Raw genomic sequence first — 144179 nt, 5'->3', positions numbered from 1 at the left:
ATTTTCAATGATTGGTATAAAACTGTATGAGAAATGCTGTATACAGATAACTATGTTATATTATATTTGCTTTATATTTAATCTTTAAAATACCAGTTTGTGTAGTTAACTCTTAATTTTATGTTCTGCAAATTATACTTTTTTTTTTTTTTTTTTCCACTTACAAGAGAGTTCTAAACAGGAAAATAAAAATACATGTATCAATCTAAATCATGCTAACATATAAGACAATAAACAAAATTGAATTAATGTTCTATCAAAAAACTATCACAAAAAGAGACACAAAACATGGTGCAGAATTAAAATCTGCACAGACAGCTGCAGTTAGACTATAATTTTATTTTTTACTTTTGTATGCATGCATGCAGTATGTGTAATCTTAGAAATTTATTATTTAGTCTCACTAATATTAGTCAAAATAATTAAAATTCCAAATAAAAATCATAATAAAAATGCCATTTTAGAGTTTCCCACTTTACTACCAAAGAGAAACAAATAAACGAATTTTTTCAAGACAGAGTGAAATAGGATTTCTGTAGCATATGATCTATTTAATCTCTCTTGTAAGAAAAAAAAACAACCCTGCTCATTTATGCACTTAATTCCATTAACTGCTACAATTTAGCCCCAACCTCAAAAATTCAGAATCAAACCTCTGTCACAAAATGCTCATATTCACAGCATCCTCACAGACAAAAGAACTGACTGATTGAAGCAGTTCAATGATCAGGGATGTCTACACCAATGAACTCCAAATACGGTATTAAAGGCTTTTTTTTCCTAATAACAAAAATATTAGAATAAATATTTTAATACAAATACATATCTCAGGAGGAAACTTTTAAAATGTTTTTTATATGTGAAGACACACTTTATAAAAAAAACAAGGTAGCTCTGATCTGTTTTTCAGTCGTCTTTCTTTCTTTCTTTGATCTTTAAGGAAACTTACTAGCTAGAATTTTATTGAAGAGGGTGTTTATCTACTTGGAGCTTGTTAAGGAAGGACTTAACAAAGGAATTTTGTTAAGTTAAGGAAAGAAAATTCTAGTTATATTAAGAATACAAAAAAAGAAGAGAGGAGAGGAGAGGAGAGGAGAGGAGAGGAGAGGAGAGGAGAAGAGAGGACAGGACAGGACAGGACAGGACAGGACAGGACAGGACAGGACAGGACAGGACAGGACAGGAGAGACTCTACAAAATAACTATATACTAAAAGTATAATGGATGTAAAACTGAAAGGAGGAACATCTTTTATCATTTAGGTAACTCCTGTGAGTATCTGGCTGTCACTCAGTCTTCATCAAAACCTGGCATATTAAACAGGTATTGAAAATGACAGAGATGTTCAAGTAATATTCAAGTAGGCAAAATATTCACATGAGATGCAGATCTATTTTCAAGTCCATGCACACTGTCAGTGCTACACAATATACGCACATTGGCTATGCTGAATCCTCCTTTACCTGCTTTTTCTGTTTGCCTGGGAGAAGGAGGATATTGGTTTGATGATTTTTTTTTTTTTTTTTTTTGAAATTTCAGCAAATTTCATAGAACAGGAAAATGGTGTTCTTTGGAATATGTTTTTATATATTTTCTGATATATTTTCAAAATTAATTATGCATTTCAAAACAGCATTTCAACTATTTATTTTTAGAAACACATTAAGAAAAATCATTAACCTTACGGACAAATCCACACTAAACTGCAAATTCCAAAATCCTTAAGCCAATAAATGTACATTCAACACTATTCCTTGGAAAAATGGCATAAAGTAGTATCAGACTCATTCCCATGGTACATCTCTTTCCACAGTCAGCTGCTATCTTTTGATAAGTCATTAGGAGAGATGACATGTGTATCCTGGCACAACTAGATCCTAGGGAAAAGTTGACAGATGTTATAGTATAAATCAGTTCTGATGCACATTGTGTTGCCTCCAGAGGCATCTTCTGGTCTTCTACAAAAGGTTACTGAACCATATATAATATAAAAATGCAGATACAATTGTAAGGAATAAATGTAAGGTTCTGCTCTACCCCACTTAGAAAGTCTAATGCATGAATAATGTTCCATCTGCGCAATGGTCAAATGTGACTGAAATTGATTTTAGATGTACCACATGGAGCAGCACAGACCTTAACAAGCTTAGTGACATGGGGGACCTTGTCAGGAATCTGTACAAAATTCATGATACAAGAAATTTGTATAAATGAGAATCTGGGACAACAAAGAATGGGGTTATATTACAGGAAACTTTTGTAGCAAGTAATCAAAACGAATCACATACTGAGTGCATTCTCAAATAGAATATAACAAAGTTTGGTCACATTAAATTCATAATAAACATGTGAAACACGTCAAATATGCAGCTACATATCCTGACCACTAACTTTTCTGGATGCATGAGTAATATCCGAGCAATGGGAAGAAAACAGGTTCTCCTAACCTGTTTAGCCAGTAAGATTTTTTTGCCTGCACTCTTAATCCTTTCACCACCTGCCTTAGTCAACATTAGGGAAGTAAAACCCACCTGCATCCTTGATATTCCAGGATTGCTCTAGGCTTCCTCCCTCATTTCACTCCTGTAATGCTAGACAATGATCCAATGAAAACTGACAATTCTGCAGAGGAAAGAAAGAAGAACTGAAGTAATAACATCCCACACATTCCTCTTCTAATAGGAAGTGCTCCATGACACTGCAGTGCTGGAGGGATTTGATGTATAGAGAATTGCTGTAGCCTCTTGACTCTCAGTCATGCTTTTGCTTGTGTAATTCTGCAATCATTCTAAGCAGCCATTTTAAACAAAGCAACAGGAAGAACTTGTGTTTGATCAGTATTTGACAGGAGATAAAGTATGTTACAGCAGCACTTCAGTAATATTTTGCACATATTGCAAACGTGCAATGGCAGTAAATGTCATTTTACTCTACTCTCTCTGTTTGATTCATGCTTTCTTCACATCTTGAAGGCTAGCTTAATTCTCATTATCAGGTTCATTTGGATTCAGCATAATATGAACAACCTGGTGAAAACATTCAAAAAATATATCTGGGGAAAAAAAATCAGGATGTTTTCAACAGTCTGTAATTCCTCAAAATACACAGTTTTCTTATAAATATTCTACCACATTTATTGTTTTATTGTAAAAATAATGATAATGGTAAAAAAAAGAAATAATTTTTGTTCTCTTTTGTTTTTGTTTAGTTTTGAAAACAAGCCATACACATTTTTGATAAGGTTATATCAAAGTAATGAGTTTAAACCATTAATAACAAGCAAATATATCTTATCTTACTAACAGTATTTCAAAACTTCTAAGTTTTTAAGACTTAGTCTTTCATTAATCTTTGTAAAGATTATGGATTTAATATCTGCTGACAGAATGAAAAAAGCTGTAAGCTAAGTATTGTAAATTTCTGAAATGCCCTGTGCCAGATCTGGTGCCTTCATTCATTAGAATCTCAGGACCAAGAACAATCTTTGATCAAGCACTTACTTAATACTTTTACCTTTCAACCTGACCTATTATTTTCATCAGTATGTGAATAATGTTGATGATATTTACCTCTCCATGTATTCATGCACTCTGTTGAACTCATTTCCAGAATACCAAATAATTCATAAACTCTTTGGATCCTCCATAGCAGTCAAAAAACTAACAGACAGGAACAATCATACCTGATGAGGCAATACTGTTATCTTCATTTTATAGATGGATAAATGAGACAGAGATACAACAAAGTTCCCTTCAAACTAGGATGTCCAATGTAAAATATTCAGGGATACAATTTTCAGGATATACACAGCACCTCTGCCAATTAACCAATGAGTTTCGAAGTTAAGAACATTTAAAGAGAAAAGGATGAAGAAATGTGATGAAGGTTTAAATAAAATTCAGTGAAACCCTGGCTCAGCTATATGTTCGAGAAGTGAGATAGCAAGGCCAAAAGTGACAAAGTTTGAGAAGAGGTTTAGCACAAGCCAGAGTGTAAGTATATTCAGAAAATCAAGTCCCCAAAACAACAGTTTTGGATTCAATAAGTAATTATTCTTCCTGATCTAGTTTACTCTTTTGCATTTAAAACACAAAAACCAACCAAACAACCAAACAAACAAAACAAAATGAAACGAAACAAAACAGATAAAAAAATCAACGCAGAGTTTTAATCTTCTTCTAAGTAGATTCACAAAATATGTCTGAACCCTCATGTGCTGTTTGGGAAGACATTTTGGCACCAAAAATTCATGAATTAAAAAGGTCTCTCAGTCACCAGTTTAGTGCTGTGATTTATTCATATATGTTGCACTGGCATTAAGAGCCACATAATACTTTGCTTTGAAAGAAAATAAGAGCAGCATTGTTCAAATCGGGTTTAAATTTATACATTGATTCCATGATGTCTCAGGCTGCTTTCTCTAACTCACTTCAAGATTTTGGTTATGGAACCATAGAATTTAAAGACAAGCAACTGAAATAAAAGTGAATATAACAAAGCCAGTTAAGCATTTCTTCCTACCATCAGTCATTTCAATTTTCACAGACAGAAAACAGAAATATTTCAAATAGTGATTCACCCAGTCTTCTTTTCTGGATTTTGACGTACTTTGTTTTGCATTATTTTAAATGCATCACACTTTAAAGTGTTTAGGGATTGTATTCCCTGGCATTTAAAAATTCTTCTATATAGACTTATACAGAGGGGACTGCAGCAGCTTGAACGATGGAAGCTAATAACATAAACACAGCATGATTATGATTTTATGCACAGAAACTTGGCAAGAGTAAGAGTGTTTTAGTGGAATGTGGCTATGCTAATACTCCCTCCTGTGAATAGCTCCTTTTCACTGCATAATCAAGATCTCCATGCAGTAATCTGAGATGCCTTTCACAGAGCTGCTTTAAAAAATTAAATTATCTTCATTATTATTAATTTTATGAAAACAAATTGCCTTAGAGTTTTGTGCTAATTACTGTCCCTGTCAGTATGACCCAATGAGAGGAGGTGTAGAAATTTATGCAACAAAATCACAAAGATACATGTCATAACCTTGCAAAGTAACAAAATGACTTCTAATAAGCATAACAGAAACCTTATGCTAAAATGTCCCTAGTTGCATAGCCTCACAACAGAATGCAATACAGGACATATTTCCACTTATATCTTAAACTCCAATACTACTACTTTCATGTTCAGAGAAAAATTCAAAATAAATTGTACATTTTTTATACAGTATTTTACAAGTTGTCAACAAACATAGAACGGTTCACATGGAGCCTACATCTGAATTTTGGCATGTCTGGGTTTTTTGTTTTCTTGTTTTGTAAAGACTTTTTATTTAAAGTCTTAATGAAACAAGTACTAAAAAGCACTTATGAAAAAACATTATGGTTTGGAAGTTTCTGCACTGATTTCAGTTATAGATGAACGGTTCAGAAATAAGGAAAAACTCACTAAGCTTGATTCCTGTTATCACTTAAGAGCACGCCAGATAAACTTTTGGATTAAATTTAAGATACTTCAGTCTAAAATCACCCGTCAAGTGTTCAACTACTGGCTTAGGGAACTCCAAGACACTATTGTGTTACTTATCACTACAATGCACAAAGTAGTATCTTTGACACAGCCTGAAGTTCCCGCAACTCAGAACAGTCTTGGGGAGATTTTTGTATAAAATTGAGTCCCAAGACACTTGGAGCAGTAACCTAAACAGTCTTGCTTGACGAGACTGAAAAACACACAATAGGTTATGGAAAACTGCAGTACTAATAACAGTTCATCTCAAAAACTAGCAATTTTGTAAATGACTAGTTTTGTTCTCTGACCATAAAATTCAGAAGAGAAAGTAGCTAGAAATACCTTAAAAACACGCCCCACAAAATCATAATTCATGCTGTTTCATTCAAAGAGGAGGCTGTCCAAAGGCTGTCTGCATTAGAAGAGGTGAACGTGGAAAATCCTACTGCTTTTAATGACTTTCTATAAACTAGAGTCAGCAAAACTAAGTAATATGATATAACATTTCCTACATAGTTTAATAACTGCTAGGTAAGAGAAAGAAAAGTTTAAAGAAAGAAATAGTTTTCTCCATTCTTTTTCCTCTATTCCCTATTCAACCAAGGATGTATTAGCTAAAGCTGTTCAATAAATCTTAGGGCTTGCTTAAGTAAAAATATGGAGCAAGAAAGAAATAAAACATCACTGTTTGGGTGCTGATCTTAATATTATTATGCAAAACCAAGTCAAATGCATCATAAGTCAACAAGCTATATGAAAATAGCGTGGAAATTTAAAACATGGATTTGAGAGAAAAGATTACAAAAAAGAAATCTTGCTTTGATGAAAGCTGAGGTATAAAAAATACGTAAAAATAATATTACTATTTGATTAAAAATGGATCCATACTTCACTGGCACATGCAGGCTAGCCTAGGAGTAAATAATAAAATAAAATTATATAAAATTATATAAAATTATATAAAATGAAATGAAATGAAATGAAATGAAATGAAATGAAATAAAATAAAATAAAATAAAATAAAATAAAATAAATCATATGTTTTATCTTGTGTAACTTTTTAAATTGCTAGTTAAAAATGGTAAGTGCCATTAATAATGTCTTGAACACAAGAAAGGAAGGGTAAACTGTGGATCACATGCACAGGATGTAGTCATAAGAATATATAGAGAGCTTTGCCTTGACAAATGTGAGCATGCCAAGTATTACCACTTATACTACATGGTATTGCAAGCAGGTATGTGACACTGGACACCCTTGAGATAGATTGAAGATGAAGAACATGTGGATCTGCAGAATCCTAGAATTCTAGTTCACTACTAGAAGCAGTGAACATTTCAAGGAGAAAAAATAATTTAAAGCACTTTACAGATACCTAATTAAATAAATATATCAAACATTTTATTTTTCTCGCAAGTTGAGAAAACAAATTTGAGGTTTCATTAGAGATGAAATATCAGGCAAAATAACATAAACATTGCATCCATCACAGCCTCATTCAGTTAATTAAATTCAGAGGCTCAGCTGAGTAATTTAATTAGTAGTACTGGACATATTTTCAAATTGTATGGAAGCAGGAGTTTTCAATAATTTATCCTCCTTTCTTGGAACTCAGAAATATATTTCACTGTTTGATTTTAAATGGCCACACACATAAATTTTCCCAATGAACCATGAATAACTGTTTGCTATAATAACAAAGCTATGATTAACAGTTGGCTAAATAGAAGTGGAACAGGGCTAGCACATGTTAATTGCACCTTATTGTTGGAAGATGTTGGCTTGATGGAGTTATAGCAAATTATTTATTTTTTTAAAATCTCAAATGTAGATCTCCTGTCCAAGCACTTTAGGTTGTATTTGAACTCACTCAGTATTCCCAGGTGACTTCATGAAATCATGGAGATGATTTTTTATCTAGCATGGAAGCTGTACTTATGACCTCAAGAATTAAAAAAGAAAAAAAAAAAAAAAAGAAAAAAAAAGATTTTGTTTTTCTTAGAAGGAAGAACTGGTAGTGGACATTACTGTTAACTGAGATTTTGTTATTTTGTAAAATATAACTTCTGGAGAACCAGAGAAATCAAAGCAAACTTTTCTCTGCTCAGAGCAGCAAGGTCCGTTCAGCAAGCTCTTACAAAACCTTGTGCTAGGCTTTTTGTTTGTTTGTTTGTTTTTTCCTAGTGTTGTGTTCTCTGATAGCTCAGGTTGTGTACCACACTTGTTCCTAGGTTTACCTTTAAATCTGCCTTCTCTTCTCTAGCGCACAACAGCTTAATACATACCTTTTTTTTTTTTTTTTCACTGTTAAAAAAACTTTTCTAAAATTGTTCAAGTTGTGAAAGGCTAGGGAATGTCCCCAGAGTTTCATTTTCGACCTTGGTTTCCCTCCTAGGCACCATTAAATACAGTTGAGTTTTAATAGAATGCTAATATCCCACTTTTTCATTGAGTATGTTACTGGGGAGTCATTCACCCAACTGAAGGAACAGTACTCTGTTCCAATCTGACTGCCCTGTTTTTAGTTGGTAGCAAGCAGAGGATTATAAAAAACAGTGCATAGATTTGCATTTAAGGTAGCAGAATACTGGCCTCAGCCATGGAGTTCCTTGGTTTGTTTAACAGATCAGCCAGAGATGTATCACAATGTGGATTTTCTTTCAGTCTAATACAGTTGATACAGCAGCTGATAAAATGGGGAATTTATTGTTTACATAATCTCAAATTCTGGGCACTTGCTGTTGCTAACTTTCCCCACCTATAGTTTAGCTATAACAAGGTAATTAGTATTTCTTTATAGAAAGGAAGTGAAGTGGCACTGTATTAGACTGCCTGCATGAGAGCTCAACCTGAAATCACCATGTTCTACTTCTTCCAGTAGGATATCTGTGAAGTATAATTATTATTAAGCACATTTTGGGGGGGGGGGGGAATATTAATTTTTCGAATGACACTGATGTAATGTTCAAAATGTAATGTTAAAGAATCAGTTCTGTTTCAAAGTACTGTACTATTTAAGAGCTTTGCCAGATGTTCTAATTACTTCACTTGGATGTTTCCACCAGGAAAACCATTGCTGAGACTTGTGAATCTCCTGCCTTTGCCAACTGTCAAATTTCATCCCCAAACAGGAGGGGAAATCTGTAACAATCTCTTAAATAAATAAATAAATAAATAAATGTGATGTTTCAGAAACATTTGTGTTGCTGCTGGTTTGTAAAAGATTTTGCCAAGAACAAAGCAATTACTGTAATCATGGGCTACAATGAGCACTTCTGTGCTTTCAGTCAACTTAGCTTTGTATTTTCCTATTAGATCACGCAGGAGAAATTCAACGCAGTCTGTTTCACTGTTATGACTGTACTTTTTTGAGGACCATATCCTTAACTGATAGATACATCATTGTATCTTTATTGATTTGAGTGATCACGTGGTAGAACAGAGCTTCTAATGATCTAGGGTGTGATCTCTCTCTAAATAATTTTTGTAATAGTAGTGAGAGACTCTAAAGAAGTGCTCCAACTGAAACACATTTTACCATTATTCATTCCAACAGTCACAGAGGATTGAATATAAATTCATTTGTACTACTTCATAGCTGTACTATCTTCAACGAAACGTCTATGAAATGTCTTACTGTTGTTTATTTATAAAGATGAATAAAAGAGAGGCCTTTGTATCAAGGAGGCTCAACAGTGACAATGAATGACTAAAATATCAAACTACAGCCTCAGTAAGAATCCTATTTCTTGACATATATGTTATGAAATAGTTCTTTCAAAGTAACTTACAGAATAATTGTTGTATATACCAGTATGTAAGTAGTTGATCTCACAATGTGTCACGTGCATTTCAAAAATTTAATTCCTTCACCTACATTATTTTCAGCAAGAATATAGATTTTATGGATAGGGTTTCAATTTATAAATCTGAGTAAGCGTAAAAGAAAATTACGAGATTTGGGAAACTTGACTGGAGGCTGAACCAGACCTCCAGATGTCCCTTTTCAACCTCCACCATCCTGTGGCTGTGAATGAGTGGTGCATTTATCTGGAGACAGACAGGTAAAAGCACTTATTGTCAGGATTGTTTTCACAAAAACACAGACACATTCAAGAGTAGGCCAAGATGTGCTTGGGCTTTTGTGGAATGATCTTTTTATGAAATTATGTTTAAAGTTCTTGTATAGATAAAGAAGCTTGATTATAAAAGGTAAAAATTGCTCTTTAATTATTTATTTTCTGCCAAGTTGTACTTTATACAATATTAACCTGTACAGAAATAATTTTAATCAGCATGCAGTAACCAAGGTGAGTTTGGCTAGCTTCATAAAAATCCAGATCAAATTACCCAGAATCACACACAGAATTGTCTAGGTTGGAAGAGACCTCAAGATCATCGAATCCAACCTCTCACCTAACACTAGCAAGTCCTCCACTAAACCATATCGCTAAGTTCAACATCTAAACATCTTTTAAAGACCTCCAGGGATGGTAACTCCACCACTTCCCTGGGCAGCCCATTCCAGTGCCTAACAACCCTTTTGGTAAAGAAGTTCTTCCTAATATCCAACCTAAAACACCCCTGCTGCAACTTCAGCCCATTCCCCCTCATCCTGTCACCAGGCATGTGGGAGAATAGACCAACCCCCACCTTGCTACAGCCTCCTTTAATGTACTTACAAAGAGCGATAAGGTAGCCCCTGAGCCACCTTTTCTCCAGGCTGAACAAACCCAGCTCCCTCAGCCGCTCCTTGTAGGACTTGTCCTCCAGACCCCTCACCAGCTTCGTCACCCTTCTCTGTACTCACTCGAGCATCTCCATGTCCTTGTAGCGAGGGGCCCAAAACTGAACACAGTACTTGAGGTGTGGCGTCACCAGAGCCAAGTACAGGGGGACAATCACTTCCCTAGACCCCCTGGCCACACTGCTTCTTACTCTGCTAGTACTGTAATAACAGCAAATAGAAAATGAAATGTGCCAACATTTTTCTGTGCCAACTATATACACAACCAACAAACGAGTTTTGTATGAGTCCTAAGGTACAAGATCACACAAATCTTTTCATAATTATATTCTGTTCATAAGGGTTAGTTCACTCTGGACAAATAACCTAAATCAGAGTACAAGTTAAATAATTAAATTTTACTGTATAAAATTCTTCTAGATCTAATTTTTACATAGAATCAAAGTTTACAATAACACAGTTAAAATAGAAGACACCTTATTCTAAATATTTTTCTTGTTTCTTACATACTTTGATCAAAATTTCATAATAAATTGTTTTGAGACTGATAATACTTATATAGAAATGAGTTAGTGAAAGCAAACTTCAAAGGAGGCCATGGTAGGAAGAGCAAAGGAAGTAGTTTATCACCAGACTCATTAACAGATGGTATTAGCATGTGTATCAAAAATAACAAGGAAAAAATAGATTAGAAATGTATTTTTTTTTAAAGTTGGCCAGTGTTTCTAATATTAATTTACATGTTAGAAGAAAAAAGTGAAAAATATATGCAGTAACAAATGCAGTGAAACATTGAGAAAACTGAAAGTTTTATCCAAATTTTCCCAGGTGTTACACCTGTCCCTCTTCTGCAGATTATTTACAGATAGAAAATAAAAAAATAATAAAAAAAAAAAAAAATATTTCCACGTGACTATAGACTTTCAAAAATATTTGTAGTAAACATAAAACTCAGAGTAAAGGAGGAAAAATAAAAGTTTGATATTCAGAAAAAGGATATGCACTTTGCCAGAAAGACATTATTTTTGAATCAATCCAATAAAGTTTTAATTACTTGGGCAAAGCAGAATGGTTTCATTGGAAAATAAAGAAAGATGTCCTACGTAATAGTCACATGTGCATTTTGATTCATGAAGTAATTAGGTAACAGTGCCATACTGTTAATTGTCCTTGAATGTTTCTGTGATAGCTACATATACTTTAAATAACTGGATACAAAATATCAGTAATCATTGAAAAAAAGTGGTTTAAAAAAAATAAGTGGTCAACACAATTTGGGAAGTAAAAAAACCAAGTCCTAACACGGCAAAAAGGAGGAGCACTGATTTCTCTGTTTTAAATACATAGCTAGCAACATGGTCCTTTTCAAAAATGTTCATTATGTCCACAGAGTTTGCTAAAGACAATAAAAAAGAATATAAACATGAAGTGAACCCACAGATAATTTTAAGACAACTATGAGAAAATAAAATATTTAGAAGTGCCTATTTTCCTGCCAGAACTTGTTCTTGTTATTATTGTTGTTGTTATTATTATTATTTGCATTTCTGTAATAAATGATACTAAAATTATTTATCTCGCTAAGTGAAATATCTAATATAATGAATACACATTTAGCAATGGTGTGGTAATAGAACATTAAAAAATTAGCAAAATTTCCAGAAAAAATAGGAACTAATTATGTGATGTACACGTACGTTTCTTCCAGAATTTTATCACAAGAACTCAGCAGAATAATTCCATTCCTAGAGCAATGAAGCATTAACCAAAATTAATGAAGAAATAACTGATCAAAATTTTAAAAAGGCTACCCATCTAGCAAAATGGGTGTTATCACTGAACCAAGAACACTGATATGTTAGGCAATTAATATCACAATATGACTGGTTAATTTTGGCTTGGCTGGTTGTTTAAGAAATAATGGAGAAATGGCAGAGAGACATTTTTTTTCTTTTCTTATTTTGTTACTGAAAGTTTTAATTCAACAATAGACCACTAGGCAGTTCTTCTCAAGTGTTAACAAACCTGTGCCCTCTTGCCACCTGATGAATAAAGAAGAAAATTAATTCCATTACTGACGACACATATGTCAACTAGTAACACCAAACCAATGAGGACATGAAAAATATTAAGGTTTTGAGAGCTATCTTTTTTAAGTAGGCTTAAAAAAGCTTGGACTATGAAAAAGGAACATAATTCAGGCATGAATTCTAATTCTCCACAAAACCCCTTATTATTGATGTTACCTTGCCAGTGGATTAGATTCATCATCAAACTTTACCACTATAGTCAACAACACTCACTATCTGAAATTCATCTTATTCTTTAGTTGAACATCAAAGCGAGAAAACCAAGTAAATTCTAATTATAAATAATCAGAAGGAACAAGATTACTTCTTGTTAAATATGCTTCATTTTAAAATATCTTTCCCTTTTGGGGAGGATTCATATCCTCAGATCCTTCTGTTCATCTCACTTTATATGCAAGTTATCTCAAAAGTGCTATTGCACTTAGCTGAGGTCACCATATATGAATGTACTTGAATAGCAGAAAAGCACAAAGACTGAAAAAACAACAAAGGTTGCTGTAGAAATCCTAAAAGGATAGATCTATTTTTGTACCTAAAGTGTTATTAATTTTTCTTACTCTGTCAGGAATATATGCAAATTGAAAATATTTTTAAAAACATTTTATGTAAATGTTAGATAACCATAAAGAGCACTGCATCCTGTCTTCTGTGTAGTGTCAAAAAAGTTCTCAAAAAGTGGCATCATGGTGCACTTTTTTAATCTCATGCATTATTAAAGACTGAGATGTAGAGCATTCTAAGGGATTCCACTGACAAATGATAACCCTAATAATAAGGAGCAAACACCTAGTTACATAGCATAGCAATCAGAAATCTAATTTCACATATGAATCAGTACAGTGTTCCTTACATTTATTACTACCTATTTTAACTCTAAATCTATGGAGTTTTGTAACTTCTCTTGTGTTATCCAAATTTCCCTAAGCATTAGTACATTTTGTACCACAAAAGCTGATAAATGACATCTATTTACTAGACAGTGCTACGGATCTATTTTTACTTTAAAAACTATACTGTTAATTTTATACCTCACATGAGGCAGGCTCTACTGATAAAGCTTTGCAAGACTGCCAGTAAAATATATTTGGTTTTGGATATTGCAATCTATAAATAAGATAATTTGTTCCTCATAATATCTATTTTATTCAATACATTTTTGTTTCCTTTTGGTTAACTATACCAATATACACTGTGCTGTATGTCTTTTTTTCTTTTTTTTTTTTTTTTTTTTTTTTTCAAGCTGAAAAGTAAAACAAAGTATGGATAAAGCAGTATATCTGTGGGAATATTAGCTAGGAAAGTATCTCTGAGTACAGTTCAACATTATCAAATTTGTATTGATTCTGAGTTGTCAGAAGCAACAAACACACAAAATGTCTTTCTCTTGCCTTCTGATTTCATTACTTAATATACTAGACTCACTGACAATTTCCTAATGTGCTTACTTGTTTCCATCATGTTGTTGGGCATACAACAAGCATCTGCTAGACTTTTTTAAAGGCAAACATAATGAAAACGACAACTGGAATGTGCAAATGATAATTCTTGTTTATCAAATAAAGTTTGTTAAAATTATTTAAAGTAAGTTGTCTTAAACTGTGAGTTAAGCAGAAAATATTTTTACAATTCTGTGATCTTTAACTGCCATTCTCTTTTACTTCAAGTGTAAAAGTGGTGTTTTCCTTGGTGAAAGTATCAGCTTGTCCACCACTGGTGGATGTTCCACAAGCAATTTGTTCAACATACAATGTACTTCAATGATGATTTCTTCAAAGAAGTATATATAGTTTTATGCGTATTTGATCTCCTACTGATCTACAAACACTGCCAGTGGGAGTACTGATTACTACAAGGCTGAGAATTCAGTGCCATTTATTTTGTCCATTAACATTAAATAGATAAATAAAACATTTGCTAGCGCTCTTCATTGGATTTCAGTTAATCCTCTATAAAAAAAACACAGAAGACCCTTTTTTTATCCTTCAATACCACAAAGCTTACTTTTTCATGCATGAATAAAAAAGTTAATATTATTTCAGTGAGTCAGTTATTTTCTTTAAATAATGATTGTTTCAGAATATGGAAGCTGATATTGCGATTCAAATGAAAAGATAAGCAAAATGTAAGTACTAAGGATGATAAATTTAAAATACTGACATGTTGGGCTGAATAAGCAACTTTACATACAGTTACTTTTTATAAAGTAACAGTAGGATGCAGCAAGTGGTTTTTATCTTCTATGTACCAGCCATACATTTTTGCTGAGTGCGTTCTTAGCATTGTTAATAATCATACCTCAATGTGAAAATTCAGAGGATTATCCCCATGCCAAATTTTCACTCATTATTTTTCTCAACAGAAAAAGCATTTATAACAATTCAAGTTCACACAAAAAATGAAACAATATTGATCAATACAAGAATTATACATAATTATCAATTATGTATAATACACAATAATGAATTGTGTATATATTATGTATAATATATGATAATGAATTATCAATACATTAACAGCAGAGAAAGAAAGTAAAATATCTAGGATTTTTTGTACCTGTGTAGCATTGAAAATGGTGAATAAAATACATTGATAGTTTGATTACTTTCTTTATTAATAAATAAAGAATATATTTCAAGTCTTTAAAGATAATGTTTATCTGATATTTTCATTAAGGTGAGAATGACCTAGAAAGTTTCTCTTACTTAATGAACATATGTAAGCACAATTATTTTTATCAAACTGAGGAAAAAATATTTGTGGAAAAATAAACATAAATGAAGATATATATATATATCTCAAATGTTTAAAAGTGCTTGGAAGCCTATCACATAATCTGAGTCATGTGAAAAAGGCCTTATACAACTTCAAATAATAAATCTTAAATAACAAGTGGTAAATACCTGAGATAGTAGGTATGACAGCCTGCACTGTGATGTCTGACACTCCTTATAGTACTGTAATCCAAATGAAAAGGTTATCATTCAATCTTCTATTACCCAGAAGACCCTGAACTATTATTAGCTTCTTAATGATCCCTACAGGTTACTCCTATAGTCTCCTATAGGAAGCTATAACAAATCTTCCCTCTCTTGGGTATGGAGGGACCACCACTCCCACCACCAATCCCATCCCCACCCCTCAAAAAAACAACAAACAAACAAACAAACAAACAAACAAACCAGCTACAAACAAAGCAAAATGATGTACAAACAAGCAAATAATAATAATTAAAAAAATCACCCTAGCTAACTGACTGTAGTTTACATTGAGATTCTCAAAACTTCATCTAAAGTTTGCAGATTTTTAAGTCAAGGGCAAACAGCATGCTTCTTTCTGCAACAGCATCTAGGCAGGAGACTTGGCCTTCTGTATCTTGCCAAGAATTGAGAGGATTTGGCATGTATGAACCCTGCAGTGTAGAGCAAGTAAAATCTTAATTCAGCTTTGTGGTATTACCTGCACATCTATCTGCTGCACAGAGATAGGGATGTACATTGGGCATTTCATCTGCGTTATGAATAAACCTCATCTATAATGAGGTTTTATTATGAAAGAAGAAAGGTGGAGAGCAGTGGTGCAAGGTGGCAATGGGTCTTCTCCCCTCTGCCCCTTAGGACAGCGATCCTGAGCAGCACTGGAACCAAAGAGAAGTTCATGACCATTGACTACTCTCAGGATGATATTTTAAATGTTTGAAGCCCTACTACTGCCAAGTGGAAAAGTGGGCTTTGACTAGTGTGTAACCTGGACCAGTGGTTTTCACCAATGGGCAGTACAAATCAAGTACGTACTCCAAATGCATTCAGGGAAGCTCCCAAAAGTATCCTGTTTTGTATTTATTTGGTAGCACACCTCACAAAAACAGGAAGTCTTGATCAAGTTGCTCCAGTCCTCCCCATAATTCATCCTTTAAACCATGAACCTTCCTGACTTTGGAATGAAAATGAATATGAAAGTGAATATAAATCACAAAACGGACTGTCAGAACTTAAACTCTTACTGTGATTGTGATTTCAGATTGCAGATGTATTTATGACATCCAGATGTAGCTAAAACTATTGCCTAATTCAGTTTGAACTCATGAAAAAGAACCTCTGTGTGCTTCAGCACTCATTTATGCAGACTATTACAAGGCTACTAACAATACAAAAATGTTTTTTTGTGTTTTTCCTTTGAGAGAATTTTTCCTTATATATCTTGAGTTGTTCTTTTTATTCTTTACTTCACTTAACACAAAGATGCCTGGCAGCAGTATAATATTTTCTCATCCTTATTTTACTGTCAACAACATCACTATGACCTTATCAGACAAATTTATGTTGACAATTTTTTCAAACTATATATTCTCTTGTGAGCTACTATAATGTGTATCTTTATATTATCTGGTGTAATTTAGATGTGTGAGCATTTTTTTAATTATAATTTTTTTCCTCATTTAACAGTTTATAAAAAAAATTGAAGAAAATCCCTGTACACATAAATCTGTGTTGCACTTAATGAATAAAACCAATAAATTAATATCAAGACTTCTATTTCATCTATATTTCAAGATTAAAACTATGAAGTTTGATAATTAAGGTTACAATTGCCTGATGCTTCACACTAAAACAATATAATATTTTTTCAGGTTGAAAAACATGAAAACAAAAGGGACTGCTAGTTACAATACCATATCACAGCAAGAATGAAACAAAGACACTGCTGAGTCTGTGAATCAATGAAAAAGGGATTATGTAATCACACTTAACTCTTATTAAAAGGGAGCTTCTAATGACAGCAAAGATCCACAAAGCTTTCAGGTGAAAAACTTCCCTGATTATTTCAATAGTATTTTGTTGCACAAGAAAAGGAGAAAAATATGATTGTGGATAAAAATGTTCAATAAATTATAAAGCTGTAGAAATTCAACTAAATTTTATCTGAAAAAGCTTAAAAGCTCTTTTAAAACAGCATCTAACTGGTATTGGATAATTTCTTTGAACCAACTTAATTTTATTTCAAATTTTAGTGGAATCTTCCATGAGTTAATCTCATTTGCTGGTAGGCTGCACTGAGGAAAAAATGACAATAACAACAACAACCAACCAACTTTGCTCTCAATAAAAGTACCTCCAATACACCATCGGTCTAAATTTCACAGTGGTCTCCATCCAACGATACACACTGATGAAATCCTGTCTGAGCACCCATTGTTAACAAATCTATTTAAATTCTAAAGTAAATGAAAATGTGCTCCATGAAACAGAGTCCAACTGAAAAGAAGTATCAAAGGAGGTACAAAGGTTTGCTATTACTTCTGAGAGGTCTCTCAAGAGAAGCAAATGTCCAGACTTAGGAAACCCAAACTCAGAGGAAGCACTTGAAATTTGACAGTTTCCAGAATATCTTAGTATTGCTGCCCACCCACATTCATAATAAGTATCCAAGTGCATCATTCAATGCCAAGTCACATACTAGGTTCTTGGAAGATAGTGAATGGCTAGAATTAGGGAAAAAAACACCACAATGAACTGCCACACTGATTTAACCCCACTCACATGTACGTACCAGCTCAGGAAAAATTAGAATTCTGAATTTCAATGTGTGTTTTTTTTTTTTTTTTTTTTTTTTTCCTAGTGTTTTGGTTTGGAATAAAATTATTCTCACTCTGGTCTTAATTTTGGGAATGCTGGTTGAGAATCTGTGATATGCCATGGGAGATTCCAACTCTAGACATGATTCTTTCATGAGTGTCTTTTTTTAACTTTTTACTTCTCTTTACATCATTTTTATTTATTTTTTTAATGATAATCTCTTTTAAGTTTTCATCAGTATAACATCTAAAGAGACTCTGGAAGGATGTTGTGAAGGGGAAACCACAGGATAAAAGTCAACCTCATAGTCCATATAGTCTGTTTGTTTGCTTGTTTATTTGTTTGTTTTTATGGGGAGATCTATGGCCGAAGAGTGATCATCTTCTATGACCCCTCAAAGAGCAATAACAGATCTTGCAAAGAGAATAGGAATTATTCCATGCAACTGGGTTTAGCTGGCATCATTACCTGTGTAGAAGGAGGGAGGAGGGAGTCAGAACCACTGTAGTAAAAATGACCTTTATGATGGATGTTTTACCTTGCAGATAAAGCCTCTTGGGTGAAGAAAAATTGATTTGCTGTTTCCCAAAATATATCTTGTCCACTTGCTCTCTGAGTGCTACTGGTAGAAAAGGACTTTGAGATTAAGGAGACAATGAAATTTTCTTCTCACTTTGAAAGCTGAAGGAGTAGGTTTCTTTGGCAGGGAAGCAATAGGGAGGATTTAGCCTCCAGCCATGTGGTTTTCTTGCAACTCCCTCAGTTATTGTAGCATGGACTCATCTGTCTATTATCAGACAACACTTTCACTACAGTTCCAAATTATTCAGGATGAAGATTATTCACATATCAGCTGGGACTTGGTTTCAGTGTAGCCTGTTCAGCCATCCTGGCAAAACATTTTTCACAAAACATTTGGGAGATGAGTTTTTATGGCCTGTCAATTATGATAAAGGAGTAGGAGAAGGATATATTCTTCAAAACATTACTTCAGAGATGCTTCTTTTTTTTTTTTTTTTTTTTTTTTTTTTTTTTTTCATATGCTTTTTTCTAATGAAAAGGCCAATGGAAAAATTAAAGTTATTTTACTTCTGCAGAGTTTTTAGAAACTGTGTGAATTTCTCAAGACAACGTTATATCATGTGGAGGAAGGAATTCTAAGTGCTCTGCCACAGAACTGGGACCAGCCCAATGTCAGCAGAAAGACCGTGCCTGCCTCTTCCACCATGGCTGAGTTATGCCCCATGACTAACAAGCAATCTTTACTACACACTTAATTTATGTTGATCATTTCTGTACTGGAAACTGAAGAAGACGTATGACTCCCACAAAAGATTTATTATTGTTATATCAACTTTTCTTTTACTAACATTAATCTTTCTAGTGTCCATTATTGATTTAGTTAAAAAAGATGGTGAAATTAATCAGCTTCTTCAGATTATGCCCATAAGCAATGACTAGAGGAAGAAAAGTCATTTACATTTTAATGCAGAATCATGTAGAAAATATTTTAACAAGATGGCAAAGTGAAGTAAGCAGAATCCTGACTTCAAACAAATAAACAAAAATCCTTCTTGAAATCAAAACCTCCCATTTGATCTGCAGAATGAATCTGAAAACACACATTAAGAACCTGCATTTCTGCTTCCCAATTAATATTTTGATTTTGTTGCTGGGCAAGCTGCCAGTGCATATAGTTCATACTACTTAATTGTGCTGCTTTTCTACTAAAGTGACCTAAGATGACATTAAATAAGTCTTTATCCATAGCAAGAGATGTCTGTCCTACAGCAAGCACTAGAAACACCCAAAAGAGCTGTTACTTACCATAAGAGTTAAGTACTGGACTCAACACATTCATGAAAGATGGATCAACATTTGACCTCTACTGTAGAACAAAACTGTCTCTTCATAAATATATTTTAGTATATATATATATATATATATATATATATATATATGTTTTTTCTCTATAAATAAAAATAAGACACAGTGACAAGTATTCTTTATTAGTCCTTCTAGCTGGATTGTAATATACGGTGTATGTCAGCTCAAATCTTTGACTGGGGCTGTGTTCAATTAATGTTTTGTTCATAAGTACTCATAGTTGAGAAGTGCCTAAAACAAGCTATTTGAAACATAGAATGAGCTATTCCTAGACTGAAAAGCAAGATTCCATGCAGTACAGTTAATTTCTCAGTCACTTTTTATCATGAAAAATCAGAAGAATTTCATGCCTTCCCCAGTGTTTGAACACTGGTACACTCTGAAACAAATCTTAAACTTTTTAAGGTCTGCCTTTGGAGACCTTTGGATAATTTAGAGACAGGTTTGTCACTACAGGTTGTAGAGGCACAGAGGAAAATGCAGATGACACAGTGAAGTCTTTCTATATAAGAATACACAGATTATGTATGGGTCCAGCAGCATTTAGAATGTCAAACTGAAATGCTACCCATTTATATAGTACAAGCCACTAGAGATGTTCCAGCTGAACACAGTGGCCTAACAACTTCTATATACCTTTATAAGGGAATAGGAATACATAGAACAAACTTACAGTCCTACAGAAGTAAATGGCTTTTGCTATTGAATCTTTCAAGGACTGAACACATTACTGATAGCAGGCCATTCCCCTGCAGTAATAGAAGATTATAATGTCTGTGATAATGTCAGAGGGCTAGACGTGCAGCATTAACCAACACAGCAGCCAACTGTAATGTATGATGCTGTTCAACTCATTTTCAAGGCTTATTCACTTCACAACAGCCTTCGATAAACTGCAAATCCAGTTTAACAGCTGAGCTGAGCAATCAATCATTCAGAAACAAGATTCAGAGCAGTCCTGGTGAACACACGGAAGGCAATTAGATGCCACTGTTTGTGAAATAATATTGGTGGGAATTCTTTTCCCTCATCTGATTTATTTCTGTCAATCTGCAGTTTAGATTCTGTGTTCTGATTAACTCCTTTGTCCTGAGATGCCATATAAATGTAACACTGCTATTATTAAATGTTTCTGAAAGTAATTCTGAACATCACAATTGCTAAGGAAATTGATTAAAGAGAGTCAGCTAGCACTGCTAATTTGCAACTGGCTATTTTTAATGACAGCCTGATAAAATGAAATGCTAAGCCTGAGAATAAAACTCAGTTTATATAATACGTTAACTTGTATGGAATACATTTGCATAAACATTTGTAGGATAAAATGAGTCTTGGGCAGTTCAAAATACTCAGGATGGCTGGTTTGGAAGAGAGGCTAAACAAAACAAACAAACAAGCAAAAAAGATAGTGACTGCAGTAGCAAATTACAATGTCAAAAGTATCCATCAGAAGTTTTCAATTTGTTTAACTTGTTTGTAGGGTTTTACCGAATAAGTTTTTGAATTGTACTCTGCTCCAATACAAATAATTAAATTCACTGGAGAGAGTTCAGAGAACTAACAAAGATTATATTCCTGGATAAAAGAAGTAAGCAAGTTTGGACATGTAATTCAAGCATACATGAAGTAAGAAGGTATGCAGTGGTTTTTGGATGCAGTGTGCGAAAGATGGAAAATTCACAGTGGAGGATAAAAACTACCACTTTTTTATTGGTAAAAGCTTTAAAAACAAGTTTTTCAGAAATATCAGGATGATATTGAATAGAAATCATTTAGAATACAAGATTGAATAAATAATAACACTTTCTTTTTTTCTTTTTTCCCCAGAGAGATAGAAAATTATTTGAACCAATCAAAAGATAAAAACCTGCATTTATTGCTCTCCAGAAAGAAGCAAGGTAAAACTGAATACCTATGCTCTCACAAACACATTGTACAGATTTTTAAAACCCTCTGAAAAGCATCCATATGTAAGAAAGACAATATATATATATCTGCAGAGAATGTGATGTCATTATTGCGTTGGAATTGTGCTATGAGAAAGTTTAAGTGATCATTATTTTAAAATAAATTAGAATATTATAGTGACAGAGACATACTTGATGTAAACAATGCAAATGCTTTGGCTTTACTGATGATCGATTTATTAGAAGCATTCTTAGAGCCCTGAAAATTTATTAACTACATTTTGAATCCCATGTAAATCTCTTGACTACAGCTAAGCAGAAAGTAAAATAAATTTTTTTGCTAATTTAGTTTTCAAAACATGCACATTTGACAGAGTTTTGAGTGTTTACACAGGGACAAAAGCAAATCTCTCAAACATTTGTTTGTGAGAACAGGACCACAGCATTGATACATCTGTATTCAGACTGGACTTCAGGTTTTGAAAAGGATGTCTGGGCTGACAATATATGCAATTCAAGTGATACTTCTTTCCTTTTGCCAGGTTTGACACCTGAATTCTTGATGAACCTCACACAAGGATCTGTTCCCAGATAGCAGGGTGCAGGTACTATAGTCATAAAGTAACAAGCAGTTCCACAAGCACAGCAACTATCACAGTCCTTTGATAGAGGTCTATCATAGAAAAGAGGTCTATCAGTTAAAAAATTGTTGTTTTCCAGTAAAAGATTTGGAGATCAGAAGAGTGAACAAACAACTTCAGCAAGTTATTATCATGTGCTAAGAAAGGACAAGCATCTCCTGAACTGTACCTATGTGCACACAATTATTTGCTGTAAATCTACATTTCATTTTCCATGACAAATGGCCCAATTTTCAATAATCTTCTAAAACACCTCAGTTAGGATGTTATATTTTTTTTCTGTTATATTTTGTTTCATATGAGAAGATTTTGAATCAGTTTGTATAACCGATTTTGTTGGTATAAAGTAGTGTTGAAAACACTGTAGATACAGATCTCAAGTTATTTAAATATATAAAAGCCTCACAAATGCAATAAATGTATTATACATATAAATATTATAACCAAAAATACAAGTTTATTTCTATTAAAAAAAAAGACCTCAGATGTATAATCTTACCTCCAAAATATGAGCATGATATCTACAGCTCAGTATCTGGGATTGAGGAAACATTAATTTCGGATCACTGTCATGTACTTTTTTGTATTAAAATGTTGCTTCAGAACAGTAAGTAGGATATTAATCCAGTACTCCAGTATTTACTGGTTTAAAAAAAAAAAAAAAAAAAAGTAATCTCTAAAGTCAGTAGAAGTTATGGTAGCTACTAGAATCAGGAGTTAAGTTCTGAAACAACCAGAAAACAATTACATTCCTATTTCACTTCAGTGAAAGATTATCTCTGCTAAAATAGTACCAAAATGAAAGAAGAAAGAAATAATTTATTTTAACAAACTCTTTTCTAAGTCTAAAAAAATTAATTTTGAATTTATTATTTCTCTTTGGGCTTTCAAATATTTGAAAATTCTCTTTGGGCTTTCAGTCTTATTTCCCAATGTTCTCTATTCTTTTGGAGGAGCAAAAAATGCTAAATTTCTAAGATTTTCTGTTTAATTTTTCTTCTTTGTTATTCTAGAAATTATTCAGAGTTTATTATATAGATAAAGAAAAATCAATAACAGGAGAAAAAACAAAAACAAAAAACATTTCTAATGATCAAAAGTAAACAGTGGAACTTTAATGTAGTCAGCAAATGGAAGGTTTATGAATTTTCCATGAAATAGAGTGAATTTCTTCAAATATTTGGCCTAAGAACTGATCATTTAAATACTTGACATTTGGGATTTCCATATATTCATACCACCATACTGTGTGTAAATGAAGTGAAAGGTCAGAATTTACAATTTATAGATGTATTTGTTTGTATGTATGCAACAGAAAATACTTTATGTAATTTCTATGGAATTTCTTCCAATGGAAGAAAAAGTATTCTGGGCTCATTATTGTTTTGGTTGTTTGCTGAGACCTTAAAAAACAAAACAAAACAAAACAAAACAAAACAACAACAACAACAAAGAATTCTATGGGAAGTGATTTTCAAATGACATAGCCTAAGTTAATGCAAGAGTAGATAACAGAAAATTGCAGTCTATTACAATTACTTTAAATTAAGCAGGTATCATATTTTTGTAATGTCTTCATTGTTGCAAGAGAAAAGAATTTTCAATACTAATCATATAGTCAAATAAATTTATAATCTATCTTCAGATATACGCATCTCCTGATTAAGTATGGTGTTTAAATTCTAGTTAGAAAATGGATTTTCATCTGCATGTTGCACTTTTAAAAAGACTGACAGAACAGTTTTCTCCAGTAAAATCTGGGCTACAATTCAAGATCATCGTGTTTAATGCACTCCAAACAAAAGTCAACATAAAGCCAATATTCAAATTCAGGGCAATACTTCTTTATCTATCCAGGTAAAACTCAACAGTTAAAGGAAAATAAATAAATAAATAATTATTTAAACCTAATGAAATAGAGAAAATTAGTGGCTCTTTCCAAAGAATAACAAAGGTATGCAGTCATTTTTATCCTAGTGTTTAAATATGATGCTTATTAGTTATATAGATATAAATATATATTTCACAATTGAAATAATAAAAAGCATTATTTGACTGTAGTAGCAGAATAAGCAATACTACACAAGTGTATGTACATCTGAACACTCAGTCTGAGAATGTAACCATTGTAAATAACACAAGTCAGCGTAGGAGAATACCACATCTACCACTATAATTTACTTTTCTTGCTCTTTTTTTTTTTTTTTTTTTTTTTTTTTTTTTTTTTTTTTTTTTTCCCATCCCATTAGTAATTTATGATTCATTCATGAATTACCAAAATTAAAACTTTTGGCACAGTTATTTTCACTAACTATAAATGGCATGGTTGAAATGATATAGACCATACATCAAAACAGTGCTTCTACTTCCTATAGAATCATGATTTACAGATCATTCTCCTATAAAACTCCTATATAGGAGTTTATTTACAGATAAGTAATTTTAAACACTATTCACCTATATGTTTTATGTAAAGTACCAACCATTTATTTAGATATTGTGATTTTTTCCCCTCTTCTTGCCATAAATCCTAGAATATAACATCCATATATACAATTTCTAAACATATTGCCTTTCTCTCTGTATCTTTACATGCCACGTCAAAATAGCAGAAGTAGAAGAAGAAGGTTTACTGCTCTGGGCCAAATTGAGTGGGACTAAATTTATGAAAAACTCTTTAAAAATATATAAAAGTGAGCAATTAAGAAAACAAAAGACAGCAAAGATACTAGAAGATCACTATATGTATGGAAAATGAGTACTGCGTTAACACAAAAATGCACCTTTGAGGACACATAAAAACTTTTGCAGTATCTGTATAAAATGAGAAAGGAAAACAAAAGACATGAATAGAAATGAAATAGAAATAGAAAACAAAACAAGCATGAATTTGTATTTTTTTTCCTATTGCTCTGTTGGCCTTTTTTATTGTCAGTGCAAGACAGAAAACTCCTTTCCATGACAGAAGGCAGGATCCACTGACATCTGCTTGGGAGAACAAAAGCCACACCTTTACTTCTAGAGACCAGTCTCTCTCCAGTGCTTCAAAATACATTTACTATCACAAAATCATTGCCAGCTTTTGTCAGAGATCTTTCTGGTATTCAAAACACATAGTAAAACTTTTTCTACTGAGCCCTCTGTGGTGTCTGCCTCAAGATATGAATTTTGTGGTTATTTGCCACCAAAACTCATCTGGTACAATTTCTGATCTTCATTGTCGATATGAGTAACCTCACACAGTGAGTGACTTGGACTAATTCCTTTCACATCCTTTTTCCTTACCATAAGTCACCAGAAACATTCTTAAGGCATTTCTGAGTAAATTCTTAGTACATTTTCTTCTTCAAGTAAAAGATGTAGCCTCTGTCAATATTTCAGTTTGAAAATTTTAAATCTACTGATCAATCTTCATAAAAAAACATTTTCATTCAGTTCTGAGTCACAATGTGTGAAAATATGACCATGATTGACTTTTGTTTAATTGACAGAAATACAAAACCATGAAGATATAACCAATAACTATGCTTTCTTTAGAGGAGAAAAAATAAACAAAACAAAACGAACATACACAAACAAACGAAATACACAAACAAAAACCTGAATGTAGATTCCCTTAATACAGAAAATTACATTAATAAGGCAGAAACACCAAGCAAGACACTGAAACACTGAAGCTCACACACACACACGAGATTTGCAGGCATTGTCAAATAGTTTGCTTCTGGCTATATTCTAGCTTGTGAAATTTTCACATTAATTTTAGGCAGCATGAATTATCCCACTATTCAACAAGAAATCCTTGGGGCTTTTTAAACATGCTTGAAAATAAAAAATTAATGCATCGGATGCTATTAATTAGGAAAAATCAGAAACAGCTACTGTTACAGAACCTGAAAAGTTTTCTTAAAATTGTCAAGCTGTTAATAGTAAATAGGGTGGAAATGGCTAACTAACATAGTTAATTAAGAACCATTCTAAACACTGAAAAGTGCTACTTTTTCTTTAATTTTGATACTAAAGGAAAAAAAAAAGGAAAAAAATTAAAAAAAAAAAAAATAGACAACATACTGACTGCTATTTTATCCCTGACACTTCACTAATAGAAATGTGGATTTACACTTTAAGAGAATCTCCATTTTATCAAAACCTGTGAAACCAAAAGCAGTACCTAATAATGACAACATTAAAAATTTACTTTGAATATTGGAAATACATATATTTACACTTTTTGTGTAACAATAGAGTGTTTTTTTTTTTTTTTTCAAATAACACTTGAAGGAGAATATTTATGACCATCTTTACTTACAGCTACAATTTTGAAAATCACAGATCTATAGTTATACAGGTTATGGTACAGCAATGTATGACTTCTCTAAGGCTTTAAGACAAAATATAACTAATTTGTTTTCCAGTCTCCCCATATTTTTTTTTAATAAAAGCTCACTTTCATTGTAGTACTGGAAATGAAATAAAAGCACAATGATGACCAGGAGCAGTGAGCATGGATTTACCAAGGGGAACTCATTCTTAAACAACAAGTTGAGAGGCTGGCTCAGTGGAGAGCAGTGGATGATCTGCATCTTGACTTTAGCAAGGTTTCCTATGTCATCTCTGTCCTGGTTTCAGATAGAGTAGAGTTAATTTTCCCCCTAGTAGTTGGTATGGTGCTGTGTTTTGGAACTTAGGATGAGAATAATGTTGATAACGTCCTGATGCTTTAATTGTTGCACTACGCCAAGGATTTTTCAGCTTCTCGCTCTGCCCTACCAGTGGGCAGGTGCTGGTGCAGTGGTGCAGCTGGAGCTGGACAGAACTAGGACAGCTAACCCAAACTGTCCAAAGGGAACAATTAGTATGCAGGGGGCTGGCCAGGGTGGGGGGACCGGCTGCTCAGGGATAGGCTGGGCATCAGTGAGCAGGTGGTGAGCAATTGCACTGTGCATCACTTGTTTTGTACACATTATTAGTAGCAGTACTATTATCATTATTATTTTTATTTTCCTTTCTTTTCTGTCCTAATAAACTGTCTCTATCTCAACCCACAGCCTTCAGTTTTCTGATTCTCTCCATCATCCCAGAGAAGAAGGGGAGAGGGTGAGTGAACGGCTGTGTGGTGCTTGGCTACTGGCTGGGTTAAACCAAAATAGTATCAAGGCATGAACCAGATAGTGAACCAGACAGAGAAGCGGATTGAAAACTGGCTGAATTGCTGGGCTCAAAGTTTTGTGATCAGCAGCACACAATCCAGCTGGAAGCTCTACTGTTATACTAATGGAAAATAAATCACAGTAGTGTGATCTCAACAGGATCAAGGAGAAAGATGCAAAATCTGACAGTAGTACCATTTCATCTCTTTTCTTCTTTCTCCTCAAAATTAATAGATAATAGAGGTGGTAAAAGATGGTAATGATACAAAAAAAGGCTATGGCATTTGAGGGTTTTTATCAATATTCATCTTCAGGTGGCTAAAACTGACACAGCTTATACACTACACTGGTATAACATAAAGCATCTAATTGTCAGGCTACAAAAATTGCAGTACACTGAGCAGCAATGATGTTGCACTAGCAGTTCATTTATTCATGAACTGTGGAGGAAAATAAGCACGTGGAATGAATATAAATTTTCAGTTCAAAAGTTACTGCCATCAAGGGACAGCCTTAAGCTGTCCTAAGCTACACTACCTTTAAAAAACAAAACAACCCCCCCCCCCCCGCCCCAGGAATGCATGCATGGCATCTAATGAGCATACCCCTTAGCCTCTTTCTTCTGAAACAAAGTGTTCTTTTGTTGCTTGGGGCTTACACTCAGCCTGACATGCACTAGAAACAAAACTGGACTAAAAGTTTTGAAATAAGTACATTTAGTTTTCTGCTTTTTTGCTTTTTCTAAATAGTGAAACTCCAACTTTTCATTTAACTGTATCTTCATCAGCTACTCTTGCACTGTGTGGGATTGTGCAAGATAAAAAAAATATCCTGCACAGTTGAGTATTCTACTGAAGGATACAGGCTGAAGGTAAAATAGAATTTTTTTTATTTTTTTTTTGGCAATGACCAGAGAAGTAATTCTATCCTGGAGGTAGTGCAGCCAAAAGAGCGTTTATGTTTCCTTTGGTCCACTGACAACACTTGAAAACTATAAAAATCTTGCAAGAATAAAAACAGCTGTCTTTGAGGTGTGGCTGTAAAACATGAGGCAAATAATATTTTTTACCTGAGCTGGCAGATTATAATAGTAGTCTGAAGCCTGTTGCTGCTCTGAGATCCATTTGCCACGAAATCCAAATACCTTTGAGACAGCAGGGACTATCTAGGGGGAACAACAGACCATGAGGTCTTCCCTGTCTGGGTGAAATGGTGGACTACACCGAGGTGGCAAGATGTCCAGTCCAGCAGTTCCCATAAGCTGATTTGCCTTGAACAAGCTTTGAGAACACTCCTAAAGTTGATTTTTTTTGATGGTTGCTGAATTTTGCCAACAACTGAACTTCATTGGTATTCTTAGGTACAACTTACATTTTGGATATAGTCAGTTCAGTTTAAGATTCAATGGGTTCTAGTTAAATCCAGTTAAATTTTCTATTAACATTCAATTTCAAATATATATAAATTTGAATCCCTCAGTATAATGGTATGGCAACTTAGTACACTCAGACTGTTTTTTAAAGTGCCTAACCAAGAATCAGGTCTTTTAAGTTACCTTTAAATTCTGACAAAAAAGTTGAAGTCTTTATGATAACTTATGCTTTATTACTGAATAGTGTTGTATGCCACCACCAACAAAAAATAAAGTAATTGAAAGTTATATAAAAATATGTAATTCTGTGGTTTTATGAATGTAATATTATGGAGAGGAACAACAAATATATATAGTTTTCATGTTAAATATTGGTTAATGAATTAATTTAATTGATGACTAAGAATTGCAATAAAAGAGATTTCTACCAAAGAGCTAATGCACTGAAAAATCTATGTTAAACCGACAAAAACTCCCACTCAGATTTTGAATAAATGAAGAGACTTTAAACATGAGGTATTCAGATTTAGTTATGATGGAATTACAGATTATCTGTTCAAAAAACTAATAGTAGTTTCAGAAACAAAAACAAAAACACAACACTATAAGTTTTAGGACATGTTACATTAATTTAATTTATAGTGTTTTATACAGATATATCAGATACATTACCATTTTTATAATTCAAAGTATTACTTATGGAAAAAAGGCTATAGAGAGAATTCTTCAAACTAAGAAAAAAAAAACCAACAACAACAACAAAAAAACATTAAGAAATGTGATTAGCATTCCCTTCTTTTCCTCATAATAAAATTTCTTTTACCATAGTTATCGAATTGCTATCATACCGCTTTACAGTTTCCCCTGTCCATCTCATGAGAACACGTGCAAAGACGATGAAGAGAGAAATGACGAAAACTTCTGGTGTAGTTGACATCTGATCTGAATTCTGATTACCACCTGCAGTATCATTTAACTAGAAACAAGACCTAAAATCTCTCTAGAGAATATATGACTGTGATTTAGCTAACTGACATCTGGATGCTCTACATAAATATAGCTGAAAGAACATTTCCCTGGCAGTTACAAGACTGACTGATAAAGTAAGCAGTTTGAGTACTAAGGCTTCAGGTGGCTCATTACATCTCAATTGACAACTCAAACATTTTTTCCCTAAATTTCAAATGAGTTTCTACATAAACTCTCTGCACTATACAGTCAAGTTTTGCAACTAACATGGGAGGAGAACGCCATAGAATCATAGAACCATTAAGATTGGAAGAGACCTTTGAGATTATCTGGTCCAACCATCACCCTACTACTATTACGCACAAAACCATCTCCCTAAGCTCCATGTCCAACCTTTTCTTAAACACCCCCAGGGATGGTGACTCCACCATTTCCCTGGGCAACCTGTTCCAAATGCCTGTATACTCTTTCTGAGAAGAAATGTCTTCTTATTTCCAACCTGAACCTCTCCTGGCACAACTTGAGGCTTTTCCCTCTAGTCCTGTCACTAGCTACCTGTGAGAAGAGGCTGACCCCCAGCTCCCTACTCCCTACTCCTTCCAGGTAGTTGCAGAGAGCAATAAGGTCTCCCCTGAGCCTCCTCTTCTCCAGACTAAACAACCCCAGTTCCCTCAGCCACTCCTCATAGGACTTGTGTTCCAGGCCCTTCAGTAGCCCTTCTCTGGACATGCTTCAGGGCCTCAATGTCCTTCTTGTACTTAGGGGCCCAAAGCTGAAGACAGTACTCAGGGTGCTGCCTCACCAGAGCAGAGTACAAGGGGACAATCACCTCCCTGGTCCTGCTGGCTACACTGTTTCTGATACAAGCCAGGATGTCATGGGTCTTCTGGACCACCTAGGCTCACTATTGTCTCATGTTCAGGTGAGCATTGATTAGCACCCCCAGATCCTTTTCCTCTGCACAGCTTTTGAGCCACTCTGCCCCAAGCCTGTAGTGCTCTATGGAGTTGTTGTAGCCAAAGTGCAGGATCCAGCACTTTACCGTTTTGAACCTCATCCCATTGGCCTCTGCCGATCTACCTATCCTGTCCAGGTCCCTCTGCAGGGCCTTCTTAACCTCCGGCAAATCAACACTTCCCCCCAAACTGGTAACACCTGCAGACTTACTGAGGGTGCACTCAATTCCCTCATTCAAGTCATCAATAAAGATATTAAAGAGAATGGGCCCCAACACCAACCTGGGGAACCTGTCTTTTCTGAAAAACACTCCCAGAATACATGCATTACACTAAACAAGTAGAGCTAACTGAGGGGGCAGAAATGCTTCATATATATCCAGTCCAGTTTATAAAAAACGGTATTTTTCCAGAGGGATTCCACAGTTCATCTTCTATTCCATATTTAGCAATGTAAACTACAACACATGAAAACAGGTATCAACAAACACAGGCTCATTTCATTGGTATGTAGGTCAACACAAACAACAGGAAATTCAAAGTTGTACAGATGTAGAAATCACTGGAAAAATCTGCTTAAATACTGAAACCTCTTTTTATTTTTATCGAAGGTTATTTGTCACAACAATTGTCAAACATCTCTGAACAGTCAATTAGAAAGAAAGCTGTTGGACAGACCCTCTGCACTTCATAAATCAGGAACAAACTTGTTCAAGCAATTCAGCATAGAGAAAAGGCATTTCAAATCAGCACCCTGAGTCTTGCTAGAAAAAGAAAGGGGTTAAAATAAAGGAATACTCAGAATAAAAGTTAGTTAAAGGAAAACTTGAGAGTAGATTTATAGTGAGCACTTGTAAAATTACAGAATGATGCGCTGCTGAACTATATATATATATATATATATATAAAGCTTATGATAAAGACACTAGGACACTAGGAATTAGCATTTTTTTTAATACAACTGAACAGATCCAGTTTTTGAACAGTTTTTTAATGGATTTAGGATAAATAAGTTCATTTTCTAAATTAAATACATATGATATATAAAATAAATGAAAGTTACTCTCTCAAATAGAAAAAAAAGCCAGTTGTATGCATTTTAGAATCAGTAGCAACTGCAGCATCTGCACTCCATCAAGCTATTACTCAGTTTTTATAAATTTAAGGGATAGATTAAGGAGCTTTAATATGATAATGTATTAATATAATAGCGCATTGTGTTTCAGTATCACTGCAGGACAACTTTTAAAATGCAAAACAAAATGAAGTTGCAACATAACCTAATACAATCTAATTTGTTAAATCTCTTTTAGGTAAGTTTGCAAAATCTTTTCTGCCAGCATCAGCTGTTTTGGTTGCTAGTTAGTAACAACATTATCACTACTGCAAGAAAAGGTGAAGCCACGGGCACCACTATGGTGCATAATGAAAATATGTGCTTTCAGTGAAGAGCTGTTTAAATAGATTGAGGGTAGAACTTTTGGACAGAAGAAATCTGTCCAAATAAACTGGATATGACCCAAATATTGCAATCCTCTAATGTTCTCAAAAGCTTCCAAATTTTTGACTGTTATAGTTACTTTCTTATATTAATATGATCAATCCAATTGGTAAGACAACTGGTTGGAAAACCATAAAAGCAGAAAACTGAGCTTGCAGCATATTCTAGTAGCTTGGGGGCAGCTGTGAATTTTCAACTGGACAGATTATGCAGGAGTGCATAAAAAATGAAAATCTTGATTTTCTTGATAGTGCAGAACACACTAGTTCTAAGTAGATTTTCGTAGGTCTGGTTAAAATGATAACAGGTCCATTTTGTTTAGTTTACTCTGTAGATTGATTTATTTCCTCCAGGTACAAAGCTGTTTTAACAATTTGTCTTCTGCATTCCACTGCTTCTCTCAGTTACTGAAGCTGACTGGGTTAAAAAACATCAGATGTATCAGAAGTTTAAAAAAATGTCACTTTTTTTTTTTTTTTTTTTTTTTTTGCTTTGATACTCCAGAATAGTTCCACAAACTTCTACATTAGCAGAGTCAACATGGCAGTAACAAAACCTTTTCATGTAACTGCCCCTCAGACAGCAGAAAACCTTTTGTACATCAGGAGCTATAGCACTTCCCTCTTTGTGCTATAGTAACTCTTCAGTCCTGCAGCAAAACAGATGGAATTACTCCAGCAAAAAAGCAAGAATCCTCTTTTTTTTTTTTTCTTTTTTTTTTTTTTTTTTTTTCACTCATTAGTTAATTGAAATCACTTCCTTGATTGAGAAGGGCCTCCAGGATTGGCACATGGGAAATGGTGCTGGGGTAGAAATGAGCTACCTGAGGCTGGAGGTGGCTGGACTACTGTTGGCAGCATCTTTCAGCATTTGCCAAACTACACGTTGTGGTGAACCCCATGAGATATCCCAGAAGATCAAAGCATTTGTTGATGTCAAAAGGGTCCAATCATGCTGTTCCCAGGTTCCCTTGCACTCATTACATGCTCATCTGGCCTTGTAGAGGAGTGTTTTAGTTTTTTGCCAGCAAAATAACATTCAGGATAAAAAAGTGACAAGAAGTGGAGTTGGCACAGGAGAAGCAGGAGGAGTGCCTGGATTATAGGATGTGAGAAAGGAGGCCAAGAAGAAAGCAGCAACCTGTTAGGTGAACTCCGAGGTGTCATGAAACCTCACGTTTCGAGATGTTTCAAGTCACTTTTCAAGTTAAAATTGCCATTTGAACAATACATTATTTCTGGCACACAAGCCTTCTACAGACATAAAACAAAAAAGTGAGATTCATTTAAATACAGGTTTTAAAACTGTCAAGAGGAATAAGGTCAGCATCAAATCCCTTGATCCCTTATTGTTGTGAAGTGCAAACTGCTTTTATCTTTTAATAGTTGAACTGATTAATATGACTAGTTAAAATTGCTAGCCTCTATGGGATGAAGAGATAGAGATACATGTTGATATTAAATATTAAAGTATGAAAAACCAGTGAGAAATAAGCAGACTATCACCCCAAACTCTGCAGAACTCACAGCTTTTAGTTACCAATTCTGAATCATGGTTCCCAGCCTCATGTCAAAGCTACCAGCTGTGTGTCAGACACAAAATCCTCATTTGCAACTGTTCTCATTTGTGCTTCATTTTCAACAATACTTTTGTTCTGACAAAAGACAAGATAAACAAACTTTCATCTTTAGTCACCCCCACTTCCCTCCCTACCCCTCCCCCCCCCCAAAAAAAAAAAAAAAAAAAGAGAAAGTTCATGGCTGGCACTGCTCTTAGACAACTTAACCACTGCCACTGTGCCACTACTTTTTTTTTTTTTTTTTAATTTTTCCCCCACAGTATTACCCCAAATATCTCGTTTTCATCCTGTTTCATACTGCTGAGAACTCAGAACTTTCTATAAAATACATTTACCCCGAAGATGGGGATAAATCCATTTAGATGAATTGTAAAATGAGGTCTTAGCATTCAGTGGCATAAAATGACAGTCACATGCTGAAATGAATTAACCTCACTGGCTTGGATGTAATACCCCGTGTCTTTAAACATTCATTTCTACATTCCTAGAATTATTTAAAAAGAAAAACTCCTAAGATGTCCTGAGAGTAAAGGAGGAGGCTGAAAGAAGTGAGCTCCTCACTTTGTTCTTAGTGATCCCAGCAAATCACTAACTCATTCTTCACTTTCTGCTTCATAAAATTGAGAGAAACTTGATATATATCTGACACCTTTAATATGAAAAGCACTTTAGAGAAGCTTTTTGACACAGGATGAAAGATTGTACTTTGTTATACAGAGTAGCTGTATTACCTGACATGCTCATTATACACTGTCAGAGAGCAACAACTTTCAGTATATTTTCCTCTTATTATTCCTCACTCTTTGACTGCATTCAGTAATTACAGATGGAATTTTGCAGATTGCTTTAATGAGTTAGGAAAGTAATTTCCTCAGAAATCCACGCAAACCTGTTCCTCAATTGTTTAGAAATGTTTTAAAGAGTCTTAGAGTGGGTACAGTATTTTTGTAATGCAGTCTTCCAAGTCCATACAATTGCAAAAATAAGAATCATTATTACTTCAAATCTCTGATATTTCTCATTATTATAAATGAAGAAGAATCTAAATTAATTATTTTCCCTGTCTGATGTCACTAAACACTACACATATGCCTACACAAGTATTCACTTCACAAACACAATTATTTGTGATTTCTGAGCTAATCTATGCTTTTGGGTCACCACTCAGAGCCAGTTCTGCTTCTTCCTCCTGTTTGCCTTTGTTGTACAGGCTGCACAGAGGCATGCAGATAAGATGACCGCATTGTGAACATTACATGATCATTTTCGCTGCACGCATTAGCCCAGCTCCCCTGGCTGTGCTTACAGCTATTGGAATTTCTCTAGCGAATCAGAATGATTTTTGGCACACTTCAGACTCACTCTCCTTCAGCAGAAATTGGCCTGCCTATTTTAGAAACAATCAGAAAACACCAACCACACATTTATTTGACTACCTGACCTGCCCTTCAAAACAGTCATTACCATGCAGAAAAATAACATTCTGCAAAGAGAAAAGTGCCATTCTCAAAAGCAGTGAGTGCTTTTGGGAATGATTTCAGCATGCCAAACAATGCTTTTCAGCCAATGAACTGACTTCACTCCTAAAAATACTTTGTTCTATGTCAGTGAATATTACACCCAGACACACTAAACAAGGAGGCTGTATGTTACTTGAGGGTGGCAGCCAGACAAGACTGCTATCCCACTATCCATCTGCTTCTTCCACATTGCCAAGTCCTAGGACCTTTATTAAAAACACTACTTGGGTTATGCAATTTGCCAGACTCTGCCCCTTTCCTACTACTGACTTGAAAATGACGTCACAGTCATGTGTAGAGGAAGGGAAAAAATGCTTCTCTGCCATAGACTTCCACATGAAGTTCAGCCAAAATACACAAGTTGTCAAAAATCTTTGAAAACTCATGGCTCTGTCTTTCTATTTCTTCAGCTCCTCATGCCAGCAGACCTTCTGATTTTCCTCAAAATGAAAGTCATTACAGAGAATAAGTTAGCCAAGTGCAAAAGATTCCAAAGGGACTTCTAACAAGCTGGCATCTCCTCACATGTGCTACATCAGGGAGCACTACAGAAAAACTGCTGTAAAAGAATGTGACAAAACAGTAGGCTGGAAACTGAGCTGGGAAAGGGCTCCAGGACTTCTCTGCTGAGATCTCCACCTGAGGCTACCTTGTGCCTTTCAACATACCCAAAGTTTAATTTTGTTCACACGCGGTTAACATTGCCTGTATATAACAAGGTGTTCCAGATTCCAGACTTATTCTAGGAAGCAATAATTTTCAAAGGCATACACCATAACAAAGACCTGGAAGAAATTTGGAAACAGTTTAGACATTGCTGTCTGCCCTTTTAACCAAAAGTAAGTCACGAATACAACAACAACAACAACAACAACAACAACAACAAAAAAGTGAAAGGCGAATAGCTTGAATCTCCCATTGAAATACGTGATTGCTATAAAAAACATCTGGAGGTATTTAGATGAAGATTCCAAGTTGTATTTTGGGGATCGACTAATGTATTTTGAAAAATAAAAATAAAAAATGGACAATACCATGTTATTTACAGTGTATACACATTGCAGAAAAGTGTTATACAGAAGTGTAATTAACTCTTATTTGTGGACATCCAAAATAGGAAACTAAATACATCACTGTATTGCTGCTTGGCAAATAACCAGCACACTGCAGGACAGGCTACAACTGTGTCTGTTACGTCTGAGCTGTGATGTAATTAAGTGTTGTAAAGCAGAATGAAGAAACTCTAAACAAAACAAAATATTCCCTCTCCCCACTGACTTTTTTTTTCTTTGGGACTAAGGATGGCTTTCTGGTAGCTGATTGCCCTTTCAGGGGAGTATTATCCTAGTCACCAGAAAAAAATCTGTATTATGTCTTTCATCTTAAATTTTTCAGGTACTTTCAAAAGTCCTACCTGACACTTTCAGTGCTAGAAAATACTGTATAGGCCACAGATCATCTTATTTTTTTTTTTTTAATTTTTTTTTTTTTTAATGGAATATCCTAAGATTATTACCTTTTAATTTTGCTTCTTCATGTCCTTTTAAAGATATACCAAAGACAAAATCCTTTCCTTACTGTAAATTTTTGCACTTAGGCACTAAGGAAGGTGTACACATGACACAGGGATGTGTGCACTATGAGTATCAGAGTATCATATTTTAAATAAAGTAGAACAAGAAGGTGTAAGCTTGTGAGAAAAAAAAAAAAAAAAGTCAAACTCAAGTGTGGCAGGACTGCTGTGATATGTCAGTATTAGCAAAGACCACAACAAAAAGTACAGCCTCCATAATGGTATTATGAAGTATATCTTTTCTATGCATTCTAAAATCATTTCATGATAATGAAAATAAACCAAAAACAGAACAGAGGAAGCTCTATGAAGAGTGCAGAAGTACACTTTAAAACTTTAAATATATTCAGTGCAAAGGTACAGTTGGAATAGCAACTTTTTAAATGATATTTAGACAATCTACAGAATACACAATAATCTGTAAAATCCAGTGTCTGCTATATTATGCTAGGAGTTCATCTTGTCTCAAAATTTCTATTGACCAGTTTAGGTTTAAGTTTCAGTAGGAAAAAATAATATTTTCTGCTCAATTTAGAAAGTAAGAGCAACTCTCTTGAATAAACAACACACACACTGGGGTCAAGGTAATTTTACTGTGTGCTTGTTCTTTCTAATGCCATATGGATGCTATATACATGTTATATACTCAATGGGCAATAGAAGGTTTAAAGTACGTATGTTCACAAATAATGTTGCATGTCTTCACTACAGCATAAAGCAATATATTCTAATTTTGCACTTATTATTTTCCCTACTTTTTTTTTTTTTTTTTTTTTTTTTTTCTCTCTCCAAGATCTAGAAAACACTTAAAATCACTGAGGGGTTTCATAGTGCTCAGGGTATTTCAAGAAATACACTACTAGAAGAACCTCATGGCTTTAAGTCAGTTTTGATATAGGTAAATCATACTTTTATTTGTGCTCTTCAAAGTAAATACAAAATAAAATTTCATATATATAACTATAAATATTGGTTAAATCTAGAATTTCTATAGCTTCTTAGTATTAACACTTCTCATTTATTATGATACTATGTTAATTCATGCCAGATGGAGACTATTCAAATGTTCATGACTTGTACTTGTCATGAACATATGTTCCTGGAATAATGGGGTGGTTTCTTAGCAAACAACATCCCATATTTAAAGACCTATGATGAGGCTCATAAAAGAAAAAAACATAAACAGTGAAGGGCACAGCTGGAAAAGGAAAAAGTCAGGATATTCACTGCCTAGAGCGTACGGAGGGTAATGGATTCTTTACACATTCCTTGCTGTATGCTGGGCAGAGATCTTTAACCTATTCTAACCAGCAGAACACTATACATTCTGATTGCCCCATATCAGAGTATCACTACTTGTATGTTCAAGACTAATACTTCCAGCCTTTTTTTTGGCAAGAAAGACAAAAAAAATGCACAACATAAGGACTTCAAAATATTGCATTTAATTTCAATGCCTACCTTGTAGATATGAATAAGGTGAATATGCTTATGTTTGGGAAGTGTCAATTAAAGCACTTGAATACAGAGTTAAAATTTGATACTTGTTACTATAAACTCCAGAAAGGAATGGTTAGGTATGATAAAGACTTGCTCTCACATTGCTTTCATCAATTAAGCTATAGGCATTACAGAATAACGTTTTATGTTTTTTTTTTTTTTGTTGTTGTTGTTGTTGTTTGCTTGTTTTTTAATATCCTTCTTCATTAGAAAAATAGATTTATCAGCTTGTTGCCGTAATATCTTTGAATTACAAGCATGGTTCCTCTTCCCTACTTATGTGTCTCATCCCTATCACCAAAGTTAATTTACACACCTGAATGCATAATTTCAATACAATGAAATGATCTTAATTTTTGCCCCAGATTGCTAGGTATCTCCAATGAACTTTGTCATGTGGCTGGTTCCTGATTGTGAAAAGATTATCTGACTAGTTAAATGCTTTTTTTTTTTTTTTTTTTCCCTTTGAAATAGACGAAGACTGAATTACTACTATTAGCATGATGGAAGGGCTCTGAACAACTTCCTCTAATTTTGTCAAAGATATATAGAAAGACTAACTTTTGTCCTGTAACAACTAGAATACACAGAATTTCCAAACTGTTTGTGCATACGTTGAAGTGTGAAGATTGCAAAAAAGATAACAGTGAATTGTGGATTAACTTTGAAAAAAGGCGACAGATCTGAAAATGGAACATGATATATGGGGAACCAGCTGACGGGAGAAGTAGGAAGACAAGGGGAAAATCCTTGCAAAAAAGAATCACACAGTCCAAATGGATAGAAGAGGAATGGCATTAGTGGTTACAAAAATACATTGAGAGAAAAATCTCTCTCACACACACACAAAATAAAATAAAAATAAAAAAATAAAATTTTTCTCCAAGACACAGATGTCACTTAGAAGGGGAAGAAATTTAACATGGGAAAGGAAAAAAAAAAAACAACAACAAAACAACAAACAATAAACATGTATATTTCAAAACAATAACATTAAATAAACAGGACGGGTCACACTGCATGACAAACCCAGAGTCTTAATCCTTAAATTTCACATGTGCAGAGATTTTAGTAATCACAGAAGCCATTTTTATCTTTACAATAACGAACTTCCATCACCTCTAATAAATACATTAGAACGAAATGCCTGTTTAAAATACCAAAACAAACAAACCCAACAAAATTCCAATGGCACTGTCAGAGGCAGATTTCAAGAGAGGAAATCACCCTTTTTGTAGCTTGTTCTGCCAAAGTACAACTCATTCCCTGGTGCTGAATTGTACAGCGCCCTTCCCAGCACACTGCCCCAGGCGATTCAGGAAAGGCAACTTGTGCAGGGGCTCTAGCAAGCTGGCATGTGAGCAGTCAGCTGTATTTAAGGTACCTGTAGTCATTTACCTGACAATATTCTGCCAGCAAGACTTCGTTTCATTTTTTCCTGCTGGGGAAGGAGAGAAAACAGGGAAAAGCAAAACTGAAGAGAAAAAGACGCAAGCTGCTGGTGCTGTACTGGCATGTAGGAGTGTTTTGGTCTCACACTGTGTCCACAGGAGAAGCTCACACTTCCACAGAGACTGTCCTATAGTCAGCCTCATGGGAATACAGATTGTATGGTGAACTAACCTTGTCTCATCTCTTGTGTTTTTTTTTTCCACAAACCACACTAGAATTTACTGCAATAGTCACCTCAAAATAGAGATCCATACCTGATGCAGTTTGCATTTTATACAACAAATTATAATTCACACCAAGTAGATTATTAACCTATCAGACTGATGTTTTCAGGGTATTAGGAAACTAATAAAACTAGTTTCTTAAACAGTTATTCTCACTCAATGCACCTGTCTCTTCTTCCTAACTGACTGTCAGAGATTAGTTTCCAGAAAGGAGACACTGGCTACACCTGTGTTTATATTTCAGAGACTTCACAAACTCATTTGACTAATTTAATAATTTCATAGTTTAAGAATATGAACCACCTTTTAGGCTGCTCAGGGCCAGGATACTGTCCATGTTGGAAGGGCAGATGAGAGAAAGAAAAAGACAGGAAATAAGGACTCGAAGAAACCTTTAATTTTGAATTATCATGACAGAATGAGCTTCTGCAATACAGAAAAGACCATTATAATATTTATCAAGTTATGCCAGTAGTAATGGCAGCATGTTTCCCCCTCTATGCTGACTCAATGTGCATAGAAAATGAAAACCTGTTGGATGAGATAATAAAATGTGCATGTGTTCTGCCTGATAGCAGTAGCCCTGGTGATAATCCCATGAATTCCCAAAATATGTCCCAGCATGATTCAAAGAATCAGTATTACAACATGCACAGAAAAAAAAAAAAAAAAGACCAAAATCTCAAGCCCCCCCCAAAAACAGGTAAAAAATCTCCACACAAATGTTTATTTCAGAAAAAAAAAAGCTAGAAACGGACACCAATGAAGCAAATATTCATCCTTCAGTCAAATATCACTTAAAAATCCCCATCAGTCAACAAAACACACAAATTTTAATTTGTATCTGTCATATATGCTTTGTTTACAAGCACTGAGAAATTATCTCCAAACCATATACTTTTCCATGGCTGAGTTATTTCAGATGTGCTCTTCAATGCAAAGAATAGTACTGTTACAAACCCTAAACATATTTTTTTCCTCATATGATGAGAGCTGATGATGTACAGAAAAGAACTGAGAGATGTGATTTTTTTGTTCTTCTGTATATTTATCCTTTACTTCAAAAATGGCTGCTGTCTGTTTTTAGTCTTCTGAAAGTGGGAAAAATTACAGAAGGAAACGTTGAAAATATTTTGTATATTCATTATAACTGGTGAACTAAGGTTATTTATGCCTAGAATGTGTGCATGTGTTCGCACATAAGGCATATGTATATACAGGAATATATATATATGAACATAGATATGCGCAGCTTTTTAAGTAGCTAGTGCTATATTTTTTGTTATGAGACATAAATTTTTGAAAAATACCCAAAAACTACTGTTAGAAACCAAGCAGAAAGAGGAATACAGTTTTTTTTTTTTTTTTTTCCCAAAATGATTTGTTCAATTGCTTTTTACTACAGACCATTTAACTTGCTCTTCCCTTTGGTGACAGAAGACAAATCAAAAACTGACAGGTATTTTAAAGTGTGATCTGTACTACACTTGAAGTTTGAACCGCCAATCAAAATCATTGGACTCAGACCTACAATTGTTGCTATTCCCAGATGTGTCAAAATTCAGCTCTGCTAGAAGTACATGGATTCTGCTTAGTTCAAAAATAGGACAAAAAAGTTCTTCAAGGCAAAAAAAAAAATCCTAGAAAAACACAATGCATATGAACAATCCAAATATCAATATATTCTAATTTTCTCATCACACCAGCATATCTCAGCAGCTGCAAGTCCCTCTCCCATGAAAATGCCTGTTTTACCTGTGTGGTTTTCAAATATCTTACCCTTAAAAGAGTGATGTATTCCTTAACATTTTTCTTGTTCCTATTCCCAGACTAATTCCCAGATTTGCCCTGAAGCTGCTGGGAAATGGTCCCACTTTTGCCAAAATGGATCTCTTTCATCTCCCCAGAAAATGAAATCTCTGCCTTTTTTTTTTTTTTTTTTTTTTTTTTTTTTTTTTTTAGTGGCACCTTGGCACCTTTCTAAAGCTGTTTTTTCTATCTAATCCCAGAAGTAGCAGGAGATACACTGAGTATCCCAGACTCTGGTACGCTGAGCCCGCCTGAATACAGGTTGTTCTGGAGTGTTTAATGTATTTGAGTAAAAAACGTGCAAACCAATGCTTCTTGAGTCATTTCTGTTGACCCTACAACATTCTTCAGGGTGTTTTCTGCCATTGATGAACATCAAAATTGCACCAAAAGAAAGGTATTCCAAAGGACAAACCTATCAGAAATAAAAGTTCTTTACAGAGTGACATAAAACAAACCCCATACTCCAAGTCTAAAATAGTACATCTTCCATCATCTATTCACTGTAACTAAACAATAATAAAAGGAGCAAAAGGATTCTTTGCACTTTACGTGAAATAGACTGCCCCTACTTATTGTTGTTTTCCTTTTGTCCAGATTAAGAATGTCTCAAGCTACATACTTATCATTTCGAACCACGATTCCCCTAAGAGAACACATCGAGACTACATGATGCTAATTATCTGTATGGCATTATATCCCAATCCTGTATTCAGTACACCACTGTTGCTGCATTACCAGTGCTTATTCCTTCAACTTCTTACAAAAAGGATCTGCACTTAGTCAATCTGGGGCATATTACTTTCCCATGAGGGAACAAGACTCATGCAACATGCGCCAGTCTGAACTGAACACCACTAAAACATTCATGCACTGCTCTTTAAACAGGCACATCTTTTATGTTCATTTTATCCTATTGTCATGTGAAACTGCAAGATGTGTTTTGTTTGGCTGTTTTTTCAAAGAGTGCAAACGTTACTCTCTGTCCAACTCCTAAGCCCCTGCAGCCCATTCATCCAATTAAAAAACTGCAGAATGAAAACAGACAAAGCACTTTGCAGAGCTTCAGAAATATTGTCTCTCAGGAAGGCTACTTGCAAAAGGCGAACAAATCTATTGTGCAAACTGGTGCATTCCAATAGAATAAAATTGCTCCTCAAAGTCTCTTTATCCAGCATGGATTACTGACTCCTGATAGCTGTAGGTTAGCCAGAGGTAGAGTCTATCAGAGGCAGGAAAGCTCTTATTATGTTTTATTATAACACATTCTCCCCCCATAATCTATATATAAAAAAAAAAAAAAAAAAAAAGCCTCTAGGAGCTCGTTCATTTATACAACTCTTCTCTGCCTTTCAGTTTCAATAATGCTGAGTACAATTCAGTACTCTTCAGCCCACTGTAGTTTTCACATGTGTTCACATGTGTTTTCACATGCTAATTATTCCTAAAATGCCATTGGGAAAGACAGTGCCATTTATTATTTCAGATGCTTGGGAACCGCATCTCTTGCATTTACCTGGGAATATTGTTTCAGACAGTTTTGCTAAAACCTGCAACCTTGCCACCCTACCACACTAAGTGAAATTTATTATCATGCAAAGTGCCATGTGATACTCATTTATATATATTAGTAATATAAATAAATAGCAGAGGAAGACACTGTTAAAACTAGGCTGACAAGCTATTGCTAAACATTGATTTTTTTATGATTACCGAACTTGAGGAAGGTCACAGGAATAACTGTAACTGTAGAAGACTAATTATGTGCTGCTCCCTACTGATTGAAAACAGTAGTAGTGCTTGATTGTTCAGATTTCAGACAAGCACATGCCGTCTTCCTATTCAAAGAAATAAGTGAGCTGTGCTACATCCATTTTTTCCTTTCTTCAAAAAAAGAGCAGAAAACCAAAGAAAATCAGCAACTATTTACATATCCTACACTCCAACGTATTCACCCAGTTTTGATAATCCTAACATTGATTCATTCCCTTTGCTTCTCTAGACCAGAGGATGCCCACAAATTAAAGCAGGAACCACTCTAAAAATGACTTCACATTTAGACTTGTTTGCATGAACCCTAATATACAGTGCATGTGATGTAAAGTATTCTGCAGATTAATCAGCCGTAGAAGTTGATTTCTACATGCAGTGGGTTTGTATCACTTTGATCATACTTGGGCACCTAGATTTTCCGCTGTGGTTAGGAAGTGTTTCTAAGAAACATATTCAATTGAATTTTTGCTATTTAGAAAATAAATTTTGCTTATTCTCACATGAGATTTGTGTACCACCATACTCCAATGATCTAACTTGAGATGTGGGATAGTAAAACATTTGCCAAAATAAATCATATTCTTATATGAAAAACAAAACAAAAACACAACCCCCCACACACTTCTTGAAGGCTTTAGATGTACTAATTATCAACAAAAATCTTGATCAGAAGCCTGTAGTTCTAATTTATATTTAACAAACAAGATTCTTGGCAAAGCTTATTGCAAAACTAATGTGAGAGGAATGAAATCCCCGTGGTCCTATCTGTATTCTTCATAAATTTGTTCACAGAGATGTCACACACTGGTGAGGAATGCCTCTTTTTTGTTCCAGTTTATTAGTACAAGTTTTAACCTTGTACTCAAGAGCCTTTTGTAGCCTCTTAGAAACCAATTCTATTTTAAGTACATAAAAATGAAATGGAGCATTGAGAATATATTTTCTCATGCTTTTTCTTCATGTAGTATATCATGACCATTTCAATATCAGACAATGTTTTTAAATTAGTTTTCTAATTGGCAATTACTAAACCCAAAGCATTTATTACAGGAAAGATTAAGTCAAGAACTAGCTTAATTGAATTATTATTATTACAGATTGCTTGCTGTTGAAATTTGTCATTATTTTCTATTAATAGAAAGAAGGCAACTTTCTTACCAGTGTATCATAATTATTTATTTTATACACATGTCTAGGTTAATATATTTCACAATTTAATCTAAATATGTACTAAAACATTTGGATGCTTTCCCTGACATCTGTCATGACAGATTATGAAAAAATGTCAAAAAAACTACGAAATCAATCTTATATTCTTATTTTCCGTATGCTGGCACAAGATGAACAATTAATCACTCAAAATTATTTGTTAATTTCTGAATTCTAAATGCTCTTATAATAAGAAGAATATATATACATACATATAAATATTTGATTTATAGAAGTTTCTTTCCACATATTTGATTAAGTCCCTGTTTGTCTATGCATCACTAACCACCAAAATAAACTTAGAATCTCAGTACCAAATAAGATGTATTTTGGATAGACCTTAAGTTGTTGTAAATAAATATACATGTAATTACTTAGATTTATACTTCAAGTAACTTTAAACACATTCAACTGAGAACTTCTTTTTCATACCAATGAATACTGTTAAACATTATTTCTATCCAGATATATATGAGAGAAAATAATAAATCTGCATCTTCAAATAGAATAAACTAGATGAAAACAATTTACAAATTAAATGCTTATTTACTTGTTAACTGTTAAAAAAAGGATTCCTCATTAAATGAGGCAAATTATAGTTAAATTAACTCCATTAATATTTTTGATACCATGACAGTAAGTCAAATGAACATAGTGAGTTATAAAAAATAACTAAAATTTCAAGCAAAGCATTCAGTAAGATAATATTTGCTGTCAAAGGATTTAGACCGGCAAAGCAAACACCTGCCCAAGCTCATAGTGGTTGAAGAACATTCTCTATCAGCACATGGACAGTACTGAAGTAAATCCTTAAGATAGTTGTTTCTGGAATGAACTGTTAAGTGTTTAAGAAGTAAATCTTCCTCTGAACACCTAGAAAAAAAGATTTGCCTACCTTATTGTAAAATTAATGACCTGCAGAATTTAACTTGTTATTGTATGGAATCCTCAAAGCCATAGATTTTATTGTCTTTCACTAGAAGAAGTGTAGAAGAATATGTATAAGAAGAATACGTATACATTTATATGTATAAATGTATAAGAAAACATAGAAAACATGGCTATAAATATATATATATATATATATATATTGTGGGAAAAAAATGTCAGCTACTAACTGGCATTATAAAATAATGACCTTTTTCCAGCCTGGAAGACTTTATGACTTCCTAGACTTCTGGGCTGGGTACTCAGTGGATAGGGTCTTCAGAAGTGACAGCAAAGCAGAAACAAGATGATATACTTAATTGTATTCAAAAAAGTGTGATCAACTCCAGCACCTCACAGCAAGCACTGTTACAGTATAAACTCCATGAAGACTAAAATGGTTATCTATTCTATTATTTTGGCTCACAGTTTGAGTTCATGCTGGAAATCAAAAATTTTGACCATCCTGTTGGTCAAATTTAGCACAAGTTAGGCTGAGACAACCAGATCACCAGCTAGGGAAGTTTCTACACACTAGGTGGAAAAAACTGGCCTGAAGTTACTGCTGCCCCAGAAGCTGTACAAATGTAATCACTAGCCTTGCTTGTTTTCCCAAAAAAGCTGATAAATTTGACAATCTTGTCCATGGTCTCAGGTCTCATTCATATGGTCTCATTCCTGGCCTTAATGTAGCACCATAACAGGGATTCATTTAGTACAGCACACATAAACCCAAATGCAATCCTATCTATTAGGGCAGAATATACACATCCAAATATAATTGTTCAAAAGCTCCAAATAACTGTGTCATCACTTACTTGCTTAGTTTGGAATATGAATAGTTTTGGACGTTGACTCAAAAACTTATAAAAAATATTCTCCAACAGTACATCAGCATTCTCCCAGTATATTCTCTCTCTTGTAAATACTATGTCTAGCTATGGGACATGGCAACATCCCAGTCTCCTGTCAGTCTGCAGTACTGGTAACAGGAGAAACATTTACTTGGACTACTGAAGTACATTCTTAGTTAGCAAGTAACTAGATTGCTTTGGGTACTGCGTTATTTTATGTGTTATTTTAAAATCAGTGTAGCTAGATTAAATTTGTTTAGGAATAGAAGAGATAATGCATATCATACACGTGTGAACTTCTACATTACTAGGAGAATTTCAGTTGATCCACAGTAATTCCTCAGTCCCATGTTGTAAGAAGTATGTGGGACCTGTACTTTGTCCCTTTGCTTTGATGTTATTTCTATCCTCAACTTTTGCTTGCAGCCCCATAATGGAACTCTGAAAACAGCTGAGTTAGGAATGTGCCAAAGAAAAAGGATCATGTGCAGAAAGAGCTAGAAGTAGGATAATAAAACCTAAAGTTGACATATAACTTTCATATAGAAACATTAAAATGAAAAATAAAAAGGTAAAAGTGACTGAAAATACCCTCTCCTCCCCCCAGCCCCAGATAGATCAATTATCTGATTATGTGATAGAAGTAGAAAAAGTAGCTTCTCCTATTGTGTGAGATGAGCAGGAAATTTTAGATATTTTTGTTAAATATGGATTTTTTTCCTTTATGAGAAAACATCTTGGAAGTTGGGCCTATAATATTATGGCACTTATATGATGCTGAGCAAAAAAGAACCATATGTGTGTTATCACATAGCTTTCCTCTCTTTCAGCTTAGGCAGTCTTTAGCTTCCTAGGGCTTCATACAGCTGACTTCTATTTCTCAGTCTGATGAAAAGGGGATTCTTCTGCTACATGCAAGACCATTTTCGCTATCAGAATTTGCAGCAAGTCCTCTCCTGACATCTTACACTCTCTAATTATTCTGAAAGGGAATGTCAGGCTACAAGATGGTATGCACTAAGTCATTACATTTCCTTTTTCTGCACGTCCAAGTTGGAAGAAGGTTTATGTAGCAACAACAGTCTGTTTTTCTTTGCATTGTTTTTCTTATTTATTTGTGTTGTGTTTCTGCTACAGTGACTTAATTTGTGCAAGTGACAGTATTGTCTCACCCACCTTCCTGCTGCCAGCAGGAAAGGAATTAAAGCTTGGCACTGATGTCTGCTGGTGGGTTTGTAAGACTAAACAATTTGGTTTTATTTAACTCAATTTTATTCTTTCTGTTCTGTCCCCAAGGACTGGCATTAATGCCCCCCAGACGAATGAAATGCAGTGTTTCAAAACTACTTATTTGCTATGTGATTTATTTGGTACATAAATGTTTTACATTCTTCTTTACCTGCAAGCTAGCTATTCACCATTTTTAAGGGAAACAAACAAAAAAGTTATGTACTACAGTGTCAAAAATCCCTTTGAAACAGAAGAGGAAAGAACCTGTGGAGAGAGGGGGAAAGGAAGATTTCACTGCAAATTTCTTGGATGCTTTGAGCTCACCTGGGAAACAAAGGGACTGAAATCTCCCTCTCACTAGGCAATTCACTTATACTGTTCATTGTCATTTCCTAGGTGATCATCATTAATTCCTTGGTTATTCTGCATAGATATTTCTTGATTACTAACCACTTCTTTTTGCATAAATAATTACAAATTCATGGGGACACAGAGAGAAAATATGCTGTCTTGCTGATAAAGACTCTCAGGATGGGTTTTGGGAGACCCATACTAAAAGTTCCACATCAACTAGTATTTATTACTTTGTATGTAGTGCAACAACAATTACAAGAAAATTGGCAATGGACTAACTTCAGGGTACATAGCTATTAGTCTATGAGAAACTTTTAATCTAATTCATACCCAGAGACTTTGGATTTGAAATAATCAAAATTGAGAAAAACTGAAAAATAATCCAATGTGCTTTATCCTTTTCCCTCTCACATATGAGATAATATGCTTGCTTGGACTAGACAGTAGATATGAAGTGAGCTAATATTGAATGAAAACAAACTGGTAATTTCGATCTCTTTCCTTTTCTGCTTAAGCTTTTTACCCAATTCCGTTTCTCCATTGACTGGAATACAAGTTTAAATCAAATGTATTTTATAAGCCGTTTTCAAACATTGTGTCCCCATCACACTGTTTTTGTGTTGTCCGTGATGTTCATATTTTGATAAAGTGGTGCCAACTCACCCATGCTGAGTCCACTGGAAGGAACAAGCCCTTCACAATGCTGCTGGTGGCACTGCAGTGTGGGAGGGTAATACATGTAGTTCTTGCCATTTTCAGTCAACACAGAGAAGCAGAAGAGGAAACCATCCATGGTACTTCTAATGTTCTCCCACCAAGGGATTCTGTCCTAGCAAGGGCACTGAAATGACTGTCCTAAAGTTGATTTGACAACAAAAGAGGACAGGGATGTAGGATTTATTTCAAGTTTAAGGTCTTGCATATTTGCAGCTGACAGGCTGAAGAGAACTGCACCACAGGCAGCAGAAATGGGTCAAGCACTGGTGATGGGGCATCACACTGTGAAGAAAAGCACTCAAGGGGAGAATCTTTAACATCTTTTGAAAAAGTTTAAATACAGAAATGTAATTAGAGATTGAACAGTTGCTTTGAAGGTGACATAGTAAAAGGGTTTGTTAAGGACTAGGTAATGGACACTTAAAAAAAGAAAAGAGAAAGGTTAAAAAAGAAAACTTCTGAATATCTAGGTAGTCTTGCATAAATACATAAATACACATAAATAATGATATTTTATAACATTCATCAATGAAAAGCAGCAATTTTTCACTGATCATGTGATGATATACAAATGGAAATGTAGAAAAGAAGGTAAGATGAAAAAAAGTGCACTTATTAAGAATTAAATATCTCTTACTAACTTTGCATTCACACAAAATATCTCTTTGTACAATGAATAGATAGGTTCTGACCTAATAGAAAGAGCTGCCTTTATTATCAGAGAAAGGAAACATTTGGAATACTTTCAAGAGCTCAGAGCACCTAATTATTATTATTTTTAAGCCACAAATCCTGGCAGTCCAGCAGAGGGTAACAAAAGATTCAAGGCTTTTAATAATTCAAAAAAATTCAAGATGGTAAGCCTGTCATCTTTGGCAAAGACAAGGAGAAGGAAGATCAGCAAGACTGTTCCAAAGGCAATAAAAAGGCAAATTGTTAAAAACTGCGCTGCAGATAGCAAGATAAAATTTATATATATATATATATTATATATATAAAATAATAAAGGAACTAATGAAAATACTGGAAAAAAATAAGACATGAAACTAAAGAAGAAATGTTCAGGATGGCATATGGTTAGAAACAGAGTAACTCTTGTAGGGCCAATGTGGTGCCATTGAATGGAGGCAGTGCATTAAATACTTAATTAGTTAATTAATTAATTGCCATTAAACTTAGTAATGGCCCTGATCTCTGCTGCCATGCTCTAAAGCATGCACTACTGTGCTGTCTTTCACTCTGCCAGAAGTTTCTTGCCACTGCTGTGTGGTAGTCATCCTTTTTCCTTAACATTTATCCTAACAACAGCATCTATCACTAGTTGTGTTTTTTTTTTTTTTTTGTTTGTTTGTTTGTTTGTAGTAGTAAATTATTGTTTGATTAGACTATTTTCACTCAGGAGTTTTACAGTTACTTTTGTCAACTTGAGAAATGTTTATGAAGGGGGAAGATCATACATAAACTGATCATCTGTCTGACCAAATCCCTCCAAAGGCAGAAAGACTGTAAACCTAGTTTTAGGAACCAATCATAGGAAAGGGCTTCCCCCCTTTTGCTTTCTTAAGGAAGTATAAAAGGAACATCTTGCCAAGAAAACTGTGAAAATAATGGGTTTGAAATAATAACAAAGCAGTGGAAAAGATTATGGAGAAAAGGTAGTATCTTAACTAAAAATGAGCCACCTTACCTTAGAATTCCATCACTATGACTTGATCATAGATGACTTAGGACAAATACAATTTTTAAATGAGTTTCTTCTGGAAAAAGTTTCTCAAGTTTGAATCATATTGAAATCACTTTTGAATTACAAGTATTTATGGGTTTAGTTATTGAGACTTTAGCCATGATGTGTTTTTTCACTTTCCTTCCAAACTGAGGATTACTTGGTTTAAAATCACTGTGCTATTTACAATCAGTGATGACAAGACTGCGGTCCAAACTCCTTTAGGCACTTCAGCATAGACTTGTCTTTGGTGTGCTTGTATTCCTCCAACGGGCATTCCTCCCCATTTCAGTTTAAGAAGATGAAAAAAATGTTTAATTTTCTGAAATGCATATATATAATAAAAATTTTCCATAATAGCATCACAAGAGAGAAAGATGAAAATGAAAGCCCAAAGAAAAAAAAAAAAAAAAAGCATTTAAAAACACTAAACTCATTTGTGAATGTCATCTACATTCATGGGGTTTTTACTGAGTGGACAGATTTCTGCCATGGAAATAAGCAGACCAGCTTTCGACCCTTACTTCACAGGACAGCACAGAAGGCATAAGGAAGCCAAGGGTCCTTCTTCTCTGTCTTTTCAGTTTCTCATGAATATGAGGGGCTGACTGATAGACCTTTTTCAAGAATAACGTTTCTTCTCTCTGACCAAAGCTACACAAAAAATCTCCTTGGATGATGGTTTTCCCCTTGAAAGTTCATGCAGAGGCAGACAAGAAAACTTTCCACTGCTTATGCCACCCATCAGTTAACAAAAGGGAATCAGGGTTTTAATCATTTAGAAAACTTGCTGAGCAATTTACATTCTTTCACTAGCCTACAATATAAGTAAGAATGTCTTCCCAATAATTATTTTTTAAAATAATTTCTTAAGGCCTGATTTCCAATTCAATCCAACAATAAATCTAGTAAGAAATTTATATGACTTAATTTAAAACATTTAATTGAATGATTTAGCTTTGTGTAAATGTAATGAGCCATTTCATAAAATCAATAACATTGTAAAGAATAAACTAAATTATTATAAACGAAGGCAATAAAGAAAGAACTCTTCTGTATTAGAGGGGTGACACTTGATTAATGGATTATTATTGCAGGTTGCAATAGAGCAGGCAGAAATATATGGATGAAATTTTTAAAGGTGCAAAGGTTTGCTGCCCAGCATGCATACAGCATGTATGCTAGAAGTCTAAATTTCGGAAACATAGTGGAGATATTCTTACAAAAACTAGTCTGTTAGGGTGCAACTCTCAGTTTCCACACATGTCAGCCCATGGAAGGAAGAGCTCACCCCTGCTCTTGAAAATGCCTCCCCTCCTGCTCCTGAGCCCACTGGGATATTTTGCTGAAACACAGTTTGAAAACATACTTGCTTAAAACCCTCCTCAGAAACATATGGACATGGAAGGATAGAGGCAAATGTGAGGGCTCTCTGTTTATCTTCAGACTGATAATGTTTAAGGCATCCCTTGTGCAGCATACATTACTCACCAACATTGTGCTCAAGTGAGCATCGTGGCCCTTGTTACTGGTTTAAGCATGGTGCTGAGCACAGGTGGCTTCTTTGACCAGTACTGCCTCAGATGCCACCAGCTCAGTGCACAGGCAGAAACAGGGTCTCTGGCTACATATGCCAATGTCATTAGTGCTTGCTGTCTTTAAAAGATAAAGAAACAGTGTCCAATCTATAAGTTTGACTGGTAAGCAGTGTTCAAAGGGAACACTGTTTAAACTTACAGGTCTAAGTTTTCCATGAATAAAATCTTAATAGATTCTGATACCTTCTAACCAAATACATGTTAATTTGCTTCTGTGAATGAGTAATACATTTTGAATACTGTTATTTGGGCAAATGACTGTTCTTAAATATTATTTGCTAAGCAAAAAAATGAAGGGATAAAGCACTTACAAAAGTGAACAAGCATAGTTTACTTTACACACTTATAATAAATTCTTTGTATCTGCCCACATAGCCATGTATCTTTGAACTTTAAACATTATTTATAAAAACTGAATTCCACATCTAAGCTCCTAGGCCAAAACTAATTTAACATTTATAAATTCTACAACTGTATTTCTTTTTTTTCTCCCACTAATGTACAATATACTAGAAATTTTCAAAAATGCTTAATGGTTAGTGCATGTGTGGAATTTCATTTGCAAACATGAGGTATAATTTCTACTAGAAAGACCTAGTATAAATACAACAAGCAAGCACATAGCATAAAAGCATCACTACCCATAGAGAAAAAAGTGGACTGGTTTACCTGTTACTTAAAATCGGTTTTATAAATGTTATTTTATACTAAAGACATATGTTCTTAAATAGAACTATCCGTGCTTTATAACACCTTTAGAATTTGAAAAGTGTGATGTTAATTACATTAAATATTTGAAAAAGTGTATGAAATGCCCAGCACCTTGATTTTTTTTAATGTTATTTCTACAATTGCATGTGCAACAGCAAACATTGTCAGTTTATTCAGTTTTCCTGTGTTTTTAAAAATCATTCTCTTTTAATAGTACTAAACAATTTTCCTTGGCCCACACCTGGATGCTCTTTAAAGAAAACATTTATTTTCTAAAAAAAAAATAATAAATAAAATCTGCAAATAGAGATTTTATTTATTTATTTATATATATCTGTGCTGTCTCCTTTTTAGATTAGGAGATTATCCAAATTATAAACTACAAATGTTCATTAATTGTCTCAGCTAGAACAGCTAGAGGTTTTTTGGCCTTTGAGTTAACAGCCTAGAGAAAGACATAAGATAAACTGTAACTTATTTACTACATGAAAGAACAAAATGAAACGGGAACCTTTCCTTCAGTTTCTGTACGTTTAGTCCACACCAATATGAGGACACCCTGAAGGAAGAAAAGTTAACATGAGAAATGCAAGTGGAAGCATAAGCAAGAATAAAGTTATAATGAAATAATAATACTAGTAAAAAATAATAAAAATAACAATAAATAAATAAAGATTTCCACCGTGCCACAAAACAAATGCCAGGCCCTGCCTTCTCTCAAAAGACAGACTGCATACCCTGGTTCATGTGCAAGGAATCAGTCTCCAGAACCATACATTCACAATTCAAAGCTTACACCAAAGATTTTGGTTCTTGTAACAGGACAGTATTTGTGACTTTAAAAATATCATGAAATGCAAACTCTTACATGAGGTAGAAAACAGCTGTGATTAAGAGAAAAGAAGAATGCTGAAGGCAGAAAGTGTCTCAATCTACAATCCTACTTGGAAAGCAGAGAGGAACATGAAAAGCAGAAACATAGGTCAGCCTCAGGACAGAGCAGATTAATAGAGGGAAACAATCAATGATCTGAAAAAGCTATGTGCAAAACCAAGCCACATGCTCACTGAGTTGCAGATTTATAGGCAAATTCAAATCTTACATTTGGCTCTAAAATGGACAAACGATGGAGGGCAACAAGTCTTTTCCAAAGGCAAAAGCTGCTCACCTACTGTTAACTTAATAATGGAGGAAAGAGAGACATCTAGCTGCTGAAAGGAAATTAGCAGGATACGCTAAGTACCACAGCTAAACAGCAGGACCCTAAGGGGTCCTTGAACAATGTTGGTGTGACAGTTTGTTCATATTGCAAAGTAGGCAGGCTCAATGCCATCTGCAAAAGCCTTAACTTATTCAAGGGTGCTTGTGTAAAAAGCCAATAGTTTTTCACTGGGGAAGCTGAACAATGGTAAGGGATTCTTTGTCCCTGAACTAGAGCAGCATGGCTTTCAGTCCAAAAACTAAAGAGAGATTGCCTTTATTCACGTGAATTGTGATAGCCAGAAATGTGGTTGCAGAGAGTATGAAGAAAATATTTTTTATATTGTAGAGAATTTGAGTGGCCTGTAGAAATAAGAACATGGTCAACTGAGTACCTGAACACCAAGCAGTATGGGACAGTTTTGCTCAGTATGGGATGCAGAAGTTAGGCAGTAAACAATAGGGAATGATTAATCAAGTCCCTGACAAACTAAATATTCAAAGCATTCAAAAACAGGTTGCAATGGGATTTCCTCCTGTGCTGAAGTTTCCCCATTTTGTATAAAAGTTAATGCTAGCATTTAAGCAATCTGATTTTCACCCAGTTGTCCACTAATAAGGTCGGCCCAGTGACCTTTGTCTCAAGATGGTTCCTATGTGTACAGTCTTTGGAGATTCTCATAGAATGTATTCTGGATTTGAACACTAGGATTTACTGTTACACAAAGTAAATTAGCATTATTCTAAGAAACAAATATACTTAATCTGTGGAATATCTCCTACAAAATTAAGTGATAGAACAGATCAGTGAGTGAATTATTATATATGAGCATTGAGCATTTTTAGTAGATTAGCTTTTCTCTAATGCTGAAGTGATGCATTTTCATTGTTGACTTTAAAATTAATGCAATCACAACTTAACAGATACAAAACAGAAAAAAGTCAAACTAATCACCAATGTCCTAGCACAGTATCTCTCATTTTCACTTGCAACTGATATCCGTGTAGGACTTAAACATCTTACTAATCAGTATGCAACCAATCATAAGGATTATCTTAAATTTTCACATATGGGGAGATGTTACCAGTTGAACATTGTGAACCAGTTACACTCACCTTGGATTAAATTGGATAATTCATAAATGGCACCATCATTTTGCCACACATGGAACACTTGCTAAAAGCCTAGTGCTCAGCACCTACATGGTCAACAAGTACTGTAAAAAGAGACTGAAGTTAACTTCTACTGTTGTTTTTTCCCTTAATATCTACTTATCTAATGACATGCATATCAGTGAAATGACCTGGCTCAGCAAGGCTTCTTTAGCACTGAAACTGTGATGTGCCAGCCACAACTGCCTCAAAAAATCCCAGAAGTGCCATTACTAACATCCACTGCTAGCAGTATCAAATGTCACGAGTGTCAATTCAATAACCAGGGCATGCAAATTGATCTTCTTCACAAAAAAATCATGGAAAGTGTCACATGGATATATCATGGAAAAATCCCAGTTTGCATAATGTTGAAAAAAAGTGTTCTCTGCTCAACAATATTTGTAAAGCTTTTCAGGTTCAATTAAACAATGGAAGTATATTTAGATCAGTTACCCAAGAAGAAAGATTGTGTAAACAGACTGTGAAGATATAAAGAAAATATTGATATTTTTTCTTAAATAAAAATTGTCCCGTTGTAGTAGTGGTTATTCCAAAGCTCAAGGTCTAAACTGATTTTCACAGATCTGAAGCTCAATCTGATGTAAAGAAATCAGCTATACTTTAGAACCTTACAGATTTACTATTCTACCCAACCTGTTCTACAAACAGCTGGTAGATGTTCGCGACCTTTTCCAAAATTTAAAATACCTGTTGTTTACAATTTCTCTTTTCACTAATGACTGGAAAGGATTTTCCACATGATATATTCTGGTACAAATATCAGCCTTGCAGTCTTAATAGACATGCTTTTTTTTTTTTTTTTTTTTTTTTTTCCTATCAGCTATTTCCCTATAGGAGACTTTAATACTTAAATTTCACTTAAACTCTTGGTGTTTTGAACTGGTATTTTTAGGGTACACTGTGCTGGGCATATCTGTGACTTAAACCAATGGCAAGGACCTCATGATTCTCAGGTTTGGATCACTTAATAAACTTTTATCTTCTAAGTGACATAAAAAAAGTAGTATTCCTAAAAACAGTTTGTTTGTCTCTAGTATTCAGGTAGCATGTGAGGAAGGGTTTTTAAGGATCACAACTTTAGCCCATCTGCTTATCTCTCAGTCTGAAAAGTAAGAAGGGAATGAGAATGTGTGTCTGAATACACATGAAGAAGAGAGAAGGAAGCTTCTCTTCAGCAAGCAGCAACAAACAGCTTCCTAGACTTTGAACCAGCACTGTAAACAAAACAAAACAAAACACAAAATGCAGCATTCATGGATAAAAACAAAACAAAATAACATATGAAATGAAATATGAAAAGTTCATTAAAAGATGGGGGTCTCTGCAGATCTCTGATGTATAAAAAATCTTATTTCAACTGAAATTTGTAACAGCAAAATAATATACAACCATTCATTGATTTAGCCTTGTAACTCACTGCTGAAAAAAAAGGCCAAACAATGGTTGCAAATACATTGTAATTTAAGGATGTGCATAATTAAAAAAGTAATTTAAGTAAAGCCTAGGTAAAATATTAAGGGTGATAGAATGCATTTTGTCCACAACTGATATGTGGTGAAGAAGCATTCTCTCTTTAATAGATAGATCTTGTATAGAGTTAAAGCTATGGTCAAGAGTGCAGCATAGTATATATTGAGAGACAAAAAAAATATAATTTGAAAATTACTAAAATGTCAAAGACTATGAAAATATCAATGAAAAAGCAAAACTATAACTGAAGAATTCTTCACTTCCCAATACTATAATTGTGTGGGCAGCCGAGCTCCACCACAGCCGCTCTCTCACTCCCCCTCCTCAAAGAGGAATGGGGAGAAAATATGTGAAAAGGGCTTAAAGGTTGAGATAAGGATGAGAAAATCATGTAGTAATTATTGTAACGGGCAAAACAGACTCAGCATAAGGAGATAGTAAGATTTATTGCTCATTACTAACAAGCTAGAGAAGTGAGAAACAAAGGAAAGAAACCAAAAGCGCCTTCCCCCCACATCCACCCTCTTCCACCTCCTCCCCCCGAGCGGCGCAGGGGAATGGGGGAATGGGGGTTATGGTCAGTCTACAGCACTTCTCTGCCGCTCCTTCTCAGTCACCCTCGTCCCCTGTGCTGTGGGGTCCCACCCACGAGATGCAGTCCTTGATGAACTGATCCGACGTGGGCTTCCCACAGGCAGCAGCTCTTCCAGAACTGCTCCAGATATGGGTCCGTACCACAGGGTCAATCCCTCAGAAGCAAACTGCTCCGACCTGGCTCCCCCACGGGCAGCAGCTCCTGCCAGGTCACCTGCTCCTGCGTGATCTCCTCTCCACGGGCTACAGGTCCGGCCCGGAATCTGCTCCGGCAGGGGTCTTCCACAGGCGGCAGCCTCCGTCGGTGCAGGGCCATCTGCTCCACCGTGGTCTCCTCCACGGGCTGCAGCGTGGAACCCTGCTCCACCGTGGTACTCCATGGGCTGCAGGGGGACATCCTGCTTCACCATGGTCCTCACCACAGGCCGCAGGGGGCTTCTGCTCCAGCGCCTGGAGCACCTCTCCCCCTCCTTCTGCACTGACCTTGGCACCTGCAAGGCTGTTCCTCACTCCTTTCACTCTCTCAGCTGCTGTGTGGCACAGCGTTTTTTTTCCCTGTCTTAAATATGCTCTCACAGAGGCACAAAACAACATCGCTTATTGGCTCAGCTCTGGAAAACAGTGGGGCCCTTACCAAACATGGGGCAGCTTCTAGATCCTTCTCACAGAAACAACACCTATGGCCCCCTGCTACCAAAACCTTGCCACGTAAACCCACTACAAATTGTAAAACAGCTCCTTCTGTCTCCAGACATAAGTTGCGTTTCCTTACCTTGAGAATAAGCACAGCTAGGAGTTGGGATGAAAAATAAATAAATAAATAAATAAGAAAAAAAAAAAAAAAAGAGGTAACTTGCTTAAGCAAGTTAGATGGGATGACACTAGTCTACTCTCCTTTGTTATTCCATGCCTAATGAAGTGTCTGGGTTGTTGGAAAGGCTTCTGCAGCATGATCTGATTGTTGTAGTTGCCTGTTTGTTTGCTGTGAGTTATTGTTTTATTTGGCTTTCATTTCTGAGCTGTTTCCTTGGTCTGTTGGGCAGACGGATGCTGCTGGATTGTGTTTATGAGCCTGTAAATGATTGGGGAGCTGTTGCTCTAACATAAGAGATTATGAGCGAGAGAGGGGGGAGGGAGGGTTGTGCTGTGAAGAGCACAGACTGCTGCAGCATATGATGATCTTTCTGTGTCCAATATATGAATGCACAACAAAGATTTTTGTTTGGTTTTGTGTTGTTTTTCCCCAAAAGCAGACTAGTTGGTCAGCAAAGAGAACATATTGCCCAGTATACTCCATATCTAATAGCATGCTGAAGGTTTCAGCATGGTGAATCAGTATCTCCAACAGTAGCTTCTTGCAACAGCTTATATCTACGTATGAAAAGTATGATGAAGGGGTCTCATCTTCACAGCTGTAGCTTTGCCTTCTTATTTAAGTCATAGTCAATATTTTTGTTTATGCCATAATCTGACATCAATCACCTAACACTATACTGAATAAATCAAATCTTTAGAAATGAAATTCTCATGCTTCACTGCAAGTAAGAAAAGAATATTTCATGCGAGTCCTGTACAAATCAGTCAAATACTTTCTGAACTGCAGAATAGAAGATATGCATTATTTTGGAAAAGTTACTTGGCACTTATGGAATCATTTTGACTTTTTAGTTTCAGTTGCTTATTTCCCTGACTATTTTTAAGGCCAAATATCACATAGCAAAATAGATATTCACGGAAGTGTTCTCAAAGTAAGGGGTGGAGGAGAGCTGAGGGGAAAGAGGAAGGTTGTGTATGTTTTCTTTATTTATAGAAAGGAATTGCAAATACTAGATCAAAAATTTGGTGCATGGACCTCGAAGTCCCAATACTCACCCATGGTCTCCATTGGAAGATAGCCACCCTTTGCCAAGAGAATTCAAACTCTGTAACAATACCAAGGGCTAAAAGTTTGCCCTTTTAATTTTCCTAAAATCATGAGTTATTAACAAGAGCCTTTTGTGATTCTTTCCCACATGGACACTATAATATGCTCCAGTTCATTACTCCAAGGGTTTAAAACCAGTTCAGGAACTCAGAAATTCTCCTGAGAAATATATCTCCCAACAGTCCTGTTGAATATGAAGGTAATAGGAAATATGGTTCATTTGTTTGGTTGTTTGTTTTCAATGGTATGGCTAATACTACTGTGTATTTTAAGTAAGACACAACACAGAAAAGTAGACAGATCACCAACAGAAACCATCCAATAAAATAAAGAAATAAAATGTATTTCTACAGAGATCTTTAGGTACCACAATCCAGAGCATCTAGTCACCACCTGCTATACTGGATGCCACTGTGCTATTTCTTTGGTGGTTTTCAATTTAATATTCAAGTTCCTCAAGAGTCTAGCCTTTTGCTTCTGTGTAGACCAGGTTAAAGTAGTTCATAATATGAAGTAACAAAGAGTGACAAGGTTTATATCACAAATTCATACCTCAATTTCTATGAAAAAAGCATTAGTGCTTTTGTATGTACAGGCAGGTAGAGAGCCAGGGATCCTTTAATGCACACCCCAGTAACCCCTTGGTCAATTCCTCACTTCCCTACCCTGGCAGTCTCACACAGCACCATTCACATTTATTTAGACAGCCAGTTATTCCTCACTCCTGTCAGCTAAGCACAGAGAAAAGAAAAAATAACATTCACAGGCAACAAAGAGCAACAATATACTGGGAGCCAACTGATTTAGTCTCTCCGTGAAAGCTTCCCAGTCCCTCCTGTAGGCATGGCAATAGAAGGAATTCCAGCTCTGATTCTACTGGAGAATCTTTCAGATTTTAAACATAATTGCTCAGCTCTGCTCCCTCCCAGAATAAAGCACTTAGTATTCCCATTTAAGCCTGCAACCATACTAACTGCATCACATGGTCACAAATACAGAAACCAGCTGCAAAGTATAAATGAATGAGCCTATGTTATACTTGGTCTTTGTCCATTACCTCCTGCAGAACTCTTGGTTGAAGAAACACTTCAATATCCTCTGTGGGGCAAGCATGATTAACAGTTAAGATTATAATCCACCTGCAAATTAAGTTGGATGGGTTAGCTGAATTTTTAGCCCCTTCCATCAATAAATTCTGTTTCAGCAAGTGGTATTTCAGGCAGTCACTGGGAGATGGGTGACACAGTTGGTTTCACTGGCACAGCACACAAGGTTTTATTTGTCAACAAATGGGTTTCATGATCCATCATTAACACTTGATTGATCGGCCCAGCACTTTGGCAGAATAATTTTTTATCACACTTTTCTATTGCAGAATGTATTTCAGGAACCATCTTACCCACTGGTTCACTGGCAGAGGCTTCATTGGCAGAAGGCAGAATGTTTCCTTTCATTCTCTGCCGGTCAGCAGGCAAGCGTGTAGTAGATAACATGAGGGACTACGTTATGGTTTCGTACATTACATCTGTTTTTGTTATGATCCGATCTGTCCCTCCTCTTTTCACAACAAAAACAAGCCTCACATAGTTTTATCATTCATCTAACATAATACAGATCTCCTCGGATGTCAAAAACAAACAACCAATAAAGCCCCAACCCAACCAAAACAACCATTCTGTATCCCAAATTTAAAATACTCACCTCTACAGATTTTCTGTATTTCTTTGTGCAATAAATAAATTCAATCAGAAGAGAAATACACTAACTCACTGTGACAGATTGGACTCCATCTGTCAAGATCTCATGTTTGATATAGACTGGAAATTGTAGATAAAGGGGAAATATTCAGGTACTGTTCTTTCGATGAATGTCCCAGAGGGAGATGAAGAGAATGATAAATTGGTTATGGTTACACTCTGAGCCAAGCCATTGGAAGCCTAATTAGGATCCAAAGGACTGCAGCCAGTAAAGACAGATGCCGGAGAGAAGTGTAGTGGGGAGAAAAGGATATTAGTTTCAACTGGGAGAGAACTAATATACAAATGACCTTAACTGTTAGCCAGGAAAGAGTATACTTAGGAAATACCTTAGGAAATACATGAGAGAGGGAGGACCATCCACCAGCTCAGAGCATTAGCCTGAAAATTGGAAACCTTGATGACTTGCTTTATGACAGCCTTCCGCATGACTTTAACCAAGGTATTTAATGTGTGCTAAGAAGCATGCATAGCATGTGTGTGTATGGAGATTGTAATACACTCTTCTGGTGCAAGACAAATATACTTGCATGGGAAATGTCCAAATACTAACAGGGACTATAAACTCTTGAAGACGCAGTTTAGTGTTTGGAGTGGCTTTTACAATACGTAGAAGAAAATAACTCCAGGTGAGAGCACAGGAACAAATATCATAGCACAGGAAATAATCAAGACAAAACTAAGGACCTGACAAAGAATATTTATGAAAATTCACTCCAACCCACTGCAAAGAGCCTTGTGACTAAAACTGACAGGCCAGCAAAGCTAACAGAGGGCATTTCAGTCCTCAGGGACTGGGAGGTGACCCTCTGACAGACTGCGATGCTGACAAGAGGTAGAGGGCAAAACCAACTGATAGGCTGAGTTGACCGCTTGCACTTTGAGACGTACAGTGAATGAATACAAGATTGGATTTTATTCATGTGAAGCTGTTTCTCAGTTAGAAGCTTAGTAAATTCCAGGACTGGAGGAGGAAATAGCATGGGAGAAACGGAGTGAAATTCAGAGAAGTTCTGAAATATTTTGATGCCACTTTCCTCAGACTTAGGATGCTATACTTTGGCTCAAATAAGAAAAATGACATCATAAATAACATCCACCTTTCCTCATAAATTATATCAAAAATTAAGGCAGGAATAATTTCAGACAAAGTTGTAAGGGAAAACCATTTCTTACTGTGTGAAACAAAGGAAGGGTATTAATATGGAGTCAGTGGAAAGACCCTGAGCCTGTGGTACTGGTTTCAGTAGAAGAAAAGCTGCCTGCAGGAAAGGTCACAAGCATCTATGACTACATCTCTGCAGTTTGATGTTTGGCCACACTTCCCCTTTGGCTCTATATGCCTATTTAAAACTCAACCTTCAGACACTAAAGCTGAACAGGAGCACATGACTAAGTAAATGATCTTCCTGTGATAAAGCAGTATTCTGTCTCTTTCCCAACTGCTTACAAAGCTCCAGTGCTTTTCTGTTATAAACTTTCTTGGTAAGCTTTCTGCTTTATTAATGTTTGAGAAGAAAGATGTACACCACTACTTCCAAGAGAAAAAGTATTTATTCTGGATTTATGAAAGAGCTATTAGTAACTGAAATCCTCCAAGCAACATATTGTTGCAAATGAAACAAATTAGATAAAAACAGTACAGGCTTCAGAAAGAAAGAAACCCAGATATTTACCTTGACAGACATGAAAAAAGTCTTAAATATATCCATAGTTATAATATAAATTGTTATTCATTTCTAGATATATTAATTCATATCAAAGAAAGACAAATGGTAGTGATATTACTATTAAGTATGTTATGTGTGGTAAGTTTGGTGGCTAAGACTTTCAGTTAAACAATGCCCAACCTTGTCCTGGTCATAGCAAGACAAATTCATTTCAGAATTGCACATAATGTGTGAGACCAGTAGAGCAACTGTCAAAAACAGCAGGACAATTACCATAATCTCATGTAAACGACAGACACATGATAATACCTTGCTTAGAGATGCCTGATAAATGTACTTGAAAATAAGAGAACAAAGAAATCTTCCAACCTGTAACATACGTTTGCTTGGCCAGAAAATTAAAATAATTAAAACATCTACACATTTACAGCATGAAAGAATTGGTTATATAGCAGAATTCACTTCTGTTATTATTCACATTTTTTTTCTAGAAGCAGGTTTAATTAAATGACTGAAAAAGATACCAAAAACATGTTACTAGCTGTGATACTGCACTGTAGCACCACAATTGCTTAGGAAACACAGAACCTAGTACTCCACACCCACAATTATGTTAATAGTGCCTTCTACCTAATTTTGTATTTCTTCATAATTAATTCATTTTCTTTTTTCTGACTGATCAAGCTATGAAATGGACTATGCCACTTATAAAACTAATGACTTTTTTCTTTTTGCTTTCTCAAATACTGATAAGAAACTTAACATGACAACAGAAACTCCAACAGTAATTGGTCTTCAGTGTCACTATGCACCAATTAACTTCACACTAAAACACAAACCTTTACTCAACAAACATCGTAGACAGAATTGAAAACATTCATGCTAACACAGACCTTTGGTAAGATGATATTAAGGTGTGCATTTTCGGTAAGATGCGCAGTGAATTATGAAAATGACTTCTGTTAAAAACAATAGATATTGCACATAATTATTTTAAGTACAATGAAATTTTCTCTATATAAACATTTCCCAAAGAAAACACTCTTGATATGATAGAATTAAAAGAGAATGAATATAGAGGTAGTGAATGAAAACAGTTAAGCAGTTTGAAAATGATATTATATAATCTCCAAATTCCAGGAAAAAAAAATAATAAATCAGCATAACTGTGGCAAGAGCTATGGAACTGAACTTGCAAATGAACATGAAAGTACAAAATTCAAGCTTGTTGTAGAGTTATAACTGTGGTGTAAGTGGGTATCAGGGCCACCTCACTGAGCACACTCAGAGCACATAGCCTGCCCACTCCCCTGATGGACGAGGCCAGTTGTCTGCATAGGTGAGCCAACAAACCATCTCCAAGCTAAGTGCTCGACTGAGCTCCTAGCTACCTTCAGCATCAAATATTTGACTAATAGGTGCAGCTGGTCTCCAGCCAGGAGTTTCATATATGAAGTTATAGACTATCCATGTGCTCTATTGGTTATGTAGGCTAGCTAGATAAAATGATTTAGCAGAGCAACAGCTTGGGAAGCCCATCCCAATCCACCTGAAGATTGTAAGGACTCTTTTTTTAATTGAGCATTCTTGTTTATGTCTATGAGTATTCAATAGAAATAGTAACTAAAGGTCTGTGTAAAAGCTTTCTCATTTTTGAACTCAGGGAATCCAGGCATTCCCTAGCATAACAGGAATCAAAATGTATTCAGTAAATAGTAAAATAATGGCTAAAATCCAAGATACAGATATACAAGTCACTATAACCCTGTAAGTAACTGCCCATATGCAATTTTTTCTCATGCAATAAATGCAAGATTAATCATCTACTTTGAGTCTCATTTCTCGCTACTACTTCCTGTGGAGTAAAAGCATACACAAGAGCAACTACTACAGACTAGCTTCTGATTTGTAAAACTACACCAGAACATACTTTACATTAACTGGATCATGTAGCTAATTGGCAAAACTCACTTGCCTCTTAATATTGTCAGATACTGAAGTTCCGACTCCTGTCTGTAACCAAAGAGTTGAACTAATTGAAGCCAAGGATAATTCAGCACAAATAAAATCTTTGGTTCATATTGTGTTCTCACATACATTGTATTCAAATAAATGTATATAAACTTCCCCTAATTTCTCTGCTGCATTTGTTTTTTAAAAGTATTTAAGATCTTCCTTGGCATTGCTACTGATTATCTGACTATGTAAACATTGAATTTTCTGGATTTCTTAATTTCCCATCTCACTTTCCAGCTACTTGCAGTAGAAACTTGAGTCAAATATTCCCTATGTCACTAGTACATTATGTGACAATATGAGGTGTTCACTAGCAGATATTTGGGTTATCTCAAAATCAATGACACTTAAATGGTGTCACAGGAAAAAAATAACCTAAATATTGTAAATGAAAAGTAAAGTAGCCCTGCATTACACTCTAACAATTACTCATTGACAAAATGATAACCAGGTTGAAATAAATGATGCATTTTGTCACCTGTACTCCTTCAGCAATGTAATGCTGAATGAAAACCTGAAGTTGCATTGCTTTTTCTTCTATAAAATTATTTAATGCTGCAGACCTGGGACTGCTGGAAAAGAACATGCTTATGTAGAAATAAAGAAAGAAATAATTCTAAAAACAATACAGGTATGTGTGACTCCCCTTCCCGTGGCCCACTATGCAACACACAGATTACTATGTTAAGGCATGAATTTATTTCAAACTTGGCATGTTTCCTTAAATATGAGAAAATCTTTTTGTTATTGTTGTTCTTTTCCACATACATGTTGATACTTTATTCTGTCTTAGTGACAAAGGAACTGGAGGTTTAAGTCTGAGATAGTCACCTAGCCTTTGACTTTGGTAAGATTTAAGAATGACAATTTGGAGATCAAGGGGACTTGATCTGGTAGCAGTAGGCATATACAATTTTTGGATTTAGGTAGCTAAAGCAGCAATCAGACCACAAGATTTGTCTCCTTGTTTTTTACCACTGTATTTGAGAAAACAAAACAAAACAAACAAAAATAACATAGATCTTCCTGGGGTTTAGATCACAGAGGTGTCACAGGGCATTATCACACATTTAAATTCTCTGTATTTTTTTTTAATGTTCCAGGCAGGATACCTTCCAAACATAGACAAAAATCTGTTTACTTGTTTGTTTGTTTTATATACCTTACTACATACAGAATAAAACCAAGTACAGGACAGTGAGGTGTTGACTCTGAATATGTTTCTTTTTCCCCTGCATTGTTCAATGTTCATGAAGAGACTCTTAAAATCCTTAGTCAGGGATTACTTCAACTTCTTTTCAACATGTGCAGGATACTGGTGGCCGCTCTCCAGGTCCAACAATATTATTTCATTACTTTATAGGATGCCTGAATCTGCATCTAGTGCTTTAAAATAACCATAGGATTGGCCCTTTTTGTTTACTTAAGCTTAACTTTCTAGCTCAGGTTAGCTTTCTGCCTTGCATGTTTAGGTTCCATTGTGTACTTCTGACAGACATTGAACACCTATTTCCTTTTACTTCTCTATCCACACTGCACAGTTTTCATTCAAGTTACAGCACTCAATGTATTAATTACTTCCAATTCCTGGTTTAACAAAGGGAATGTTAAAGGTAATGATAAATAAGAGTAGGTGATATGACTGAGAAGTGATTCTGACATAAGAAAGCAAGATTGTCTGGTCTCCTGATAGATTATTGCATTTGTTTCCACTGAACTGCAGCTTCATCTTGAATAATATTATGAGTGCCTTAAGCTCTATAAGCTTATTTGCATTAACAAGTACGATAGGTCAGCACCTATATAAATGCACAGTGAGAAACACAGAGTTTGATTTGGGAAGAAAATGAGAAAGCTGGTATGTTTAAGTTCTGAGTTAAAAATGCCATTTAGGACTTGGTCATGCTGGTATCAAGGAACAGATCTCGGAAACATAAACCTATCAGTGAAACCTACTAATTAAAGTGCAATTTAAAGGCTACAACTAATGATTAGATGTATAATTGTTCACAATAACCATTCAAAGGACTAGCATATTGCCACACTAAGATAAACTGTGTGATCCACAGAAGAAAGCATAAAGAGGGTTTTTGCTTGCTTCCAAAACCAACCTAAGTTAAAATACAAAACAATCTTGATAACATCTATAATACAAAAGGAAGAAAAATGAATTAGGAGAGAACCTGTATTTGCTCTTCAGCAGGAAAACATGGTATCAATCTACCAGTATTGATCCTGATGCCATTCTCTTTTTCTATGGCTACAGAATATTTGGGGAGTTCAGATCTGTTAGACATTTTATCTTCTGGACTTCTTAATACACCAGCAAATATTTGCTGGACAAAGTATACTAAATAATTTCTTTACCCGTACTAGTGTGCTAGACTATTTTTGCTTTTCTATCTTCTTCACTGTTGTATTCCATCAAAACTAATGCTACTAATTCTTTAATTCTCCTTTTATTTTACTTTTTTTTTTTTTTTTTTTCCCTCACTCTCAGTTCTTCTAGTTCATTATATGTTATTCTCAGCTGACCTTCTTGGCTGCTCAGCACTCTACATTTCTTGCCTCCATGTTAGACAATTTCAAATGCTATTGAACTTAGATAAACAGAATAGAATAGCAAAATGACACAACTGGAATGCAATTCTGAAGAACATTTATCTAATTTTGAAGCATAATAGCTTCAAAAAATAAAATTCAAAAGTTACTTAAAAATGGGGCCAGAAGAAAGAAATGAACACAAAGTATTTCACTTTGTGAAACTTCCCACTGTTCAGATCGTTCCAAGTTATATTGCTCCATTTACATGATCCTTGCAAACAACAGTGTTGAGCTGTTATGTTTCCTGTAGTAGACTATATATCTCCCAGATTAATTGGGAAAACACCAGACTATATCTCAGAGCCTTGTACTCAGGTAAAGCCAGGTAAAATCTGAATCACTAAAGAGAGACCTGTACATTCTCTGACTCAAATTTTCATTGCTAAAGTGTGGCAAAATATATATTTAATCTGCAAAATACTTTTCTATATAGGGTTAGTGATATTGTCCACATACTAGACATTATGGAAGATCAGAAATGCAGATGTTATCATTATTCTGCAAGTGGCCACTCCCTGGTTCTCTTGAATCTTAAGAACCTATCCCCTGTTCTATCTGGTGTCAAAGAATTCAGTATCTGTTTTGGAAAATGTACAGAAATTAATTTCATTAATGTACTTCAAACTGAGTAGATGTCTTATCTTGTTAAACACAATGAAAAAAAAAACAAAAACTAAACAAATAAACTAGTCAACCTAGTCAACACAACTGTTTATTGTGGATTCTTTTATACTGCCCTTTCTTATTCACTCTTTGTGTATAAAAAGTCCCAATCTACTCATATCAATGTATATGGTAATTTTTCAAAAGGCACAATTACTCTCATAATCCAACCTTGATAATAAAAGTCTAGCTTATTGGTTTATGTTAACACTACATAAAAATAGTGACTCATTTAAAATCAATTGCCTTCATCTTTGAAGAAAATTATTAAAATAATTCATGTTAACCAGGAAAAAAAAAAAAAAAAAGAAAAAAAAAAAAAGAGAGATATCAAGGGAATGGTATTTTATTTTAAAGTAAACTGTAGAGCCCTAGAATATTCCTGAATATACAGAGGCAAAGCTAGACTTCTCAAGAGTATTGGGTATCAGACTCCTCCTCGCAATTTATGTGATTCAGGCAAGCTGAGTACATTTAATATGAAAAAATATATATGTTTTAACCAGAAATTAATTTCTTGAAACAATATCTTCAACAGAAAATGACACATTTTCTAAAAGACTTCTGAAGTCCTTTGGGAAAATCAAATTTGTAATTTTGAAACCTTTATAGACAGAAAAAGGAAGTAACATGAGCTGCCCAAGAAAATAGCAAGGAAACTGACAATAAACCTGTCAAAAATATATATTTTTTCCTCTAAATGAAATTTTTTGAAACATTCCTGAACTGAAAATAATGTAAAGGTCAGTACTCAAAGATTCGAATAAGTTCAAGGATAATTTATGTTGTGTGTGCTTTGCAAAATATAAAAATATGATTTTTCAGCTACTTTTTCCATAACCTGAAATAAACATTAGGATCTTATCACACATTTAATAAGAATACACATAACTTTCTGGATTTTTTATCAGGATAAAGAAGGATATAGGCAGCATAGACAAATAATCCACAGAAATTAGGCACTTGTGGCTTTGGAAAAACAAAACAAAACAAAAAAACTCCTGTTTTCTATATCATAATAAAAATTCTTTAGAAATGTTAAGAGAAAATTATCCTCTGCAGTTTCCTCATCATTTCTCTTAGTTTTGTATGACAGATTTACTTTTTTTTTTTTTTTTTTTCTTCCCCCAACGTTTGATTCTCTCAGTGGTATTGTTACACCTATCTAAGGGAAGAATATCTGACAAGTGTTTTGAAAGCGTTACCTGTTGAAAGACAGACTTTCAATAAATCGAAAAGAAAAAGATAATTTCACAAAAGTTCAGAGTTGTTATGATAAATACTGACACTTTCTGGAACCACAGACACCTAGCATGATGTACAATACTGCAGAAATGTGGAAATGCACCTCAGGCTGTGACAGTATTCTTCTGCCATTATGTAAGGAAAGAGTTCCCTGATATAAAAGATTAGTGACCATACTGTCAATAATTTTCTTTCTATTTCTGGTTTTCTTCATGGGGTACACCCCATTAATTCAGCTTGTTCAGCATTGCTGTGACCCAGATCAGGTTCTAAAGAAAACACAACAAGTCCCTTTGGCAGGTAAGAAATTGCTCCAGCACCAATTAGGGAAGGTCTTCCTGCAACAAGAACCATAACAGTGCAAACGCAGGACAAGAGATTCTTACACTAGTGTAGACACTTGCAAAGTGTCCTTAGAGTTGAACTCAAATCTCAATAATAAAACTGATAAACTTATTTTAACAATAATAATAATAATAATAACATAATTAACTGAATTTCTAAGTATTTTGCAGTGAAAAGATGGATCAAATACAAATCTTATGGAAACCAAATACTATCTACTATTTAACGAGCAGAAAGTCTCCTTGACCTTTAGACTGTCTCATAAGTATCAGCAACACAATGGAAAATAGTTTAGTTGCTAAACCATTCACTTTGACAGAGTATTTCTCTTCTGTCTGAGTTTACAGTACCATTTGTTAATATAGCTCATAATTTAATTTAAAAGTGAGACCAACTCAGAGATCCCATGTCTGGATATCTGTGTGTGTTTACTTTATATAGTGACTGAATAACTTATAACTCCTCAAAAATGCACATTACTTTGAAATATTAATATTTAGTCAGTTTATTACCATTACTGAATGTACTGTTGCAGTATAAATCTTTAAAAGTGCGTCAGGATCTACCTAAGCTTTGTGACAGATTGAACATTAAGGCTTGCATTGGCCTTGGAAAAATCTAATTTCCCAATATTATGACAGCTATACAATGTGCAAATGCTGAAGTCACTGATTACATTTGAGTCAAATATTTATTTACCAAATGACAAACTGTTAGTCTTGGCAAGATATACAAAACCTGATGCTAATTAAGGAGACAGCTCACTCTTGATGGCATCCAACATTCCATAATGAAGTTTTTCAGAACAAAACTGTCCTTTCAAATATTTTTAGTAGTAGTAGTACAAATATGGTATAATTATATCTATTGAATGTATCTGGCACTATTTAGACAAACATTATTCACCTTATTTCTTACTATTTTTCCCCATTATTAAAAAAATGGTGTTAACTAGCTAACATAATTGTAATGATTTGGAAATATCAAAGTACAAAACATAATTATATTAGATTACTATTTGAGTTTGAAAACATCACTCACCTCAGCTCATGAATATATGAGGATACTGCTATGATAATAAAAGGAAAATATAAATACAAACAAACAACAACAACAAAACATGCCAGAGTTTCTGCTAAATCTGATGGATAAAACAAGCCATTTAGAGACAAAGAACTTGTTACTATATAGCTCTCGTAGGATAATAAGTACCTCCTCTGCTTTTTCTTCTGCTCTTCTTTAAATAATCATCACAATTATAATGATCTTGAGGAATTTAGGATTTTTTCCCTTTTTTCTTTTCTGATCATTTGCAATGGATTTTCAAACCTATAGTCTTCTTCATAATTTACTTAGAAAAACAGCTTAATCAGGGAAAGAAAAAAAAAGCAAAGATAGGTTTCTTCATGCTGAAATGAGTCTTGAAAATGGAATTTAAATTCCTAAGCAGTGTATGTCTTCCTAAATTGTAATTGTTTATGAAAATTTTCAAATGGGCTGTAATTTTTTTTTTTAATTTTGCCTTTGAAACTTGAGATCCACATGTAAAAAGAGCAAGGCAGACAAACCACTGAGAAACACATCCAACTGTCTAACTACTAGCAATAAAAAGTAAAAATAATAATAAATAAATAAAATGCAAAGAAGCATATGGAAAAAGACAAGCAGGAAGATGATAGGTACAAAGATGAGGAAAGACATTGGGTCAAAGGACAGAGAATTTATGAAGTAAAGAAAATCAGAATACAGGAAGAGGTTAGGATACAGAATAAATAATAGAATTTTATCTGTCATAAAGTAGCCACAGATTTTGGAGTTTCTGTTTTCTCTCAGCCTTATTAGCGAATTAATAAACATAATATGATTTGAATTTTGTAACATATCTTGTGATATATGCTGGTATGCTGTTTGTGTGACATTTTCACTCTTAAATAACCATTTTCTTTCAGCTAAAACAGATTGATTAAAGTTTAAAGAGAAAAGGTGAGAGTTAGGATGGGTTTATTTGTTGCTCACATATGGCTTCTATCATTGTTGCACAAGACATTTAAACAGAAAGAAAGGGCAACTGTCTAGACCCTGCTGAATCACTTAAAGTGTCACACATATGGCTTCTATTAATCTTCAGTTTTCTCAGAAATCTGTTCTTTTTTCCACCTTCCCCTCAATCTATAAAACTGTGCCTGTCACCTAAGTCTTACCACAAAACTCATTTATGAAATTGGAGTCTGATTCTGCAAAAATTTCCCCACCTATGAGTATAAAACTTCAGGCTATGTCACCTTAGAGACTTCAACAGGACCCATATAATTAAAGCTAAAAGTGTATGCAAGCTGCCTTACTTCAGGAAAGAAAATAACTTCTTCCATGCCACAGTGGATGAGGACCCTGTGGTCTGATGCATGGTAATGCTGAAACTCAAAGGCATCCTCAACATCTGACATTCACCTTCAGAAGAACAGCCTCAGGCAATGCACAGACATGGGAAATCAGCCAGAAAGGGAGAGAAGGCCGGAAGGGAGATCAGAGCATGAGCTTGCCCCAAAAATTATTAAGCGCAGAATAGCCAGTTATAAAATAAGACCGGTAAACACTTTTCTTTGGAGAAGGTCTCAGGCTTAACTGCCTAAACAAATGCAGATACAATTTTATCTATGGATTAGAGAATCTGAATAACTCTCTTCCCAAGTAATGGTGCACCAAATACTGCATTGTACTTTAAAATCCATGTTAAAATACAAATATATGTATGTACAAAAATGCATACACACTAACAAACATGACCTTATCTGTAAATAATAAACTGGATAGACTGGTGTACTGTTAAATGTATATTTGCAGATTTCTGTAAGAAATATATCCAGCTTTTTATTTTTGATTATTTTCTATTTTCCTCTCAATGAAAGCAAGAAAATGAAAGCAAAAAGGAAGACTAATCTGTTAGGTTAAAGAAATCACAAGAAACTAATGGCGCACACAAGTGCACATACACACAAAACATTAAAACTATGCAGCAAGTACTATTTCTTATCAATCAAATCGTGTCTAGAATATATGTTGATTGCTTTTAATCATACTTTCTTAGGGTAACAATCCACCAATCCACTCACCAGATCACATGATCACAATTAATAAGCAGTTATATAATTTTGATGAGTGATCTTATCAGTTTTTTGTTGTTTTTTGTTGTTTTTTCTATTAGGTTGATTTTGGAAAAAAATATGCATCAGTTGAAGCTTCTTTTGTAAATAAAATATAAATAATATTACAAAATAATACAAAATGCATAAAACCAGAAGCACTGACCTTTTTTTTTTTTTTTTTTTTTTTTTTTTTTTTACGGGTAAATAGATAACAAGATGCTCAAGATGCTGTATAGGAGAACAAAGACTAAAAAGTAATACTTCAGGAGAGTTCCTTTAATGAATTAACATGAGCTACATTGTACTGCAGAATATAGCTGAATGTCTTATTGTAAGAAAATCACTCTGTATCCATAACCAGACACAAGGATTTTCAATTAACTGCTGGTTGATTAGTTAAACAATCCCTATGGAGAGTAATACTTGGCTGATATTATAACCAATACAGTTAAACTCACAGTAAAATACTAACCATTGAACCAGTGCTTCTTCAAGCTTGTGCTGGTATGGTCATTCAATGCATATGTTTGATAAATACTGCTCAGAGGGATCTGTATACGCCCAGTTAAAATGCAGTGAAAAACTGAGAGATTGGCCAGTCAAACACTACAAGGATGTGCTCAAGGCAAATTTTCAAGCTGTGTAGCATTAATTCCACAGCATGGACAGCAGATCTGAAGACTTTCTGCAGGGGTAGAGATTATATACTGAATCTGTCAAAGTTTATGAGCAAAACTGTATTGACACTGTGCATCACCATAGATGCCAGAGAAAATAAGGTGTTGTGGATGAAGGAACTGCACCCACTATGCTGCTGTCAAAATCAGAGCAGTTTCTCAACTAAAGAGACATCTCAGGAAGATATTTTTTTTTTTTATTCAACAAATTTATACAAGATGCCATTCTTCCCTATTTTTATACTCCTTCAAAATGCAACTACAAAATTAACTGGACCACATTTGTTATCATATGTTATGATTACATCATTACATATGATGTAATTCCACTGAAGTTATTTCTGGAAGAAAATCTAATTCACTAGTATAAGTCTGCAGTATTTTGATACCTTTTAATTAAACTGGATTTCCTCTTCTTCATATCTGTATTTGTTGAAAAAATACCAGGTTTTAAGAAAGAAGATCATTAATGTTACAAAAGGACTAGTAATGATGAGATGTTTCAAGGAAAGGAATTCAAGTTCATTCTGAGCAGAATAATACTAGCATTTTTGCAAACAAGAAGCCACCTTGAAATCTCATTGAAACCAATTTTAGCAAAATATTTATGTTCTAGACCTGCTTTCAAATATTAACATACTTGAAAGTGAAATGTGGATGTTCATTTGCTGATTTTTCTAGATAGCTATATAAAGTGACTACTCTGCTTAGAATCTACCAACAGGACACAGGGAAGGAAAGAAAATGCTTGTGTCATAACAAATAGCCTATTAGTGTATGAGCTATTAGGATTGCATCCTTTAATTCCATTTAAATTAAAAATCTGCGTGAGCCACTACTTTTTTTTTTTTGTCAACTTTTAGGTATTCGTGGCTAGTCTTTAGCTATTCATAGCTATTTTTAGCAATTCTTAGCTATTCTTCTCTGGTGAATTTCCCTTCTGGTACAGGTGCATAAGTACTAATATGAAGGTGCTTCCACCTGCACTGAATAGACAGAGCTAGGGCTAGGTCTGGAACATCTCCTTCAATTGCCTTTAGTCAAACATTCCCTATGCACACATTCCTAATTCCATTTACTATACTTGTCCTTGCATATGTTTTTGCATTATTCAGCAACAAATTCAGTCCTCAGGCATAAACAAACAAATCACATATGTTTCATTAGCTACAGAATGGTCTAATTGCAATACACAAAGATACAGAAGTAAGAAATTCCAAAATTCAAGGACCTAGCAGAATTGTTACTAGACATACTACAAATTGCATATACTTAATATGAACTTCGTAATACAATTAATTTAATAGATACAAATCTAATGAAAACCTGAAAGGAAAATAAGAAAGGAATACATATTAGAGCATTAGCATCCAAGGGAAAAATACATTCAGATATAAACTGGCCAAACACAATTAAAATTTCAATTTCTCAATGGGTAGAAAGGTTTTAAGACCCTTCTCCCATTAAACAGAAAAAGTTAATGAGATTTTACATTAATGAAGTGATAAATAAAGCTCACAGAATATAAAACCCTGTATTTACATAACTTTAGAAGAATCAACTGAAAAAATGCTTTTATAATGAACTGTCATATATGTAACTAAATTCTCACTATAAAAGACAACTAACATGTTCTATTGGGAAAATACTCTAAATGTTAAGGTTTTTAAAGTAACTAGGAAAAAAAAAAATTTGATACTTATAAATGTACCCTCTGGAATCAGTGAGTCCAAGGTTCTACAGAAGAGGAGAGGATAGCAATGTAAGTAAGAGTTAACTGATTGCTTCTCTGTACCCAGAGTAATATTGTCATTCTAGATGTTTGTTCAAGCCACAGTTACCTTTTAAAAATACCTGTGTACCTAACACTACATCCAAGCTTTCAGACTCATTTGAAGCTGCTTGAATTTTCTCTATGTCTTCCAGGTAGCAATAATAACAAGCTATCAACAACTGTACAAGATACTCAAGTTTTTAAACTCACAGGAAGTTATATAATAATAATAATAAAATAATAAAATATATTTTTAAAAAAGTTTTCCATAATAAAACAACATATCTACAAACAGCATTGAGTATGAGAAGAATTTCTAATACCATAAGATAGTACTTCCTGTGTTATTCTGAAACTTTAGCTTGTCAAGGTAAGCCTAAGCCTGGACTGCAAAACATAAACATAACATAAATAATAACATAAAACATAGAACAAAACATAAAATCAGCATTTAAGGAAAACAACATTCTTAACAAAAAAGGCAAACATAGCAGCCAAATATTTATAAGTTTGGCTGTCTCTAAAAGAAACACTGTAAAAAAGGAGCAAATCTAGCCCCAAACTTTTTCAAAAGGGGGAAAAATAAAACAAAACAAAACAAAACAAAAACTTAATACTAGAGGCCATATAGTAATAAGAGATAGATGTATCTCCTGCAAAATCAGAAAGAGAAGCTGTTCTCTCTACATATGTATGTAGAAGGAATTGTACTCCTATGCCACCAAATACATTTAAAGTTTCCACCTCTCTCTGTCTCAACTTCATATTGCTACAAAACAAATTCTAAAGAAATTTCAGGAGAGATGAACACTGATCCAATTTGCCACTTCTGATTAAAGTTGGAGTTGGGAGGGAGTCTGATGTAATGATGAAGGGAAAAAAAATGTAAGTTCAGAGGATGACAAGTGGCAGCCACACACTTCACCAGACATCATCTTATAATTAAGAAAGTGTCAGAACCTCTGTCCTGCATTTGTTCTGTTGATCATTTTTCCATGGCTAACACGTTAGAATTTTTATTAGGAACTGCCTTATAACAAATGAGAAATACAAGAGCAAAACTGTTTTTGAATGTCACTGATTCTTCAGGTTTAATACATCTAATTTCCTCTTTGTTTTAGCAATGCTGCTAGTTTAGCTGTCTGCAGAATTAGACAGTACTCAGGCATAAGCACAGAAGAGGCAATGGTTTGCAATAGAAATGAGATTTCATAAATCAAGAGAATACAAGATTCCCTGCTAGAGGAAAGCTGGCTCTGCACTATTTTAAAGCAATATTTTAAAGCACATTTTAATCCAGGCACAAAATGATCTTATCAGTACTGCCAACACCAGTTATTCCTTTATATATTATTGGTGTCTTTTCATATCTTGCACATAAAAATATATAGTCCTTCCTCCCTTCTTTCAACAACAACATCCTTTCTATATATATTAAAGATTTTATCCTCCAGTTTTCCTTTCTAAAGACCTTCTTTCTTATTTGATTGTTCAGGTTTGCTGTTAAATATATATATATATTCACTCAGAGTTCATTTTCTTCATGCAAAGACATCTTTATTTGTAGTGTCTTATATGCCTTAATCAGGCACACTAATGCCTTATTAAAGCTGAACACAAGTAGCTTCAGTTATCTTGTAAGTGAGTTAACAAGGAACCCCCACCCCTCACTCCCAGGAAGCATGTTTTATATATCTGAAGCAAGAGAATTAAAATACTTTATACCTCCTCTGAGTATCTGCTCTTTGGTTCCTGCATTCTAAGCTGTTCGTGCTTTTTTGCAATGAGAAAAGAATCAGATTAAAACTGAAAAGAACAAACAAGGCAAAACTGAATCTGCCTATAGCAAGTCTTTGTAAAAACAGTCACCTTGAATACATTTCTTCTAAATAAAGATGGCAGTGCCATTTCAGAAGATTGGAATTCTGCTCTGCAAACAGACAGTAAGTGATATTATATCTGAGAAACATTTCAGGTTACCATAAGATTATTTGCGCACTGTTGCTCATTCTGACTCTTAAAATACAGATGAAGTCAACAGCAACAGGTTTCTTTGCTGCCTTTATTAGCAAGAATATTGTTTGGCTCCATAGCAATCAGATATCAGATTAATTGTACAATGCAGTTTTGGACTGGGTCCTCAGCTGCAGTCCTACTTGCAGCTGAGCCTACTAGCCACCCCAAGTGTCTCATGGCTCTCCCCTCTTGTGCTAGAATTGCCACTCCCGCAAATTCACCTACACAGCTGCATGTGTCACAGCCAGGGAATAGCCACATATACTGCTGCACCCACAGAGCTGAATGAGGAGAGACAGAGGGGACTTGCTTCCAGGGCAGAGCAGTGATGAACAGCTGTAAGGATCAATATTTTCACCCAGCTCAGACCTGCACGCTGACCCCAGTCTTAGTATAGGTAATGAAGTTTGCTACTTTTACTGGCACAAATGACTCTTCCTTGAAACCACAGTAAGTTAGAGAACATGCTGTGGTAATGGGACACCCTACACAGCTGGCATTTACAACAAATTAGATATTCTGACAGCAGTTTGTCCTTGACTGAAATGGAAGCAAATCCCCATTATAAACAAGATCTTAAAAAACATATTGGGACAGAAGCCAAAGAGAAAGGACAATTTTCCAGTGCTATAGAATATATCACTTTAATTTCTTTATACAGCTATTTAAAATGAGCAATTTATCTTTCTTTTCTGAATAGCCTTTTATAAAGCAAATAAGATATTCTCACAAGCCTCTCAGTGTCATTTCTGAATGGGAAACTCAGGTTCTGTTAGTATCATTTGATAGTGTACAAAGTCATTGGATGCTGGCTGATGTCTTCATTTATATGAAATAATTTTCAATTTATTTCAAAATTTCAAATTCAAATAAATATTGAGAACTGGTGCAAGCCTGTCCTGTTAAGGACAAAGAGTTCATGGCATAAACCTGGAGGAAGAAAAAGTAGATGACCTAAAGCAGGGATGACCTGAACTCAAAGTTCCCAGTACTCTTGTGTGCCTCTCACCACAATCACTCCTTGCATCTCACTGCTGGATGCATATTCTTCACTTCAGCACAGCTTAAAAGCCTGGAAGAGGAAAGGGGTCTAGTTTTGTGCAAATGAACTAGATCTATAATACACACAGTTCACAAAAATAAAATAATAAAAAAAAAAAATCACCAGATGAGTACTGAAGTAATTAATGCCTATCAAATTGATTCTTATTGCACTTGCACTACTAGCAGGATATATCCTTTCAGACAGGGCTCTATTGAATTCCCATTACCTTAACTGAAAGCATAATAATGCAGAGCCACAGCCTGTTCTAAAAATGGTTCTTTGAGCTTTTTCATGACTGATCATAAAATAGACTTATTGGAACACTATAAAACAATTCTTCATTTATTTACAGGTATGAAAATAAAGGCCCTAGTCACAACCTGTCACATTTTGCAGAGTATCACAAATGCTACAATAGATGGCTAGTTTAAACACTCTAAAATAAAGATGACTTGATTCAAATGAAGGCCTAAGGGCCTGCATGCTGTAAAGTTGACAAATTAGTGTTATAGAAAAACCAAATAGTGTCCTGAGCTAATTAAATCCATTCATCTTTGACTTTAAAGTTTCAGACTGATGTGTATTGAAAATTTATTTAAATTCTTTTATACTATTTATTTCATTGCTCTATATACTTCTGCTGAAGGACCAGGTGTTTGGAAAATCCTGGATCTGATACTCAGAAGGTTTTTGTGTTTCTGACCTCTCTGTGTTTTAACAGAGAAAACTCTGATTCCTGAACATGTCATTTCTTAATAACATGAATCCTACTAAAAACACTGCTTTGGAGTTGTACCCCACAAGATCAGGTGCAGACCCATAACTGAACCCACATCAGCATGTATGAAGCTTTCCCTAGATCCCCAGTGCCCTATTTTTGGGTTAAAAGGGAGTTGTAGCACCCTGCAAACACAGGCCTGGTCAAAATGATGCAAGGACCAGGAGCTATGTGACCTGACTGCTGTGTAGCATATTTCCATGAGATTAAACATAAACCACTGAAGGACTATCCTACAGTGTTAGGCATCCAGGCTGGAATTAAATTCAAGAAAGACATCCACAGTACTTGCACCTCATAGTAAGATTCTCACTAGCAAAGCATGATTAGCTTAGATTTAGATTGGCCTTTGTGCAAGCTCCTCCTCTCTCCCTCCTCCCCCATCAAAAAAAAAAAAAAAAAAAAAAAAAAAAAGAGAGAGAGAGAGAGAGAGAGAGAGTGAGAGAGAGAGAGAGAACACAAAGAGAACACAAAAGATGAAAAACCACAATGGCTCTGATAAGGAATAGATGAGACAAAGTGAAAACAGCAATCACATGTTCAGGGAAAAAGAAGTAAAGAAAAAAATATCCCATGAGATCTGTGCTGCCTAAAGATACAGAGCAGCTAAATAGACAGGAAAGCATTGATACGACTTAGCAAAAGTAGCATATGAATATACACATCTGACTAGATTCTATGACCCACAGTTATCAATCATCAATTTGTCTAGGTTTCAGCCACTGCACATGGATGCAGGTCAAAAACCCTGCAGGACATTAAAGAAAGCCCAAAGATAGATCTGCCTAAGTGCTCACTAGTGACAGTTTCTTTCCTAAGGAGTTATTTTTCCTTCTCCCTCAGGTATATGAGGAATGATTAAAATTGTATTCTGTCCATCTCTCATGACATTTAACTTGATGTCTGCGGTCTCCTTCCTATGAGGGGAGGAAGTAGGTAGGCATATTAAAGCAAAAATGCAGGATTTTCACAGAGCCATCTCTATATTCTACTCATTTGTTTTTGTCATTATTAAGTTTTAATCACTACTTGTGACTGCAGTTTAACCATATTTTCCTCTACTATGTAAATGTTGAATTACAAATAGGTGCAGATGGAGATTGTTGTTTGCGCTGTTATGACAAATGAGTTTTACAGCTGTGACTGACTTAACTATTACCATCTACTTAATCAATCAGTGAAATTCCAGGAAAATGAAGCTCCAACTCAAAGGTCAGAAGTGGTTATCACTAGTGTGCTTGTTGCTGCATAGCATTTTAATTAGTTAAGTGGCTCTGCACATACGTATGGCTTTTATTTGTAATTTATTCATCATTTTACATTAATCACTGACATCCTGACTCCTAATTAGTAAAGAGGACAAACATTCACAGGTTACACAGGGTGAGAACTATCATATATATTTTAATAATCAAAGTTGAGACAGTTTGGAAAAAAATAATCAGAGCTTCAAAATTAAGAGCGACATCTAGTATTTAATTAGTTTCATCTGTACACTCTACTCCATCTCACTACAGAAATTTCAGGCTCACTCCAAGCCAAACAAAGAAATTAAAGCAAGAAAGCCTTCAGAAATACTTTATTGCAATGCTACAAAACTTCATTAATGTATAAATACTGTAATTCAATATATATGCCTTGAAAAGTATTAAAGAACTCTCATTACATTCATCATGTTCTTTGGAGAACATCCCTGAGATAATTTTTGACTCTAAAGTCATTGCTGCCATCTGGATCCTAATCTACTCACAACTAAGGATGTGAGTGTGAGAATTTGGAAGATCTCTTAGAAATGGGACCTACCCCTCCCTATTCAGAGGAGATTCCAGGGTAGAACTTACTTTATTAGAAGTTCTTTTCACTCTAACCATTTCAGTTCTGTGCTAATTAATGATGAATTTGTGAAGGAAGTTTAGCTGGGAAAATATATTTCCTTTCTTTTCATTATGTGCCATATCCTTCTTGGGGCATTTTGTTCTGAAATTGAGTTTGTCTTTTAATTTTGAAAAGCACTAAACTCAAACCAAAGCATTATCTTTTTTGTTGTTGTTGCTGTTTGCTAGTTTCTGTTTAAAATGAAAACTTCTCTACCCTGCTCAAGTTTCAGGTCATATTGGACCATTCCTGTTTTCTCTTGTTTTGCTTCAACTAGGGGAACCAAGAGATTCAGTTATTCATTAGTTCTACTGTTCTGTAACTCACAGAAAAAAATTATTTCCCTAACAGACAGCAATTATTTCTTTAAAAAGTATCGTGCTTTTCTGCTGGAGATCATACAGACAACTCTGAGTTGGGGTCTTCTTCCAAACACTCAACATTAGACATTTCATCTACTGCTATACCAAGAACATTTAAATTAGAAGCTATTTGATTGAATACAGGAAAAGCCTTACAGGAAACAAAAATCCTGAAACTATGCAAGTAACCACTCTTTTCTGATAGTGAATTTAATAGGAATTCGTTCTTTTATTTAGATCACTTGTAATAGCACTGTTTCTTAGCAACAGCATGTGATAGAAGACTTAAGACATAGAAGAAGCAACAAGCACTGCATTCATTAGAACAGCCAAAACTGGAAAGAAGTAGCAAAATTAAATTTTGTTAGTTTGACGGTTTCTCTCCCAAACAGATACACATATCAGTACTATTTCAGAATCTGCTATTTGCATAGCTAAGCATGTCCTCTTTTCTTTGAGACACAGTACACTGTGCAAAATAATTCATTATATGTCAGGTTGCTGAAGTGCAACTTCAAGTAGCTGAAGGGACAAAGGAGGGAAAAAAAAAACGCTGACCCAGAATAAGAAAGGAAATGGCAACCCTGAAGCTTCTAGTTGCTTTTTCAAGTAGCTAAAATGTTTCTCCAGCATACACAGATACAACTCATTTTTATGATGACTTTATCCTTGGACAGAACTGGTGAATTATAAAAAAAAATATTCATAATAAAGTCTTATTATAAGCAGAGTAGTAAGCACTCTAATAAGAAAGATTATTGCTTTCTTCCTCCTTCTGCTCCACAGCAAACAACTTCAGCCACAGAACAGGTACAACTGGTCACAAGTCACAAGAAGAAAAAAGAAAATAATTACATACCCTGAGCTTACTATAACTGAAGGACTTCAATGCATAAGGTGTTTGGGGAAAAAAAAAAAAAAAAGTCATTTGTGCTAAATTACTCAGAATGGCTATTTAAAACAAAGTAAACTCGTAAACTCTCTGATTGTACCATTGTTAAGATACTGCTTTGTGCATTTTAGCCACATGTTTTAGTAAGAGTAACTTTATACATTGGAAAGCACCCTTAAATCTGCCTTTTTTTTTTTTTCTTTTTTTTTTCTGATGGCATTTATCCTCCCTTTTCTCAGTAGCTCTTGCCAGACTCCATTGGTGCAGAACGATTGGAAATTTTTTCTCCTCCTGTGAACAACAAGTGAACCATCCATCTTAAACTGCAAACACTACCACTGCTCCTTCCAGAAAACTGAAATAGATAGCTAGCAATTTAACATGTTCTGATCAAGACATTTAGTTGCAGATGAAATGAAACAGGAAAATGGCTGCATATGGCTGTTTGTGGACCTACATTTACACAGCATTGATAATAAAGCTAATCTGAATACCCATAAAATCTAGATTTCTCTGTAGACAGTCCAAAAATCCATATATTATTTTTGCTTCTGCAAACAAATGTCTTCTCTGAAAGCACAATTTAAAATAACAGCATGATCCAATTGCACTGATAACACAGAAAAATTGCAAGTTATATTTTTGGGGAACTGTTGGAATTCATGGAGATTTCAAGTGGCACAGGCTACACCCCTCCTACCCCCTGAAATTCCAGCATGCCAGTAGATGACATTATTCCACATGTGGTCCACTATACTAATATTAATTTGGATATGTGTAATACATTAAAATGTGATATATTAACACGTATATTTAATACATACTTCTATGTACTATCATATTGTTATATGATGTGCTATCATATATCACACCTTATACTATAGAATATTTGGGGACTTAAAATACTCTGAAAAATTATGAGGTATGTAAACACTTGCTCATATACTGAAACAGAAGATGCAAGATAAAAAAAAGGTTGGGAGAATTAAAAAACAACTACAGGATACTGTAAAGACCATTCAAATCTATTTTATTTACTTTTTTTTTTTAAGGTTCTCTGTATTAAATTAAAATTTTGCAGTGAACTTTGCCTATTGAAATTTAAATAAAACTAATTGCATGAGCAATTATTAATTGAGCATGAACTCTCTAACTTTGTACATATTTTCATTACATCTGGAGAAGCAACCACCATTATGGTTCCAGAATAATCTCACAGGAGAGGACTGTTTCCAGATTCTTTCTGAAACACAGTTTCAGAATTAAATTAAATAAAAATATAAAGAGGCAATATAAAAGACCCCTGTGTGGCTCATGGCTATCATTAAGTTATAAGTGGTCTTTATTTATCATTTTATGTTTGTAACACATGCTTTATTCCGAAAGATACCCAAGTACTTTATTTGTATCGGTATCACTCCCAGAACTGAAATGCAATTATTTCAGAAATGAATCACAGCAGATATTTAACAAAAACAGTTTAAAATGCTGAGTGCTCCATAATGCATAAAGCGGGAAATATATGTAGTTGAACAGACAGTTGTGACAAAATGATGTCAGGGGACCTCTGTGAGCTTATACACAGGCTTTATTCTCTGTAAGAATATGTACGTGCAGTCTTGATTCCACTTCAGGGAATATGAAAGGTATGTGTAATTAGCAATTGGTCATACATTACTACTATCTCTTAGCTGTGTAAACTGAGCACTTAAAGCTGGGTAATGAAAACTACTACATTCAAAACTCTTTAATATAAATTATGAAACATTTTTACTCCCATTCCAAGTCTGGGGTTAAATTCTAGGGTTAAATCCAGTTGCTCCTATGCAGCTAGGCTGAACAGTAATTGCCCAGAGACAAATTCTCATGCTAAACGTGTGACTGTATTACTTTTACAGTATCCTCCTGCAATACACTTTTCTCTGCTTTGTCTGTCGCTTTTGATAAAGATTATTTTTCCTCTTAATTTCCCTGTGTTATACTATGCTGTTGCATCTACCCACCTCACTTTCTTAAAAGCTCTTCATATCAAACCTATCACTCTATTAGCAGCCATAATGAGTTATTGCTAGGCAACCCCAAGCAATATGCTTAGTACAGTATGTCACTGTTTCATAGTTCAGACATTTACTTCTATGCTTGAACATCACAAAGTGGATTTACTGTTTCCTTGGCTATCCATAGACATAGCACTATGATCTACATATAACATTTATAACATTATGATGACAGCAAATGAAATTTTTATTCATTTCAATTTGTACTAGTTTTACACTGATTGTTCACATGTGTTTTCTCTCTTTATCCACTTATTCCATGAACCCAAGATCCCGATCTGCACTGGATCTGTGCATACATTTGGAATATCTTCTGCTCTGTCCCAAAAGCACACTGGAGCACCACCCAGATCCTTCAATAATTCCCAATCCTGAATTCATAGCAGGGATAAAGGATGTGTCTGATAGAATTATTAAGATGAATAAGCATTTTTCTTCCACTAATTGTCAATAAATATTTCATTCCTACTGATCTGCAGTCACTTACCTGGTGTGCTGAAGTGAGTGTGCAATGCAAACACAATCAAAAGAAAAAATTCCACTGCTTGAAGTGGAAGTATGGCTAGGCTGGCACACTTGATCTGAATATTTCCCAGGTAGATAGCACTCTCAAAGGAAATGCTAACACTGGAATTGCATATCCTTGCATTAGGATATTATCCTATCTCAATTAAAAATCTGAATAGAGGTTTGACAACATAACCTTTTTGAAAGACTTTCCAGTGAAATGGCTTTCTTGAGAGAGAATCTGTTCTCAATTCTGTAAATAATATTGAAGTGGGTTTTGAAAAAGTTCTATATACAGAAACCTCAACCTAATACCTTGATTGTACCTTTACCTCTCCAGGATTTATTTATTTTATTTATTTTTTATTTTTTTTTTGGAGGGAGTGTGAGAAAAACATTCAAAGGGGCGAGAAAAGAACCAGAGAAGAACTTTGTGTAAAAGAATTGTTAGTGAATAGAATCACTTCAGCTTCCTGCAAGCAGCCTTGACATCCTGTGAGATAAATATACAGAAATCAAAGAGCCCAAAGAGACTTGGGTGAGCTACCACATGACATGACAAATGAAAATGATCACTGGCTCAGATTTGTCCTGCAGTAAATATGATCTGGCTACAAAGCAGTTTGTATATATATATACAATGTTTTTATGTATAGTTTATATATATACATATCCATTATCTGCGAGTTCCACTTCTTGTTGGTGTTACTGAATCCTTCATAGACAGATGAAGAGAATGAGAAAGAACAAATAGAAAAATCACACTGAGTAAGACCAAGATCAATGTAGTATATTATCCTGCTCCTTATGGGGCCACTAGTGGATTCCTCTATGAGATTTAAGGATGTAGAGGACAATGTAGTAATCATCATTTGCTATCAATGTTATCATTTTCTTTCCCTATACATATCCCCTTAAGCATTTTTTTTTTTTTTTTACAGACTTTCTATTTCTGGTTTAGGTATTTTTCATTTTGGTCTTCCTTCTCCATTCATCCTGTGTTTCAAGGACTCTTTGCTGATCTGATTCCCTTTGAATCAGACAGATCTCACAGCATGTTGTTGCTTTTACATTTAGAAATGAACTGCCACTTTGTAAGTCATGAGAGTAGTATGTGGGAGGTTAGGTATGAGTAAATAAAATAGTATCAAGGCAAGTAGTTTTGACCCAAAAGGTAGCTGTATATCTATAGGGTGTCTAACCGTTCCTGGAAGTGAAATGAGGAAAGATAAAAATGTAAACAGCCACAATAATCCATCTTTCAGACCCACTGTGAAAATTTTCCAAGGATTCACAGGCTCTGTTTTATAAAGAGGCAAGAGTGTTAAAGGTGTTCTATTAAATAGAAACCTTATTTTATGAATTATTCTCCCCCCCCCCCCCCCAATTAGCTAATGTGACAAGCTAATCATCAAAAGGAATAAAACTTAAGAACTTACTTCTTCTCTCTACTGACCACCTGACATACTTGCTAAAATTACTGTATCAGGTAACTTGCAATAAAAGACTGTATTTGAAGTTTTTATTTACAAAGGTTGAAAGAGCCATGTATATTTTCAATGTACAACTTTGTGCATCAAGAATTTAAAATATCGAGACATTTTTCTTTTATGCACAGAAAAAAAAATACTACTGTTATCATCTGCATTGCATTTCACAGAATCGCAGAATCACAGAATTTCTAGGTTGGAAGAGACTTCAAGATCACTGAGTCCAACCTCTGACCTAACACTAACAAGTCCTTCACTAAACCATATCACTAAAGTCTACATCTAACTGTCTTTTAAAGACCTCCAGGGATGGTGACTCAACCACTTCCCTGGGCAGCCTGTTCCAATGCCTAACAACCCTTTCGGTAAAGAAGTTCTTCCTAACATTCAACTTAAAACTCCCCTGGCACAACTTTAGCCCATTCCCCCTTGTTCTGTCACCAGGCATGTGATTTCATTTCATCCAAAAGCATATAATGTATACGAATTCTTTCCTGCTTTTATTACCGTGACTTCTGGATGTTTTAATTCTTTACCTTTTTATTTTATTTTTATTAAAAATAATAAAAACAGAAAATCTATATTCTGTAGCACAGGTACAGGGATTCACTTTCAAGAGCCATTGTGAGGCTTCACTTCACAGATTAGGACTATTGTACATTTCACTTAGTATAAAATGTAGTATTTTGTTTTTTCCTCCTTCTCAGAACAGACAGGGAAAAAAGCACTGTTTGATTACTGACCAGCACACTGTTTTCTATTTCTGCCTCATAATCACAAAACATCCTGTGGACTCAGCTTCAACTAAAATATGAAGGAAAGAATCTAGAAATTCTTCTTAAAATTTTACAGCACAAGTTAAACATAACATACTGTAATCTGATTTCTAAGAGGGAAACTAAGACTAGATGAAAAGAATGGTTAAAAAGTCATAGAAATAGCTCAGAATTGATACCAAACCAATGTACGGTGCAAGAGATGAAACTGAAAAATGGGTTAAAAAAAAAAAAAAAAGGCATCTGAATAGTTCAGGGTAAGAATCATAAGAAAATTACCATGTTTCCTAGGTTAGATGGTGGAAGAAAAGTGTAGGTGATACTGACTTCAGAGTCCATGGCAAGAAGCTCTGGTGAATACAGTCCTTTAAGATGATAGTTAGGTAATTGCAAAAATTTAGGTTTGAATGTATTGTTAAATTAAACATGAAGTTCTTTAACAGTTTTGCTGAGCAACAAGGATAGATTTGTTTTGTTTGTTTCTTTTTAAATCTGTTTGAATGCTACGTCAGACAGATTACCTTCTTCAGAATTGAATAGTGATGTGGGTTTGAAATCAGATTTTGTTTGCCAATTATGTTCTAAATCTCTGCTACATCAAACACACTGCAAGTTAACTTGTACATCACTGTTTCCTCATGATAAACTAAACTAGAGGACGCTGAAATTCAGCACCAAACTCTTAGCAATGGACTGACAGTACCAGAAAGATTGTTAAGAAAGTATAATGGTACATATTTCACTTATAAAAAATATCAAAAAAGAACTTGAAAAACAAAAAAGTGAAAGCTATTATTAAACTGGTGGTCAGTGATGTTGAACATAAAAAAAGTGGTCAAGAAATTATGGTGAACTGTTAGTAAAATCTATTTGAACTAAGTAGAGAAGGCTTTTAAGAAAATGCCAAGCAATATGCAATTCACTGAAGACTGATTTTTCTGGTAGGCTTATTGGGCTATGGAGAAATGCAGTGCAGGAAAAGAAAGGACTCTGTAATTTAAAATTACTTAAGTCCTAAGTATAAAAAGAGAGTGCTTTTTAAAACGTTGTGTGTTTAAGTAAAAGTTTGTTTGTTTTTTTTTTTGTTTTTTTTTTTTTTTTTTTTTTTTTTTTTTTTTCCCCTATGCTCAATATATTACTTGTTGTCCAGGTCAGTGTTTTCACCATATGAAAAATTACACAATGCTGGAATTTATTAGAAATACAGTTGTGCATAATATATATGTAAATCTTTAAATGGGGTTCTTCTAGTCCTAAACAAATTGGAGTGTTTTCCTGAAAATAAATACATACATAAATGGGTTGAACAAAAATTATGGAATTTAGGACAAACATTTGACTAAATCATTTTTGAATAGATTATGCTTTGCTATCTGCACAAGGTACTTTGGTGAATTTCTTACTTGATACAGAAAATAAAATTGTACTTGCAACTTGGAAAAAACGCATTCATATTAAGAGCTATTCTCTGTATTTGGAAATTCATTTAATTCCCATGAGCACTGATAGGAGTTGGTCTCAGAAACCTCTAAGCATTGAGTACAGAATCACTCATGTGTGATGTGTAAAAATGCATTGATTTACACTATCTGTTTTCAGATGTTTTCAGCAAACTCTGTTGAAAAGGATTGATATGCTGAAGTATTTCAGTTAAAAATGTCAAAGAATTTCAAGAACATCAGGGATGTGTTCAAAAAAACCCTTCAACCTATTTTAAAACATTTTTATAGGTCTGAAATGTTCAAATCTCATTAATTTTGAGGATAAATTTTTAGGCATATGGTCTACTTATGTACTTTATTTATTTTTTCATATCAGACTACAGAATCTTTTCTACCTCCTTCCTACTAAATGTACTTTAAAAACAAAAAATACAGGGAGCCTTCTACGTGGTCTGTCAGATCAACAGCAGGAGACCAATACTGTGATGGAAACATCTGAAAAATGATAAATACCTCTAGCCACTATGAGACTGAAAATAAATAGTCACCCCTGGTGAACAAAATTATTTGAAGTGTGGTCCTCCATGATTAGTACAGATCATTGCCTATTGTGCTATAAATCTTTCAAAATGGATTGCCACCACTTATTCCTGTTCAGAAACTGTTACCACTATCACATTATATGATACTTAAAAAGGGTACATATAGTAAAGAATATCAAACAGCAACCTGAAAACACTGACCACATATGGAAATTATGAATTATTATGCATCAGTAATATAGTTGGTTTGAAAATGAGCCAAGAAGAATAATTATCTTGCTTTTCCAAAAGTACACAAATGTTAAAAAAGAAACTGAAACAGAAATAGTCTTCAACACACATGAAATTATTAGTAAGTGTATCTAGGTACTACATTGGTAAAAGGAGGGGAAAAAAACAAACAAACAAACAAAAACCTATTATTTCTAAATTTATTGCAGCTTCCTTGCAAATCAACATGAAAGAGGAATTCAGCAGTTACAACAAGACTTCAGAGTATTAATTCTAGTTTAGACCATGTCCACAAAGGAATCAAGTTTTTCTAAACATTAACTCAAGTGCTCATCTACAGACTCAAACGCTACTGTCCACAATGCTGTCAGAAAAGTAAAATGAGTTCATCAGGAAAGACAGAAAGAGAGTGTTGAAAACAATATAAAAAAAAATCTCAAATTACTTGGGCTAAAAACACCACTGGCAAAATAAAGTTTCTTTCACAGGAGAGACAATTAGTTCTATTGCTTTGAAGATTTAATCTGTTACCTTGGATAATGTTTTCTCTCATGTTCCCAAATCCAAGTATTTGAATGCAGAGGTGTCAAAAAGGTGTCTTTTTTTTTTTTTTCTTAAAATCATTTTTGTTTGTTTTTCTATCAGGTTAGGTTTCAGGTTTCACCTGTAATGATGGCCATGCAGAAACAGTTTTATTATTTATACAAACATCTCACATCTCCAGATTTTGACAAGAAATTTCACAACAAGCTGCCGTCCTGCTACTCCAGAAAGCGTAAGATACTTCAAAAGTATAATACATTCTGTATGAGAACCTAAATAATCTTTGAAATAGCTAAACATATAAACATACTGTGTTTCTCATAAACCTGGGAAACATTCTCAGATAATATTCCATTGAGCTGTTTATTATACAAAAGTACTTTATGAATCCATAAAACTGCTGTAAAATAAACAAACTGGAATGCATATTGCTTTAGTTCACAATGTTAATGGAGTGTTGCAGGCTCCTTTTTGAGGAGTCAACACTCACCTATTCTGCACAAAACAGCCAAAACATTTTTAGGTTTTGTATTTGCTTTTTAAACATTAAAGTCATCCTTTTTGTGACTTCTACAAAAAAACATTGCAGTGTCATTCTCTGTGAGCACAGCAACCATAGAGCTCTGTAGGAAGCTCTGCACTCTATTTTAAGACTGTACAATTTGTAAAGTGATGAATTTGTAGTAACTGAATATACAGAGATCAAAGGGTTAACATTTTCCATGTTAATTTTTCTTACTTTAAATTCTATTTCTAGACAAATGCAAACAGTGACTTTGAAGTTTGTCAACATTTTAGAGTAACTGTGTAAGCAACTGCTTGATATCTCAGAAATCTGAAGTTTTCACTCCATATGAGCACCTTCTACTCAACAGAGAATCAATATTTCTAATTGTTAAAAATCTGTCCAGCTCTTCAACAAGGCTGTTTGCATTGGTACATTGTATTTCTTAGTTTATAGTGCAAAAATATCAGAAGTTCAAAATTTACTTGGAAAAAAAAAAAAAAAAAAAAAAAAAAAAAGCTCCAAGACCAAGCAATCATTATTATAAACATATCAGGTCCGGTCCTTTCTATTACTATTCTATTACTAGACCTCTGTAGTCTTAGTGGTGGACATAAGAATTTCCAGTATTCTTGGAATTGTTCAATTTCTTAGAGAAATAAATGAAAATACAGGCAAAATCATAGAAAACTATCAAACCATCACAGATCATTCATGTCACATTATATGTAGGACTCTCCCTAAAGCTCTTGAGTCCTGTGAGGTATTAAATTTTGAAGCTGAATTTGATGGTAAAGAGTTACTATTATATTCTGCAATTTTATAGCAAGCAAACAGTTTAACTGACCAATGCTTCTTAAAGTAATGCTACTTTAAGAATCCCCCTCCAAAACAACTAACTGAAATACTGAAGAGAAAACCAATTCCCTTCATACTCCCCACTACCACCATATGCACATGCATGAGTCGCACCACTATACCCCCTCCTATTAATCCTAACATTATATTCAGCACTTTCACTTGAGCAGCCAAGCTGAAGTGCAAAGTGCAAGATCTTTCAGCTTTTTTTCCAATAAAAGCTTGGGAAAATAATAAGCCAAAAGCCTAATTGTATAGACCACATCTATCTTAGAGGTTTAAGGTTCTTAGAATTCCTCCCCATCACTTTTGGAAATCTGAATTAAAGCATACATATAGCTTCATTATCTGAGATATGATTGCTTTGTAATTTATCCTGAACACCTCACCTTAATATCTTAATAATTTGTATATTTCCATAATTACCTGTCTTTGGTTATACTTTTTGATTGTTTGTTTGTTTTTATTTCTCCCCCCTCATTTCTCACAAACATAACAAAATTACATGACCTGGAAGCAAAACTTTTTCTTCTTTTTCTTTTTGTAAATACACAATCTAGATTAAATATCAAATCCTTTTCAACTAAATGCAAAAGAAAAGCTGAAGTCAATGATGAATTTGAACATCAAATAGCAACGCTCAGAACCCAAAAACACACTATCTGCTGTTTTCCTGACAGGATAGAATCATATACATTTAATTACATTGCAGATAAGAAAAAGAACAGATCATTCTGTCAAGAATGCCTTCCAAGAGTTCTATGTTGGGTTTCAGCAGAATAACTATTCGAAAACCTTAAGGTATTTGTAATCTAGTAATCAAAAGAGGTTTTCTTCCTTTATTCAGGCAATATGAAAACTGAACTATTCACACCTCCAAAAAGAATGCCTATTTTCTTTTATATGTCTGTGATTTTCTAGTCTGGATTGTATTCATGTGAAAAGAAAGATTATACAAGAGAAAAGTATTTGCTAGCGAGAACTGCTTTACTGATTTTCAAGGGAAATTGGCCATGTATGAAGAAAATACTGACATATTTTCACAGGCTGAATCACACTCAACTCAAATATACATTTATCTTTAAAAAGAACACCTAGAATTTTACAAACTGGGAATGATATATTCTCCTTTTTCTCCCTGACATCTTTAATATGTTTCATATAATCAATTTCCTGATTATTTGGGCCATTTAAACAGCAAAGCTTGCATATAAATTCAAAAATATAAACAAGTTTCAAAGCAGTATCTGGTACTGAACATGAAATGTAATGAATGTAAGAAATGTACTACTAGAAAATACAACATGCTTCACTGACAGTCATGAACTGAATTGGAATTTTTGTCAAGTAACATCATCATACTCTTTCCATCAAGAGCATCTTCAAGTCACTTTTTTCAACTTTTCATTTTATTTTATGCATATAAATAAGTGCATATATATGCATACGACTAGATTACACCGAAAAAAATATATTAAATCTTTACCTAAAATTTCAAAACATCTTTTAGGTTTTCAGTTATTTTATTGTCCACCAATTGTAATTTGTTCTGTGAAAGAACTGAGACAGAAATATTACTGCCCATAACTGCTTATTCCTGCTTTCTCAAACCTCTATCAGATGTTAGATCTACTCAGTGAACTGTTTCAGTGTTCTTATGGGTAACCTTATCTATTCAGTAACTCAACTTTCAAAGGTGAAGGGAGAAAAACAATCAGCAACTGACAATAATCACTGACTCAGTATCTCCAATCAACAGAAACAGTTGTGCCAGGTTGTGGTCTATTTCTCTCAGGTTCATATTTCAATTCTGGTTTTTGCTTCATCTATTTAGCTTGAAGACAATTAGGAAAATAATGTGTTTCTTTCCCTGCATTTGAAAAGTAGTTAGCACAACATGAATCAAAATCCTGAATCCACTGTTCTTTTTGTTCCTTGCCTGGACAATTGGATGGACATAATTTCAAAAACAGTTTTAATATGCTTAGCTATCTGCTAAGTGTCTATCTGCTAAGTATCTATCTGCTATCTGCTAAATCTGGCTGCTGTGCTGTTGCTTAATACAGGTATATTCTTTTTAAAAAAAAAAAAATGAAATATTTTTAAATAATATAATGAGATGAGATACATATTTTTAGATATTGCAATATATTTTTCCACTGTGGAATCAATATTCAGATACATACTACTCCTCTAGCATGAACTGTCATCCCAAGAAAAGCATGCTGGGGCACAAAGATTATGCTTTGACCTGCTCTGATTTTGGTCACATAAACATAGAGATCAGGGATCAGCACAGACTGAATGACTGATTCTTCCCAATTTGCACACTCAAATCCTAGCACAAAAATAAGATGGACATAAGACATTGCCAAAGACACAGTCTTTGTCAGAGCATAAAGAAATTTAACAGGTCATAGTTTAGAGGTATAGAAAGACAGATCCCAAAGGACACTGAAATGTAGTAAACCTCAATTAATTGTTGTAAGAACATAAAAATATAACTTACTGTTTATATCTGTTTGTATATCTATACCATGTACTGTAATTGTCAATTTAAATTCCTGGGACAAAGCAAAGATATACATGCAGTCACCTTTACAAATTTCATTTAAATCTAGATTGTAGATAGTGCAGAATAGCACATTTAAAAATGAAGACAAAGAATTTTTATCCTACTCTAATAATTTCTCACCTTTTTTTTTTTTTTTTTTTTTTTATCTTGGAAAGAGAACTGAAGTACAGACTAATATCACTCCAAATAAGTAGCAAAGTTGCACACTGAAATTCCTCAACACCATTTGGACTTAATTCTAACCCTTAACCCTGTAGAATATTACTAATTTGTTTATACATAAAAATACTAGTATAGTATCTCAACAGGTAATTGTCACTGTCTTACCCACCGTATATGCAGTACTTTAGAAAAATATTCCATAAAGTTAGAACACAACAGCAAGAATAATCTTTTAAGTTCTATAAATCAATATATTTTGTACTGTTGCTTGAAAATATATGTCCATCTAGTTCACATTCACACACCCCTTAAATAAGTATTGATTAAAAAACGCCACTCTCTCTCTTTTGATAGTGTCTATGCTTAAAATTAAAATATAATTTCTGGAAGCTCTGCTCACTAGAACTGGCAGATGCTCCATGGAAAATTGCCATTAACGATTAACACATAATGAAGAATCAACCTGCTGGGGCACCTGGGATAAATTTAGTTTTTTCATTGCATTATTATTCCACTTGAGTGAGATAATAGATTATAATTTTAGAGAAAGTGACATATGGAACATTTATAAGACTTTGCAAAAATCATTTGAAACCCTTTACTTAAAACATTTATCACACATTCCTGGTAGGGGAGTGGAAGAACTTTGACAGTGAGATTTTGGTGTGCCAATTTTCTTAGAAGAAGATTCAAAGACATTTAGCTCAAATCAACTTCAACTATAAAGTCAGCATTCAGTTTCCAACACCCTTATGCACATGCCTAACAAAATTATTGAACTACTCTGTTTTTTCAGTTTCAGTCTGATCTCAAATTACTAGTTCAATGGTCAGTTTCAGAATCTATACCAAAATCCCTCTCCCAGTCTTGTAATGCAAAGGACACCACAAATGCAGGTCTTGTGATTTTCTTTGTGAAAGCCTGCAAAAGATTCAGCCACCACTTGAAGACAGACAACTTCATGTCATGGATAGCAAAAGGGTGCTGCCATGTCTGTCTCTGAGTGGCCTGAGAAACCTAATCTGTACTCACTGACAATATGCAAGGATTGTTTAATATAAGATGCAAGTTCTTCACAAACTGTATCTTCACTTCCATAATGTTCATGTAAAGAGCTTCTAATTTCCTCAGTGCTCCAGTTCAGCCACCTTCTCCAGAGAATTAACCTCTTCTACGTGCCTACATCACGTGTCCTCTGGGCAGATAATAATACATATTGAAACAAGCTGAGAATCCCCTCAGGTCCTACATATCTTCCTGCACCTTCAACTTAAACCTGTTAATTTTAGAAAGGGTATGATAGTTTATGATTTGATCATAAATCATAAATCTTTTAATCACCCTTTGATTAAGTGAGCATGGTTACATTCCAATTGCTGTTCTCTGCTCATATTAACCTACTTAGCAACAAGTGAGATCAACATAAGTGTGTTTAAAGATATAAAAGAATAAAAAAATAAAGCAAGCTGATCCAAAGTCTCGGTATTTTTAGCTGTGCTCATTTCTGACACAAAGTCTTGTAAACTTCGTGCTTGCTGTCCTTTGTTCACTACTTGCTCTTGACAAGGACAAGAATCACACATTATTCAAGACCAAACTTAAAGCAATGTTCCATGTTGCTATTACTCTACTTTTGAAGCCAACACAATCACTGAAGTATTCATTTTTTTTGAAAGAAATTTCTCCTTCCAATAGGAGAAATATTGGCTTCCTCCTATAGTAATCATATAATGCATGGTCACTAACAGGTTGTATATATTATTACCTTGAATAATGTGTAGTGATCAGCATCCAATTGTGTTCAGAGAGTGAACCAGATGGTCTCCTGTACAGGAACCTTTGTAGGATGGAGAGGCTCTGAGGCCAAACTGGCAGTATTCAGTGTGATATCTTCACTTTACCTCCAGTCTGAGACACTGTCCATCCCGATTTCTGCTTCTATCAAGATTCCTTCTGTCTTGCTTCCTGCCTGAATTCTGAATCCCAGTTCTTATTCCTGTCTTCAGGTACGTCGGCCCAAATTCTTTCTCCCATGTAATCTTTAACTTTTAAATCATTAAATGTATTTGAATTATATATATTTAATGAACAAGAAAAAATTGCTCCCATTGTATTTAATATTTCACAGTCCTCACAGAAAAGATGCCGTAAATAACTCAGAAATTTGCATGCAGGCCAGTGATGTCCCAGTTTGAGGTATCTCACTGAAGCAAAAGTGACTCTCTATGATCCACTTAGGCACTCAGAAAATGTGATTTTTTGAGTAAATAAATAGTATCATTTAAACTAAAAGCAACTCTCCATATCAAAGAAGAAGAAAAATGGAACTCCAGCCTACCAGACACATATTTACATATCAAACTGTGGGCTCCAGTGTGTTGTGAATCCTGTTACAGTTCAAAAATTCTGACTTCACATTCTGAATGGTAGTGTGATCCTTATGTACACTTTGTGAATTAGTCTAGTCATTTGCTAGGACAGAAGTTGACACTTCAGAAAGAGTAAGTCTGAAAATGTGTGACAAAGCCACAGAGAATAGCTATTTACTTCACTTAGGTAGGTTTTATATAAATACGGTCATTAACCAAAGGTGAATCTTATGAAGAAAGGATGCTAACTGCTCTTTTTATATTATACTACGTAAGAATACCTGCTTTAAAATACTCATAAGTCCTGTCATAAAAACATAATAACAAAAGGAGGCTTTTGTCCAAAAGGTCCTTTTCCCATCATGAACATATATATATATAAAGTATGTATAAATATGTATGTATATATATGTATATATATATACATACTTTACTTAAGAAATCCGTTTGCTCAGCTTGTATTCATGGTCCTCTTGTCATGTTGCCCTTCAAGAAAACATGCAAGAAGTTTTCAGTTCTCAGAATGAAGTGAAATTTGAAACAACCACACCTGAAAACAGTTCCAGTGCTTGAAATGCTTAGTCTGAGGGGAAAACTAGCCAAGAAAATCACCTGCCTCCAGGAATATTCATGAGGCAGGTAGAAATCAGAACTCAGGTACTAACCAAATTATACTGACAGAGCAAAGCTGGGCAAAGGAAAAGAGTCACATCTTTCATTGACTAAAAAGATAGAATCATAGAATCATAGAATCATAGAATATCCTGAGTTGGAAGGGACCCTTAAGGATCATCAAGTCCAACTCTCGACACCGCACAGGTCTACCCAAAAGTTCAGACCATGTGCCTAAGTTCACAGTCCAATCTCTTCTTAAATTCAGACAGGCTCGGTGCAGTGACCACTTCCCTGGGGAGCCTGTTCCAGTGATGACCCATGAAAACTTCTCTCATTTGTGAAATTAACAGAATTCACTTAATAGGGAATTACAACAACAATAATCAGGGTTATGCTTTTTCATAAGAACACCAAAATATAAATAGAACACAAATATGTTGCGGAGTCATATACCTACAATTTTTTTCCCATTATGAAACAATGTGATAACCCAACAGTGACAATTTTCTCTCGCTTTCAAAGATAGTCATATACACAGCTAAGTATGACTCCACTAAAATTTTAATTCATAGTTCTGTATCTGCTAACTGAAACTCTTTACAGGCTCCAAGATGTGCAGACTCTTGATGTGGAATTGCCCTGTTCCTCACAGAGGTCTTCCAGTTTCTGTTGAGGAATCAGGCATCTACTCCATGAAGAATCTACTCCAATACTATTGTCCTTTTCTGCAGTCTTGTAAAGTTTTTCAAGCTGAACGTGGCTGGCTGTTTTCAGGAACACACCATTTTTTTCCCTGAATACAGCTTCCTTGACTCAAAACCCAGCATCCTGATAATGATATGATATCTGCCTGTCTACTGCCCAGCCATACATTTCAAAAAGCAATGCACATACATAGACACACACATGCATGTAAGTCATTTATACATATAATTGTGAGGAAACATCTCTATTGCCTTTTACGTAGTCCAGATACTCTCCAGATACTAGTCATTTGAAAATGAACATATATTTAGACATTTTTCACATGCAAATACCTTGTATACTTTGAATGGATGCTTGAGAGTTGATTTGTCCTTTAATATGTCCTACAGCAGCAAAATTCAATAGAGTAACAATCCAGGCACATTTTTCATTCCAGGAAATCTCTGTTGCGGATGCTCTTTCTTTTCTTTCCTGCCTTTTCTATTGATTGCCCCTTCCACAGTAACTAGAAGCCACATATCTCTTGGTATGATGCTAAAGCTTTGTTTTTGTGTTTTCTTATTTTTAATAGGCTAATTTCCTATCTCAGAATGATTTTGCAAATTGTACAACATCCAATAAGACTAAAAATGGACTAAAACTTTGACAGCTTGCAGATTTTCTGTACACTTAGGCACAGAGAGTTTGATCTAAATGAGTTCTGCATTTCCCCTTTATTTTCTTTCCTATCTCTCTTACTCACATGTAACACACATCTGAAAAGAAAAAAGACCAACAACAGAAAAAATGTTAAATCATTGTTCTCCTTTAGATTCTCAGTCCCTTGAGTGGTTCCCAACCCACAAGTGCTTCTTTATTCCTTTCATTCCAATTACTGTTTAACCATCAAATGAAATAACTAGCAAAGGAAGTAAGTTATGCAATGTATAGCATTCCCTTGGAAATATTAAGTAGCTTTTATAGTATGATATTTGACAATGCAGAGAAACAGATAGAAGCAATTAACATCAAATTGTTACTTTTCTCTAAAGGAAAATATTTGTTTAATTCAACCATTCAAATGAAAAGAGAAATTTAATTACAACAGTGTTTTGTAACTGCCTGTCCAGATTAACAAAAGCACAAATATATCTCTCTGAAGTTCTATTCAGTATTAATGTGGAATGTAGGCAAATCAGCTGAAGAACATGGCACATGAAGATAACCCTTACCTTCCTCATATTCCATTAAAATACTATGACACAAGCTTTTTAAGCCTTATAAACTATGAACAGCATCGCTTTTGAATAAACACATAACTATCTGAAAATAAGGAAATTAAAATATTCATTTTCCCACTTTTACATTTAGACTGCAAATTTATCATTTTCTTGGTCTGCAGCAGGCTATGCAACCATTTATTTTATCCTATCACCAGCTCTGAAGTAAAACAGTATAAATCGGGATTTTAACCAAGATTGTCTTGGTTAAAATTGTCTTGGTAACCAAATCAGGACTATTAACAAAAATCTTAGCTCCTGTTACACAGTAAAGTATGGGGGAAAGAACAGTAAGCTCTTGTGTTAATCTTCAATGGAAAATCCAACTCTACCAAACTTTCTGTTGCAGGTGGTCATCCCTGATCACGCAGGGAACATTTGCCTAGTATTGAACAAAAACTGTTTGGAAAGAATGATGAACATGCACTTTAACTGGCACTGTTTTTCTTCACTGCTGAGCAGGCCAAATCACATTCAACACAATCTCAAAAGTGCTGAGGGGAATTTGTGATCTACTGACAGTTTTGGTCATCTGTGATGAGCCAGTTATACTCCATTAGTCATATTAGCTAAATAGCTGTTCACAATCTTCCAAACATGATCTGATACATGAAGGAAATCATACTTATTCTTTAAGCTGTGACTCACAGAAATAATTTGTTAGTGTGAAACCCTGCTTCATGAAGAGCACTGTCATTGACAAAGGACATTGTTCATCAATGAAGGAACTGCAGCACCTTTTAAAATTAGGAACCCTAACACTAAGAGGTGTGACAGTTGCTAGTCCTTCCCTTTCTGCTTTTTCATTTTGTGCTGTCATTTATTTGTATTTACAGAAAATATCTAATGAATGTAGAGTGAATGTTCTTTGTGGGGCTGCATTTTCTTGCACAACAAATAACAAAACAGAGACAAGTAGAAAAACTACAAAGGAAGAAAGGCAAAACAGAAATAGACCAAGAATCTTAAAAGTCTTGTGTACTGAGAACAAAGAATGAAAGTTGATTTAATTTAAGGAATGGGGTTTCTACAAACAATTCAGAACTACCAAATACACAAAGGTCTTTTTCAGTGAGAATACTGGAGTAATCATCCCAGGGTTTAGTAATTCCAACTCCTACTCTATTTGAAAATTTATTTGAAGCAGGCATCTTATTGCAATTAGATAATATAATACAGGAAAAAACGATAAACAAAAACACAAAAAACAGGAATACATTAAAGAGCTGGTTCAGTTACAACTGCAGCTGCTTCCTGTAAATTCCATCTTTTGAATAATAAAATTATTGGGCAATTAAAAGCAATTGCCACTTCTGTTTTTCTACTGATAAACATTATAAAAACCTGCTTTTGAATCACTGCTTTTTCCTGTTTATAGCAAAGCTCATCATCATCACCATCTAGCAAACTATTCTGCGTAGGTCATAGTGGATTTGCAATGTAAGCTTAAAAACGAGCTGTAACAGAACCAGCTGATTTCTGGTTACTTCTAAAAAACAAATAATCCATACTACTATACCATACTACAATGAATATGCTACCTTACTGAGTAAGTTTGCAATACACTGCATGGCATAAGTTATTAATGCAATCTGTTGTCCAAATATGGTGCCAGATTCAGTGTTAGTGCTTAGCCACAACTATTAAGCTGCTTAGCGGGACAACTTTCCACTTCCAACAAGACAAGTTTTATTTCATAATATGTAAGATCTATTGCTAAACATACCTTGTCTGTATATACTGGACTGTGTAGACCTGCAGCCCAGTAAGAATAGAATTGCTATCACTCATTACAGGCCACAGGCTCCATGGTGCCTGTGTAAGGCCTCAGGAATGAGACCTGTCAGGCTTTGTCTGAACTTTTCTTGACCAGCCTGGAGCTTTCTTTTACCTTGCTTGGTGATATAGGAATTTTCCTAAATTTTCCCATGCCTAATTTACTTTATTTCTCTTTATATATATATATATAAAATAGAGAGATCAATATCAAGTAGTTATGCTGTATAGAATTAAATATCTAATATTCTAACTTCAAAATGAAGTGAGATGAATGTAGATGAATATAGGCATAGTATGACAGCAGATGCCTCAAAAGTGGAGATGCAAGACAATGTATAAGGGATTATGTGTATGGAATTAAAAGAAAAGGTGTTGAGGATTACAATGGAGACCAAAGCAATTGGCCTATAGTCAAACAGAACATGGGCACTAGTTTTAAGACTAAGAAAGAACAGACATCTAGCATATGTGAGACACTCCATATACAGCAAATTCCAATGTAATCTTAGAAAAGTTTGGGTTGGAAGGGACCTTAAAGATCATGTAACTCCAACCCCCCAAAGAGGTTTAATAAAGACTTTGCAGATTGATAATGAAAGACCATGGCAAAGATTTCTAGAAAACATAACAAAATAGCAGACCTCATAGCAAGAAGTCTATGTGAGATGGTTAGCACTGTATGCTGAGATAGAAGAGGGCGGCTTTTTCACAGGCTAGTAAGAACTGTATTACTTACTTGACAGAATACATGCCAGATAACACTGATAAGCTATCATCAGCTCAGTAACAAGACCACTTCATCAGCCATGGGTTCTGTCACAGTGCACATTAAAAATTGTGTCACCTGCACTGGCTTGAAAGCTAATTTGAAATTTATTAGTACTAGGCAAAAACAGAAAACCTTTGTATAAAAGTTTCAGTGTATAGAAAAGACTTTCTTTCCCCTTCCATTCCAGACTGCATCGCATGTTTAAAATTTTGAACAATATTTTCAGCTATTTAGTCTAAAGACTTTACAATTTCTCTCCATAATCTCTTTCTTCACTGTCTACCAAAATGTAAAAAGTGATAAGAAATAAAGAGTTGTAGTAGAGCAGATGAATAACACTTATAATCACAGTAGATTTAGTCTAAGTTTAATGACCAACAAATTCATAAAGGTAAATGGAAAGCAAAAGCAATCTAAAAGGTCTGAGGTGATATTTAATCGAGCACAATAAAATTTTTAAAAATACAGAGGTATTTTGGGAGACTGATAATGGATCAAGATTGGCTGTTTATGGGAGGTGATCCACTGTGAAAATTTTAAAGATCTTTACTCTCTTCTCTGGCAAACTCTAATGTTCAGTATACACAAACATAAAGAAACAGAAAATTTAGGTCTTAAAACAGAAGATATGAAATTTTCTCTGCTAGTCTTAACAATGACAAATCCATAGAACATACTAAAATATATTGGGTAGATAAGAAAAGCTGTCTCTTGGCAATGTTAAGAAGCAGATTCTTGCTCTGTACTTCATTACTTCCTAGCAGGAACTACTGTTTTGAGTGGGAAGAAAAGGGCACCCATCACACAATAGCTGATGTTGCTTCTTTATCATATCAGAAAAGAGTTTGAAAACCTGCGATCTCACCTATCTTTAAGGTTACTTCTGCTTCATACTTCTAACATCCTTATGCAGTAAACTGTACATTTCCAGGTCAATGCAGGATTAAGGTTGTGGTGTTTGTCTTGTTTTGCTTTTAAATATAAACGATATTCTGAATCTCTACTCCCATATTTTAAGATTCAGATCAGACAGGCACAAAGGTACAAACACAGGATGGACTAATGTTAGAAAATAAGGAAAACAATAACAGTGAAGAGTGAAGTGCATACTATAGCAATGACCACAGACCATAGAGGTGACTGATTTCTTTACACCACAAAGAAATGTTCTTACTATATTGCCCATTTCAAAGTGTCAACTCTTATCTTTATATGCAGCTAATTGCTAAAACAGACCACAAAGAAGTATTGTGAAAGTGAATACCACTGAATGTTACAGTCCCTTTACAAAACAACATTTAATTTTATTATGTTAATGTGTTAAATGAAAAAATGGGAGGAGACAATCAAATACTCATTGTATTCAAAAAGCTTCAATTATCTTTATATGGGTAAGAAGCTACTATTGATTTCAGCAGTGCTATTCAAATTCTATTTAAGCAATGAAATGCACTTTTTTGTTTGTTTTTAACTGAAAGGGGATAATGCATTATGCTGATGAAATCCAATACTTGACACTGTTCAAGTTTAGAGCAGAGACTGGTGCCTTCTTTCTGACACAGAAGTCTCTCCAACTTAGATCTTTTTAACTGAACGAAGCTTAAAACAGTTCATTTTTACTCCTCCAAAAAGTCTGGGTAGAAACTATGCATCTCTAACAGATGCAAGGTAGAACCTATTTACAGCATGTCACAAATTCAGGACATGGGTCAGACTGCATCTAGATGTGCAAGTGTTTCCAAAAGCAAAGCAAAACAAAGGGAAAATAAATAAATAAATAAGCAAATAAATAAAAGCTGAACATTTAATAATGCTATATAGATCTTTACCATATGACCAAAATTTCTCAATTCCATACTGTAGTCAATTAAAATGGGTGATTTTACTTAAAAGACATATTTTATACAATTTCAAACTGCTAGGAACTTAAAGCAAGAGAAAAAATGGTCATTCATGGTTTAAAAGACCAAAGCTAGGCCTAGACAGAAAATCTGACACAAATACAGGATGGTTTGCAGCATTTCTCTGGTGTCTCCTGACAGCCTACTTGATTACAGTCCTTTTCCTCAGTCAGAACCGTAGTACACTCCCAAATGGCTGCATGACTTTGTGTTCACCAAAACAAACAACAACAAAAAAAGTGTAAAATTGGGCTGTGGATTTTTATTAGTCTCTATCAGGCATATACCCACACACACACATATATATTGAAACTGATAATACTTAAATCACTGTGCAGACCACAGTAGCGGAAATAAAACTGCAGAGAAAATACAAGATTTCTAAGATTGCCTTGGAAATCTTGACAATTACCACAAGAACAATTATTCACTTTGCACAGAACATTGTTCTGTGGAGGAAGACAGATTAGGAAGCATAATTTAAAACAGACTATTTATAACCTGTTATATTGAATTTAGACATGAAGCTTGTTTTGAAGTCTGGCCACTTCCAAAGTCTAGGCAAAAACTCATGTCTCCTGCAAGCTCTGTTCAGATGAACAACCGCACCTGAATCAGCTCTTTCTGAGGTAAGAATATTGTTATAAGTTTCTGTGACATAGTCCTCTAGAGGACAAACACAGTGAGTGGTGACAGGATTACGCTTTATCGGGAGCATGTACACACTGTATTTGCCTTACCAGGTTTATCTGTTGTATCTCATGTTAAGATGAATTGCCAAGTGTTTTGTTTGTTTTTTTAAATGTGTGCAGTGAAAACATACTATTGAATTTTTAATGATGATTAGTATGCATATATATTTTCTCCATCTACCTCCAAAGTCACCTACCTTTGCAATTTAGCAGTTCTTCTAATTTCTATAACATTTTCAGCATGACGGGTAATATGTTGACCTGCAGTCTATTTGATAAAATCAAATGCTTGCATGAGAATATTCATGTTAAGGAGGCACAATTGTACCTCACTTATCACCACAGTAAATCAGCAGACATTCATGCTTAGCTGAATAACTCTTCTACCAGTAGTGAATGCTTCTGTGAAGCTCTCCATGCCTTCAGAATCCTCCATCTTGGATAATCAGCTGCCACATGTTACCATTCTCTTATTTAATATTTAATAAATCTACACTATGGAGTTTGTAATTGTCCCAATACATGCTACATTTTGTCTGACTGCCTGTAAATAACTCTGTTGTCAATACCAAACACAGCAACAGCTGTATGTATGCAGTTGGTTTGATTTGAAAAATTAAAAATCAATTTATTATATACTTCCCATAGGCACATGCAGATACCACCCAACAGAACTGATTAATTTCTACACGCCAAATAATAAACCCAATTAGAAAATGTATGGAATGTCACAGTACAGCTCCACATTTAAATGTAGCGGCAAAGACATTGCAAAAATAAACTAAAATAAAGCTTAGGTATGACTAATGAATGAGGGCAACAGCCCATGTCTATATAATGGTTTATTATCACCCCACAAAGAGAACATGTAGAAATATACACAGCATACATATTTTACTTATCCTAAATATCAAAAAATATTACTACTATACATTGCAGCATCTGACACATTTTTCAGCCTGTTATTCTATCGAGTTAGAATAATTTCCTATTATTCTACTCTAGATAATAATTTTGTATTAGAGATTTTATAACCTTCAAAGAATATACCCAAAATCATATCTGAAAAAAGTGAAAATACAGTAAAAATAGCGTAAGACAAAAAGTGACACTTTCAGCATTCCTAGGAATTCTAATTTCAGAATTCTAATTCTGAAACTCATTTCATTTCAGTCAAAGTTTCCTTATTGACTGCATGTACACCCTTATAGTTAAGTTATAACAGCCACTTCCAAAGGAAGAAAGCAATGAAGAAATACAGAAGAAAAAGCTAAAACAAAACCAAAACAAAACCCCCAAAGGGGAAGGAAAAAAAAAAAAAAGTTTCTTATTTTAATGTAGTCTGACATTTTAGGATACATTCATTTAAAAACCAAAAAACTATCAGAATAATATAGTTTGCATAGGAGACGAGACTGGTAACAACAAATGCTTCTCAAGAACTAGGAACACCTTCAAACAAAATTTTTAGATAAATTTTTAGACATACAAATAAAGTTTGTATCACTCATTTGTACAGTAATTCACTGAACAAAATGCTTCTGAAGTAGAAATGGTTACATCCAGCTTTGTTTTTACCTTTTTTATACTGGGGCAATTGGTACTGGGCGACAAAATTTCTGTCTGGCCAGCTTCTTTTTCTGCTGCTGTCTCAAGCAACCCAGTGATTAACTACATAGCTAAGTCTCTTATCTTCAGCCCTCCTTTATTATTGCTTATTCAACTGAAAACCATTTTGTTTTTAATAGAAGCATTTGACAACCAAGCACTAACACATGTCAGGGTTGGTGATGATGCAGAGTATAGTGCCATGAAAACACAACATAGTGCAAGAGCATGACGAAAGAGAACCTGGCCTGGAGAAGTCAAAACTACATTCTTGCAGCCTCTTCAAATGTTGCTCCTATCCCTGCTCAGGACACAGCATGCTAATGAGTAAAGGCTTTGTGATTCTAGACAACCATTTTAAAACTTCAGCTAAAATATACTGTTATATTTTAACAAAAGTAAAAAATGCCAGTATTTTACTTCTGTGCAGAATCTCCTTGAGGAAAAAACTAAACTATAATTCTATACAATACATATATTTCTTATGAAAAAATACAAGTGAAAATCCTCACATGGTCTCTATAGCAAGCTGCCTAATGAATAGTGAGAGCTCTTTAACGTTAATGAAAAAATCCTAACTCTTCTAGATATACCATGCTTTGCTATGTGACTATCACCTGTTCAATTGCCACAATTCCCTCTAATTCCCTCATCTGAAAGAAAAGCTGAGCTTGTCAGCAGTCCAGTTGCAATGTCAGAGATTAGTTCCCATTAACTGCTCCCATTAGAGTTAATGGAGTTAGTTGTTAAATCCCTACACATTGGGTTGTCAAGTTTTTCTTAAGCGATAAGCAAGCTTCCAGTTACCAAAGCTTTAAAATGAATGGTCTCCTTTTTATTTTGTTGGTGTTTTTTTTTTTTTTTTTTTTTTTTTCTCTTCTCATTTGTATTAGACAAAACGAAGTCTTTTCTTTGATATTATAAAATTCTCACATCTAATTCAATAAAAAGATTTTTTAAGGGCTCAGTTATATTCCAATGACTTACAAATAGCATAAAATCATATTCTATCGTTCGGTGACTTGATGGAGAATTTTGCTAGTAGAATAATATGCAAAATTATGAGAAGAGGTTCTCTAGATGTCTCTATGCCACATGCACATATGAATCAACTCCCACTGACATTTTAGCTATTCTGTACAAAAGAAGAAAGCAGCAGACTTTGGATGAATTAACATATTGTCTTCCTGATAAGGAAGAAAATGGAGTCTTACATTCTTGTTGTGATTCTACAGAAATTACACTTTTCCTACTAACTTTAAACTTCTACTAGCCATGTGTAGCTAGTCCATCTGTTTCTACTGAATTTGACTATGAAATCTTTCTATGCATATCATAATTACATACTGATTTTGAACGTATTCTTGTTTGTGCAAATATTTAACTGGAGCTCTGTGGGACAATCTTGTTATGTTAATTAGGGGTTTTGATAGCAAGGATAACAGGCTTTTCAGAACATTCACAAGTTTTCTTTTCTAGGTTTCAAAAAAGCAGTTATCAGTGCAGTAAACAGAGAAAATAATACACAATTGTGTCTATGGCAACCATATTACCCTTCTCCAGTTTGCATGTCTGTGTTTTTCAGTAGACTGTAGAATTCACACTTATTTTTGCTCTCATGGACCAATTAAAACCTCTCTCTGAACTATGCTGTTATTTCAGAATTGCTACCCACTACTGAACTGGATCTGAGGACTCTAATCTAAAATGGAAAAGAAGCAATCTTTTCAAGAGGAAAGCAAACAAACAAACAACAAGAACAACAAACATTTTTAATGAGCAAATTACTTTCTACAAAGTTTCTGCTATTGTTGTTACCTGGCATAAATTCCTTTATTGCAAGAGAAAGGTCTGAGGAGAGTGACAAAAAGATGGTAAGACAGAAAAAGAATGAAGCTGTTCACTTACTTGCAGTAAGTCAAAGACTGGGGAAAAATGTCATAGTGCAAAGTTTTGAGTATGAGCTCACAAATTTAAGAAATCAGAAAAAATATGTATATATGCAAGTATTTTGGTGATGTGGGCTGAAACCCTCCCAGTTATTGATTATACTCTTCCCAGTTAAGTCATTGTTGTAAGCAATTAGGATGTAAATTTGCCTTAGCAATAATCATCTCATTAATGGTATCATGTCTCTGGTTTCTCTATAGAGATGTTTTCCTCATACGCACACACACACATTCTTTACAGAATGCAAGACATGAAATCATATGTGTGAAGTACAGAGGACTTACTATGCACTGACAGGGCTGAGGCTAGTTTGTGAATACAAAGCATTATACATATGTTCACAAATCAGCCATGTAGCTTGATGCCACAGATTTGTGGCTGCTGGATAATCCTCATATATTTAAATGCACTGCACAACATACAAATACATCTTCCTAAGAAATCCTACTTAAACATTTGCCTCTAAGAACTGATAGCATTATTTTGGAAAGCATACTGACCTTAATTTTTTAAATTAAAGTAAAAAGGGTATGAATTCAACAGTAATACTAATATCCAGTCTATACGAAGGTTTCATTTTATAATGGCTTAGTATTCATTAGGAATGATGCAGTATTATGCATCATATGATGCAGACTGTAGATTTCAGCCTCTGATTTTTTATTTATTTTTGTTTAAAGAGAGCTAGACATTACTTATAAAGTAATCATATTTTGGGGGGAAGTATCATTATCTATGTTTCCTTCTACTAATATAAATGTAATTTCTATTTTAAATCAAGCATGGTTTGTTTGATTTTAATGTTTGATTTTAGCCAGCAAAATGCTATTGGTGCTAACTAAAATAAAACTGATCTGGATCCAAGGATGAAAAGCTGTCATCTTTAATATCCATATTTACTGCCCCGATACTGGAAGCTATAGCATTATGGTAACATACAACAGATATAGGATATATTAAAAACCTTAGTTGTTTTGCAGATCATATTTCTTTCTACCTGTCAAAGAGGCTTCTAACACTGGTATTTAGGATTATGAAAATAAGGATTTGATTTAATAAATAAAACGTATTTAAAAGGAGTGCTTGCTGACTACTACAGGACTGCAAGAATGCATTATTTTCGTACTGTAATTCCATGGCATAATGCTACCAACCTGTCACAGAAATTCGTAACTTTTCATAAATATTCACTATCTATTTGCATTGAGATACTGATTTCTCAAACTCATTTTCTCCAAGGAATTGAGACCTTTACTGGCTTTTTTTTTTTTTTTTTTTTTCTTCTCCATGATGTGAGCTCTGCACACACCAGTTGAGCCTGATCTAGATCGACCCTTGTAGAAAGAAGGAGGGGTCAGAACAGGAATCAATGATTTTATTAGCTTTAACCCCCCCACACCACTCTTGTATCTTTTCTATCCCCTTAGAAATGTGACAACTTTTTTTCACTCAGTGTTTTAAAACAAATCCTCTGTTTCTTGGCCCCTAAACTACATAGAGAATTAGATCTTTATTATTAAGTCTCCTCAGAATTCTCAATGCTTAATAAAAAATAATGACAGTTAAAACTGTTGTAATACTCACACTCCAATCCCCTGCCTACCTCTTTCCTCTCCTGGGTACTGTTTTAAAATGTGTTTCTTATCCTAGACTTCCTTTTACATTCCTTAATGAGCGGCAGACTAGTCTCTTAACTGCCCTCCACATAAATGGATTAAGTCTCACATGAAGAGAGATCCCCAGGTATGTGTTAGAAAAGCTGTAAGCAGTTGCGTGAGATGAGATGAGATGAGATGAGAGCAGAAATGTAATTCACCTGCTCTTGACAGCAAAAGCACCAACTCTCAGCAGCATTTATTTTGACTCCCAATGAAAAGACCCTTTTAACTTGTCGTATCTTTTATTCAGCAACTCATTTTCTTTTAAGCATTAAAAGTCAGTAGAGTGTGAGGATTTGTTCCAAGTATGCTGAGATATTACCTGCACAAAGGAGATGCAGACCATTTCTGCTGAGTAAAGCCATTGGGAGTGTTTGAAATTCCAATGTGTCTTATCCCCTCATATCACAGAGAGGCCATCATGCTTCTTTTCTCCTCTCTTTCTTAGTCCCTCCTCAGGTTCCACTTAAATATGAGACAAAACTTTTTTACAGTGAGGGTGAAAAAGCACTGGAACAGGCTTCCCAGGGGGGTTCTGGAGTCTCCTCTGGAGACATTCAAAACCTGCCTGGACATGTTCATGCGTGCCGTGATCTAGGGATTCCTGCTCCAGCGTAGGGAATGGACTAGATGATCTTTCAAGGTCCCTTCCGATCTCTAACATTCTGTAATTCTGTGATCTTACTTTGTTATATATTTTTATGCACCTTTTATTTATTATACCGTAACTTTATAACTTTTTAAAACAGGTGAAATAATTTATCTAAACTATTGTTTCTGTCTCCAAGAAAACGTTGTTTCATTTTAACTGGTATAAATTTACATTACTATTCAACACAAAATTCTCAGGCAAAAAGGATCAAGGGTGAAGTATGTGTTTAAGATGACCAAATATTATTTGGGGGTGTTCACTATTAGATCAGGCCTCTCAAATGCATGGCCTATAGAAATAATATATCACATATATATACTTTACTTTTGGAGTCCTTCATCAATGACAACACTACTGGTGCCTGTGCAGGCAATGAGCTCATATAATTGCAATGTAATTAGAACAATATAACCAGAACTTTTTTCTAAGTATATTTATGGTATCCTGTTCTCATAGACAAAGATACTGCAGGTTTACATGCTTATGGATAGATTTACATTATACGAGGAAAAAATAAGAGATTATCTTACCTCTTGAACATTCAAACTAATGAATCAATCCTCTGTAACAGATTAATTCAACTCTCATTGACTCACTGTTTTGCAAACTCAAATGGAAATATTTCCATCTCTCTCTCACACACAGTATCACTCTGCTTAGAATGAACAAAGAACCCAATGTGATTCTGAAAATAAAATAAAAAAAAAATAAAATAAAATAAAATATTCAAAGCAGGAAGATAGGACTATCATATCTAATTACTGTAGTATTACAAAAACATGCCCACATATATCAATGAAACTTTCAGATGTAATGATTTCCTTTTCCAAAGCAGGACACTATTTATAACCAAAAAAGAACAATCTGCAGAAGTAATGGTATAAACCCAGACTTATACCAGCAAAGCACAGTGTAGTCTTCCATTGGAATAGGATAACAGAAGGTATGTCACAGTCATGCAGTAATCCCTAGCTGTCCAAAACTCCTAACCCACGTTTACACAGCCACCCGGAACAACGCACTGTTCTACAGAAACACTACCTTTTGTTTAGAAGGAGGGCAACCATACCAGTGGGAGTATTGCCATCAAGCTAGGAAGTGAATGAGTTATACAGCTTAGCTGACCTACAGTAATGTTTTCTATACTGGCACTCACCAGCAGAGCTTCAAGCTTCATGTTGCCTTATATCTCTCACCAATGACTGTCCAGGCCATGAAGGTATTTCTGTGGTAGATGGTAGATACTTAAATTCTGGAGACAGACAGGATTTCAAGCATATTTTTCTTTGTTTCTTATCAAGTACTCCTGTTGCTCTCCATTTAAATTATTGCAAAATTATTTACAGAGCATCCTTGTAGATTGCAAAAATAGACACCTATCTTAGAGCTCAGAGCTTCATGCAGAAAGCCAATCTCCTGAAGCATTTGTGAATCTGGGCATTCATGTCAGGAAGTTCCATGGAAACTGTCCCGTGCCATAAACTTATCTGAAATACAGACTTTAGTGAAAAAACAAAACAAAACAAAAACAAAACAGAGGATGACTCATTCCTTGTGTATGCTGATGACAAAATGTCAGCGTTCCTTAATGTATTATGCTAGAAAGAATTTCAGCCTGATGCATACACATTAACAGATAGATGAGCTTAAAAACAACCTTGAAAATAATCACGTTCTATTTTCCTTGTGTTGTCTGATCACTAAAAAGCACCTTTAAAAATTTATCTTATATTGCTAAGATGAGGAAAACATGCCTTCAGTGATATTTGATTGCTTCTTGGTAGGTAATTATTTGTTCAAACATAATACGCCAAATTTACTTTTCAATCCTTTGCTGCCATCTGTTGGCAAACAGAAAACAGTGAAAAGAAGCAATTTGTTGACATGAGATAACAATAGGAGCTAAAATGAAATGCTTGATTGCATTACACGAAATGCATAATTACACGTGATTATAGTTGGATAATTGGTTCTACTGTATTTTTCCTCTACTACAACCTTAGATTACAAAAAAGGTGAGACATCCTGGAAGTTAACAATCTCCAAATTCCCAAATCACATAACACTTAAAGAGATATTCTCTATAATGGGGTGGGGGAAGGGGAAATCCACCAAACAAATAAAGAGAAGGGTCAAGTTTTCAAAAGCCTGAAAATGCAGACAGTGTCTTTTTTTTTTTTTTTTTCTCTGAAGCTTCATGGCCAGCCTGTATTCATTCCAAAGGGAGTCAGCTACTCTATTTAACTGTTTTTTCAAGTTATCTATGTTTTTGTAAGCCTAGACAATAGACTTTAAAGCAAAAAAAACTAGCCAAAGTCCAGCTAGGTAGCCTCGCAGGTGGATTATTTATTTATTTGTTATCATTATGCTGAGCTTGGCAGAAATATAGCTTGTTCCATCTTTCCTTTCATGAATTCAGAATCTGATCTAAATGAACAAGAACCAAGGATTAAGGTTTACAGCAATATGAATCACACAGTTATAAACTCTGCATAGAATCAACACTGTAAGATAGCTCTAAAGTGAATTCAAATAGTGGTGAAAAGAATGCTAGTGTAGCAGATGTGACTTGCAATAACTGCAGATAGAGGGCATAAATGACACAGCTGTCATTAGTTCCCTGATTTCAAGCACATGAAGTAACCATTAATGATTTAAAGACAGTCAGAAGATAAAGAAGGGATAGCTTCTGATCCTATTTTAGGTGAGAATATAAACATCTGTGTTTTACTTAGATGGATAAAATATAGACTGAGCCCAGAGAAGCTAAATGAAACAGTTAATATTGATGCTTGACCTCTGGAAACAGTCCTACTCTTTGATAATATTTTTTGTTTGTTAATAAAAAAGATCGAATATTTTATGTTATAAAAATAAGCTGTTCTTATCACAAATCTTAGAAGTATTAGGAATGAAAGTAGATGTCTTCCAAATGCTAGCATTTCAGATTTAGACATTTTCTAAGGCACAACTTGACAGATACATTAAGGATAAATTGAAAGAGACAAAGGATTGGGTCAATTGGTTCAATTAGAATAATCTGCTTAGTAAGTTTTTACAGTAACCTCAAGTAAAAGTTGTGTTGAGATCAAGATTTTGCACAGCCAGCAAGTCCTCGTGTCCTCTAAAATACCATCTGTTACATTCAGCATAACACAAAAACAAGAACTCCATTGTCAGCAAGGAACTATACATTTTGGTTTAGTTTTTATTAACTTCAAAAGAACAAATTTCTCTGAGGCAACAAAAAATAAGAGAAGGCTCTCCAGGTAGAAATCCCAGTTGATATTAGTTTTGAAGTCCATAAATACCCAGCATATCCAGGTTGGCATGAATTCCAGTATGGGAAGGAAAAAAAAAAAAGTTTCCAATAGCCCAATCTTACAAAACAGGAAAAGTTTTCAGACAGTACACTTGTTTGTAGTTCATATGGCTAATCATCATCAATTGATATAGCCTACTTTATCCCACATCAGCCAAAAATTCATGTACCTAAATCAGCACGATACCCTTGTATTTAACCTAAATCTTAAGAAAAACATTCTGGAACAGTAAGAATTCTGTCATGGGTATGCATTTCCTAATGAGAAATCTACTCTCAAAGGAATAATCTACTATGGTGTAAAGGTGTCTTCTCACATAAAAAAACAAACAAACAAACAAACAAAAAAACCCAACTAGTTCATATTTTGTATATTACAGCATTATGGACATAATAATACCTTATTTTTTACTTATTCTTTTAAAGTGAAGAAGAAAAGATCAGTCTTTCTGGTAGATTTTGTGTGTGTGTGTGTGCAGAAGGTGGAAACTGAAGCTATGTACTATAAAGCTATTTGCAGGCCAACTTACCAGTGAAATATTAGATGCCTTTTCACTTCCGAAACCATATTTACCATATTCTTTTCTAATAGCCAATACAAAATAATTCAGAAGAGTAAGAAATGATAAATTGCCCTGATTCCATTTATTGTATATAATATACTGTACCTTTAAAATCCAAGTGACACCCCCCCCCCCCCCCTTTTTCAAATACATTTCTAAGAAAAACGTCAGGTTGTTTTTATAAATAGTTTTAGTTGTCTTTTATGTTCCGTTTCAGTTGTCTTTTATGTTCTACTTTTTATCTTTCAGCTACAACACAGGAAACAAGGAACTCTACTATTCTTTTAACTGACACCAGATGGCACTGCAAAAGATGAACCAGGATAAATAGTAAGGACGCAATACTTTCTGCTTTTAAGCCAGTCTTCAATTCTAGCATACAACTGCTTTTTGAAAGTATGAAATACACCATATTCAGATTTAATATGTACAGCTACAAACAATTTTGACAAAGCAAGGTGGAGAATTAAAATCAAGCACTGAAGCAAATGAAGGCATCTGGAAAACCCTAACTGCAGAAGAAGACATCCTCATATTCTGAAGATGTTAAAATCTAATCTGATTTAGATTTTATTCAAGGAAATAACATTTATTTTAATTTTATCATATTTATAACTATCTATTGTCAGCATTACGCAGAAATGCCTAGGTTATTTTATTTTTATTTTTTTTTTTAATGCATTCAAGAAAACAGAATCATTGCTTACGGTGCAGATCTGAGATACGAGTACATGACATCTATTGTTTCAGGAGATTTGCTCTCTAAATCTACTTTCCCTTCCAGTTTCCACTTTATTGCATAAGTTAAACTTTCAGCAATCCACCTGGATGCCAGGAAAACAATCATAATGTGTGGTCTATGCAGATTATTAACACAGAAACATAAAGAAAAAAAAAAAAAAAAAAGAGACACTGAACTAAGCATCACTTCAAAAAAAATCAAAGGTGTTGAAATCCACATATTGCTCACACGTAGCCTTATCTCCTCTAATATCCTATAAGCATAAATATTTACCTAAAATGATTATTTTCTTTATTGCCATTATTGTCATCTCATCATAAAGGCTCTATCAAATTCCAGTATAGATGGAATACTTAACTAAGTGTTACCAAATTAAAAGTGTAGAACATAAACTACATAAAGTGATTGAGTTTGATAGAACCTAAGAAAGCTGCTTTGCTTTAGAGATGATAAAAGGCTATTTTCAAACACTGGGTAGCAACAGTAGAAGTTACAGGATGCATAAGGATAAAGTCATCTGGCCTCTAAGAGTTTGACCAAATAAATTTTGTCATAAATATTGTAATATCTTGACTTTAAATTGCTACTATAGGAAATATTACAAAATATTTTGTGGTATTGAAATATGATAACGTTTTTCTGATTTTTTAATTTCCTATTTTATTTTTTTTCTAAGAAGTCTGGCTGTTGCAGCAGATCTGAATGATGAGGGGAGGTGAGTGACACAGATGAGCAATAAGTAACTTGCAGGAGTTGCATTAAGATACTAACTTTATTTATTTCTTTAAGACTGCTCAAAGGTATAATTATCATCACTCATATTGGCACATGTAAGCCTTTAGTAATGTTTCCATTAAAGTTTTGATATATAATCTGTCACAGGACTTTTTTTTTTCTCCTGCATAGGGTCAAAGACTAGTTTAGTTCTTAATACATTCTACTTTAAAGAAAGAATTTAATTACTGCCCATAAGGAATGCCCAATTTGTGAAACAAAATTAAAATAAGACTGCTACCAATGATTATATATCAGTAATACTTTAAAAGTATGCATCTTAACAACCTCTCCATTTCTCATAAATTCACTATCTGCTCTCTCGAGGCAATTTAAATATATTCAGCAGAAAGGTAATTTTATTAATGTGAAACAGACAGTTCACAATTTTTGTTTAACCATTCTACTACATAGACAACATAATTGCATGAAAAACAAGACTGATTACACAAAATGCATCCAAGCTGCAGCTTTAAAAAGTAAATTTGCCTATAAGGAGGTATTATCCTCTCTAAACTTGTAGTGCTTTACCATTCCATAAATAATCAGAATTAGTGGAAAGGGGATATATCATTTGAATATTGACTATTGTGTCTTAAGGATCACTACAGTCATAACTGCGGGTAGTTTGGAAAAAAAAAAAAAAAAAAAAAAAAAAAATGGTATATATTTTACTAACATGTAAGAAAAGGAGGAACAAAGGGAACTTAATTATCTTGTTATCCCTAAAGGATAATCTATACATGTATGTGAAGTATTTTAGTGGAAAAACATTTTCTAACATTTCACTTCTTCCATCCATTAAAAATCACAGAATATTAGGGATTGGAAGGGACCTTGAAAGATCATCTAGTCCAATCTCCCTGCCAGAGCATGAACACCTAAATCATGTCACACAGGAACACGTGTGACATGATTTAGGTCTCTCAGCACCCATGGATGTTGAGTCCATGATGAGGAACAAAGAATTGTGGATGTTCAGCTTGCTTAATTGGTCCTTAACCCAGTCCTCATCAACCAAGGCAAACTCCTTTATTCCGACTTTGGGGCCTCAGGGGTATGAAGCTCCTCAGGAGAGCCTCTGGTATTACAGAGGGAGACAAAGAAGGCATTCAGTAACTCCACTTTATCTTCTGTCACCAGGGCACCCACCTCATCCATTATTGGGCTTACATTGCCCCTAATGTTAGTTTTTTCCACAATGTATCTGAAGAAGCTCTTTCTGGTGTCCCTGACCCCTCTTGCAAAGTAATTCTAGGGAGGCCTTAACTTTCCTAGTTGCCTCCCTACATTCTCTGACAACAGCTTTATATTCCTCCCAAGTGGCCAGCCCCTACTTTCATGATCTGTAGACTCTCCTCTTCCACTTGAGTTTGCCCAGCAATTCCCCGTTTAACCATGCAGGTCTCCTGGCTCGCTTTCCTAACTTCCCTCCTGTTGGGATGCTCTGTTCTTGAGCTTGGAAGAAGCTGTCCTTGAACACTAACTATCTATCTTGGGCTCCTTTTCCTTCAAGTACCTTGTCCCATAGGATTTTCCCTAGCAAATGCTTGAAGAGTCCAAAGTCGGCCCTACTGAAATCCAGGGCTGCAATTCTGCTTGGTACTGTTCTTGCCACAGGAGATCCTAAACTCCACCATCTCATGGTCGCTGCAACCAAAGCTGCCCTCAACTTTCACCGCTTCAACTAGCCCCTCCTTTGTTAGTGAGGACAAGATCTAGCAGCACTCCTTCCCTAGCTGGCACGTCCACCATTTGCATCAGGAATTTATCATCAATACACTGAAGGAACCTCCTGGACTGTGGCTGGCTGGCTGAGTAGGCCTTCCAGCAAATGTCAGAGTAGTTAAAATCCCCCACAATAACCAGGGCCTGTGTTCACCAAGCTATTATCAGCTGCCTGTAGAAGGCCTCATCAACTTCCTCATCCTGATCTGGTGGCCTGTAATAGACACTCAGAACAGTATCCCCCATGCCGGCCTGCAGAGTCTTACCCACAGACTCTCAACTCACTCCTCATCCTCCCCTGGACAGTTCTTAATACAATGTAGTTGCTCCTTCACATAAACAGCAACTCTGCTACCTCACCTTGCTGGCCTGTCTTTCCTGAGCAGGACATACACATCCATGAGCACATTCCAGTCATGTGAACTATCTCACCATGTCTCTGTAACTGCTGCTAGATAATCTAGTCTCTCACTAGTCTCCTGAATGAACATGGATTTCTGACTCCTCTTGCTTATTCCCCATGCTACAGGCATTGGTGTACAGGCACTTCAGGGATCAAGCTGCACATGCCAATTTCACCCTAGTGGGGTGGGAAGTTCCCCCTCATACTGAGCCAGAACTTCCTGTGTTTCAGTTTGTGCCTGTTGCCTCTCATCCTGTCACTGGGCACAACTGAAAAGAAACCAGCGCCATCTTCTTGACACTCTCCCCTTAGATATTTATATACATTAATGAGGTCTCCCATCAGTCTCTTCCAGGCTAAACAGGCTCAGTTCTTTCAGTCTGTCTGAAAGACTGGATGAAAAAAAAAAAAAAAAAATTAAAAAATCTTGTTCGAATGTGTAGCATTTATATAACATAAAACAGGTAACACTGTTTATCACGCATTTAACCATAACATTTGACTGATCAACACTAGGTAATAAAACATTTAATAAAATAAAAACATTTCTAGTGTTTACTTGAAAGCAATTGTTGTGAATTCTTGTAAGAAAAAGTACACACCAGCTGTAAATCTATTTGAAGATCTCATTCCCTATGGTAAATTATCATGCAAGGTGTGTGTGGCAGATGGTAATCAGAAGGCCTTGTAACAAGTCAACTAACCAGTCTGTTAGTTTCTTAAGTCTCCAAACAATACAGGTGGCAAAATATCCCCACTTCTAAAATCTGCTCTGGCAGCCTTTTCCCCTGTCAACAAAGCTACTCATGAACATTTCTCACCCGGTAACATAGTTGTGAAACAAATCTGTTGAACTAGAAAAACAGACTGATTTATTAGTCAGGCAATGGAGAAAGTTGGAGGTCACATGCAGTGATAAAAGTTGGAACCACATACTGGGCTCAGAACACTTATTTTCAGAAACATGAATAGAAATAATTGCTATGTTATGAAATGCAACTGATGAACTGAGGAATGATATCAAGTGCAGCCCTCAGATCATTTTGCTTATGGAACAGTGGAGTTAAATACAGAGGCAAATCAGAACAGCTTAAGTGGTACTTAGCTCATTCCCAACAGATTTCAATGATTGCTAAGAAATTAGGATTGATCTCTTTTATTTGATTTTCCTTAATTTGTTAAAGAAGGACAGGTGGAACTCAAGGAACTTAAACTATATATAATGATGAATTAAGATAGGATGGTGCAAAAAAAAAAAAAAAAAAAAGGCTTCATTTGATTTTATTTCTGTGGTAAGTATAGAAATAGTCACGTGGTGCTACAGAGCAAAACCCTTTTCAAGCTTATTGCTTGAAAATCATTTTTTCTGTGTCACAGTTCTTCCTTTGAATATGTAGTATTTACACAAAACAAGACACACTATCAACCTGCCTTAACTACAGGTACTACATGCAGTATAAAATCATGCTGCTACTCAGTACTCTCCCAGAAACTGCCATGTACATTAGGAGACAACAGATTCCACTAATGAAATTTGAAAAAATAATACATATGTTTATCCTAAATAGCCTGTTGACCTACACAGCAGTAACAACATGCACTAATGACAACTCTGAACATCAAATATATATTTCTGATTCCTGAAGCACAGAACAGTTAATGAGAAATTGAGCAATGCAACTATTATATATTTCACCTCCCAGTTTCTTTACAGAAGCTTGCAGAGCACCAAGAAAAAAATATTCAGAAAACACTTCTTTCTTATTATTTTATCTAAACCCCAGCCAAAATAATTTCTGTACCAGTTCATCAGCACATATTGTGACAATAATACCAGTCATGGATGGATTTGGTAGAATAGATAACAACAAAAAGGAGTAAATTTTACTGCAGAAGAAGACATTCTGCCATCTGCACAGATGTAATAGCATCCTTGATATATAGCAGTTTCTCCATCTCCTTAAAGAAGAAAAAAATCTTTTTTTTTTTTTTTTTTCTTTTAGATGTATTGATATTTTCATGAATCTTTTTTTCAGTTGTTTTATGTTCTTACAAATGGTTTCAATGTTTTGGATTTTTTATGCTGAAATATATGCAATTTGCATACTTAATATTAACAGTGACATACATGTTAGTCTATTCACAAAATTCTTGATTTCTATTTAAAATGAAAAGCAACAACTGGATAGGGCTAAAGAACATTCTGAGAAGAACTCATTTTACAAATATTTTGGAAGCTTGACAGAAGTACTGTCCTAAAATCTCTGATATGCCTACATAATCAAGCAACTACATCCAAATAGATTGCATTGCCTACACTAGACATGGTAAGAACCACATTCAACATGCACATACCAGCACTGATCTCACCTTTCTTTCAGACATCTGGGATTAAGCAGAAAAAAGAGACTTACTGCTCTTGCAAATTCACAGCACTTGTACTTCAGTGTCTTACACAGAAATTTAGGATCTGAGACAGGCTCTACTACTTGGAGATATGTGCTTGTATCCTTTTTCCTTTTGTCTAGGAGCTTGGAATCTTATTTTACTCAGTAAATACTTTCTTCAGGGCAAGATGCCTCTCTGAAAGCAAACAGGTGAATCCTTCGCAGTTATCAGAAAGCAGATCATGAGAAGAGATGGCATTGACAAGCTCAGGAGTAAGAAGCACAGACCAATTATGTTTTTTGTTTTCTGTGTGTGTGTGTTTTAATCAGTTTCTACTGTGCTAGAGAAGAGATTTTGAGTCCAGTTCTCTTATTTTAAAATATGCAAGGAGTGAAAAATAAATAGAGGGGGCAGGCAGACATTGATTGCCAGATAGCACTTTCCTGGATTTTGAGATTACCATGGATGTGTCTGTACTACTTGATAGGAGACTGCAAGCAGAAAGAACCCAGAAGAATGACAATCTACAAACAGTAGGATTAAAGTGCTGTATGCTGTTAGCACTATAAAATATTTGAATAATCCTTCCAAAGTTGTAAAGGAGAAAGAAGTAATTAGATTTCTTAGAGGATCAGTGTGTCTGGAAATTCTCTTTCAAAAATGCTATTAAACAAAATGAAGGCACACATTTCAGAGGAGGGGAGAAGGGTGGTTGTTGGAGGGTTATGGGTTTTTGTTTTTAATTTTCTTAAAATACAATTCACCTAAAAATAAAAAAAAGACAATGTTATTTATTTTATATATATATATATATATAATATGGTTGCTGACTGTAATTATAATGCTAAACTTTCTGCAGTCACTGCTAAAATCAAGCAGTCAGGTACATCAGATTAATGCCTCCAGGCCCTACTGTACCAGAGTTAACATACACTAAGAAACCATGCATGCAGTCCCCATTCCCAGGAGAATAAAGTGGGAGAGAGTAAGCTCAACAGGTCAGTTCCAAACGAGTAGCAGAACCAGAGACACATTCTTACCCAAGTTCAAACTGCCTTCTTATTTTAGGTCTCAAAGAAATAATAAACAAATCACAACAGGTGACATTTTGGTCATTGTTAACAGACTTGCAGCTCTTTTATCCAGGTATGAACTGCATATCTTTTATGCTGTTCATTTATCCAGGAAGACTAATCTGAATAAATAAAATAAAATAAAATAAAATAAAATAAAAGTTAAATAGCTTCCAAATGAGTGATCTGAACTGGCTCTGGGAAGGGTTTGAAAAACAGTCATTGCAAGAGTGAAACACAAATGCACAGTCAGCAGCATACACAAAGGAAGAGTAGCAGAGGGAAAGGCAGAACTGTGTCTTTTCAAGGTGAGGACTTGTTAGATCAACTAAGCCATCTTTGGTAACTTTAACCTTAATGAAGACTATATCTCCGTATATGCTGTGTCATTATATATATATATGTTTTTTTTTTTTTTTTTTTTTTTTTTTTTCCCAGGAATTTCTGATCCATAACTTTTCCCAAAAAACCTCTCGTTAGGAAGTCCAAGGAGACAGGATATTAAAATACACAGACATTTCATCTAATCCACCACAGACGCTCAGAATTTTTTAGTATATGCACAAATGTTGCTGTAAGTTAGGATTTTTAGGATTTTTGTGTACTGGAAGTTCATTGTTGCTGAACTTTTAAGTGATAATAAAGGTTTTTAATTGTGATTTTTAGACGTTCTGCTAATAAATTCCTTATGATGTAAATAGCCAATAATAAATTCCTCCTGAATGTAAACACTTATTTGAAACAAAACAAAACAAAACAAAACAAAACAAACAAACAAAAAAACTATTATCATTAATATACAACATTTGGGAGGGCTGTTTTCAAACATAATTACACAATCTGATCAAGATCAGAATTTAGCTTTTACCATGCACTAAAGAAAGATTCCAAGTGTATAAAAATGGATGTATTTATCTTTAACATACATCCATATGATCCAATACCTGAAAGAGTGGCTAAATATAAAGACATTTAATTAATAGCTTTACAGGAGCTTTTAAAATAATTTCATGACAAGTTTTATTATTAGTGGAACTTATAATTTCAGCTAAGGATAAAGAATTTACTCAAATAAAAATATCAGATTATAAACAACTTCAAAAACATTTCTTTTACTATATATTTTGGTGAGTATATAGCATATGCTTCTAAATGTTTTGAAGTACAGTCCACTTATTACAGGAAGTGTATATTTCCTGTACAGTTCACTTACTACAGTAAAAGAAACTACTTTGTAAATACTTGATAGCCTGACACTTTCTTCTCAAGGATAGAGCTACAGATTTTCTCCAATCAGACCTGAAGGAAGTGGGTTTGTAGCTTCAAAACTCTTTAAATCATCTCAGGTTCAATAATAACAAAATTTAAACAGAAGCTTACATGACTATAATTACAGATAATTTCTTACTATTCATCCACCAGGTTAATGAGCAGGTTACTAGAAATTCCTTTTCACGTAGAGTACTCTATAGCATCCGTAGATGCTTAGGCGTGATTTTGATGGGCCCTTTGAAACGGGACAAAATTTGCTTTAACATCCGAGAAAAGACTGAACAATGCATAACTTGCATAACTTGCATGAAAGCAAGTTTCAAAAATTATGTAAACAAACATAAGATAATAAAAACCATGTTCACAGTCACAGATCTCTAATATTAAATCAAGTAGATCTAAACGTTTTTATCCTGAACAAATCAGGACAATAGGATTTTGACTATACTAGTTTACACAGTAAAATATATTACCATTGTTCTACTGCATTGAAAGCCTAGATGTACTGGAAAAAAAAAAAGTAGCTAATTAACCCATTTATCACAAATACCAAACAGGCCAATGGCTTTTGTAATTATCAAGACAATTCAATTTTTGCTTTAGTGTGCAGGCTTGTTTGCTCCACTCAATTGGAGATCATCAAAATTACTTACAATACACTGTCTAGCAAAGCATGACAGAATTAGTCTGCTACAACCAATTAATTGAACTTAATAAAGCTTTTAAACCATTTTTGTTTATTACCATTCTTTTGGGGTTAATGATGTAGTCCTTCTTGGCTAGGGGGAATAATATATTTTTTTAAAAAAGAAAATTAGATTTTCAGTGTGTTAAGACAGACCAATAACTCTCCCTAATGGGTAAATAATAAATTATTCTTCAAAACCAATACTTAAAACATTATTTGTGTTCTCTAGTAAAACCTTCTGGCTACGTACAGTTGTGTATATACACAGTCAGATTATAGGCAAGATCACATATTATTAACAATAATTGCTGATTTATTTCTCACCAAATATGTACTAATTAAAATTAGTATTTGTAAATAAATCTGTTTTCTTTTTTATAGTGATCAATCTGATCATGATTTTATAAATATAATTCTATAAATTTTTATGCCATAGTACTTCATTGCAGTTGATAAGCCACAATCAAAAACAGGTGATAATGGCTTTAATAACAATGTCAATGCAATTAACATTCAGATATTCAAATGAAGTCACACCATGTTCCTATGAATGAATTAATGCTTATAAATCCTAATGAAATTGCTCCTCTCCTTTCTACTTTCTTAAAATAAAGAATATATTTAGTACTTTGATATTTTATTTTTTTTTAAATTGCACAATAATGGTCAGAAAAAATGCCATTCTCTATACCTTAACATCTATATATACATTTCTGCATACTAAAGATCCTACATTCTACTTTTGGAATGGGTAAGATAGTTGCAAACATTAAAGAGCTAAGTCTGAGCCCATCTGGGAGTCAATGCCTCTCAATTCAGAATTAGAACCATTATTAATATCTTCATATCTCAAGTTTTGCTAAAAATACATCTTCAACAAGGGATAAATAGGCAAAAAGAGATGGCCCCAATGGCAGTTTCTTCAATTGGTGTCCAACAGGAACTTCTGATTGAATGATTCAGTGATGTTCATCTCCATGCTGTGTGAAGAGCATGACTTCAGGCAGTCACCAAAAACACAATTTTGACCAGAATTTCAGCTTTTTCACTATTTTTCTGGGTTTTATGGTCACAAAACATTGCCTGCTAAATAAATCTAAAAAAAAATTCTGCATGGTAGGATTAGTCAAAGTCTAAAAAATCCACTGTCATTACTCATTTTGCTTTTATTCAGTGCTCTGTTGTGCTTAAACTGAACTGAAAAACGCTAATAAGATCAACTTCAGTAATAAAGACCGTAGCCAGCAAGTAAAGTTAAGGGAGAAACAAGCTTTTGGTTTTAAGACTATGTTTTTGAGAGTTGAGAATACATTTTTCTTTTGTTACTTCATCCCAGACTATCTAGAATAGAAATATCATGCCATGACAGCTGCAATAAAGGTGTCAAAACTATATTTATTCAACAATTACAATAATAGAAGATGCAGATGCCATTCAAATAGGATATTTTTATAACTTCTAATGATAATCTCTTCTACAGTAGCTATTTCTAAACCGTATTATGTGACCTATTCTCTGAGTACTCACATTCAATCCATACTACAAATCCACTCTGCATACAGATACCTGTCCTGTAGTCAGTCAGCAAGCAGACACTGCTAGCTCATTGCCTCCCCAAAAAATTGAGCTTGTGGACACAGAGCTGGAACCTCCCCAAACCATTTCAAAACTGGGGCAGGCATCCTGTGTGGAAGCACATATTTATGCACCTGTTAAAGTCCAAGCTGAGGCTTTCACTACAATTACAAAATAAAGAAAAACTCTGCTTAAATGTCGGTTTGGTACTCTACTAATGCACAAGATAGATGTAATTTGTACTACATCTTGAACCCGTGACACACTTCATAGCAGAGGCAGAGCTTCCCCTTGAGCGTACTCTTTTCTTCTTTCACTTTGAGAACATGGTAAAATTTAACATGCTGTGCAAAGCAACTTTTATGGACTCCTGTCCAACCTTTGATTCACTGTACTGTACAAGCCAACAGGATGTCTCCAAGTGGCTCTGTATTCCTTGAAAGATGATGTTATAGAAACAATTTCCTGTTGAAATTATGAGCAGAATTCTGACTTTGGGCAGCTACAAATACTCTTTTGCCAGAAATTACCTCTACAGCCTTTTAACTATTTTATGATCTTCTGTTCAGGCAGAAGCTCAAAGAGCTTGAAACCCATTATAATGAGGTTGGTTTTTTTTTGGTTCAAAATGTTGACACTGGGTGGCTAATACAGAACATGGCAAATGCTCTTACAGTGTTCAGATGAACTTTCCTTTAAGAATTCTTGGTTCATATTAGTGAAATTTTACAAATAATGACTGCTGTCCAAAAAAAAATATGTTTAATTATCAGTGTAGACAAAGCTAAGTATTTGATTTAATTTGACTAACCACCATAAAACTTTGAACTCCATGTTACAACCACTTCTTTGGACAGAATTCAATGACAAAATGTACTGCACAGAGGTGTGGAGATGTGGATATGAGTGATAAAATGTGTTTTACTTTTTTTTTTCTTTTTTGGTGTGTGGGGGGGGGAATGCATACTGTTTTAAGTTCTTGGAGAATACCTACATTTACATTTAAGATTAAAAAACACTTTAAAATACTCTGGTTTCCAGAAGACTTATGCTCTGCTAATCAATGGGGTGATGCTCACCATATCCTGGGGGTTGCACTGGTCTCACTAATAATTCTAATAGGTTCATATTCTTTTAGTTTTGTTTGTTTGGCTGGTTGTTTTGTTGTTTTTTTTTTTGGGAGGGGGAAGGGATTGGTTGGTTGGTTTTGATAGTGGTGGGTGTTTTTTGTTTTGTTTTGTTTTGTTTGTTTTCTTTTTCTTTGTTGTTTTTTGTTGTTGTTGTTGTTTTGTTTTGTTTTGTTTTGTCTTCCTTTTGGTGTTTAAGCTACCATCAGAAGTGCTGATCTATTTCAGAAAATAGTATCTTTGAGATTGAACATAAAAAGAATAAAGAACAGCCAATTACTACCATTCTTTATAACTTTTAGTAATCAAATTAACCAGTTGTGCACAGACTATCCTATACTGCTTACCTGTTTTCTCAACTGGACTTGTTATGCACAACAGTTATAATGCTAAAAGAATACAGTCACAGTGGCCATTTGCTGGACTGGAGTGTTACGTGACTTAGTATGATGAGGAATACTGACTTCCTACAGGATACAAGTGAGTCACATAGGAATAGTTTTATCTGGAGCTATTATGGCACTATAACCTCTATGAAAGTCAGTTTTCAGCAATCCAAGCACAATACCAAAACATCTAAAGCCATAAAATTGGTCCTTAATGTTGAAAACCAAGCTGCTTATTCACACTCACTGCTTTTCTTTAAACACCATCTCTCTGTTCTTGGATTGGGGTGGGAACGGCCTTCCTTCCTTGGTACACTCAAAGGGTCTGCACCTATCTGAATCTTAAACATAACGACTACAATGCTCAGATCAGAAAAAATAAATCACCCTTATTTTTAAAATATCAGAAAAGAAGCCTAACTCTAGAGTTTTGAGTATTTGACATAAATAATCCTAACAATTTCAGTGATCCCACTTTAACAAGAAAACCCTGAATACAAACTTTAGCTTTTTTCCTGCAACAAATATCAAAATTTTTGCAAAATTTAAGGAAAGTGTCTGCACAAGTGAGTTAGTACCACGTACTGAGCATAATGAGATATAATTTAAATAAGTTGTTTCTTCCATTAAAGTAATATGTATCAATGAAATATGCTATAGATACAAGCAAATGTTCATATTCTCAATCAGTAATGTGCTCTTATTTTATTGCCTTTCATTAGACATAAACAATCACCTGAGATATTATGAAGTAAGAAATTATTCAGGCTTAAACCCAAAGCAACTTCAATTACCTCTTTATTTCAGGCATTTGAAGTGCTTAGTTATTCTTTCAGATTCTATTAAGACAATATTGCTGCTTTATTGCCAGTAAAACAGTGTGTTTTGAAGTCTTTATAATAAGATGCCAAAGGGACATCTGTATGTGGAACAAGCTGTTCGGTGTTTCCCTAAGAGATCTGTCAGTTGTGCTGAGTTCAACAAAATTCATATATCTGTATATAGAAATGCTTGTGCCAGTACATACAACACACTGTACTTTATTCCCATTTTGTATTTTTAAATATTCATTTGGGAAATTTCCATGCAAATGTCATTAGCAGTGGTCTGTCTTGTGTAAATAAGCTTTTAAAGTACAATTACATTTGGATGGTTATTACAGCTTCAGAAAGCAAAGACATCTCAAGGATTCTTTACTTCTTAAAAGTAAAACTACATTTAAGTGCTTAAATATATTGGTTAAAAACTTGCTGCTACAAAATCTGGGGTTGATGCCTTTTGAAAGCAGAAAGCACCACTAAAACTCCACATTTCACCAAATGAAGGGATAATAACAAGAAGGACACATGATTCAATTTTGATAGATGTAGAAGCAGGCAGAGACATGCAGTGGCCAGCTGGAGTTTGACTGATTTTTTTCCCTGATATTTGATTGCTATATTTGGAAAAGCTTTTAATCATTCTTTATTTGTGTCATATCAAACTTCATCACGTTTACTTTGCATCACTTAGAAGTTCCATGTTCTAGTTAGCATTTCAGCAGAGACCTTAGCATTTCAGCCTTCCTGTCTTCTCTGGGGTGCTCTCAGAAACATTTTAGGTGCACCTGCTTCAAGATTTGATTGAATACTATCACACAATCATTTTCTTACTCCACTTTTTTTTTTTTTTTCCTTTCCTTGCTATCTCAATGCTTGTTTCTACAAAATGTTTCAGGACAATGGTAAGAAATAATGGATATGACCACTGTATCCATCCCCAAATGATTTATATAACACATATAAACATATATAAATGATTTATATATATGATTTATATTTATATATATTTATGGGGTGTTTCTGTTCAGTAAACTAGACTCTAAGGATTAAGAGTGAATTTCATTTTCACACCACTGAGAGATGTTATTAGGTATTGCAGAGAGTGCCAGCCTCTCTGCAATCTCATGGCTAAGAAGCATGACATGTACCTCAGCTCCATTATGTATATAATAAAGAAATATTCAAGAGAAGTGAGAAGTTTTACTCTCTTGATGCTTATTTTAATTGAACTCTTATGTCAGCTTTTTAAGAAAGTTAATTTTCAGCAAGGACTATGTGTCTCCTTAAACATTCATTTCACCTAAGCAAATCTTTCTACCTGAAGAAATGAGAGGTTCTGGTACTTTTTCCTCAAATTGGTAACTACAATGAAATTACTAATTCATCTCACATTTCTGTGTGGCACTACTGTTTTTTTAATCAATGTGTGATGTCAGTACCAAGTCTGGTGCAGTAGTCCCAGTCCCCTTTTCCTCTTTCCCTCCTCTCCATTTTCTTTTTCTGGCGTTGCCCAATGTCCTTTTCCAGCACCATTTCCCTGTTTTTCTGTTTTTCTTTCTGGATGAAGATAGTCAAAGTAGATACAAAGGCCGTAATTCATTTGTTGAGGAGAAGTACCATCGCAACGCTTGCATTTAAATTGCTACCTTGCATTTATATTACTAAACTCTTTTCCACTTCAAACAAAACAGCATTGCCTTGTCCACACTGCTTACTGCAGGCTTGTCATCACAGGTGAAAAAGTGAAAATACTAGGACGTTTTTGTGTAACAACTGCATCTGCACTGTTAAAGGGCTTTTCTCTATTAATTAGATCATTTGGATTATTAGATTCTAAAGCATTATTTGGACAAACAGTGAGTACTCAGCTCTATATATATGGGGTCGCTTTCTCCCCCCAAGAATTTTAAGGCTAAGACTACAGAAACTGCCCCTTGACCACTGCTTTTCTCAGTCTACTCTCAAACAATGTCTTTGAGAACACTTACAGGCAGAGGCAAACTCATGCCAAGCTGACAGGTAAACAGCATGGGCAGGCTTAGACCAGTCAGCTTGAGACCATGTCTCAACTTCTCCTGCCTTGAGATGAACTCATCAAATAGAAAGTTTATGGAAAATATTTTTTCTACATTTCTGAGGTTTTTTTTTTTTCATTGCTTAGAATTGAAATATTTGCTTTGAAAAGGAAACTTTTAGAACAGAAACGCGTAAACAGTGTCTTACAGCAAAAAATGTCAATGCTAAAAAAATAAAATAAATCTTAATTATGCACCTCATCCTTCTCATCTAAAATCCAAGATAGGTTGTCTTGTTCTTTACATAGTTTCATAGCTTGTTATGATCCAAAGTCTCCACTATAAAAGTGTAGACCATAAAATTGCTTTATAAGGTCAAAAAAATATTTGTGCCCTAACATGTCATAACAACTGTTTCTGTACATACCAAATGGGCAAGTTGCATTTTAGTCCTGCTAACAATATGGCCTTGATGCTTTCCATAAGCAATACTTGACCATGGTAACTAGAATGGATCATTATCAAATGAAAGAGCATGTAATAAAGAAAATAAAAAAATAAAATAAGAAAACATAAGAGCATGCTGCTGTCATTGTACAAGTGCTCCAGATAAGAAACAGCCCACAGTCATGGCTTGGTATAACTACCTAACATGTAAGGGAATATTTGCACTGCAAACGTTTATTCTGGAGCAGTCTATGAAAAGACTTTCCACTGAGATCCACAGATAAGCTTCAGAAACTAACCTTTCACTAGACTTAGAGTTACACCAAGGCAGCAGCCTTGGTTTTGTTTGAATCAAAAACAGGTGAGCATAAGTTATATGGCTGACACACAAACAGAGCTACAGCAGTGATATAATGCACAGCTACCACGGAAATCGCAATGCTATGATCAGACAGGTTACAAATACCAAAATCTGATCTAGACAAACATCTGCTTCTTGTTACCAATAGCTCACACCCCAGCAGTCTGCAAATAACTGTATAGGTTTCCTTCATTAAGTTGAGTTGTGAGATGTTATAGATAGGAATCTCTGCCACTGCATCATGCTACTCTGTTTTTCTTTTGTTTGTTTGTTTGTTTGTTTGTTTTTCTGGATTACTTAAATATGATCTACCATGAAAAGAGAATACTTTCATGATACTTTCATAATATTTTACATAATACTTTCCATAACATTTTACAATTTTAAACTAGATTTCCTTGTATAACAAAAATGAAATAATTGTTTTTGTTTGTTTGTTTGTTTGTTTGTTACAATGCAGGATTTTTTTTTGTTATTGTTAGTATTGAAAACCATTGGAAACAACAAAGGCAACGTCTGATATTCAATGCTCAATATACAAGTATGTATAATTAAAATAAGCCAAGCTGCACAAAGCAAAAAGAAAAAGCCCAACTTAAAAAGCCAAGTGCTTATCAAAGAGAATAAGGGTTTCAGATTGCTTGTCTCATAAAAAGAATAATCTATTTTAAAAAAAAAGAAAAAGAAAAAGAATTAAGCAACTATTTTAATAATGTAATGTAACTTCTGACATGGGTAAAAATGACAACACAAAACATTAAATCTCTAGTTTCGTGTGAGCTATCACTGCAGTAAATGGATGCCTAAGTGATCCACAGCTCTAATGAACTGTAAACAACAGCAGAGAGTAAGTTTTTAGTAGCTAATAACATTTTAAATTATAAAATTATATAAAATAAAAATTTTTTTTATATAAAAAATAAAATGCAAGGAGAAACATCTAATACTGATGTGCACATATTCTGTCACAAATGATTTTCTTAGATAAGTAAAACTATGGAACCATTAACCAGTTTTCATTGGTTCAAGAAATTAAGAGAAAATATATGTATTTAAGCAATTCAGTCATACCTTGTTTATCAAAGAAATCACTAGTCATAACACCTAGACAGAAATATTTAAAAATATTTAACTTGTTTGTGAAATTAAAAAAGAAAACTCAGCTATTGTATATTTGGGCCTACTTAAGATTATGCACCTGTATAAAGTTAGGTAATTGTATTACAGCTATAGCTTCTTCACTTCAAAACTGAGAAGTATGCAGACTGGGAATGTATGCAGACACTGGGAATCCCTTGACAAAACTGAGATCACACAATGTCTCTCTGTTTTGGTCTAATTCTTTAATATCTTGGTCTAAATTTCTCCAAGAAAGATGTAGAAATTATCAACAAAAAACAAAATGTAAACTGTACAAGCAATACTAACAGTGGGAGAAAAGCTGGTCTGATAAGCATTCCAAGTATTATTTCTACTCTGTGATATTTCTACAACAAAGGAATATATAAATATATAAAAATATATAAATATGTAAAGAGATAAACACCTGGAGGGATACAGAATTTAAATGTTTATGCTTAGAAATATGTCACAAAGCCTACAGTGAAAACAATCACTCCGAAGTTTACGAGATCAGAGTTACAGTTAAGTAATGTTGAAATCTTTAGTCAAAATCTTTCAATAGAATTGCAGATGTTCATTCTGCTCTTCACATCTCAAAAGCCAATCATAGACTGATATAATTGTCAAAAACAGAATACTTTTAAATATCTTGAGATTACCATGTGCTGTCATGTTCTAGTATTTGTCCTTCTTTAAATTGTTTGAAGGCAAGATATTTTTAATTTCTTCGCTAGAATATATATGTGCTAGCTACTTTAAAACAATCAAGAGAACGCTGAATAAAGCAGATGGCATTGTAGCTATTAAGAAAGTTAAGAAGCTACTAATATAAACTTTTATTCCACTAGCAATTTTAAGGCTATAGACCTCTCTATCAACTTTACTAAACTATAGCATCATGGCAATTTTTCTAGTATTAACAGCTATGTACTGTCAGCCTGTGCCCTATAAACAGTTCATGCTTAATAAATTCCTCATAAGTTTTGTTTCCCTGAAGAAGAGCTCTAAAGAATATTTCTATGAGACATAAGTATTTTAATTCAAGAACTCAGTACAAGATTGTTTTAATTCCTATGCAGATCAATTACACTGAAAAAAAAAATATCTTGAAAATCATAATGAAGCATGAAAAATTAGCTTTATAAAATTGTAATTTAATAAATGAAGATTTTTCTTTTTTTTTTTTTTTTTTTTTCTTTCTTCCCAAATCTGACTGCAATCCAGAGAAAAAAAAAAAAAAAAAAAAGGCCTAGTCTATTGAGGGCAATCAGAGAAATGTGAGTGATTAACATATCCGTATTCTGTCTGCCCTCACACTTCAAAGCAAGGACAAAACCCACCCCCTTAGCTGGCTTTCATATCAATATACTAACAGAGGCTATTTTTGCAATTGAACTGTGGAGTCCTAAAGGCATCTTTTTAACTTCGCCTACCTACAAAACACAGATAAACATTTGTACTGATAAACAGCAATGCCATTAAGTTACTTGTCTCTGTGTACTTTCCTAATGTGAGAAGAGCTAGACCTCCAATGGCATTACTGGTATCTGAGTTCTTGTAACTTACAAAATAAAATACCCTTTTATTTTAATTCATGCTCAGTGGGTATATCTTTTCTTCTAATAGCAGAATGTGTCGAGTAAGTGAAGTTCATAGCAGAAAAAAATCTAGGTCAAGACAGTACAAACAAACAAACCAAAAAAAACCACATTTAGCTCATGATCTTTGTGCTGAAAATAATTGCAGGCTGGAAGAAAATGTGAAGGAAGATTTACATGTTTCATCCTCCTTCTTTCTCATTTGCACAGGGCTAGAGACATGACAGTAGCTAGACTGACCTTTAGTCTCGGACGTTATGACTGTTCTTATGTTCTAGATTTTTCTTAGTACAAATCAAAAGGTGAATAAAAGGCTTGGATAAGGAATGGCCAGACCTTCAGCTCTGGCTGCCAACACAACCAAGTCAGCTACATGAAGCTGGAATAGTAATTTCCTACTTCAACAATCTACAGACTTCAGGACTCTCAAGGGCATCACAAATTACAGAAGCAGATGTAGTAAGGGGCCCTGGAAATCATCTAGTACAACCAGCTCAGAGATGGGCTGAAGTCAAATCATAACTTTAAGTAAAACATACTGCAACTTATTTTTGCATAGCTGCAGTATCAGATGCAAGCAACTATTTTACAATTAACACGAGGCAATATTTGAAAATGAGTATGAATTGGTAGATACAATGGGCATTTTATGTGAAAATAAAATATACAACATTGGACATGAAAGTTTGGTCTCAAGACTATGCTGCATTTTGCTTCTTTCAACTGTCAAAACACTTGTCTGGTGGCCTTGTGACTGCTGGCTGGCCTGGTGTAGCTCATGCTAGTGGACACTAGTTATGGCTTGTGGGCAAGCCTGTGTACCTGCTGCCTACAACACCAAGCCCATTTAAACTGCAGCTAGGAACAAAGGAGAAAGGAACTGAAAAGGAAATGTACACACACACACAGACCCCAATGCAAGGAGACACACACGTTGAACATGGCAGTCCTCTCAGAGAAAAGGGATAGACAGAAAGAAGATTTTGTATAAGTCCTTTACCATATTGTTAAAGAGCTTTTCTCTAGCAACTAGATCATTTGGACTATTAGACTTCTAAAGCATTATTTGGAGTAACAACAAAAACTTCATTCCATATGTATATACACAGACACAGGTGAGGTGTGTTTCTCTTTTCCCTCTCATTAGATTTTGAGTTAATGAAGTGGATGATACTAATGAATTAAAATATCTCTTTAGAAAGAATCTGATTACAAGCAAAATAATCCAAAAAAATCATTTTGGTAGATTACCCCATTATTCAAGTAAAACACGGATCCATAAACTTATGTGATCAAATTTCTATTGGAAATTTCTTTAAGCATTTGTGAAGGTTGAAGCATTTGTGAACGTTGTACTTACTAAACTTCTCAGTGCAAAAAGTGAGCACCCTTTGAATATGTTCTATGTTATGTTTTCAGTTTTCAGACGTTAAGGCATAATACTATTAGTAGATCTGTTAATCTACGAACACCAGGGCTAATTTTATGAAAAATATTAAATGGCTTGGAAAAAAGTTAGTAAAGTCAGCAGTTATTCTTTTTCACACTCCCAGCACATCCCAGGATGGCATCTCTTGAGAAGCAATTAGCTTTGTCAGGACAACAGAATTCAAATGCACAAAGATGTTGCTTCTTCTATATTAAGAAACATAATTAATAAAGAAATTATAGGAAGTTGTCACAGAATACCCAATTATTGTAATAATAAACTGTTTCTCCCAAAGCTCAGGGGAAAGTATTCACAACATTAAGGTGGCAGAAGAAATTACTGTTCTGTTCCTTAAAGGAAAAAGGAAGCCAAATGGCACTGTTGTTACTGACTGGCTTTAATGGATTGTTGAGCACAGATGCAACAATAATACAAAATTTATTTATACTGTGCAAAAAAATATGTCAGATTGAAACCAGTTAGAGCTAAAGCTTTATATTTTATTTGGCATTCAGCAACACATTAATGGTAATGACTAGGATGATGACAAAATGTCTTGCATAATGTGACACTACCAAGCTTTTCATTGTAATTATAAAATATCAAGCGTTTCTTGGCAAGGAATAGTGTCTTACCTCAGCAAACTTCCTGTAAGGTTTCTAATATGTTTGCAATATGCTTATGTAAAGCAAGACTATTTGGAAGCTTAAATGTGATGAGATTCTTTTTATCTGCCCAGATATTTCCTGTGTACTGATTACTGTGAAACCCAGATGTCAAATACAAAATGTGTCTGAAAGTGTTGCCAAGTCATTAAAATCACAATAAGTAAAGCTATTAAAATTCCAAGAAAACTGATAAGAAATTTCTTAACAATAAAACAAAATATAAAACATAAATAAAACAAAACATAAATATAAAACATAAATAAAACAAAAAAAAAATTTCTTAACAATGGAAGCAATCTTCAGAAAACCTAACTAGCAGTCATTTCACAAGTTAACAGCAGAATCCAAAATTGTTTGTAATTCTAAATTGACAGTTTCTTGATACCAATAACTCCACACAATTTTAACTATGAAACTATCACAGAAATTACTTGCTTTCAAGATTATATAGAAATAAAAGCAATTCAGATTCTTGCTGTTTTGAAAGCTACATCACTTCTGACAGACAATAATAATAATAATAATAATAATAATAATAATAATAATAATAATAAAGGTTTATTTATTGACACAGGTTTCAGGACAAAAAGTCACAACTAACTCAAATGACAGTGAGTAAAGAACAAAGGTTTTCAACAGCCTAGCTTTAACTTTTAGCATGCTTTCTAAGACACTGTATGTCTCTTTTTTCCTCTGTACAGTAAGAAAAGCTCATCATCTTTCCTGAAGTACCAAAGCCCACAGTGTTTAGTCCTAATCTGCAAATTGTTTTTGAAGTTCATAGTGGTTTTTTTTTTCCTATGTTTCTCTTTGCAATTCAGAAATGGTTAAATCCTCCAATCCAGAGTTTATGAGGTGTTGCTGTGTCTCCAGCTTATTGAATATTCCACTTGGGACATTCTTGATATGACACCATTTCTGTTAAATATTTCATCAAATGTAGCTATTTCAGCAATTTTTATTAAAACAAACAAACAAACAAACAAACAACTACAACAAAAAACCACCACATTCACAATGCTTAGTTAAATTGATCATGGATTTCAAACACAAACATTATCTCTGGTGGTTGGTGAGGCATACAAGGAATCAAAGCTTTATTACACATACCAAATAACGTATTATACATATCAATAACAAAACTAGTTAGTATTCTGGAAAACTCTGCATGACACATAAAAATGTAAGATCCTGTAAATGGCAGAATGTAAAATGGCAGAAGTTAGTTTCCAAATTTTAATGTCAATTGTGCTATACAAACAGCTATTAGTACTTTTATTAGATATGTGCACACACACACAGACACAAATGAATTAGAAGACTGAATCTAAAAGACTTTCCTTAAGACAAGGCAATTTAAGATTTTGCAAAAAGACCTGAAGTGATAGCTAGTAAGGACATTGTAATTCGATGTTAATCATCCACTGCCATAGCAGAAGCTTAACTGCAAAATATCAAAGATTAAGTGAAGACTTCTTCCATTAGGAAAGCTGTTCCATTAGGAAAGCATATCTACTTCATAAGTAGATATGGATGCGAACTCTTGACTGTAAGACAAATAGGGAACATGCTGATAACCTCTTTTGGCATAAAATGGCACTTTCTTCAAAACCAGAACTTGGGAACTGAATGGCTGTACTGAATTTCTCCAACATTTATATTAATAATAATAATAATAATAAAAGTTTAAAATTGAATAGTTCAAATAGTTCAAATGTTTATAAATTTGAATAATTTAAAATACAAAATATTCTTAAAGAAATTGATCAAAAAAATTGCATGACTGGCACTTGCTCAGATTAGAATATTTTTTACCAGGCCTTCCTGTACTTTCAGGTTCAAAGCTAATATGGAGAGGCATATCCCCACCCAATGACAAAGATAAGCCCTTACAGTTTCACATTGACTTCAATAGCTGCTGCCTACGAGACTAAACTTAATACCACTTCCACTCTTCATTGAGGGTTAACTATACATTTTACTTCTACAACTTTCCCTTGCTACATTGCTTCTTTCCAAAGTATGTCACACGGATATTATTTGAATATTCCTCAACAATACACACCAGTGACAATGACAACTTAATTAAGAATTCATGTATTATTTTTCAAAGCCTAGCCAGAATTATACAATGTTGATTTAAAACAAAACAAAACAAAAAAAAATACACACACACACAAAGGAAACACCTACAAAGGAACAGTTCCACTGGGTTCACAAATACTTATATGATAAATATATTCAAAAGTACAAGAGATTATTCACACAAATAAAACTTTTTATTATAAAAGATTTTCTTCTACTAATGTCACTGTGACTACCATCAGGGAATCAATTAATTATGTAGTTTAAAAAGTTAAAATATTTATGTCAAATTTCTCTCTTATCTCTGGTAGGGTCTCAAAACATAAACTATACTGATAATACCATGAATATTTATACATTGCTCAGCAGAGAAAATTAATGCAAATTAAATAACTTATAATGTTGGTAATATTTGTCTGGGATCCACCTTTTTTCCAAATCATTCTTATGTTGCAACAGCTATATCAGTATGAACTCTGGGAAATATTACAATGGTGCTGTTACATGTCAGTGCTAGTTTGGCATCTGGAACCAGATTATTTACTTGCAAGAAGCTACAGATATAGCCATTTAGAAATAGCCTTTCATAAACAGAAGTGACAGACGTGAAGAAGTTATTCTACCTTTTTCTTGCAGTAAACCAGACAAGTCTGGTTAGGTCATCCTTTAAGATTACAATTAGCACAAAGTGCTAATTTCTTTCTTTCTTACTCAATGTAAGAAAGAAAGTAGACATTCAAAATATCTATGTGTATATATAAAACATAATAAATAGGTGGATATTTAAAATAGAGAGGTGTTAAAACAGAATCAAAAGACCATGGAAACTAGCTTTTATGAAACTCAGGGCAATGGTACAGTACTTCCCTTCAAAATTATATATCAAATTTTTCACAAGCTCTACATTTTAATCACTTTCAGGAACACTTAACTTTCTTATGCATTAAAGTATTGTTGATCATTTAAAACAAAGCACATATACTTTGAAGCTGATAGACACTGAATATAGCCTGAATTTCTGTTAGACATCAGTAAAATGACATTCCAGACAGGATTCACTTGTAGCAACCACCATGTTAAAAAAAGTCACTTACTTGCTTACTGTCTCCCTGGCTAGAGAACAAAGGAGTATGCTGAACCATGCAATCCTTCTGCCTGTAGAAACAGAGAAAAAAGATACAAAGTACATTTGTTCTAAAAGTTCACTTGAGTTTTAGAATTGTTTGAGGAGGAGAAGTAGTTTATGAGAATTCTCCAAATTTTCTTGTTCTGATTAAGGGCTCTTCGGGCAAGAGGCAACATATTTCTTCTGCATACCCCCTAGACTTTTAGCACATCTCCAAATATCACATTTGCAAGCTGACTCCAAATGCTAAAAATGGGTCCAGAGAAGCCATTTTCTGTGCCCAGAAACCCAGGGTAAGGAATATGAATACCCACCTAGAATTCACTTGGGGTTTGCAGCAGAATGGATGCTACAAAAACTCATGAACTTCATTTCTTTTATTTTTGAAGGACTCAAAATCCTGAGAATAAGTATCAGCTAAAAATAAATAGTTAAAAATAAATAATTTTCCGAGTAGAATAAATATTCCAATGAAGCCAGTTGTAATTATTGATCTTCACTCATCCTTTCTCCCTCAAATATAGGTTTCCTGACCTGCATATTAATCATTCCATATTAAACTTGTAAGTTACTAGCAGGCAGGGGTAGGATGCTGTTGTATTCATAGACATTTCATAGTCTATGAACACTGTTCCTTATAAGCACAAATCTGAGCCTACAATTTTAATTCTACATCTCATTTGATAAGGAGAATTTGCATTCCTCAAACAAGGACATCAGTGCCAAATTATGTAACACTGGTTGTTAGGTATGCCAGCTACACTAGGTATAACAGGTGGTTTCATAGGAGGCTGCTTCAAATTTTTAGATAAAACAACTTCAAAGAATACCCTTTTCCAAGGAACAAAAAGTTGACTGCACAGAAGGAAACACACCATGTGCTGTGTTAACTGTTGCACTTGTTTATACCAAGAGACACCAAAACAACAGTAATTTTTAGCTGCGTTAGAAAATACCAAATGGTGCTGTAATGGAGATTGTAATTTTTCTCTCCAGGTTGATAGATAATAATGAACATGAACTAATGGTATCAATTCATCCATAAGTCTATACTACATTTTTTCCACTAACACTTTTTGCAACAAACTACAGGGATATAGAATTATCTGGTATTTGCAAATAGCCATAATGACAACCTCTTACCTGTACAATTATCTCTCATCCTGAGCACCTTATGCTCTAGAGAACTGAGTTGCCTACTATACTTTATAGAACTTTATGCAATAAAAGGATTTGAGTATTGTAGATGGGTGCATCTTTCCTATCTGCAGTGCAGAGGTTCAGTATGGACTGGCACATCTGTATGTTGTTTTTGCTGAAAAGAGAAACAACTTCCTTTGCAACTACTTTGATAAAATATTGCAACCTCCAGCAGCAGTGCATTCAAGAAATTTTAATACAAGTGCACAAAGTATACTAAATGGGTTAGTATTTAAATCTATTTGCTTACTTCTATTAGCAGTACTCTATTCTTGGCAGAAAAAAAAACAGTATAAACATTCTGGAACCATCAATCATGAAACATACCAGCAGTGCTAATGAGGGTTAGGTGGTTACTGTCACTAACATTTTAACTCTGCTATTTAAAGGTCCTCTCAGAGTAGACAGTAAACAAGAAGGTTACTAAAAGGGCAATGCCACTAACCTTTTGTACTCTTGTCTTGTGTCAGTGCTTCTACCACACTTAACCTGGCAGCAGGCATCACTACGGAGAGTTAGGTTAAGGAAAAAGGGTAACACAGACAGATGGATACATAATCACAAGAATATTACAATAATTACAACTGTTCCAATAGCTCATATTGGTAAGAGAAAGAGCTTTGTGCTGTGATGATTTCTTTTCTTTTCTTTTCTTTTCTTTTCTTTTCTTTTCTTTTCTTTTCTTTTCTTTTCTTTTCTTTTCTTTTCTTTTCTTTTCTTTTCTTTTCTTTTCTTTTCTTTTCTTTTCTTTTCTTTTCTTTTCTTTTCTTTTCTTTTCTATAAAGGCCTGTTAAGTAGACAAACAACCCTCTAAGAAAAAAAAAAAAAAGTAGATAGTTAATTTCTGTCAAAATGTTGGATCCATGTTTTGCAAAACATTACATAATATAGAGGAAGGTATTGTATTAAGTCTTTCTAGAAAACACACAATATAAGCTTTCTATCAAGATAATTCTGCCACTGAAGACTTAATACAGGAAATATATCATGAAATACAAAGTAAGTGAAAGGGAAACCACAATTTAATCTAAACAGTGAAACAATCAGCAGAAGTTGGGAGAATTATTCTGGTCTTGGAAATCTTTAGTAGCGCTAAAGTCAGGAAGAAAAGACATACAGTTCAATCAACAGCTGCCCTACCTACAGACCATCTACCTTAATCTCCACTGCAGACCAATTGTTGAACACTTCAGGTAGACTGAACACTTTGTTCAGCCATACATTCTACATTTGCTATATAACATCAGGAAAAACAATTAAAGTGTTCCCCAGAAAATTCAGAAATATGTCAAAACTTCACAAATTCTGAGTAACAAGACAGACTTCCAAAATTGTTAATGAGAATGAACATAAGGGATAATAACTAACACTCAAGAAACAATTCAAATTATTTGAGCAGCTTTTATAAAAACTTTTAATGTTCAATACCACACTGCCAAATTCCAGATATTTTGTCTCATGTTTGAGTCATTAACAACATAAATATCAGTATTTATCATATAAATTAATAAATAGACAGTCTGACAGGTGGAAGACTGCATCCCTGAAACTGCGGAAAGGATTCAAAATTGCAATGTTCCATAGGACAGACAGTCAATTGGGTTTCTGTTGTCACTATATACTTTTTATCTTCTTTCTCTCTGTGTATTTCAAAGGTCCATACGGAAGGTAAACATGGAAATTTTTAAGAAAACAACAAAAATTAATGAGATTGACAAATCTGGTTTGGAGGAGGGAGGCGTTTGTAATTTTAAAACCATGTAGAATGCATAACACTCGGGGAGGACGAATAAGAAATTGTGGACATGGTCATATCAGATATATAAAATGGTTCTGAAACACTAAACAAAGAAAAATAAAAATAAACAAAAAATGAAATTGTATTATACTGTACTTAAACTTAATCAGTACAAGGAATTTAAACCAAGTGATCGCTAAGACAAAGTAGTACCTAGACAGATCATTCATTCACAGTGGCATTGAATAAACTTAATATCTTCTTAAATGCATGCTTTGAGACATAACATATTTACATCATGGCATTAGAAAGAGACTTACCTGATGTATAAATAATCAATAGCTGCCTGTTACACAAAGACAGAACTATAGTTGATTTAAACTTAGGCTCTCCTCCCCTCCTTCCATTCCCCCCCCCTTCCACCCTCTCCCCACCTTTCCCCCAATGTATTACAATATTTATTCTAGCTGAATACACTGAAAAGGAAAGTATTTCTAAGAGTATTTATCTAAAACATAAGAGAAATATTTTTTTAAGAAAAACATGTAGAAAAGTGACTTTTAATGATTCATAGAGCATTTATATGTATCTTACTGTGGATTTAGTAACCTGATATGCTGTCTTTAACCATAGAATTACTACTAATAATCACGTCAAGTACATGAGTAAAATTTCTGAACGTCAGTTGTTAGACACTTGTGACAATTTCATTAAAAATTTAATACAAATTTTTATCATGATATGGGCATCATATTTCACTTTAAAATTTACTGACCATAGCAAAGCTAAAACAGTAGCTATGTAGACTTGGGAAATTTAATGACCCTGTTATGCTTTCGTCCATCTAAAAACTTGGTAATGCAGATCTTTAACTCTATTTCCATTTAGACACTGTAAAAGAACATGATACAGACATTTCTTTCCCTGAAAGCTACCAAATCATCAGAGCCTGTGTGAGAACTGCTAGGTGTTGCAAGGCCAAAGATATTGTCTTCTTTGACCTCTAACAAGACAAAAGAGAAATCTTGTGAAACTCTTTAATGCTAAAATGTTCCACTTAGCACAAGAAGCAATTTAAAATCAAGACTCTGCTTCAGCATGCTTCAAGCACTATGAACATAAAATATAATCAATCTTTTCTATAAAAAGGTAAAACAAGTCTGTGGTAATAGTATATATACTAAATTATTTTACTAGTAACCATTTTAATATCACTCTTAGATCTCCCTCCTAACACTAAAAAGGTAAAGACAGCAAATATATACCTACTTTATCTTGTTTATAGCATTAACAGAGGTAACTCTACAAAGCCTCTACTTTCAGCTTTTATCGTAAAATTAAACATTTTATACTGGCCTAAGAATCTGCAAAAGTAGTGTTACTATCAAATTTCAAGAAAGAAAGTGATAGTTAGAAAGTAGTTTATTATTAAGATTATTATTATGGAGCCATAATCATATATATATGATTATATATACCAAATAATTATGTTTTTTGTTTTTTTTGTTTTTTTTTTTTTACTTTCAATTTCATTTTTTTTATTAATATCTTTCAACTACTCCAGTATTAATGTTGTTTCCCAATGTTTTCTATGTAACTAGACATGTATTGATGTTGGCTGGGATAGATCTGATTTTCTACATAGCAGTTCATATGGTGTTGTGCTTTGGATTTGTCACCAGAACAGTGTTGACACCACATTGATGTTTCAGCTTTTGCAGAACAGAGTTTATATACCAAGCCAAGGTCTTTTCAGCCTAACAGCTGAAACAGCTGAACAGTGCCCCACCACTGGGGAAGCTGGGGGTGCACTAGAAACTGGAGGGGACACAGCCAGGACAGCTGACCCATATGACCAAAGGAATGTCCCATACCAGATGACATACTCAGCAACAAAAGCTCAGAGAAAGAGAAAAGTGGAGATGTTTGTAGTTAGAGTGTTTGTCTTCCCAAGTAATCATTAGGTGTGTTGAAGCACTACTCTTCCACAAAGGGCAACACGTACCTGCCAATGTAGTAGAAGTAGAGAATTAATTCCTTATTCTGCTTTACCAATATGTGCAGCTTTAGCTTTACCTATTAAACTGTCTTTATCTTGACCCACCAGTTTTATCACTTTTACCCTTCCAGTTCTCTTCGCCATCCCACTGTGTATGTGTGAAAACAAGTGGCTGTGTGGGGCTGAGCTGCTTACCAGAGTTAGACCACAAGAATAAGATACTCTCCAAAATATTTATAGAATAGATGTATCACTCTCATGAATTCTTAAACTCTTACCATCCCTAGGATAGTCTCAGAGGAAAGCTTATGCAACATTGAAAGAGGAGCTTTTACTTTTATAACATTGTCTGAAAGCATACAGAATATGTAGTTTTCATCCTTCCATCCAATTATCTAAGACAGCATCTAAAAATATCATTAGCATTAAACAAAACATTGAAATAGATTATAATATTGCAATAAACATTGTTTTATGTTGCAGGAAGCACGGCTGAAAGCACGACAGACACCAGTAGAGTCAGATCATGCTCCATTTTATTGCCTGAATAGCCTAACTTTTATAGAGAACTTAACAGGGGTGGACAGTGTTTCACACAAGATTATTGGTCAAAAGCACTCAGACAAACAGCTACAAGAAAACAACCCCACCTGCAAGAAAACAACCCCCTTGTGATTAGCAGTCACATAGACCTTGTCCTTGAGGCCAGCTACTGGTAACAATATTTTCCTGAATTCCTCAATTGGGCGATGTGGGAACACTGTCATGGGAACTTCTCATAGTTGCCCTGGTAGCTTGGTTTGCTCAGCTACAGCAAGCCATGGGATTTTTGCTGTTTCAAGAAATCCCTCAACAGTTTTATACTGTTAGAGATTAGAATTAATGGTTTCAAAAGCTATGTCAAATCTAGAGTGAAACCAAACGATGTGATTTTGAAACATGTCTCAGTTCTGTCTTTTTATTTTTATTATTTATTATTTATTTTTTTTTCTTAAAGAACATGGTCTAGCTATCCTATTCCCCTTATACCACCACAGTGGTATTTCTGCATTTCAAAATTAAAAGTTCTGTGTTCCAACTAATAGAACAAACCCACCACTTAAAATGCAAAACAAAACCAAAATGCTCCTACAGTGATTGTTTCACTATCTTCTTGCTGCAGGGTATAATCTTTTTGTCAGTGTGCAATGTCTTCATTACGTTCTGCAGCAGTGCTGCAGGTGGAAATAGTGCTTGCAGGGTTGGGAGACTGGCACCACAGCTCCCCTGCAGTGCTCAATGTTTACCAGCTGTAGGTCAGATAAACAGTTTATACAGCATGGGCAAAGTGTTCACAGATGAGCTTCTTTTATTGCCACTTCATAGTCTAACTAGCACTGAGGATTGCTCACAGCATCCTCGGTTGCAACAGAGTACTTCAAGAGAAGAAACTGACAGGAGAAATATTCCTTAAATACTCATACTTCTCTGAATAGATTTAGCACAGTCTAAAAAGAAATGGAAATATGAAGTGGAATTAACTTTTTCAGAAATAAAGATTTAGTAGGTGACCTCTTAAACTGATGTTAAAAAGTCAGGTGATATAAGGAATC

The sequence above is a fragment of the Aythya fuligula genome, chromosome 13 (genome assembly GCF_009819795.1).
Source record: "Aythya fuligula isolate bAytFul2 chromosome 13, bAytFul2.pri, whole genome shotgun sequence".
Lineage (NCBI taxonomy): Eukaryota > Metazoa > Chordata > Aves > Anseriformes > Anatidae > Aythya > Aythya fuligula.
The sequence above is the reverse complement of the archived record's forward strand: the minus strand, read 5'-3'. Positions refer to the sequence as shown.